We start from the raw sequence: 116,332 nt of genomic DNA on the forward strand, positions 1-116,332 counted from the left end.
ATGCAAAAAAATAAAAGGACTTGTGCATTGGTATAATGGACTATGTGTATTGTTTATATTTTACAAGATTCAATTATTTCATATGAGGAAAAAAAGAAGAAGGTGTGGTCTTTAGAAATGTTAAGACACCGGGAACTGTTGAAATGCATGTTACGCTTTCAGTGCGATTTTAATTTTAGATGGGGAAACTTGGTTTTTATCACAGCAGCACAGATTCACTGCATCGATTCCAGCCAGTGTTCAGAAATAACTTGTCCAAACCCTCCCAGCACCTTTTTGAGCCTGCAAAATGAATGTCACAGCACGAAACATACTCCTCATCAGCCACTCCTCTACAGGCCATGCACACAGAGAAATAAAGGTACACACAGGGTACAATATTACACATCCAGGTACAAAACTGTCTTTCAGTTGATTGTACCTCAAAATGTACAGGACAGGTCCTTTGTGACACCATGTTTAAAGGTACATGATTTGGGAAAGTACATAGTTGTACCCATGAGTCTGCACCACATGAAAATTAACCCAATTAACCCAATTTACCAATAAAAATGCTGTTAAATTGGTAGATTTTAGCTGCACAAGACTGACAGAATGGCTAGTGGATCTGGCCAATTTTTTTCAAAAGAGCTTGTTTATAAAAGTAAGTTTTTCACAGCAGCATAACACAAAAAAAGGACAAAAGGAATGTACATGAAAATACATCAATGACAAAAAAAAAAATAAACTCACAGACAGACAGACACAGCAGCGTATAGCTCAGTGGACTAAGACTCTGTGAGCCCAGCCTCCCCACGTCTGTGGCTCTGTATGAAAGGTCTTTAACCCCAAGCTCCCTGGGCAACACAACCAGTGTTCTGCCATTTGCAGACCACTACATCATACTTACATTTAAACATCATTTTAAATTACAGTCATGACAGGTACACAGTTGTGCCTTAAATGGAACAGATGACTAGGGTAGAAAAAATATATTTACATACATTTACAGCATTTATGAGACGCCCTTATCCAGAGCGACTTACAATCAGTAGTTACAGGGACAGTCAACTTAGGGTTAAGTGTCTTGCTCAGGGACACAATGGTAGTAAGTGGGATTTGAACCTGGGTCTTCTGGTTCATCGACGAGGTAGTAGTAGGCTACTACCACCCTTCGTGTTATTGTTCTTCAGAAGGGTACTGTCCCAGCGACAAGCATTTGTACCCATAAAGATACACAGTGGTACTTCCATTTCTCTATGTGTGCAATGAATTTTAAAAATAAGTGTGTTCACTTGTTTTAAAAGTTTTCTAATGTTTTCCTTTATTCAAATGTTATAAAAGATCACAAATAATTACGCTCACGCACACACGCACGCACAGGTAGTAATTATTACTCCTCTTCATGCACCAGAAGCGCGCGTAAAAGCTGCGTCGTTCGTGCGTGCGTAACGCGTAATTTGCGCACGACGCGCGAAGGGACGCGCCGGCCTCCGATTGGACCGCAGGCCGCCAGGTCGGACGCGCCCACCTCCACCCGCCGCCGTGCGCTCCGTCAGACGCCGGGCGCCGCCGCGACCTGGCGCTGCTGTCTCCACGTCTCCACGTCTCCACGTCTCCACGCCGAACTTTCTTCCTTCTCCGTCTCCTCCCTCTTCTTCCTTTTTTTCCCCCCTTTTATATCCGCACGGCGATATGGACGCTTCTGCGTTCCCGACTCTTTCGGCTCTGGCGTGCCTGCTGTCTGTTGTGAGTACAAAGCAACTTTCATTTTTCAAAAAGGAAATAAAAAAAAAAAAAAGTGAAATGCTGCCGAGTGTAAATATTTGATATGTTAAAGCAGACTTTAACAAACGGTGGGGGTGTTGGTTAAAGCTTTAGGCGTGTCTCCCCTGCTCAGCCCCTACACATGCGTCAGAAGCTCCTGGTCCCACTCGGATCCTCCACTTTTCTTTAACTTCGGTATTTGCGCAGGTGCCCGTTTTCATGATCTGTCATGCAGTCCGCCAACCTCAGCGACGCAGATCCGACGCCATCGGCCACTTCACGCTCACACACGCACATTTACCACATTTACCACGAGGCTACGCACGCAGCAGTAAGGGAAATCTAGGGTACATGGGGCACATCAACACCCACGGACTGGTAGTGCTTTGCATGTATCGATTCAGATTGTACAAATGAATGCTTCTGGATAACATTCCGACCCTATGTCCAGTCTTACTCTAAGCTAGGGAGGATGAAGAGATGAGAAGAATGGAAAAAATAGGATTCATGGGATATTGCATTTGATTGTAAAGAAATTGCACTCCCAATGTTACATCTAATTCGGCTTTGGATGGTTCCAGTGGTACAGATGGTTCTGCAGAGGTACAGTTTTAGAATAAATGAAATGAGTTACATGTGCTCCGCTTGGTTTTACCAAGGGGCTGTGCAGGCACCAAAAAGATAACGTGCAAACGCATGCATAAAAAGCCAGGAAATGGTAGATGTGGCGGGAGGAGAAATAGCAAACAAAAAGAGGGAGTTTTTTTTTTTTTCAAACAGGAAACATCAAAGATTTAGCCGGGCATTTAGGCACATCTGACATTAAGATGCGTCTTGGGTGGTCAGACGTCACCTGGCATCAGCATGCGTCTGCACGTGCCTCTCAAGTGACTTCTTGTAATTTCATGTAACTTCCAGGCTCTAAATGCAAATAAACACGTAGATCATTTCCACATAAGAATAGCAAATGTGCTGTTCTTTAACGTCCCCACACTTCCATATGTGACGATCATATGTGACGAGGTTGTGGAGGTGTTCTTACTTCCTGCTTACATAGACATCACAACGCATTTAACACACACTCTGCTTATAGAACGAATCAGAAAGAATCAGGTCCTGGGTTCATTCCCACTGGAGCGGCTGAACTCTTCACTAGAGTTAAATGTCAGATATGAGCATGAACTGGAGCCTATACACAAACGTGCTGGGGTGTTCTTTTTTCAGTATACCACAGACCATATCAGACACGGTTTACTTACAAATATTAATGCATCCATTTAGGAAAGTTATTTTTACCATCAGACATAACTGCATAAGTGCAGAGCGTTGTGCAGTTGGTCCGAGTCGAGAACGACTTCTGGAAAGGGAGCTGTTGAATGTCCACTTGTGATGGCAGAAATAAAAACACAATAGTTGTGCTCTTGGAAGGCACTGAATTTCAGTTTTTTTCTAACTACATCAGCCAAGTCCAAGTTCATTTTCTGAAATCAGCAGACCAATATACGTTCTGTGTTTTTTTTTTTTTTTTTTTATTGAGGTTGCCTGCTGTGGAACAGTGCAGAGATGCTGATAAAACGTTGCCGTGTCTTGAGGTGAAATATGTGTGCGTGTGGTTAAAGTATGTCTAATTAAACAAAGCCCTTATGCTAACTGTGCTGCCATGATTTGTTGGCGCATTTCATAGACCATCCATCCTCTGGGCACGAAGGCATTGTCTGAAGTGCATCCATCAACATGCCTAATGTCCTCTCTGGAAATGTCTCTTCATGCCTCTTCCATCACATTTTATCACTCTCTGGAAGGAGTGGGACTTATTACTTCCAGCGAGTAGTCTTTCTTTCGTTGTCCTGTGTGTGTGTGGCATCTGTCCAGCTGGAAGCAGCTTCTGGGCTGTGAACGTTGGAAAAAGGAGTTCCGGTAATGGGTGGTGGTGGGGGCGGCGGTGACATATTCATTTTGCAGCTGAAGGTGCAGTGGGTGGGTGAAGGAACCTTCACTCTGACATCTTAAGAGCATTATCAAGCGTGGCACATCCTGACACCAAGCTGTGTTGAAAACCGACACACTGGGTTTAGGAAATAAAGAAAAATCCTAATAAAAAAAAGAATAATAACAACCAAAAAAAAAGAGCATTATTTTTTCTTGAATCTGACATACGAATGACATTCCAAAACCCAGATCGCTGCTTTATATGCTCGAGCGTAATCTAAATGTTGCTTGACATCTGTGACATTAAAGCGAAAGGACAGTCAGTGAGTCAATGATGACTGCTCGGCCCGAGACAGTGGGAGAGCTCTGGGCAGATTTCTCATTTTAAAGAATGTCATTTCTTCAGATTTGCATAATTTGAAATAAACTTTTGCCATGCAAAGGAACATTATTTCCAATTAGAGGCACATGCCTGGATATTCTATATATTTTGGATTTTTTTCCTGATTATAAGGTGACCTCTCATAGCTATTATGTTCCTAACATAATAGTTCCTAATGTACCCCCCAAATTATATAAATTGTTTTGTAATGGTGACCAAACTAGGCAAGCTTTCGTGTCATTCGCCGGAGTCATTCGTCAAATGGGCATTATGTACATGTTACTTTCATGGCTCCCTCTCTGTTTTTTAAAATAATGTGGCATTCTATAGTTTATATACATTTCCTGAGAACACTTCATTACGTCATTCTGAGGTCTCCACACTCTTGTACTGTCTCTATAAAGAAAGCGACATGCCTCTTTCTATTGGGGCACCATGACAACGGCCTTCAACAGCAGGGTCCATTCATGGGGCTTTTTTTGATATTACACCGCACTGTAATTTCAGAAAGATGAAAGAAGAGTGGCATACACACACCACATGACAGTGTGGTACTGATGATTGCCGATTACCCAAATAAAAAACTTATTGATCTTGATAGAACTTGGTAATCAGAACTGTAATCATAGTAAGAATATACTTATCATCATCATTGGCAAAACACCAATGCTCAAATGATGAAATTTTCAAGTGATCATCTTTTTTTTGGTGACATTTTCTTATGCTAACAGAATGAATGCAATTGTGTCCAAATATTAAAATTAATTAAGAATATTTAATGTGGTAATTTTTTTTACAGTATCAGGTTAAGGGTCAACTGTGTGCCTTTGATTGACAGCTAATGGGTATATATATATAAATGTGGTCTGGAGATTTGCATGAAGTCTTTTTAAACATCTGCATCACGGACTCTGAAACGTCTGTGTCTCGCACACATGCCACGCGCACAACATTTACACAATAACAAATCCTGACATGTTGTGATGTATCGGGCCTGCCTCGCATAGCTCGGGCTGCAGAAACTCCCCAAAATGCCCGAAAGCTCAGGCAGCAGTTGGCCGACGGCATTATTTGTGTGAGACAGTGCAGACGGGGGAGAGGAAGTGGTGGTCTGCCGTTAATAACAGAGCACATGATAGGCCCTTGAAATATGAGGTAAAGTCTTGGCTGAGTTCTAAACACCCGCTTCCCCCACGCCGCTTTCCAGAACGGCGCTCATATTTCTGGTATCTCTTGCACCGGCTCACACTGCGAGAGAGCCGGCTGCGGAAAGGCATTTAACAGCCGCCGCCAGGCACCATGTACAGACCGTTAGTACCAGAGGAGGCCAGCATGTTCTGACCCGATCCTGGACTCAGCGCTGCCTGCTGTCTACTGCATCTGCGGTATAGACCCCTCTGTAACTGTGGAATACATGTCTGCATTCCGCTTCGTCAGATTTATTGCCTGGTCCTGATCAATTGAGATAAACAATGAATTCAGCCAAAATTCATATTTTCATAGTTCACAGGACCCACACTCTACTAAAACTATATAACGCATTTAAATAGACAATGATTCCTTTATTATTACTATATTATTATTATTATTACTCTCCTTTATTATTGTCTATTACTCTATTACAAATAAGGCGTGGGCGCTGTCTATGGTGCTGATTATTCAGGTACAATTTTTTAAAATTATATTTGTTAAGTGTAATTATTTATAATATGTAGATGAATAATCGGGATTAAGTATTCAAATCCCGCTTACTACCATTGTGTCCCTGAGCAACACATTTAACCCTGAGTGTCTCCAGGGTGGGACTGTCCCTGTAACTACTGATTGTAAGTCGCTCTGGATAAGGGCGTCTGATAAATGCCGTAAATGTAAATGTAAATGTAAGTAAAGCCACACATAAATCCAAGATCCACCATAAGACGCAGTGATACTTCAGGAGCTTGGCTTTTGGAATACATACTTGCATTTTGCACCTATAATGTATAATTTATTGCAGATAGATGACTTCCTGACCGCTGGTTCAAAGATCAGTGCATGTGCACCAATTATATACTTTTCACCAAGCGCGGCAGGCGTAGCTTCCATTCGGAATAATGATATGTTTGCTGAAGACCTGTGCTTCTCATTTAAACCCTCCTTGTTTTCAACTTTCTGCCCCCATTACACCATCCTGTAATTCCTTTTGTGTCTTTTTTCAATTACCTGGCACCTTCAAGAAGCGCCGTTAATCTAACAGATGGAGGTTGCAGTGGTGCTGCTGCTAGTCACGGACCTCGGAGGTCACATTGAAATGGAGACTGCCAGACAGTGAGTGGCCACTTGGCAAGTCCACCGTCACTCTCTGTAATGAGCGGTGGAACTCCGGCCAGCCACATTCCCAGACTGCGCCCGGTCACACAGCTATGAATGTGCGCCGGCCAGACCAAAGAGTGTTCTTCTACCCCTCATTACCAAGCGCCCTCAGTCCTGAACTCGTCCAAGGCTATTTTTAATCTTTGTCAGAAGTTCTTAGTAGTGTGCAGCGTAACATGCTACCAACACGTCACACAATTAGACTACTTTCAGGATCAATTAAGAACTTTGTGGCTATAATAAACCACGCTGTGTGTCACCTACTGCGCCAGTGGACAGCCTCTGGGTTCACTTACTAATTACACATGACCAAACACAAAGAGTGTGAGGTCTTTAGCAGCTTCGTCAGTATTAATACGCCCCATTTTAGCCATGTTTCAGGCCAGGATGCATGCATGTCTTTGTTAAATAATTGCCTGGTTAGGGTTAGAAATTGCTGGAAAAGCACATTTTAAGTTTTAGGTGTCTGACAAAAGGGACAAGAACATAATTAGTTTAGAAAGATAAAAACATTTCGTTCCATCTATAAGCAGTTGGTGGGATAAATATGTAAACAGCAGTGCTTTTGTGTGACTGGGGTGGTCCACTGCTGTGAGACCCAGCATGCAAGAATAAAGACTTGCATGCTGTATAAAGACTTTTTTTACGTGCTCCAGGATGAATAAGTCATTAAATAACCATTTTTTTGGTTTGTTAGCTAGCTGCTTGATCTCTCTCCTCCCCGTTTTTCATGGACCCAAGAGGCAAATATTTTGCCGACTGTTTCTTTAAAGAGTACCTAAAAATATTCTCCAATTACTTATCCTCAGTTGATCTATTAAGGCACTTTCCCTACTCTCCATGGGATGAATTTAGTTCAGAAAGCAATTCAGATGGCTGCTAATAATTTGGCAAATATGCCGTCTTCTCCTTTATTTCCCTTTTTAAAATTGAAAATGATGAGAATCAGTCTAAAATGTGTGCCTAATCTGCACAATCAGTTGCGGTGATTTTTTTCACAGCATTGTGCCTTTGGTGCCAACAGCAAAAACCCAAGAGGAGGGCTATTCCACACGAATCCGCAGCTCTTGCCCTGCTGGTTATGAAAGGGGATGTCAGGCTCCGCGTAGGCCTTTAATTCCAAGTGTGCTATTGATGTCCCGGGCTCCTGTGATTTTATTAGCAAAATAAACTGTCCACATTGGCGACGCTAAGCCCTTAGCCATTGAGCACGGCTTGCATAAGCTTTATCCATTTCTGAAAATGTCACTGCAAGATTAACATCTCAATTGGATATTTCAAAGCAGATTGTCTCGCATATTATAGGCAAAATATTTGGATTTCACAGCTGTTCCTTGTGACAGTTTGCCTCGTGCCAGAGATGGACGACCCAATTACCTTAAGCAGATTTTTACTTTTCATTTGGTTCCCAATCTCAGGTAAAAATAGGCGGATTTGTTTCTATACACAATTCAGTGAGGTACATGCTTAATATGCTGGTTTTAGTGTTTATTTTCAGCCTGTTACTGTACTGCAGATTATGTTTGTCTTATGTGTTATGTCTTTATTACTGAGAATTAAAAATAAATAAATACGTAGGCTGTGGTCTCTATTGGTCTTTATTCAGGTCCTGCAGTGTTGCTTTGTAAAAAAGTTGACTCACTTGCTCCAGTTTTTAGACTGAATGTAGTTGTGAATTTGATTGTATTTTTTCTTTGCATTTTTACAAGTGATGGCACAGGGCTATCAAAAGAGACTATCAACAGGCTTAAAATGAAAATGTGAATGTGAATGAACAGTGATCACATATTTTGCATAGGATTTATTGTGATTAATTAGTTTAAATAGATTGATGTTCATAGTAAATCCTTAAAAAAATTGTGTATATTTCTAACATTTATTAGATGCCATTATCCAGAGTAATATTACACAGTAATATTCTGGTAAAGATGCAATACTTGTATCATATTGTTCACTGACCAAAGATAAAGGTATTTTACTTGCATTGATACTGAAAATAAATAAATACCTATACAAGTTCCATTTACAAAAATTATGGTGCTATCTGTGCACAATACCACACATTGTGAGACTAATATGAAATCCCTGGTATATTGCTGTTCAGATCCATATTCTGTCAAATGTCATTAAAATGTAACAATATTTGGCTGCATATTACTTTAAATTCCCCAAAAAGCTCTACATGGCGGTGCGAAAATGGATGCTGGACTCTTGGTTTTGTCCATGTTAATTTGATCAGTTATATCACAATATCTGTATTCCATTATGTGCCGCCAGATACTTCCCCAGTACAACAAGGTCATGACGCATTAATGGATGTAGCGATGTCTCCAGCTGAGGGGCATCGTGAATGCATGCGTGGCTCGTGCCAGGGGAGGGGCTCGTCTCGCTCGTGCTGAGCTGGGCTGCTGCGCTGCAGCTTAATGCGCTGAAAGACAGCGCTGACCGCGCCGCCGCAACGCAACACAATGGGGCCAGAGATGGTCTCCTCCGTGCTGTTTATTCTAATAGCTAATATTCTAAAACACAACCACACCCAGCAGCCCATAATTAAAGATGCTGATGGCCGTATCAGTGGAGTTACAATGGCACGGTGAGGAATCGCTTCACATCCGGATTGCCTTTCGAAATCCATTCGTGAATGGCGCCAAACACCTCCTTCTCGGCCTGGCCAAATATCGGCCTGTCCTACCCTCCCGGGCCCTCCTCTCCTGCCTTGGCTCATCTCCCTTGACCTTCTGAGGTTTATGCTTTGCCCCTACACATTTTTTTCCCTCAACCCTGCGGGCTTTTTGCCGGTGACTGTCAGCATGCGTTTGTCATTGGCTGTTGACACTGATGAGCAGTTCCTGCGGTTGCTCACCAGCCCCCGACCACGAGTCTTCTTCTCCCACATGAGATGAGTCCTCCGATTTCCGCCGGACTCGTCTGTGTAATATTTAGCCAGCAGGAGAGTATGTACTCTTCTTCCCCTTTTTTGGTCAAAACATGCATCTGCTAAGGGTGACTTTGTGTCTAAAGTTTGATAAACACGGTTGAGGACCACGGCACGTAACATAAACGACAGATGGGTTTAACGTCTGTATAGTTGAGTTGCATCACTTACACCAGAACTTTGTGTGCATTTCTCACTCTGTCTGTCTTTCTCTCTCTTTTTCTCTTTTTCTGTAGGCATTCGGTGTGCAGATGTGCGACATTGTGAACGAGATTGAGTTGGAGAGAGAGAGATGTGAGAACAAAACTGCTGGAAATGTCACGTCAGGTAACGCTCAGCGCCGGCCTCCCACTGACTTCCATCAGCCAGAGCTTCTTCATAATGGCGAACCCCAGCAGTGTGGCTTGTTCATATACGTCCAAGAAAATCAATATTCATGCATGACCCTTCCTAATGCCACATTGAAACATAATGAATGAGTGGAAGAAACGGGTGCCAAAGCCATGGGCCCTTCTGAACCCCAGAATTGTCTGTTCATACAAATTATTGAAGCTCCATTGGGCCATGAAATAGGCTCTCCTGGGTTGACTCATTCCTTCGATTGGCAGTGCATTGACAAAAATGGAGTGACAGACACTTCTTTCGATCTGGAAAGGTGGCAAAAAAAAGGCCTATAGCAGATAGCAGAGTTGGAGCAAAGATGTGCTTAACTTCTTCAGCGGTATTGTTCCAGGATGGAATACCAACACAGATTGAAAGGTCTAAAGGTGTTATAACAATAACAGTTTAAAAAGCCAGCCGAGGTCCACATAAACATGCCTGATACACTGGAGAACAGTTGGAAAAGTGTAAACATTCTTATGATGTAGCAGAAGCAGTATAGTAAAGCTAATGCTGTTGAGGAACGATTGACCTCCCCTCTGCAGGACCACATATTTACACCAGTGTGCCGAACATTCATGCAAATTATTCAGAGAGTCACGTCAAATCATAAAAAAGGTATTGATTAACTCGAGTCGGTTTCCATTGCATGTGTCACTTACAGTTTACAAAGAGGAAACACAGCAGATAAGAGCCAAAGAACTGGGTAAAGACAATAAAACATGGTAATTTTATTCAATGTTCAGTGGACTTTTAATCGTTTTTGCACATTGTGAAAGCCCTGCTGAGGAAAAAGACATAATTTAACTTGTAAAGTTTTGTTTGTCATGGTTCAGTTACATTTTTCACATTTTCATGGATATATTTGGGACCAATTTAGCCCTTATTCTTAAATTGTCCCTATGAACAAAGTGAAATGTAACTGCTAAATGTAACTAGATCGACATGTAGAAATTAAACAGGATTTCTTTCTTTGGCAGGTTGCAAAGGCACATGGGATATCATTGCTTGCTGGCCATCAGCCAATCTTGGTGAAGTTGTTACCATTCCATGTCCAAATTACTTCAGCCATTTCAGTGATCAGCACAAAGGTAAAGTTTAACACTTATCTGCTAATTGTAGGACAGAAGCTCTGCTCGTATAGGAGGTGGGGGACTGTAAACAGTGGCCTTACAAATTTGCCAAATGTATTTTTTCTTATGATTATTTTTGTCATTTTCATTTGTTGATGTTACCAAGTGTGAGGCATGATGAATTTGATAAAGAAATAATATTAATGCCTGCTAATTCGATGTGAAAGTCCCCTGTCTCACATGTTTAAAAAAATGAACGTCTCAAGGCTGTAAAGTGTATAATTTACACTTTAAGATGCTTTTTTCATAGATGTTTGACAAACAACAGCTAATTTCCATAATCCATCAATGGATCACGTGCCTCACAGGAGGGAACACATCCTGTTTCTACAGATAAACATATCTGTGAAATTAATACATTTATTCAAGGTTGATATTTGCAAGGTTCATCTGAATAGTCTGACTGATTGTTGCAGTGGTATTATGAAGTACAAAAGTACTGATGTTTTGGTCGTTTTTTTGCTGAAGTTGTGCTTATGTGTCTTAATTTTGGTCTCTGCGCCACCAGTGAGCATATGTACATATGCTCTTACAGCCACTGTTGACAGAAAGGTTTGAAATTAACTTGACTTTACTGTCTGTTTGAAGTGGCGAGTAATGTTGTAAATGCTGCCAGTTATGTAAGATGGATGTCATTAAGATATACTGTCTCCAGAGTCACAAGACAAATGCAACTGTGGGAATTGCACGTTCAAAGCTTCGGAGTCCTGCCTGTCCTCTCAGGGCTTTAAACCAAAAATCTTGGTGTGTATATGTGGGCCAATTACTTTTCAGGGATTAAATAAACAAGTTTAACAAAATTGGAGACATATGAAATCGTGAGAATGTATGTAAGTATATTGCATGTTAATGGAATAAAATAATCAGATTTTTCTGATGAAGCTTTGAGGCATGGGGTGGGTTGACAAAGCCGGGACTCTACATAGTGATTGGTGGTTAACTGTTCTTTGATGATCTATCACCATCCTCTTTGTGTCGTTTCTGTGTCAAACAGGAACTCATTTATCTTCTATTCATTCCGTGACTCGCCACCCACCACCCGCACAGCAAATAGATTGTATGTGTGCGCCCAGCAAATATTACAGCGTTCAACGCTCTCAGAGAGTTAAAAGAATGACTAGTTTCCTCTAATTGGTCCATAAAATGGCCCTGATGTCCAGAGCAGCGTGATGTTTGTGTAGTTTTCAGATACTTTGAAATGACCCGGTGGTGGCCATTGAAGAAAATGTCTCCTGTGGGAATATTTCCCCCTTTTTTCTCTCTCGGCATTCGGCTATTTCTAAACTACACGTGATTTCCATTCTGAAAATAGGTGGTTTAGGGTTTTTCCAATGTGAGGCATAAGTTTGAAATATCATTTGTAATACTTATATTATAATTCTCATTCCAGGGCATTCCATATAATAATTCTCATTCTGAAAAAGCAAAGTGAGTGAAAGCAACTTCATCCTGTGCTTTTAAAGAATGTTTTTACAGCAGTAAGGTGTTTTTTGAAGCGAATATTTATTCTATTGCAATTGCCATTAGTTTTGTAATAATCTGCAATGAGGAAAATTGCAAGGCAATTAGCACATGCATGAGCCACAGGAAGTAATATTCTATTACAGTCATTGTCCTCGAGGGCTCCTTATAACCAGCAGATTGGCACAAACAACTGGCTAATTATGAAATCAATTAGGGGTTTGTTTGCACATAGATTATGTACATCAGTGATGGCAATGGCAATTCAATATTCAACATGTTCAGCCTGGATTTCGGACCCGGCGACAGGCTGTTATCAGTCGAATGCTGATGTTGACCTTACACTTTCGTCAGGATTGAACCACGGGCCAGGGGGATTGTGTTGTGAATGCGTTTGTAATGATGCTTGGGTGGGAGCTGTGGGTCTGTTTGCATATTTGCCCGCTGCATGTTGTGCCAGATAAGACCTTTGCTCAGTGCCGCTAGGGCTCCGGCAGCATTTTGTTTGCTGAATGCTCATTCGGCTGCTTCACGTCCAGCTGAATGCACTTTCTGGGTTCGGCAGACACACCAAAGTGTATTTTTACAGACGGGCAGCAGGTAGCAGCAAGATGTTCCCTCAAGTCTACACTGTGCATATTTTCTATGTTTCTCATTTAATTAATAGTCACTCTGCTAAGCTGATATTGGCAAAAGCCTGAATGGAATGTTGCATATCAAAAGACAATACATTCCATTTTACAGTCAGTACCAGTGATGGTGAACTGGACGGCTCAGCTGGTCCTGACAGTCATTTGAAATCCACTTGAATGGGACACAGGACTGGCCAAGACATACTGTGACAAACATCTTTTTATCGCCCCCAGTCGATTGTTTGATTTATCGACATTGTTAGTTAAAGGTCTACACTGGGTGCAGTGTGTGCACATGATGTGACCACTGAGCATATAGATTTGCTGAAAATATAGACATATCTTTATCAATATATTTTATTTGAATTAATTTCTGAATTATATTATTGTAAATAATATATTCAATAATATCAAGACAAATTGTGTGTCTGTCTGTATATACGTATGTGTGGGTATATATTTTATATAATGAATTATGAAGTAAGATTGTGCAACATGTATACATTTTTGTCCCTAGAGATGTATATTTGTTTAGTTAGTTCGATGTAAAACACAGGGTCAGTGGTGGCCTAATGGGTAAGGAAGCGGTTTCGGTTTAAATCCGAAAGCGCCAAGGTGCCACTGAGGTCCCCTTGATCAAGGTACCATCCCACACACTGCTCCACGGGTGCCTGTCATGGTAATAAATACTAATAAATTAATTTATCTTTAGGTATAGCTTCTATGGAATCATTTTACTTTCATTTTCCTAAGGCATGAGGTAGGAATCAGGTGGTAAAAGCAAAAATCAATGTTCTGCGTTTTAATGAAGACACACTTTGAGTTAAAGAGCAGTTTAATTTACTTGTGCGGCTTCTTTGATTTTTTTTTTTTATGGGAAACAGGCCATTCATTCACTTGAACACAAAAAGGCAAGTTGAAAGTGCTATGGGCAATAGACAATTACTTCTGATTTACAGAGGCAATGTTTTCACCCTAATTCAGTCCACAGGCCCAATATCTGGCCTTTATCTGCGTTAATTTCCATTCCACTTTTAGCTCACTTAAAGGGGTATATCTTGCCACAATGACTTTGTGAAAGGGAGGGATTAATCGCTTGAAGTGCTGCCCAGTGATCAGACCCAGCGGTGAAGTGTTGCCCAGTGAAATTGCAGATGAACCCCTCGTAAACGTCTGCTGTTGTGTCGCTCAGGGGTTCTGCATGATTAAAGCCTCTGTCTGTTGTCAAGACATACTAATCAGCCTTGACAACCCCGGGCATCTTATCTTAACTCTGCTCTGGTGTGATTATGCCATGCCGGTGGAAGAAGGTATATGCAACAGTTTCCTTTAAGATAATATAAATTTTTTGTGCAGCTTGAGCCGTTTGGCTCTCTGCAATCAAGCTGGATTCTCTGCAGTTTCTATTCCATTCCTAAATTGCACCTCCGAAGCAAAGGAACCAGGAAGAAATGCATCAAAAGCACAAAGGTGTCGTCAATTCTGGTACAGCAGCAATACAGTCCACTGAACAGAGCTACAGAACATAAAGAATGGTCCTGATTCAAAGCACATCTGAAATATCTTTTTTTGTGGGGCCTAGTCAATATATTAGTGCATCTTTTTCAGCTGAACCGGGAAAAATGGAATTGCTTCATTTTAAGAGTCTGAAGTGCACGAAGTCATGGTGACTGACTGTATGTGGTATTTAGTGGGATAATGTTGCTGGTTTTAGGCCCCAGGATGCGATTTAAGAGCCGTGTTCCACACCACTGCTGCTGCACTGCATCTCCATCGCCCAGTGCACACATTCCATTACCCAGCCTACCATCGTATACGCCCACGTGCTTCCCCATACTCACTCCGTCACATGAATTGTCACGACAGTTGAAGGATATGTTTTCTGAATCTTAATAATGAAGCCCAAATGAATGTGTTTATACTCAGCAGTATAAATAGCATCCATGTAATCTATACACTTTTATACACAGAATGAAATGAATTATCGATAATTCATCGATGAATTAACAAAGAATCGATGATGTTTATTGTAGAATTTAGCAAAATGTTATTTATAAATCCTAATCAATTAATTCATTGATTAACATCAATCATCCAATAAGTTTAAATCTAAAAATATTATATATGACAAACCTTAATGTGTGGTGTTGGCTTTGCATGCTTATAATTTATTTGGCTCTTGAAGTTATATATCGTACAGATTGTACCGATTGTCCTATGAAATCTGAATGAACTAAAATGAGAAGCTACTTAATTTGAATGGCATCAGTATGACAGGGTGAGAAGGAGAAAAACCCACAGATGGCAGAAATGTTAATTCAGCTCAAGCCCATGCTGTCTGGCATCATTGCATCAAACTGCTGTTGCAATTGTAAGACACATAAGTCACTGCTGAGCAGGCAGAACCGCTGTAGCACTGGTTGCAACGTGCAGCATTTGGGACAAATGGCATACAAGGCTCGGGCTGTGACATTTGAACGACTGCTGGTTTCCATTGGGGAAATGGAAAAATTCATCTGCTCAGTGCTACAAGGCCCCCAGTTTGAAACACTGTGGTGGGAAATTTTTGGGCTGTTTGGACTGCTGGAGTGTTGGCTGCATGGCTGTTGCCATAGTCAGTATATTTAACATACAGTAGGAACACAATGTCTACACTTTTTTTTTCCTATTGTTTCATTGGATTCTTAAGAGGTGTGACCACTGGGATCACAATTTTCTTTCAGATCTTCAGCAGTTTTAATACAGCACGAGACAGGAAATCTTCTCCGTACTGTAGGATCATTGACGTGGTTATGTAAGCCACGCTGTGCACGAGTTCAGGACATTAAATCAAAAGTTGGCGGAGTCAAAAATAATCACATACAATTTTAGGAAATTTATAAATCCCCAGGGAGATTTGAAGTTTTCAAAAAAAAAAAAAGATGACAGCTGGACACCCTATCGCTGTCCAGAACATTTTCATAAAATCCATAAATACCACAGGGGACAGTAATCTGCTGCTCTTCTCTCAGCTGTCACTGGTTATATGGGTTGCTGTGCTTTGTGATTGGAATTTTGGGATAATCCGGGGAGTTGCGCTATACAGAGGAAAACAATCAATATGAACTGCTCAACGTGAACCATCCAAGTGATGTGTTTTTTATGACTGCTGTCTTTACATTTCACCAGTTTAATGACAGTACTGTGAAGATAAATAAATGGTACAAATCGAAAATGGTTGCCATGGTTTCCACCTCGACTGTCAGGGTTTTTTATTGTTACTGTCAGCTTTACTACACAAATGCACCATAGGTGGACCAATAAAACCTAATTTCTTTCAGCTTTTTCTGAAAATTTGCTCACTTCCTCTTTCCATGTGTCAGTTTGAAAAATTATTTGAGAATGTAGCATCAAAGGAGGTTCTCACGCTAACATATGTGCAGGAAGCCCGGTAATTCACAGGAACCTTCAAATAATGCAGTTATATTGTCCTTTGTTTTCCATCTCATGGTTAATGTTTCCACTCTTAAAACCTCATTTCCCAGGATGTGGGTCAAGTCAATACCATCCAATATGTGGTAAATGAAAATGAATGAAAACGTACCCCTTTGAGATCTAATGTGATAGACAGCAGAATGCATGGTCACGTAAACAGTGGCATCAAGTGCGTTTTTGTGTGCAGTAGGAGGTACATACAGTAGTATGCACCCCTTAAATTTTTCACTCTTTGTTATATTGCAGCCATCACATGGTCCTAAGTATTCAGTATTTAGTAGAAGTATCCTTATGATCAAATTCAGCCATGAGTCTTTTTGGGAAAGATGCAACAAGTTTTTCACACCTGGATTTGGGAACAGACACAGAGCTGTTGTGAAGCCACTCTAGGGCTGAAACAATTATTCGAGCAACTCGAATGTTTCGATTACAAAAGTTCTTTGCCTCGAGGCTTTGTTTAATTCGTCACCAAAGTCCATCTATTACTGTATCACTCCCGCTTGGTGGACTACTGCGCGGCTCTGTTATCATGGTTTTACACGGACTGAAGCGCATTTCAAGGATTTAAGGAGCCGCAATTTATTTTGAGCTCTATGGCAATGGCAGAAAATGAAGATACCGGTGTGCGTAAAAGGACATAAAATGTCTAAAGTGTGGGACCATTTTACGCTGCGTAAGTTGGACAACGTAGTGCCTTAGCTGAACAAATCCTCACGTGAACTGCACTTCTCCAAGCGGACTCAGAGCTTCTACAAGGTATCTTATTTTTAATATTGCTAACTAACATTAGCACTTCTTAGAACGTACATTATTTGTAATTATTTGTGTTATGAGTCGATAGTGACGAGACATGATAAGTAGCAACAGAGCAAATACACCAATATCTCACTCAAGTAATTCATCCCTCCCACTCGCGCCACACACACACACACAAACACACTCAAAACACGCCTTCCCCATACATAAGGTAGTAATAATAAATGCAACAGATGGACAAATCTACATTCATTAGCATATAGATTTACTTTTGGTCGAGTTTATAGCATTTGTTGCACAAATCAATGTTTCTTTTCCTTCTCCACAGTACATCACAGTTGCTCATGGACAGCTTCGTCCAGACAGGTACCTCATGCACTGTGGAAGAAGCTGCAGTTTTTACCAACAGCATTTTGAATATGCTCATCAAAGACATGCGCCCACTGTCCATGGTGGAGAGCAAATGCAGCAAGATACCCAAACCTGGCAAAGCTTGCAAAGTCTTTTCTGAGTATTCCAGCCACCTTAACGTCCTCAGAGCATTTTTCTCTGCTGCTGGGAACATTGCCTCAAAGCGTAGGGCAAGCCTTACTTCTGACCATGTCAATATGCTGACCTTTTTGCATTGTAACCACCACTCTCTCTTTTAAAGGCTTGCACATGCATTGCGCACACATGCACTCTCTCTCTCTCTCTCTTTCTCTCTCTATTTTGCACGTAACATTGCACAAAGACAAACATTGTACCTTCCTACCTCATCTGGATACAACTGGAAACTGAACTGTATTGTTTAAATTGGATTATTAGTAATACTTGAATTGTTTATTTATATATTCTTTTTACTATTTTGTACCTTTATACTTTTTTTTCTTTATTCTCATATGGGCTATAGCAGGGGGTACACCCCTTTTTCCTTTTTTATTAAAATAAAACTACAAATAGGACAAATAGGCTAACCTATGTTTGTGAATTTCTTTTTTTTTTCATGTACATCATGAATGTTTCACAGAAAGACTGATTAAATGGGCTTAATTCTGGAGCCATTAACCCAAAGGTTTTAAGCTTTGATCTTATAAAAGTGCCACCACCATGCTTCACTGTTGGGACTGTATTGGACAGGTGATAGGCAGTGCCAGGTTTTCTCCATACATACCATTTAGAATTAAGGCCACAAAGTTCTATATAGGTCTTATCAGACCAGAGAATATTATTCCTCACCATCTTGGAGTCCTTCAGGTGTTTTTTAGCAAACTCCATGCGGGCTTTCATGTGTCTTGTAATGAGGAGATGCTTCCGTCGGGCCACTCTGCCATAAAGCCCCGACTGGTGGAGGGCTGCAGTGATGGTTGACTGTTTACAACTTTTTCCCATCTCCCAAAAGCATCTCTGGAGCTCAGCCACAGTGATCTTTGGGTTACTCTCTCACCAAGGCTCTTCTCCCCTTATAGCTCAGTTTGGCTGGATGGCCAGGTCTAGGATCCAGGTCCATTTGCCACATGGATCCTGGACTACCTCACTAACTGACCACAGTATGTGAGAACTCAGGGCTGTGTGTCAGACACAGTTGTCTGCAGTACGGGGGCTCCGCAGGGAACGGTTCTTGCGCCGTTCCTCTTCACAATCTATACTGCAGACTTCTCACACAACTCCACCAACTGCTTCCTGCAGAAGTTCTCTGACGACTCTGCAATAGTCGGCCTCATCACTGATGGGGATGACAGGGAGTACATGGAACTGACAAGGGACTTTATGGACTGGTGCCAGCAGAACTACCTCCAGATCAACACTGGAAAAACCGAAGAGCTGGTGGTAGACTTCCGCAGGCACAAACATCCTCCACTGCAACCACTGGACATCCAGGGTATGGCCATTGAGGCAGTGGAGAGCTACAAGTACCTTGGTGTTCACCTGAACAATAAACTGGACTGGACTCATAACACGAATGCACTTTATAAAAAAGGGCAGAGCAGGCTGTACCTGCTGCAGAGGCTCAGGTCTTTTGGAGTACAGGGGCCACTCCTAAAGACTTTCTATGACTCTGTAGTGGCATCAGCCATCTTTCACGTTGTGGTCTGCTGGGGTAGCAGCATCTCTGCTGGGGACAGGAAGAGGCTGAACAGGCTGATCCGGAGGGCCAGCTCTGTTCTAGGATGCCCTCTGGATCCAGTGGAGGTGGTGAGTGACAGGAGAATGGTGGCTAAGCTGTCATCCCTGTTGGACAACATCTCCCACCCCATGCAAGAAACTCTAACAGCACTGAGCAGCTCCTTCAGTGTATAGATTTTGAACAGATGAATTAGGGAATCGATTTTCTGGTTCTGTTTTTCAGTAGTGGTTCTGAAAAACAGAACTCATTCTCTCATTCTATTTAAACCAATACGCACATCATTGCCAGTCTAGAAACACCGAGCGCAAGGTCCTTTCTTTCCCTCATCTTCAATTTAAGTCAGGTTTTTTGGCTCATAATAAAAGTGCCATAACTGGACATTACAAACACAGTCAGCTCAAACCAAACTCAATCAGAATTCTGATTGGTGAATTATAGTGAATCTGACAAGTTTATATATAGAGTGTATCATCTGCTATGTTCAGGTAAATCATAACAAGTTGTATAAGATGTATGATCATGTTAAAACATTTATTGAAACGCTATTGTGAGAAGAATTATAAACATGAAATGACCTTGGCTTGGCTGGGTTTTTAGCGGTTGACAGTTTCGAAATTGCTTTTGGTTGGATCAGTCATCCATCGGTTGGCCTTATGTCAAATCCTCTTTGACATATACTAAACAAACACATAAATATTGCATTTCTCTATAGAAATACGTGACTAACTGGGATTGGCCAATGGAGCCAAGACTGTGAGCATTATATTAAAGTAATTACAGAGATTTATGGCCTTTATCTCTATCCACTTTGAAGATTCCTGGTGGTAAAATACATGTACTTTTTACTTGATGCTCATGGTAAGACAGGGCAGTGAAAGGTCTCCCTTTCAATCATTAAAAATCTAAAACTTTGCCCATGAATCAGTCTACCAAAAAGTCCCTCAACCAAAGTCCCTCTACCAAAAAATCTAAGAAAGGGCCTGATTTCATGTCCATGTGATGAGGTAATCAGCCTCAATGATTAATTAATGTCACATTTTACAGTCTTAACTCATGCATCAGGTTCACATCTGGAAAAGCAGGACAGCTTCAAATCATTGTCATTACTCTAATCAAATCAGACAAAATGAATAAAGCACAGGTCTATGATTTATTAAAGTGGTGTTAGGGGTCCTGATGACATTAAAGATCTCTGCTGCTTGGGCAGAGTGATGCATGGTGATGAAATAGCTGAGTACTGCCCTGTGGGGTTTAGTTTAGACCAGTGTTGGTGCAAAATAAAATGTTCAAATGTTTATTTCTTTAAACCCTCTTGACAATCTGCATAATCCTGATATAAATTAATGTATATGTTAAAGTGAAGTGATTGTCACATGTGATACACAGCAGCACAGCACACAGTGAAATTTTTCCTCTGCATTTAACCCATCACCCTGAGTGAGCAGTGGGCAGCCATGACCGGCGCCCGGGGAGCAGTGTGTGGGGACGGTGCTTTGCTCAGTGGCACCTCAGTGGTACCTTGGCGGATCGGGATTCGAACCGGCAACCTTCTGATTACGGGGCCGCTTCCTTAACCGCTAGGCCACCACTGCCCCATGTTGGGTTTTGCAGAATGACTGAGCAGTTATGCAAAAAATACTCTGCTACCCGACATTCAATCACTACTCTAAAACATTTTTGTAGGTCACTACAATGCACAATCTAATGTGTACAATTTTTATGCTACCAAGGCCCAAAAGTCATGGGGCCTTGCTTTTGTAATCTGACGCAAAGCAGTAAGCAGAACCCACAATTGACATTTTAGGGCCCAGGAAATGGGCCTGCTTGTATGCAAAAGAAAGAACTATGTATTAGTCATTTAGTCATTTAAATAAATGTACCATCCTGTTATTTTGAAATTTTTAAGTTAATTGTAATGTACAAACAGCAATAAATATGTCCTTGCACTATCAAATTGACCCATTGCATTGTGCTGCTTAATCCTAACCTTGACTGGCAAAATATTGCCCACAATTTTTTGTTTCGCATAACCTCTTTGAAACCACTTGCAAGGTTTTGACCTTGGCCAAGTATTCTGGGATGAAGCAAAATATTGACATGGCACTGTTAAAATAATTAAAGGTGCTAAGTACTTAAGGGGATCCACTGTCCTTAGAAATCATTCAGACAGAAATCTGTTTGGGTAGTTAGGACGTTTGGTCAGATTTTCTCAGAAATGAGAGCTAAAGCTCCCAGAGGCGATTCTACCAACTAACTTGAAGTGACCCAGGAATTATTAGCCTGCGTCACCTTGCCCGTGGAGTCGTGCTTCAGTCTGCTTCACAAGCCAATGGTCTTGCAAACCCAACAACAATTCAGCACTTCGCACTGAAAGTGTAGTTTGTGATACGCTGCTAAACTATAATGTAATCATATTACTTTTTAAATGACTTTCTGAGAATAAAAAATGCCTGTACTCCGTTGTAAAACCGCAGTGTCACTCTGCACACCAGTAATGGGGTTTCGCACATAGTTACTGGACATAGGGTTACTTCAAAATGAAAACCATGTACAGGCAGAACTTTCAGCAGCTTCTGCTGCCATGCTGTTTTTTCAATTCAGTTCAGACTTGTCATACTTATGTGCAAATGGTTTTTGGATATTTTGTTTCTGCCTTGGAAAGAGTGTTTTTTTTTTTTTTAAGATTTGTAATTTTCCTGTTTCCTGATCAATGTGTTTTGACCAGGTAGGGCCAAAAAGTTTTCTTATTACCCAAATTAATATTGAACAGCAGTAAGTAATACTTAAAGGGTTGCTTTAAGTATAACATTTTATTTTGTTAGATAATTTAACACTAATTCTAGTTCCTCTAGCATGTCTGTTTCTGTTCTAGAAATGGTGATATTTATAATGCAAGCTTAGGGCATTCTGCTTCGCCATTCAGAGAACGGCAACTCAGATGGTCGGATCTGGAATGTCTCCCTTTATGTCGACATACATAGGAAAGGCTACCTCCCTTCTTATGCTTTGTCCACCCGGAGAATTAAAAAAGTAACTCCACTGACCGTCATGGCTCGGAAACATGTGAAGCTTAGCAATTGCTTGGTGATTGGATGTAAAAATGAGCACAAATGTATTTTTTAGTTTCGTCACGAGAGAATCTGAAGAACCAGTGGGTGAATATTTTTTTTTTCTGGAAAAATGCTGACACGTCTGCCTGCTTGTGGTTGGTGAATGGTGTTGATTATGTAATTTCCGCGAATGGCCGCCTACTTCTATGGGCCGCTCTCCTCTTCTTCTCGCCTCTCTCCAACTCATTTGCATTTAAGGGGCAGTGGTGACCTAGCAGTTGAGGAAAAGACCCCGTAATAAGAAGGTTGTTCGAATCCCAAGCTGCTGAGATGCCACTGAGGTGCCCCTGAGTAAAGTACCCTCCCCACACACTGCTGTCATGGCTGCCCACTGCTCACTAAGGGTGATGGTTAAAAGCAGAAGACACATTTCATTGTGTCACCGTGTCCTGTGCTGCAGTGTCTCACAATGACAATCACTTCACTATCTCATTAAAGCTAAAGACACCGGCGCATCCTGGGGAAATCTCATTGTGGTACTGGTTTAAAGTGGCTGAAATTCTGCACCACAGCTGAATTTTGTCAAGAGAGAGGACCACTTAAACCTATGTAAAAGCAAAAATTCATAACAAGGATGCTTTAAGAAAGGATTTGCTCACAGGTTTTATCTTTTTAACAATGAGCCTGCGAGAGATTGTCAGATAGGCTTCAGTATATTTCTATTGCACAGGTAACCTGTCCAAGACGTGCACTGTGGAAGGCTGGTCAGACCTGCACCCCATGACCATCGCTGTGACCTGTGGGTACAACCTCAACAATACTGATGACGTAAGTCTGATTTTTCTTCCCTTTTTTAAATCACATATTCTGTCATTAGGTAAAGGTATGCCTTGAATATTAACAGGTTTTATAATAAGAAAATTGAAGCTTTAACACTTCAGGGTAAATGTTAAATAGGGGTCTGAATTAATCAGGTCTTATAAAAAAAAGAAAATTTCATTCCACTCTAACTTACCAGTGGTTACCATTCTTCTTTTTCTCCATGGCTCCATTCCTACCTTTCTGCATTTCATCTGCACCAATTTTGTTTGACAAGCATGATGACCTCCATGACTCAATGTTCAGAAAGCAGAATGTGAAGGTGGCAATGTATTAAAAGGAGAATGACCACAACCTAGAAGAATCCTTGAAAAAGAAGGAACCAGGGAGATCTCAGTTTGCAGTGTTTTACCAGCTATTGTCACCCTTTCCAGTTAAATGCTGAACATTTTTATATTCCCTGCGTCAATCAGCATCACTGCTTTGCTTAGCAAATAAATGCAGGGAAGTCTTCAGAGGCTTAGTTTGTTTTAAAGTGCAAAATAGCTAGAGAGGGTCTGAGAAGTAAATAGTCTTTACAAGGTGGTAAAAGCTTTCCCAGCATGGACTCACATCCAGGGGTCATCCGTGGGGGGCGGGGCAGAGGGAGGTGCTAATTAGCATGTCAGATACCTAAGTGAGACCTTGAGACAGGAATCCTTAAAAGGAATTTGATGTCGTGCTACACATCAACGTGACACCTCTTCAGCCTAAGGTGCCTCAAATGTGACATGGAGACATGGGATGTGTCATCACAACACAGTCAAAATCAGAAAAAATGCATTTGTGTAGAATAGCCAAGAAATCTGGAACAACCCCTGGTTAAAAGCACATTTTAAAGTTTCTTTTTGCAATAGCACACAACTAGTCGAAAAAAGGGAAAGTGTGGGCATATTATCCACTAATGAGTTGCTGCTGTTTTCTAATAGGGGAAATTCTTCCGGTCAGTGAAGATTGGCTACACCATCGGCCACAGTGTGTCCTTGGTCTCCCTGACGACAGCCATTATAATTCTTTGCATCTTCAGGTACCGTGACACCTCATGCCACCAAAAGCTATACCAATATTGACTGAGTAAACTGCCATGCTAATGATTTAAATCAAGCAATTTGACAGACAGACTTATCATTTATTACATACATATATATAAAAAAAATGGCCTCAATTGGCTTCAATTCAGTACTTCAGTGAAGCTGCGTACAGTAAAGCAGTTGGCTTTATATTCAAATGAAATGTCTAAATGAATTCTGGAAAAATCTGTGCTATGACCCTGTCATTTGTCAAATCTCTTAATCAACACATGATGTGTCGCCCCAAATTCCACTCCCTAACAGCCACTGCCTAATTAAATCTTTCCGCTCACGCGTCTGTGTAATTACGCCTGTTGCTCTGCTTGTAACTAGGTTGCTCATTGAGCGGCCGCTTTTAGAGACAGAGGTAAATAAGACTTTGATGGGAAATGTGGCAAGGCCAGTGCAAAGGCCTCCCTCAGGACACGTTTAATTAGATCATTTAAGGTCACGCGAGCTGAACTCTCATGTGCCTGGGGTTCCTAAAATAAAATCCTAAAAAAAAGTTGATGCACAATGGTTGATAAAGGGGGAAAATGCTTCTTAAAAAATCATTTCTGATTAAGTAGTGGCACTAGACAGAAATGTGGGTGAAGTGCCGTCGGAGAGTTCAGGAGAGAGGCGGGGCCAGCGGTTTTCTTGACGTCTCCGTGATTGATTACTGGTTTGACAAGTGAAATGTTTTTTCTGACATTGTCAGCGATTGCTTCCACACAGCCGTGTCCGGCACACATGGCACTCGTATTTGAAATGGGCGGCAATTTTCTGCACCAGCAGGAATACAGAAGCTACTGCCGCTGTTCTCCTCGGATGACGTACCGTTGCACGTATTCAAATGAGCTTTTGTTCTAGCTCCCTTTTTCTCACAATATAAACTTTCCTCTGACGCCCCTGTATCTTATCTTGAGACCCTTTAAGTGAGCAGTTACTAGGGCTTCTAAATATTTACACAGCACGTGCCAGTCTATGGTCAAACGTTCAGCTGGAAGCCTGGATAGCAGCACGTTAAAGTGCACCAGCCTGATGGATGCCTGTGCTTGGTGTGGCACAGGCAGCTGCAGGCAACCACTCGATGATGTCCGTTCCACTGGGTTTTCTTGCTTTAATGGGGCCTGCTTAGTGGGGGAGGGCCTGAATCCCTCGGCAAAGTAATCAACCCTGATCCAGACCATCACTGGCTGCTGTGCCCCGTTGGGCGACCTCTGGAGCCTTGTCTCAAGGATATGTTGGTCCGTGAAGAGGCTTTCTGACTTACAACGACCTACGGGCCAAGACAGGACCCCTATTGGTTTGTGTGCCTCCGTGTTAGTCATCAAGATGCATTTTCGAGTTGAAGGCGGTTTTATTTTTCCCCTGTTCTGTTGCACTGATAAAGAAGACACAAGCACTGCATACCTGCACATTCCTTTGGGTTCAGTCACGGTGAGGCGAAATAGCTGCTAATATGGATGGGCTGAATAGTTTGGCCGTGATTTGTAGGGCCGGTGCTCACTGTTTGTGCAGCTCGATGTACATTTCGTTTAAAACAATGGGTTGTTAGATTTTCTTTGAAGATCTATTTTATTCTTGGTCAGATCTGCACGTGTGGCTAATGCTGAAAAAGGGGTGCAGGCAGGGGGACCTTCTTTCTCCCATGCCATCCTTCATCCTTTCCCTACAGAGTTTTATGAAATGATCTTTTAAGTTTCTCTCTCGGGTGTTTCCGCGACTTCAAATAGACTGCTGTAGGCTTGTTAGAGAGCAAGTGAGCTTTAAACTCAAGGAAGGCAAAAGGGAATGGATGATGATAACACAGACTGCTGAGCTCAGATGCTGTTTGGGTTCATTTGTGGCGTATTTTCCTAAAGGAATAGTTTGTCTAAGCATATATCTGATCAAAATGTGGCTTTCAGATATATAAAGCAGCTCCTGGTATAACAACACAGACGACTACAGCTGAGACTGCTGAACTAATCTGAACTAATATGTCCAGATACTGCACAGACCACAACAGACACTGCACAGACATAAAGGTTTTGGTTGATGTTTACTTGAACGGATTGGGGAGCAGCAGGGAAAGTTGGTGGATTTGCCCATCAACAACATTTTGTTTTTTTTTACCATTATAAGTCAGACGAAGCAGAGAATTTTTGATTCGGCCACAGGTGCATTTATCCCAGGCCTCCTCAGTTACAAATACAGGGACAGCAAAGCCAGGTATATGCTGAACGGGTCACCACGTGATACGCAGCATCAACTGATGAGCTCTGTGACATCTCTGGCACACCAGATATTGTGCTATAAGCCTGAATGGGGGGAAATAATGACAAGTCATTTCAGCCAGACAGAACTGATGGAATGCATGGCATACATGCAGGCTCTCTAGATCAGTGTTTCCCAACTCTGGTCCTGAAGGAACATCTGGAACAGCTTTTGTTCCAACCACATATCTTCACAATCTGCCCCACTTATTATAAGGCCATTAAGTAACACCTGATCCTAATTTACATTTACATTTATGGAATTTACCAGATTGGAACAGGGGACAGTCTACCTGGAGCAACTAAGAGTGTCTTGCTCAGGGTCTTTGAACCCAGGTCTGGTTCATAGGCGAGTATGTTACCCTCTAGTCTATTACCATCCCCTAATTAAGGTAGGGCTAGAGTGCAGACGTTCCTCCAGGAACATTGGAAATCATGATTGGCATTAAAATATACAGCGCATCCAGAAAGTGCATTCACAGCACATCAATTTTTCCACATTTTGTTATTTTATAGCCTTATTGCAAAATTGATTGAATGCATTTTTCCTCAGAATACAGCACATAACACCACATAATGACAAAATGAAAAAAAAATTACTTAAGGTTTTGTTTTTGTGGATGAACACTTTATGAAGGGGTTTTTATGACTGTTCTGTGGGTCTTCACTTCCTACTGACTGCACACCCAGAAGCACAAAACAAATAGAATGTATTAAGGCCAGTCTTCGGCAGTCTGTCGGTGTGTAAATGGATTGCAGTTGTGCTTCTTGGAACATTTTATGCTCCATTTGCCTGACGAATACCCATTTTGTTTAATACAGACTCAGCGTTGCAGATTTTTGTTAGCCAAAGCATTATATGAGCTAGGTGTTTTGGGTGTGTTAAAATATTTTCACAGCACTGCAGCAGCTGTTGATTAAAAATTATTATTCTACTAATGATAATTTTATCATGGATGAATGTATTGGGAAAGAAATGTTAAAACATGGTAAGACATGGTCACTTTGGTGCTTTAATTGGCATTTGTTAAATTCCCTTTAATTTTGTTGAATAGAAGAAATTCAGTCAATTTACAGAATCTGATATACACCCAATTAAGGCTTAATATATTCTCTAATTAGTTATAATGTGATTAGCATCCATGAGATTTTTTTATTATATTATTATCTGTTAATTAATTCATATGTGCATATTTATTCCTCCAGGAAACTTCACTGCACAAGGAATTACATCCACATCCACCTGTTTGTCTCCTTCATCCTTAAGGCAATCTCTGTGTTCATTAAGGACGTGGTCCTCTACAACGTGGATGAGGAGTCAGACAGCTGCTCCACAGGCTCCGTAAGTCAATGCTGCTACTCATGGAGTAAATATTACTACTTGGTGTGCGGGGTCACAACCTTGCCAAGGACTCCCCCGAGATGCTAGTTAAGGAGCTTATCAGCCATTCATTTTCTGTCCAGTGGTATTACTGCTGATGGCTGTTTTTGCATATTGACCTGTGCATCTTTAGATAGCCAGGGCTCGCCTACAGTGTGTTTGTGACACACACAAGCTCGCAGGGACAAACACTGATAAGCTATCAAAAAGCCACCAGGAGCATATTTGCATGTTAAAGGAATATTGTCAAAGGACAAGACACCAGGATAAAGAAAAGTGGTATATTTGCATGTACTCCCTCAGATATTTGAATATGTACATACATTGCTGTCTTCATTGTGGACCTTACAATGGTGGTAGCTGGCAGTATTTGAATGCGAAAACTTGCAAAAAAAACAAATAAAATGATGGTTTACCCCTTGATTTCTATGCTACCAAGAGTGGAAAAGAAAATGAATGTGATACAGTGGTACACCAAACTGGCCACTGGGATGCTGTCAACAGCCAGTCACTATTTATGATCAGGCAGAATAAAACAATGAAGAGAGGATGCGTACAGATCCAGCTGCTGCAACATCTGGCCCATCCACATGTCCCTGTTTGCAAATTACTATGGCACTGTATCTAACTGAATATAAACTATTCTTTGGGTCTGCCTTTGAGTTGCATTCAGTACCATGAGTAATGATTTTCATATCTTTTGATAGACAAAAAGAAAAAGTTCAGATTAGACATGTTAGGGTAAAATTCTGGTTTTCGGCTGCTCTTTTCACTCGTTTTTGAGAGTGGTTACCTTGGACTCCTTATAGCATGATATAACTGAGAAATCCGTCAACTATAACAGATTAAACTATAGACTTCAGTTAAGCTATTTTTCCAGCAAAATAGCCCAAAGGTATTGAACCCTTAATCCATCGTAGACTATCATTAGTCCAGCATCTCTCAGAATGTTAAATTCCACTCATTCCTCATTCAGGCTTAAGCTTCTCAGCTCCACATGTGCACACGATTTTCGAATCTCGTAAGTCAGAAGGACGCCTCCGTTGCATTATTCATTAGATATTTAAACGCCGTGAAATACAGTTTGAATTATTGGAAGTGTTCAATGGCTTTCGAGTGAATATAAACATGATGATATTTGGCACATGCTAATAAACGACAGAGCACTCACTGAAATTAAACAGAGAAGCGACCCTCACCACACATGTCATGACCCTTTAAACCCCGCTGCCTGACAGAATAATTATGGACAGTGTCAGGAAATGATTTGGAATAGGCAAAGGTAGGAAATTATGCTGCGGACTCTGGGGACAACGTAGGCTGTTCTAAAGCACAAGCTTTATAGATTTTTGCCATTAATTCTAACTTGGGTCTGTGTCTGGACCATGGAAACAATTGAATTTTCATTTATTGTCATTGACTTTTAAATAAATCCATTGGGTTTGTCCATTGCCTGGGTTTTTGGGCTTTGCTTGCTGGAATGACCATGTTCGACCTGAAAAGGAGGGAGGAGTCCATGAGCTTTCCTCCCATCCTCCTGATGCCTTGGTTATGTCTCCATGTATATGTAACATGTTAGAAATTGTGTTTAATCACTTTATCCACATTTTGTTGTATTACAGCCTAATTCCAAAATGGATTAAATATTTTTTCCCTCAGTATTCTACACAGAACACCCCATACTGGCAACATGAAGGTTGAGGTTTTACTTGATATTTTGGCAAATGTATTAAAAATAAAAAAATTGAGAATGCACATGTACATAAGTATTCACAGCCTTTGCCAAGAATAGAATTGGGATACTAGTCAGGATAGAAGGAAAGATGACTGGGCAAAGGATGAAAGGGCAAAACTGGCCAAGGATCGGTGTGCCAAGCTTGTGGCATCATATTAAAAACAACTTGAGGCTGTAATTGCTGTCAAAGGTGCATCGACAAAGTATTGAGCAAATGCTATGAAGAGTTATGTTTTCAAATTTTTTATACATTTGGCAAAACCTCAAGTAAACTTTTTCATGTTGTCATTATGGGGTGTGTGTAGAATTTTGAGGAAAAAATGCATTTAATAAATTTTGGAATAAGGCTGTAACATAACAAAATGTGAATACTTTCCAGATGCACTGTATGTATATGTGTAGAGTTCGCTGGATGTTCTGGGAAACAGATTTTATCATCCATTTAAATGTGTGAAATTGAACTGCATGAAGCCATTATATATTTTGTCTGTGGTCTGAAATCATACCTGAGTTGAAGAGTGTGACTGTAAAACAATATATTAGGCTGTAGTTTGATACAGTGGTGTGTATTAAGAGGATGATAAAGTGCTGCTGAGAGCTCACTGATTGAATGTAGACGTGTGTATCAGACTTGCCTCCCCCAGAAGCTTTTAATCTATTTCACTGTTCCATCACCACCCAAAGGCTATTTTTTAGCCACTGCTCTCAACCCTATTTGGGATGATTTGCATGCATTAGAACTACATGCAGATCCATTTTGCCAATGGCAACGCATTCCAGACCACCAGCGAAAGAATAAAATCTCATTCTATTTCTCAGTATACTGTATATTGTAACTTATTTCTCTGGGTATAGTTTCCTTTTCTTTCAGTTCATCAATCATTGAGAACTCATTTCTACATAATTTAACAATTAAATATTGCAATATGGTAATATATGATAAAGAACTGTAGGCTGATTGAATGCTCGCACTCAGATATAAAAAAAACAACAAGAGTTCTCCATTCTGGATTTCAGACATAACTAATTAATTTGTGAATTTTTCAAATGAATAATTCATTCTTCTTCAAGTTTAACTTAACCATTATTCTTTGTTTTATGACTCCATTCTTTTCTGAGGGGGTGATGCTTGTCCCTCCGCTTTATCTCCAGTATCCCTAACAATTCAGAAAGTCTTTAAGTAAGTCAGGGCCAGAATTGTTTTGTCTGTGGATGTTTCTCAGTGATTGACTGGTCGTTACCTGAATACTCCTGTCATGTTATTCCTTCTTCTCTTTCGCTCTTTCCGTTGAAGACAAGCAGTGTCCACCAACCTATCATCTGCCCTCCCCTGCTGCAGAATTCATTTTGCCCATGGATGACTAACTAATGACGGAGCTGAACTGAGTTGTAAGACACAGTGGCGCCCTTGAGGCATTGCAGTAATGATCAAAAAAGGATGAAATGCAGAGGAATGAAAAGGATTAGTTTACAATTCATACATTTAGCTTCACATTTATTTTATGTCATTTGTATATATTAAAAAAGAAAGGTCAGTAGCAAAATGTCAGTTGGAAAGTTTGTATTTGTCTCTGAAATATAAAATTCGATTCGGGTAGGGTAGCATTCAGAATGCAGCCATTCAGAATGGATATGATCTTTTTATCTAGGATGCCTGTGTCTGGCTTCTTAAGTCTCCATTTACTTTATCTAGTGAGGGCACAGACAACGTCTCTCTTCCCCGCAGGGTCAGAACCACCTGACCATGTTAATGACCTGGTGAGAAGAACACAGGGCCAATTTATCATCTAATCGCACCCGTACAACTACATTTCTTTGCATGTAGTCTTTTAAGGTTCTGTAATTGATACGTAATGAATGTCCAGTTGTAAATCTTCATATAAACGACAGAGAGACCACCCCAAGATACATATTTCATCTGGTTTTAAAATCAAGTCACTAATGAATGCTTATACCAGTGTTATAAGACTTTAATAGGTTTACTTTTTAGTTACATGTCATGGTTATTTTGGCCTTGAAATTATACAGACATATCATCAGTCTGATGCAAATGCTACTAATGGCTGTCAAAATTATTTAAAAAGTAATTTTCAATAATTGAACCACTTTTGCCCATATCTGTAATTGATTTAGTGATTAACGTGACTGCTCTAAAATCGTCAGTTCTCTAGCCATTAATGGTAAGTCACAGGAAAGAAGATGATGGTATTTTGGTTGAAATGAATTTTCCACTCTTGCAGTAATACGGAATTATTGTGTCACTTTTTTTTCACGAGCTATAGTGACCTGCTGTCAGTTTCATTATAAATTAAATGGCAGAATTTTATTACAGCTATATGAATGGGCATAGACTGGTGTTGAGCGTGAACTTGCTCTCTGTATCAATTCCTAGGTTGGCTGCAAAGCGGTGATGGTCTTCTTCCAATACTGCATCATGACCAGCTTCTTCTGGCTCCTGGTCGAAGGTCTCTACCTCCATGCCCTATTGGCTGTGTCCTTCTTCTCAGAAAGGAAGTACTTCTGGTGTTACATCCCGATTGGCTGGGGTAGGTTTCCATCATCTTCGTTTCATTTGCACTCTGCTCGGTTGGAGGTCCACTTGCTGGGAACTTTGAGACGTTTTGTGAAATGTCAATATCCATGCGGTCACATGGTGTCCATTAAACTCAATTCAATTCACAATTATTTTGAAACCCCTTGGGCTTTCTCAGCCATTGTAGGTATCAGCTACGAATTTACAACCAACCTTTTTTTCGCATACATTACAGGAGGTCCACTGGTTTTTATCACAGCCTGGACTATTGCCAAAGCCTACTTTGATGACATAGGGTAAGATAAACAATCTTCCTGCTCTTGCCTGGGGGGAATAACACAATATAACATATGGAATTGATATAGATGTTTAAAAATTGCCTTTATTTTTGACAGGTGCTGGGAGATCATTGAGAACACTGACCCATACTGGTGGATTATTAAGACACCAATATTGGCATCCATATTGGTAAACACATGCAGCACTGCAGTCATTTTACCACAAAATATGGAATAGCTTACATAAAAATTTGCGGGAAAAGTTTCCTGTTGATCCCAATTGTAGTCCCTGTATTGCTATGGAAACTAAATTAATCTTTAGTCTCACTGGGACACCAATGTCATTAGCAGACCTTTATGGCAAGGCAGTAATAGTGTCCCCATTAAAAAGCACCTATTACGGCTTTAAAAATGTTATGTTGCCGAAGAAGCACTCTAACAGTGACCTACAGGATATTTTCGCAGTAGACCAACCCCCACCCCCCCAAACTTGGAAATGCAGTTGAATAGTGAGTGTTTGGATGCTAGCTGCTGAGGTGAGGGCTCAACACCGGCTCTCCCGGGAGCAGCTCACACATAGAATGTCAATAACGGCCAAAGTGTGAAAGAGCACTTTCGGAGTTGCTCACAGCTTTTATTTAACGTAAAGGGTGAGAGAGCACGGAGGAGGGAAAGAAAACAAGAAAGAGAGGTAATGGGGTGGAGTTATATAAAAGACAGAGCAATGTGGTGGGAGAGGGCACGGCACAGTAGGAAACCCAATGTTTATGCAGATTTAATGATGTTGGGGACGTGCCCCGAAACGGTGTGATTTGCAGGCAGCAAAGTGTGAACACGAGTGCTGGAACTCCTCTGGCACTTGCTGGAACGAAGCAGCCGTGTTTACCATACCGCCATCGTGCACGGCCACTACTGAGGCGTGCCGAAATCGCTGCGTTCGCCGCACATTAATCAGAGAGTGAATTGCTTGTCTTTTTTATCAGATTGCCTTGGATGTTTGTTCTACCTTGTGTCTGGGTAATTAAATTTGAGTTAATTAGAGTCTGGGCCACAAGATAGATTCTGCTTGACATGCGGGACATTGCTGTGCTTTTTACAGAGACACACAACTATTCCTTGTGCAATTCTTTACCACAAGGCCATGCTGGATATATTTGGGAATCGTGTTAATATCAACCCATGAAGTTAAACATTTTTTAAGAGGACTGACCCTAAGACACGCGTTTGAATGTGTTTGGAGAGTAACACACTTTTTTTGCTGACCCCAGATGAACTTCATCCTGTTTATTTACATCATCCGGATACTGCGACAAAAGATCAACTGCCCCGATATAGGAAGGAATGAATCCAACCAGTACTCGTAAGTAAAAAAAAAAAAAAATTGGTCATTTTTTAACATGAGGCCATTTTTTTTAAAGAGCTTTTGCATTAAGACCTACATAGCTATTTTTGGCAGTGTGAGGATTTTAATCTGTAACTGGGAATTGCCCTCACATAATTTATTTTAAAATGATGGCATGGAGACCCCTGTGTCACCAAGGTCATTTCTACATTGTTCTTGTTCATACTGAACTATACCCCATATATATATATACACACACACACACACACACACATATATATATATACACACACACACACACACACACACAGTGGAGGAAATAATTATTTGACACCTCGCTGATTTTGTAAGTTTGTCCAATGACAAAGAAATGAAAAGTCTCAGAACAGTATCATTTTAATGGTAGGTTTATTTTAACAGTGACAGATAGCACATCAAAAGGAAAAAATAACTTTAAATAAAAGATAGAAACTGATTTGCATTTCATTGAGTGAAATAAGTATTTGAACCCTCTAACAAAACAAGACTTAATACTTGTTTGCAAGCACAGAGGTCAAACGTTTCTTGTACTTGATGACTAAGTTTGTACACATTTTAGGAGGAATTTTAGTCCACTCCTCTTTGCAGATCATCTCTAAATCACTAAGGTTTTGAGGCTGTCTCTGTCCAACTTTGAGCTTCAGCTCCCTGCATAGGTTTTCTATTGGAATAAGGTCAGGAGACTGACTAGGCCACTCCATGACCTTAATGTGCTTCTTCTTGAGCCACTCCTTTGTTGCCTTTGCTGAATGTTTTGGGTCATTGTCGTGCTGGAACACCCATCCACGACCCATTTTCAATTTTCTGGCAGAGGGAAGGAGGTTGTCGCTCAGGATTTTATGATACACGGCTCCGTCCATTTTCCCGTTGATGCAGTGAAGTTGTCCTGTGCCCTTAGCAGAAAAACACCCCCAAAGCATAATGTTTCCACCTCCATGCTTGACAGTGGGGACGGTGTTTTGGGGGTCATAGGCAGCATTTTTCTTCCTCCCACCACGGCGAGTTGAGTTAATGACAAAGAGCTCAATTTTGATCTCATCTGACCACAGCACCTTCTCCCAGTCACTCTCTGAATCATTCAGGTGTTCATTGGCAAACTTCAGATGGGCCTGCACATGTGCCTTCTTGAGCAGGGGGACCTTGTGAGCACTGCAGGATTTTAATCCATTGCAGTGTAATGTGTTTCCAATGGTTTTCTTGGTGTCTGTGGTCCCAGCTACTTTGAGGTCATTAACTAACTCCTCCTGTAGTTCTAGGATGATTTCTCACCTTTCTCAGAATGATTGAGACCCCACAAGGTGAGATCTTGCGTGGAGCCCCAGACTGAGGTCGATTGATGGTCATTTTGTGCTCCTTCCATTTTCGAACAATTGCAGCAACAGTTGTCACCTTCTCTCCCAGCTTCTTGCTAATGGTTTTGTATCCCATTCCAGCCTTGTGCAGGTCTACAATTTTGTCTCTGACATCCTTGGACAGCTCTTTGGTCTTTCCCATGTTGGAGAGTTTGGAGTCTGCCTGATTGATTGATTCTGTGGTGTCTTTTATACAGGTGACTAGTTAAGACAGGTGTCATTAATGAGGGTGACTAGTTGAGTAGGCGTGTCTAACCACTCTGTGGGAGCCAGAACTCTTAATGGTTGGTAGGGGTTCAAATACTTATTTCACTCAATGAAATGCAAATCAGTTTCTTTCTTTTATTTAAAATTTTTTTTTTCAATTTTCCTTTTGATGTGCTATCTGTCACTGTTAAAATAAACCTACCATTAAAATTATACTGTTCTGAGACTTTTCATTTCTTTGTCATTGGACAAACTTACAAAATCAGCGAGGGGTCAAATAATTATTTCCTCCACTCTGTGTGTGTGTGTGTGTGTGTGTGTGTGTGTGTGTATACAGTTGGTATGGAAAGTATTCAGACCCCCTTTTCCTCATTTATGTACACACAGCACCCAACACTGACAGAAAAACACAGAATTGCTTAACAAACAAAAACTTAAATATTACATGGTCCTATGTATTTGTACATCTAGACCTATTGGCAGTGTGACAAGTTATGGATGAAGTTTTGGGAATATTCAGTGTAAAATGCAACACTAATAACAGCTTGATTTCTGTTTCTTCTTTCTCTTGTACAGGAGACTGGCAAAATCAACACTACTGCTGATTCCCCTCTTTGGGATAAACTTCATAATATTTGCATTCATCCCCGAGCACATAAACACAAAACTCCGACTGGTGTTTGATCTTATTCTGGGATCATTCCAGGTACGTAGGCCCAATAATCCAGAGCATCTGTGCTAAGAAAGTAGTGTATTCATAATGTGACCTCTGTTATTGTGATGGGTTATTATCCTAATCCCATGATTCGATTCAGGCCTCTAATCATTAATCATATAGGGCTGAAGAAATTATCCCTGTATGAAGCCCTGGTCGCGATCAAAGCCGAAAGTTTACTCTGTGCCACATTATGAAAACACACAGGCTGGTCCCATTCTAATTTTACCCCTCTCCCTCTGTTTAAAACTCTGCTGTCCTTTCGGTCCATCACATAATGATTCAGAGACAATGTACGCATGGCCAGACAGGGCTGTGAGCAGCCGAAGCTAGAAACAAAATGTCCCTTTAACATTTTTTTCAGTTTTCTTTTCAGTGAACAGTCTAAAAAGGCCAGAATGATTGCAGAAGTAGAAAATGAATTCAGGGACATCAAGCTGCTGTTGTAGTTCAATAAAGTAATGCCTTTATTCCCAAAATTACATCTTTGAATTCAATGGTTTGATAAAAGTCACTTAATGGCCTTGTTGGATTTGTTCTATAACTTATTGTAACTGGTTATATCAGCTCTTTGTTATTTACTATTTGTTTGTGCTGGTTTTGCTTTATTATAACCTAAATGGGAAATTGAAATAATAATAATTTTTATTGAAATAAAAATTAGAGCACAATGTTATTCTTTAAAATATTTATAATAACAATATCATAGTAACTGTGATATATGTTATATCATGAAATTCATTTTCAGTAAAACATGACAGACCTATAGTTATTAGTGTACATTTTATTCTTTTCCTGCAGAAATATTAATATTAACTGTGTAGCAATTGATTGGTACAATGATAAATTAATGACAGTAATTTGGTTAAAAAATACAAACATTTTCAAGAAATCATTATTATTAGTTTTAGTAGTAGTAGTATATAATTATTATACATTTTATTCTTAAAACTTTTTTGATGTTCAGATGGATGAATGACTGGATAATATGACATTTTATTTCTTCTATCCTTTCAGGGTTTTGTCGTTGCTGTTCTATACTGTTTCCTTAATGGAGAGGTAATGGCACTGCATAAACGACCCAAAATTAAAACACAAATGTACAACAATCACATCATTACGGAGCTGAAGGCTGCCCACATTCAGCATGAGAGACTTAGAGCAGAAGTTCGACTCTGACCTTGGAAAGGCAGTTTCCTGGGAGCCTTGGCACCAACTCCTCTTGAGCAGTCTGACTCACTACTCTCCTTCAGCTTTGATTAGCATATCGCTCTAGTGCAATGCATAGCCTGGCCATAAATAGCCCTTCCCCGTTGACAACAGCAGTCTTTTACATTGATATATCATCGGATGTTCCGAGCAGACACCTGTACTCTCCGGGCCTGTACACATTAAAATAAAACGGATGCCTCTTGGAGACCACGAGTACTCGAGTGCCAGTTCATTTTTAGTGATTTGTGGTTGTGGTGTCAAGCCTGTTTTCCTGGCCTCGACCCTCGCTGGAGTTAAAAGAAGAGGTTGAGGTGGTGATGCTTATGAGGGTCTTAAACATTCGTGCTGAGTGTCCAGTAAATTTGTATTTTTCCTCATTTGTAATGTGTCAGTTGGCTAGGAAACCAGCCTGATTTACAGACTGACTGACTGGCTGACTGATCTGCCTGATCTGTCCCAGGTGCAGTCAGAAATCAAGCGCAAGTGGAGGAGGTGGCACTTGGAGAGGTTCCTCGGCTCAGGCACCAAGTACCAGCAGCCATCCATGGGCAGCAATGGGAACAACTTCACCCAGATTTCGGTTTTGACACGTTCCAGTCCCAAGAACGGCCGGGGCTCTTCCTGCCAGGAGAGCTCTATAATCTAACTGCCCTATGAAGGTCATCATCTGTTCACTCCACACACCCTTGGGGGTAGAGGTCAAGATATGGATTGCACATGAAGGCTGCCATGGTTGATGCAAAAATAAGAAAAGGACCCGAGGGTGAAAACATCCATCTTCTCAGCACTGTATGTTGTTGTCTGTAACTCTACATTCAGATATCCGAGGCTGTCAGGCACCATTTCTCAGATCTCACGTGGTTTGGTTGCAAGTGACATCACTCTTCTGAGGTCATCAGGCAAAAGCCAACAGCCATTTTCTTCATGATGTAAGCTATTACGGTAAAAGATGGTTCTCTGTTTTTCATCCAAAGAGCCAAGTCACAACATACTTTTTTGCCTTCATTTTTTAAGACATAATGACTTTTAATTAGAAAGCAAATGTGCTTATGTAACGTGGATGAAACCAGTTCATGCTGGCCATAAAAACACAACTTTTTGTTCTTAAAGTTATCTAACCCTTATTAGACGTTCACATATAAGAGATCACTGTGGTGCTTTAGGGAAATATGAATGAAGATTCCTGATCTCAGGGCTTGATAGCAGACATCAAATATGAGGAGTAGAAAAAACTTAATAGAAAAGGTCAGAAAGGAAAAACAAAAGGAGAGGCACATGGTATCTAACATGATGGATGAGTGGCTGTTTCATTTTTACACATAAACATTGTCACTGTCCATATTCTAAACTTTTATGAACTTTTTTTTTACAAAAAAGAGAAAAATAAATGACCAAAAAATGAATGTTAACTATTCATGTCTACCTGGAGATATACTGTAGAATCATTATCTGAGCTTTTAGCCTGATGCTTTGTTCATAGTTCATAGTGTTTTTATAGCTCATGTCTTAAACCAGTTACTGAAACATCAACATTATTATATTATATTATATTATATTATATTATATTATATTATATTATATTATATTATATTATATTATATTATATTATATTATATATTTATACATATGCCCTTCTCTGCACTATCACTTCCATTGATGCAACTCATTCTGCACAACACATGTGTCTGTGTTAAATATTTTTGTGCCACTGTATACTTATTATATTTCTGTCATAATATACTGAACAAATTAATATTTGAATATGACAATAATGACAAGGTGATCAAAATGGGGGGAAAAAAACAATAGTAGATTGCTACAGTACCTTCTTCCACATGTGCAATGGGTGCAAAACATGACAACACAGTTCAATATACACTGCTCAAAATATTAAAGGGAACACTTAAACAACACGATTTAACTTCAAGTCAATCACCCTGTCAATCAAACTGTCCACTTAGGAAGCAACACTGATTGAAAATCAATTTCACATGCTGTTATGCAAATGGAATAGAAAACAGATGGAAATTATAGGCAATTAGCAAGACATCCCCAATAAAGGTGTGGTTCTGCAGGTGGTGACCAGACAACTTCTCAGTTCCTAAGCTTTCTGGCTGATGTTTTGGTCACTTTTTGAATGCTTGCACTCTAGATGTAGCATGAGACAGAGTCTAGAACCCACACAAGGGGCTCAGGTAGTGCAGCTAATCCAGGATCAATGAGGCCTGTGGCAAGAAGGTTTGCTGTGTCTGACAGTGTAGTGTCCAGAGCATGGATGCGCTTCCAGGAGAAGGGCCAGTACATCAGAAGACTAGGAGGAGGCCTCAGGAGGGCAACAACCCTATCTCCACTTTTGTGCAAGGAGGAACATGAGGAGCACTGCTAAAGTCCTGCAAAATGACCTCCAGGAGGCAACAAATGTGCCCGTGTCTGCTCAAACGATCAGAAACAGACTCCATGAGGGTGGTATGAGGGCCCAAAGTCTACAGGTGGGAGTTGTGCTTACAGCCCAGCATCATGCAGCATGTTTGGCAATTGCCAGACAGCAAATTTGCCACTGGTGCCCTGTGCTCTTCACATATGAAAGCAGGTTGACACTGAGCACATGTGACAGACGTGACCGAGTCAGGAGACACCCACACTGTGGGGGTCATTTCTTTGGGGGGGTGGGCACACAGCCCTCTATGTGCTCAACAGAGGTAGCCTGACTGCCAATGGGTACCGAGTTGAGATCCTCAAACCCCTTGTGAGACCATATGCTGGTGCAGTGTGCCCTGGGTTCCTCCTAATGCAAGATCTCATGTGGCTGTGTGTCAGCAATTCCATCTCACTCCTCACTCCATCCACTAATGCCACTTTGCACCACAGATTGTCCAGGAGTCAGCAGATGCTTTAGTCCAGGAGATCCCCCAGGAGACCATCCGCCATCTCATCAGGAGCATGCCCAGACATTGTAGGGGCATGTACAGGCACGTGGAGGCCACGCTCACTACTGAGTAAGACATTACATCAAAGTTGGATCAGCCTGTAGTGCGTTTATTTCCATTTATAATTTTGTGTGGTTTTATTGTCTGCACATTGAGCTATGTAAAGAACAAAACATTTTATAAGAATATTTCATTCATTCAGATCTAGAATGTTTAATTTTTGTGTTCCCTTTTTGAGCAGTGTATATATATATATATATATATATATATATATATTCTTAAGAAAATGTTATACGGTGTTTTGCATTTAATGCATCCTGGTTTTTAAGGTAGTGACTAAATTCAAGTCTTCTGGAAACTCTGCTCCGCACAAAACTGCCATTAGACTGGAAGGTTTATGCATGCATGTGCAGCAGAACATTTTATTAGCCAAATGATTATGTACACATACATAATAATCCTACACATTTGAATGTACACGTTAGAGGAAGCAGTGTTATCATCAAAAAAAACAGCTGAACATCAGGCTATATGTCGAATCCACAAAAGCCTTAATTCAGACAGAATTATGTTCAGTGGTGCAGATGGAATTTATCCACAGATCACATAATGTAAAGTGTAAATGGATTCCATGGGAGGAACTTTGAAGCAGCTACTATTTTTAAATTATTTATGATCATATGATTAAGTGCCACTTGGTCAACATTTGGAATAACTCTATCTTTCCTAAAAGTGTAACATCCTGTGGGAATGTGCACTTTTACAGTTGTTATAATGTTTTACTCTTGATGTGTCACAATTTCCTGTTTGTGAAGTTGTCTTTATGAAACAAGAATGTACATTTTTAAATAAAATGAAAACATGGTACTTTTTTTTCAACTGTGGGAAGACTCATTTGATTTCATTTATTATTCTTTTCCTTTAAACAGCTCACATCTTTTGAATTTTTGTTAATTTGTTTTGTTAGCGTCTCCCCGAGACAAAAAAATCACGACTGTCATTCATGCAGTAATATGTATATTTGGTGAGCTTGTCATTGTTCTTGTGTAGCTCCAGAACTGGATGTGCGGTTAAATTATCTACTCACTTGTCTTAGTAAGTAATATATTGTTCAGTGAGTATGCATGAAGAGCAATTAGATCAGTGTTAGACCAGTGATCAGTACTGTGCAGGTTTATTCAAAGTGTACCTTTGTTGTTATATAGTCACGGGCCAATTTAAGTGAACATGTTATTCATTTACACAAGACGAAATATTTTTGTAATCTGTGAGCATGTACATGTAAATATTTTGTACATTTTCGATAGATATTTTACAGTGTTCACCACTCGTGGAAAAATAAACTTAAAAAAAAAAGCTAGCATGCTGTCTGTTGTTTTGATATTATTTCAATGCTTCATAGTCATCTGACCACAAACTGACAGGACAAAAAAATTCTACAAATGTCATAAAGTCACTGTATTGAAAACTTGAGCAGGGTGCGGCCTATTCCTGTAAGACGACTGAGCCCCGCCCACTGTTGGGTTATTGGATGGCACCACACCTCAAAGCATAAAAACGCATTGTTTTCTTTTGTTGTAGTTCATTCTTTCAATCTTTTAAAATCCGTTTGAACTTGCAGAATCACTGTTTTACATGATTTTCAATTTTAATTCATTGTGCTAGAAGTACAATGATTTAGCTCAACTGTCTGTTGAAAATTATATAATATCAGATGTTTAACCCTTGACAATATGTTCAGCCCACACGTCCCAAATACCTGAGAATCTTTAGTATCAACTGTTTTCTGTCCAATTAAAGAGGAGTAATGCACTGGCCAATGGCCAAAGTGTGTACGTCATGAAAAACAAATGCCATCCATTCCTTGCTTCCTCTTGAGCTGCTGCTGCCACCTTATTTATTTGCCTCATTAATTTTATAATAAAAGGCTTTTTTACCAGCCATTCTTTTGTGGCATATTCATGGAGGCTAATGGTTACGCTGGTTACCATGGTTCTTACAACCTGTCTGTAATTGAGGGCCTGATAAATTCTCCTCGCACTGGAGTGCACCAACTTCATATATTCTGGGATGACTGGGCTAGTTAATGACGGGGTTACTGAGTTATGTAAAAAATGAATTTAATGTAAAGAGTAGATATGTACAGTATATACATATACTTAGAAAGTCACCTAGTCTAACAATGGCTGGATGATAACAGCTTATGACAGGAAATGTTGGTTGCTCAGCTATGGTTAAGATTTGGGTTTTTCTCTGATAAAATGTAGTTAAACCTCTGGCTATAGAGTAAAACCTGTTTTAGCCCTGGGCTTTCAGGCAGACCAGGGATTTACTTATAGGAGTATTATTACATGCTGCACTACTCTGAACTCTGAACCGAAACATTTCAAATTAGTGCACAAGCAACCTGATCAATGACGATAAATAAGAGCACATGATCCCTTAAGAGGCTTTACTTCTGCCCGTTCACTGCCCGTTCACAGAGGCATCTGTTCACCAAGGAGTCCCTGTCATTTCAAACGGCCTTGCATGCAAAGCGGTGAGTGTTACCATCAACAAAACATCCAACAACATTTGTGTGTAAAAGCCATGCTTTTAGATGCTGTAGGAATTTTATTGTTTCTTTTGCATGTGTGATGAAATCCTTTTAATAGGCACGATTCGAGGCTGAATTTACAATCTACAGCATGGGCTCCAATCAAAGATGATCCATGATGTCTTGACATCAAAATATTTGGGTTATGTACAGAACTGTTACTAAAAGGTCCTTGCAATAGGGCAGAATTCCTTGCAGAAATATAATGAAATTGATTTCATTTGCTATTTAGTCAAACTACATGACATGAAAGTGAGCATTGTAAATTCCCAGGTTCTGCATGATAGATGAATTCTTAAAACTTGAGCCTTTCCTACGAAAAGACCAAACAGAGTTGTTAAACTTTAAGTCTTTAAAAGTGCATAATGCTCCGTCTTAATTCTCGCGAACTGTGTCGCCGCCCAGTAGAAATAACAGATGCCATGGCTCAGGGTGTGCTTCAGTATTTATGTCTGCACTGAAACATTTATGTTGCAAAATGCTGCTTAAAAATGTTTTGGACTCAGTCGCACCAGAGCAGCCTTACTGTGGGAAAAGAATGAACTTTCGTATAAACATTGGCAGGCTTGTGCTAATTTTTCTTTTTTTCCAGTGCTGTAGATTATAAAGTGAAGAAACTTTCTGGCCGTTATAAGCGATTTGGCGGGTCTTCAGGTTAATCTCTAAAACTGACCTTTGCAGCGCTTGAACTTTTTAAGTTTACTGCTGTTGTACTGATGGTTTACACCGTGATTTACAGCAATTTCAACAGCCTGAACCCACACAAATAAGCAACGACTCGTTGACCGAGTTCTCCCAGGAGGACAGGAGTGTGTGATTGGTGTGTCTCCAAGGTAGCCACTCATAAAGGGTCCAAAAATAGACAGCAGTGTTCCACCAGCCCCCCTGCCATTTGGGTGGTTCTATTGATTAGAACCATCTGAGCCCCACTTTAGGGGGAAAGCAACGTCTTTTGTACCACTATCACCGCTTGTTTGGGCTTCCTGGGTCTGAAGGTAGACTTTTTTTACTGGCATCTCAAAGTCGATTCAACAAGGGGGGAATCTGTTTCATCTGAAGGGTGTGTACCATCTGATGGGACACACCATCTCTGCCAGAGCAGGTGCTCTTTATAGGGGTAATCAATACTACTATTATTATTATTATTTCCATGCCATATTTCCCATTGTTCTGATTCAGGAAAATCATGATTCATCATTGCTCGAGATGTATATGTTCTGCATAAAGGGCTTGTTTTTGTGACTGAATCAGTTCTGAATCAATTCAATTCAGTCTCCTCCAATTCCGATTCAGTGAATCTGCAAGACATTTATCTGCACATAGTGTAGTCATTATCATGGCTGAAGTAAAAAAGGTGCAGCTTCATAGAGCATAATTCATGCTACATTTCAAAAAACAAAAACCCAGATTGGAATGTGCTCCCTGCCAAGGTGAGATCTTTTGCAATGAAAGTGAAGTGATTGTCATTCTGAAACACTGCAGCACAGCACATGTTGCACACAACGAAATGTGTCCTCTGCTTTTGACCGATCACCATTGGTGAGCATTGTGTGGGGAAGGTGCATTGCTCAGAGGAACTTTGTGACAGCTTGGTGGCTCAGGATTCGAACCTGCAACCTTCTGGATATTGGTCAGTTTCCTTACCCGGTAAGCCATCACTGCCGCGTGGCCATGTTGTGACAGCCGGACTTCATTTATAGCGCCGTTTTTTTTCTCCATTGTAAATTCACTCTCAGAATGGAGGAAAGGCTCACATGCTCATGTGGCACGATTAATGCAGCAAGGAGCAGATAACGCGGCTTTCCACATCATCTGCACACCTGCAGCATTTTAATGCAGGGTGGTGCAACAATGAAAGAAATCCACTTTGTGCAGCAGAAATTACACAGAAAATGTGTAAATTTTGATCAAGTGGACAGTTTTTTTTTGCATAATTTTTGATTGAATGATTGAATAAATTTCTTGTATTAAATGTGCTTCAGACTTAAGATGTGGTTGGAAGGGTTACACTCAAATGTTTTCTGCAGTAGCAGTTCTTCTACAGGAATCTCTGGTTTGTGGGATTTTTTTTTCTGCGCTGCATCAAACTACTCTTGGGAGTTTGAGGGAAATCTACCCAGCAGTGATGTTTCTGGTTTTCAGCAGGCTTCTCCTCAACAGATTTAATTTGATTTGGAATTCAAATGAATAAGGCATCAAAAGATGGCACTGGGATCAAGGGAGAGAGTTGAAAATTGTATTAAGGGTGACAGGAATGAGACGCTTCCCTCCCCTCCCTGTCCCTGGGCCAAAGGGGAGTGAGAAGTCTGACTTTGTGCGGCCTTTACTCATGGAGGAATTGGTTTATGTGTCTGATTTCCCCCAAGGTGAATTTCACATACATGGAGTAACTGAATTCCAGGTTGCTTGGAGGAGAAAGAAAACGTACAAAAATCTTGGGGCCAAAACACCACATTATGTTAAAAAGTCTCAGAATCAGAATCGTGATTTTTATATAAAGTATGTGAGTGAACAGATGCAAGGAATTTGACTCAATGGAATAATGACACAATGAACAATATACTGAGCAATACAATATACAGAAATGTACACATAATGTGTATATACAGTACAGGCCAAACGTTTGGACACACCTTCTCATTCAATGTATTTTCATGACCATTTACATTGGTAGAGTCTCACTGAAGGCATCAAAACTATGAACGAACACATGTGGAGTTATGTACTTAACAATGGTTGGTTTGGGGTGAGCTGGACCACAGAGTGAAGGCAAAGGGACCAACAAGTGTTAAACACCTCTGGGAACTCCTTCAAGACTGTTGGAAAAGCATTTCAGGTGACGACCTCTTGAAGCTCATCGAGAGAATGCCAAGAGTGTGTAAAGCAGTAATCAGAGCAGAGGGCGGCTATTTTGAAGAAACTAGAATATATGTTTAATATGTTTAAAACATGCTTCCAGCCAGCACTTTTGTATTTTTGTGCACTGGTGTCACAAAAAGGCATGCACAAGGTGACATTCTATTCCATATGCCTTAATGCAAATGTGTTTTCCAACATTTATTTCCTCCCTAGTTTTGCTAGCAACAGTTTATGCTGGCTCATACAATTTTACATTCTCTTGAGCTGTTAAATAACAGCTCCGGCCACACCCCCTCTCTTCCCAAGAAAAGATTCCCCAGAAGGAGACACGGACCTGAAAAATCAGGTTAGATATAAATAAACCGAATCAGAATTATTCATGAGCGCGGGTGCTGGTCGCCGTTGAAAGACGCAGTGGTAAATAATACACAGAGGAAAAACATGCAGGGGCACACACATGCATGCACACCCATATACACACTCACACAGTCTCTCAGGGTCTGCACTTTGCATGCATTTAGGGACATACTACATGATTGTTGCAGCGTCTTGAGAGCGGGGCTTGTGGGACAGATATGGGGGTTTTTTTCTTGGAAAGGGAAAGCTAAGTGAAGTGCTGACCTGGTTCCCGGGGGAACGACTGGCATGTATTTTCAGGTCATATGGTGCACTGAAGCACAGGGATCAGGATATTAAATTAAGGGACAAAAACAACTTGAATTGCATTAATCTGGGCAAATGAAAAATAGAAATAAATCATAAATAGAAATGCAGAGTCTAATATCTACTTCACAATCCACTAGACCTCTGAAGGGGTCACAATGTCGTGGTGAAGAGACTGTGCTTTGGCCGTGTTCTTTCTGAAAACAACCCTCCTGCGTTCAATATTTATGATGAAGTGTTCATCGCTTTAAGATCTGAGGGACATATAGTACTAGAGAGAGGGCAGGCAAGTGAAACAATTAAAATGTGGTGCTTTTAAAGCAGAAAAAGGTCAAATGCCTATTTTTGGTAATAATGCATTTAACCATTGTGTGGCATTCAGGTCTGTCGGACCCATTTCAGGGTTTGTCAAGATAAAATGGATGCAAATTCTTATGATTTAAACACTAGACTCCTTTTCTTGCGTTCTGTAAAAAAAGTATAACATGTTCTTCACACGACCAGGTCTATACTTGAATGATGATCTGCCCCTTGATGAGCGTTGTGATTATTGTTAAATGCCATTTTTTTCTGCCTTACTTTCACTAAACTTTATCTAAACATTGTGTGGCATTCAGGTCTGTCGGATCCATTTCAGGGTTTGCCAAGAGAAAATGGATGCAAATTATTACGATTTAAAAACTGGACTCCTTTTCTCACTTTCTGTGAAGAAAGTATAACATGTTCTTCACACGACCAGGTATATACTTGAATGACGATCTGCCCATTGATGAGCGTTGTGATTATTGTTAAATGCCATTTTTTTCTGCCTAACTTTCACTAAACCTTATCTAAACGTTCCCCAGACATTTGATAACGGCGTCCGTTCTGAAGTAAAAAATTACTGTCATTTCACGTGGCATTTTAGTCTGAGTGACTGAGCCTAGAATGTCTTTTAGACCAATTTTCTCTCGTCTTAATGATAAGAAATAGTAATTGTCATGAGTTGACCCATGTCTTTATAAGATAACAAACCAATTTAACCCTCACTCGCTCACTTTCAGCAATGCTCTTGAAAAAAATAAAATATCTCTGTATATTTCATATTTTAGTAACTTATTTAAATACAAAAAAGAATTGTGAACGACTTATTCCACTGTCCTGCACGGTAGAGACTTACCCAAGGGCGGGGCACTAGCCCACTGCAGGCCAATATAACAATCATCCTCAAATTATATCAGCACTTTACAAACCATTTATTCAGAACAAGTAAAAAGAGTACTTCTGTCACCTTTACTTCATCATCCCTAATTAAAATGAATGGGAGCTGCAGATCTTTACCTCACAGATACTACAGCACAAGTTTGGTTGAAGCTTTATGTACTTTCCTTGGGAAAAAATGAACGCGGGGGAGTGGATGTTGACGATAAACGGTCTTTGACTCAGGACCTCTGGCTGCCATCCAACCCTGATGGACGCCACAGGGGAGAGTTGCTCAAACACCACCTAATACCTGTCTGATCCACCCTTTATACAAGATTTTTTAAAAATGATACAGGTTCACTGCAAGCAGCCTGCTGCTAATCTGCCAGTTGCAGTCCACGCACCGCCATCTAGAAGAGTTCAGTGGCCAGGCAAAGCCGCAGCGGGAGGCGGGGGACTAAAGAGGCTTTGTCGCAGCCCCGCAAACAGCATTAACGCCTGGCAGTCATCACCCTCCCGGTCAGGCCGCTTCCCGGCACTTTTAATAAGTGGGACACACAGGAGACCCTGGGCCATTACTGCAGAGCTCCAGCCGCAGCCTCACGGCGCCCAGTCCAACCATTAAATAATCCAACACACACTTGCCGTGGAGGTCACTGTCACAACGCAGCGGGCTACTGTCTCCAGAAAAGGCTTCACATTGTCAAGACCAATCATCTGCGCTCCGTCAGACATTTACATTCACAAGCGCTACAGAGCAAGCATCTCAGGCAAAATTCATAATGGAACGCTGCTATCCATGTACCCAATTCTGAAAATCCATTATCAAGCACTGCTAATGCATACAGATTGAAGCAGCGCTTTGACAACGTGGTTCTTATGAGACCCTTTGGCTAATTTGTCTACACTCCGGAATTCTTTCTATTGAAATGAGCTGCACTTGTTAAGCCTAACAACACAACAAAAATCATGTAGGATCCTGTACAATGTTACATATATGCATTTGCATTTTTTGTGGTGTAAAAAGGTGTTAAAAAGGAGTGCATGCATAAGTTGTGGTGGCTCTCAAACTTCTCAGAAACTTTAATTGCAGCCCCATTTTCCTTTATCAAATCAAAGGTTTCATTCTTTTCGGTTTTCGCTCTTAAACATTTCTCACGGATGGGATATTCTCATTTGTGTTCCATTATCTTTACATGCTTGCAGTACTTGCATTATTAGCTTAAAGCCTCCCCGCCGACAGTTTAAAAATCCTCATGTCTGGCAGCGTCACTCGTTTTACCCCGAACAGTGTGCATGACACACTTATCCTTTCATATAAATATGACCTGACCTGAACTGTTTAAAGGACTAGGACTAAATGACGCAAGACTGACCCCTAGTGTCCTCGTGTGAGCACTGTAGCCCCACCCACATCTCGCCCAGCCCATTATACCACATCCGCAAAGGCATTAATCATATCAAGAATATAACGGCAAGTATATATATATATATAAGAAAGACGCTGTATTTATTGTCATCAGGTTCACCAAAGCAGAAATCACAAAAAGATCCAAGACATCTGTCAGCATACAGATTACGGATACAATTGTGGATTCTTACTAATAGGTTTTCCAATAAAGATTTTGCATAAAAAGAGGTGATTGTGAGTGGTGGTGTGTTTTGTGGCCAGAACCAGCCCTGACATGTCCTTCCGTTTTGAAAGTTCAATGTCTCTGGCCCAAAGAAAACTTTCACCCCTTTGATTAGACAGTAAGGCTAAAGGCAATTAGTCTGGGAACAATGTTCTACGAAGGAGAACATTAAAGTAGAACAAAATACTGTATCCACCAAAAGACGCCTTCCTGTTTCAGATATTTCACAATATATCGAATAGAAAAACTGCAGGTGCATAAACACTGATACAGCTATTCAAAGCAGCTGCTGCTGGCATCTACTGTACACTAACCTTCATCTGAACAGTTCATGTACTTTGTCTTAAAACAACAGCAGAATATCATTTTGGGAACGTAAAGAAGTGGGCACGTTTCTCCAAAGGTCAAACGTCCAGTTGGTTGCATAAGACCAAGAATGATGTTGATAATTTTGAACATAAACCTCTGGCTACATGAAGAGATTTTTGGAAAATCCAGTGTAAGACACCAAATCTACGGTACGTGTATCATGCGCAGCACATGCCAGGCCTTTCCTGTACTACGTCCTGCGTGTGTACCTCTGCTGTGCTAACCCACATGTAAAAGACATAAAAAAAATTCCACCAATGGAAAACTGTACAGCTCAGTCTGACACTCCATGTCTGATGTTTAAAAAAACAAACAAGCATAAAAGGGCGATTCGGTGAAATTCGGGTTCCTAAACTCATTGCAGGCCTTTGGTACGTTTTATCAATAAAACTATTAATAGAATTACATATTAATAAACACATTCACAATTGACATGTTAATTAGTTGCCATCCACTGAAGACCCTTCTGAAATTCAAAATGATTTGTCTGCATTGGAATGCTGCTATTCCACATCTTACCACTGAAAGCTTATTCAAAACCTCTAAACTGTGAACTAATAGAATAAATGATCAACATTCTTTGCTACATAACAAGAGCAATCTAATAATCCCTTTTCAGTGTAAATGCAAGTTGTTCAGTAAAAAATCTAGTTGAACCCGGTCATTTACGATGTTATTTGTGCACTTGATTTTTGAAGAAAAAAAAGGAACAGAAATGTCATTTTAATCTGTATGCTGAATTTGCTTGCTCTGCTCTGTTCAGTTCTGTATGTGTTATTATGACATGTTTTTGCTGAATAAAGAATTAAAACAGAAAATGGCATGGTCTCTGCTCAACATGATGCTTAGTATGTGCTCTGTAAACAATGACTAAGTGCAAATAAGCTATAATAAAACTAACAATACTAATCTGTGGACACCGTGCACCATTATGGCATTCGGCATCATTAAAAAAAAAAAAAAAAAAACTGTCTTCGTATGTGTAGGAAATGATTATTTTTTTATGAAATGAGCAGAGGAGTTCAGAAGACATACATAATAATCTAACAATCAACCCTAAAACACTATTCCTGAAGACGTCATTACTATTAAATGTTTTAAATAAATACTCAAGTCCATTTATATTTGTTGAAATGCACATAAAAATTCCACAAAAAACCTTCATAACCCAGTATGGTGTGTGTGCTTTGAAAACCCCTCCCCACAACTTCATTAATAAAACATTCATTTTAAAAAGAGTTCCATTTCACACAGCCGCAGGAATACAGTTCAGGTCAGTGTGACTTGGTGGCAGGAACCTCCTGGCTGGATTAAACTCCGCAGTCGCTGGGCCTGTCCTGCAGCCTCCGGTTCAGGATGAGCGCCGTGGAGAGACAGGCCACGGACACATGGAACAGCAGCTGCCACTCATTCCTCAGCCCGTATAGGAAGCCGTTGCATAAGACGATCAGGGTCAAGAGGGTGAACGACTTCAGCTTCTTCGAAGAGGAGTGGAAGAGGTAAAGCTGACACTGGAAAACATGCGAGAAGGGACCATGTGAAATGCCGTCCTGTATAGAACTTCGGACCACGGACACAGAATGAGGCCTTTTATCAACTTACCTGACAAAGACAACAGACAAACGGCACAAGAAAGGCGACTACATTCCATATTCCTTCATAGTCATCCTGTTGGCAGAAAGATGTTGAGAAAGGAACTGGTAAAAGTAATAATCTCACTTTATGAGATTATTTAACACTAATACAAATCTATGGTCCTGCAGTGGCTAGATATGGCGATAGGTGTAAAAAGTGCTTTGGCCATTCTGTATCACAGTTAAGAGAGCCACAGCTCAGATGGCCCGATATGGAATTTGTCCCCTTATGTTGTCATAAGAAGAAAGGTTACCTCCCATTTCTCATGCTTTGTAATGGCCCAGAGAATTTCCCGCCCCGTCCCTAAAAAAAGTAATTCCACCAACCACCATGGCTTCCAGACTTGCAAAGCATTGCAGCACTAATGAGCACAAATGTATTTTTTTAGTCCCGTCATGTGAGACTTTGAAGAACCAGTGGGTTAATTAAGTATTTTTTTGGAAAACCGCAGACACAACGTTGGTTGTGCCAAACATTGTGGTTGGTGAATGGTGTTGCACAGTTATAATAGTTTTGGATTTTTCATTAGTTTTAGTTTTTATTTCGTTTAGATTTTTTTTTTCAAATTCAGTTAGTTTTAATTAGTTTTTAGAGGCAGATTTACTAGTTTTTATTAGTTTTGATATTTTGAAATTGCTTCGTTTTAGTTTAGTTTTTATTAGTTACAGTGTTAGTTTTAGTTTTTTTTTTTGTAAATTAGGATATTTGTCAGGTGCATGAATCAAAATCACCAGAATAGCCTTATCCATCTTAGCTCCGATAAGGTTATTGACTCTTGCAGCTCCGGTTGTTTTGAATTTTGGTTCGAGTGAAGTGGTGAACTTTTTGAAGGTAATCGAGTCACACAGTCGTGTAGACATTCCAGTCTTAATAAACATATTTACCAATGCTTCTTCTCATTTGTGGTGTTCCTGCGTATTTACTAGCCAGCAGCTACTTGGTTGGTGGTGGAAGCAGTCCATTATGGATGCTGTAGTATCAAGTTCCTTTCCCATGTTACCTGGCCTGGCTACCGCTTCTCTTTCGGGGGAGGGCGGGCGAGAGGCTAGCTTGTTCAGGTACTCTTGGTTCGCCTTTTTGTGTGAGCTTTTCAAATGGACTTTCAGATTCGTGGGGTTTTACCCCTTGAGAAGTATTCCACATATTGTATCACCTGCTTCAAGGCACAACAAGGCACTTACTTTTATTTTTGCCACTGTCATAATCAAAGAAATCCCAAATAGGACTTTCTTCCGCTTTCTTCCAACTTTCGCTGCAGCCATCACGCTAGCTGGTGGCGTCACGGACAGACTATGGACACGTGACGTCACAGACCACGTGTTACCATAATGGTCAAAAACCTGGCTTAAAACTGGCAGCGTGAAGTAAATAGATTTTAATTCAACCCAAAAGGCTTATTACAAAGACGAAAACGAAGGACGTTTTTGCTATAATATTAGTTCGTTTAAGTTCGTTTTGTATACACACAAAACAGTTTCAGTTAATTTTCGGGGTTTTTTTAACTCTTTATTTCAGTTAACGAAAATGCTTTTTCAATTCTAGTTTTAGTTTTATCGTTCATTTTCGTTAACTATAATAACCTTGTGGTGCTGTTGACGTCATTTCCACAAATTCCCGCAAAACTTCTATAAGCCACTTTCCTCCTAGTCCCTCCTCTCTCCTCCTCATTAGCATTTAAATCTACAGACACCGAAACAGCACTTCCGGGGGAAACCTCATTGTGGGACTGGCTAAAAGCGGCTGTAACTCTTCACCAAGGCTGAATTTCAGAAAAAGACTTCAGATACAGTATTAGGGCACAATTAGGACCGATATAAAAGCAAAAAAATGTCCATGTCAGGGGACCTTTAAAAAGAACCTTGATAGCTTCGTAGCAGAACCCGACTTGTAAACACCTGGTGAACCGTACCTGGAAAGTGTACTCAGTGAGGTGAACACCTCGTATGAGATTCAATGCGGCGCACATGATGTTCAGAACCAGGGAAAGGATCCCTGGTGCAGAAACTGGCTCCAGCCTCTGATTTGGCCCTGTTGAAACAAAACAATTTTTGAGATCCAATTATTGCCATGGAAAATTCACTGAGGCTGAGACGGTATGTGTCTGGACAGTATTTTGTCAGGAGACCTCCTGCAAGGTCCTGGTTGCTACTGTCCAGATCCCTGATCGCCCATGAATCCCTATCATTGTGCATTTCAACCTCAAAGATCATAATAGTCCAACCGTACCCTGCTAGTTACACCAACACCCAGCAGAAATTAAAGTCCTACAAAGGAGTCCAATTCAAACAGTCCAGTCCAGTTTAAGCAGAGTGGACTGGATTTACTTGCCTTTACTCAATTATGGCTACATAAGCAGCTCTGTACCCTTTTTTTGTCTGTCTGGAGAATTATTTGCAGTTCTTACACATTTTTACAAAATCATTTCCATGACCAAATTTCTGTGCAAATGTGAAAGATAATTTGTTAAACTAAACTTATGACAACCCTGAAAACAGTGTTTCTTCCTCCAAGTTTCCTCAGCCCAAGCCTGAGTAAAATGATCCCCAGTAAAATGTCAGATTTCAACAACTTTTATGTTTATTTCTAATTCCAAAACTTTTCAAGGTCTGGAAAATTATCTTTTCAAATTCCATGACTTTTCCAGGTTTTTAATGACTGTAGGAACCCTGTATTTTTTCTAGACAGCAAACACACAATAAAATAATTTTTTTAGACAAAGATAGAACTTTGGAGCACTCACCTGTTCCAGGTACTTGTTCTACATGCCCATTGGCTGCACCGTTGCACAGCTCCACATCCTCCATGGTGAGAACCTGAGGGGGGCTGGTCTTCAGCTCCTCCCGCACTTCAGCCAGGGTCACGTCCAACAAGGGCCCCCCCGTCTGGTTATAATGCTGCTTTAGCTTCTGAATGATGGTGTCTGATGTCGAAAAAAAGCAAGGTTGTTTACAGCAACAGCATTCGCATCAGCCAAATTCAGCCCTTCAGTTCTTCTGTCTGCCCTCACCAAACTCCAAAAATGGATAAGGCCTTGTTGCCAGGGAGACCGCGGCGCTGTCGAAGCTGGCTGTGAACTCCCAGCGGAGGTCTTCCAGGAAGCAGAAGGCCATGGCAGCAGGGAGACGGCAGGAGCACACAGTCATGTAGGACACGCCCTCGGCGGAGAAGAAGCTGAGTCGGGGAGAACGGGCAATTAATATACAAATTACCTCACGGGGAAGGCGAAACTAAGCATTATTCACTCTTACTGTGAAATAAAATGTTGTTTTACCCTTCTCACCAGTCAGGATTCAAAATAATAATAATATGCATAGTGCATTTGAGTTGAAAACTGACACAAGAAGCCCAAAAAAATGTAATGTAATAAATAGGTCATTAATAAGTTTAATCTGTCTCTGCCTGAGCTCTGTTTCATCCTGACCGTCACCCCAGCCACCCACACCATGGGTGACAAAGTTACAGGGATGTCAAAATGTCCTCACAGACGGAACCTACTCTGCACTGTTCAGGATCTTTAGACGCGGACAAGCGCTGTCTTCAATGCAGCATGCTGGACTATTTAATACCAACCCTGATGTGACACCTATTGCCTGCTCACCCTGCCCTGGACTCACTGCTCTCCAAGGCTTCTAACCTTTTTCTCAGTGCGTTCAACAATAAGCCCATTGAAACGGGCTAAATAAATTGTAGTAGCCAGTGAGCAATTTTACACAAGGGAGGAATGCGGCGTCATTGTGCAGACTGTGTTTTACTCTTCCACTCACTAAATGTTGAGCTCATGGCCCTTAACCGTCCCTTTCTCCGGCAAGAGGGCCAGCCCCTTGGAGATGGTTTTCAGCTGCTGCTTCCTCTCCTGCAATTCCTTGTTGTGCTCAAAGTCGGTGGAGGCCGAGAGAGGGAGTCCATCCCCGATCCGAGCCACGAAGGCAAACAGGATCAGTGACATGCTCCCGGCAGGCCCACGGGAACGCCCAGTCTGGAGAGTGGGGAAAACGCAGGACATTTAAAACAGAAGGGTGACGGTAACCCGTTTTTTTGGGCCATTTTCTCACAAAGCCGTATTGTAGGCACCAGCAGCGGCTTGAGCCCGGTCATCAGGCGAGGACCCTGGCATTACCATTCACGCTTTTGGTTGAGGAACACGGTTTTTGTTCTTCCATTGGTATTTAAGGCTTCTAAGATCATGCATGAACCTCCAGCTATAAATGGACCAATATTAACAGTGATTTTGGCCGACATTCCACTGCAGCTTCAGCAAAAAGTCAAGACTGGCCTTGTCGGCTTCAAATTAAAAATGGTAAATGTTTTGAAAGGACAAACCCACACAGCCACCTACTAAAACAAAGTACATTTACATTTACAGCATTTATCAGACGCCCTTATCCAGAGCGACTTACAATCAGAAGTTACAGGGACAGTCCCCCCTGGAGCAACTTAGGGTTAAGTGTCTTGCTCAGGGACACAATGGTAGTAAGTGGGATTTGAACCTGGGTCTTCTGGTTCACAGGCGAGTGTCTTACCCACTAGGCCACTACCACCCTCTACCTCAGTGGCACCTTGGCAGATCGGGATTCGAACCGGCAACCTTCTGATTACGGGGCCGCTTCCTTAACCGCTAGGCCACAACTGCCCCGGTAACAGGTTCAAACCCCAGCTAATACCATTGTGTCCTTGAGCAGGACTGGGTTGTGAGTGTCTATGGGTGAGACTGTCCCCATCACTACTGGTAAGTCGCTCTTAGTTAGGTTAAATTATTAACCTAACTAAAAGTAGTTAGGTTAATAATTGTTCTTAAGTTTGTGTGAGTACGCCACACTTGGTTTGACCGGAACCAATCAAGGGGTCAGATTTTTTGGAAAAAAAGCCTTGTGACAATATGAACTATGTTTCATATGAGTACACCACAGTTGGTTTGGTCCAAATATCTAACTTTTCTCTATGTTAGGTTGTTCTAACGTTGTTATAACATAAGGTATTCAGTTGGGTTTATTATATTACTTTATTAGTAATATATCACATTTTAAATATAGATTTTTTACAAAATTACATTCATGGGTACATCACAGTTGGTTTGATTTAAATAAATAGATATTTATCGAGTTATTTTATGCAATACAATTAAAATGAAAATTAAATCATACACCTGCTTTATTGAGAAAAGTGGCCTAGTCACATATGAATGATGTTTGTGTGAGTACATCGCGGCTGGTTAGATAAAATTCCATAAATCCTTACAAGTATTACACTGAATTATGAACATGTCCAACATGTCACATATCAAATATAAAACTAAATGAACCGCGGCGGCACTTCGCCCCCCGAGCCACGCACCAAGGTTTCCCAGCGCCAAACCCGGTCCAGGGGTGACCGACGCCGTCCTGCTACGGACGAACACCGCAAAAACACCGACACGGACGAATAACATTCAACGAACCGCGTGTTTTGGTGCGCGGCTTGGACACCGGACGGACGGCTCGGCGCGACCGGCGCGGCTGTTCGGCTACTGCGTGCAAAGCGGCGCCGTGCTCGCCCTCACCTCGTCCTTGCAATCATCTTAAAGCAGAGCCCCGCGGCGCCAGACGTGTGGGCGAGCGTTGGGGTTACGCCGCTACGCTGCCCGCCATGAAAGCGTACATGTTGGGGCGCAGGAAAAAAAAAAACGAGAGCCTATTGTTATCGCTCTACACTCTGACAGCTCACTGGTAGCGCAGACGTCAGTTGTAGTCGTGCGGTGAATCATGGGAACGTTTAAGGCCAAAGAGCAAAGATCGTTTATGTCCAAGAGCGACCACTCAGACTGTCTTCCGCCTCGGACCACGTGGTCTAAATGAAGCGCCCTATTGGTCAGAAATTGAGAAAGGCGCGGAAAGGTCGATAGAAGAAAAAAAACTCTGATATTTAGCCTTATAGTGTCTGTTTTATGCAACCAGTTTAAATGTGGTGCTCTATGTAGTTTCATTCATATTGTTTGTGTGTACAACACATACAGTACAGGCCAAAAGTTAGGACACACCTTCTCATTCAATGTGTTTTCTTTATTTTCATGACCATTTACGTTGGTAGATTCTCACTGAAGGCATCAAAACTATGAATGAACACATGTGGAGTTATGTACTTAACAAAAACAATGAAATAACTAAAAGCATGTTTTATATTCTAGTTTCTTCAAAATAGCCGCCCTTTGCTCTGATTACTGCTTTGCACACTCTTGGCATTCTCTCCATGAGCTTCAAGAGGTCGTCACCTGAAATGCTTTTCCAACAGTCTTGAAGGAGTTCCCAGAGGTGTTCAGCACTTGTTGGCCCCTTTGCCTTCACTCTGCGGTCCAGCTCACCCCAAACCATCTTGACTGGGTTCAGGTCCGGTGACTGTGGAGGCCAGGTCTCCACTTTTTGTTAAGTACATAACTCCACATGTTCATTCATAGTTTTGATGCCTTCAGTGAGAATCTACCAATGTAAATGTTCATGAAAATAAAGAAAACATATTTAAAGAGAAGATGAGTCCAAACTTTTGGCCTGTACTGTACATGGAGTGCAATAACAACCGTGCAAGTACAGTGTGTAGACCAAGTAGAATTTGGATATGGAATGAGGTTTTATAGATTAGCTGGTTATGAGTGGTTGTGGTTCTTGCATCTGTTGATTCTGGTGTACAGAAGTGATTGTCATTGTGATGCACAGCACACTGTGACACAACGAAACGTGTCCTCTGCATTTAACCATCATCCTTGGTGAGCAGTGGGCAGCCATGACAGGCGCCCGGGGAGCAGAGTGTGGGGACGGTGCTTTGCTCAGTGGCAACTTGGCATATCGGGATTCAAATCGACAACCTTCTGATTACGGGGCCGCTTCCTTAACCGCTAAGGCCACCACTGCCCACTATATTGCTCTATATTGTCTGAGGCGAGGGTTGCTCAAAAGGATTGTGTCCAGGGATCAGAGATGATGTTTCTTGCCAGTTTCCTGAATCCTGAAGTGTGTAAGTCCTTGATGGAGGCGACCAATGTTTTTTTCTGCAGTTCTTATACTAAATAAATAAAATAAAGTGAAGTGATTGTCACACGTGATACACAGCAGCACAGCACACGGTGCACACAGTGAAATTTGTCCTCTGCATTTAACCCATCACCCTGAGTGAGCAGTGGGCAGCCATGACAGGCGCCCACCATCCTTTCAAAGTCCTGGTGATAAAAACAGACTCGTCACCACCTTGAATGAGTCCAGGGACTGTGGTGTGATTTAAACGTTGTACCGTTGGAAATAAAACGGCTATAAATCGTGAGTGGGCAGACTGGAACATCTTTTGAACATCTTAAAACAAAAAGTGACAATAGTGAGGTGATGACAGTTACTACAACATGACAAATGTCACGTATTCACGTTTTCCGAATTTGCTCTTCGTTCCGTGCATCTGGACGGCTCTGGAAAGAATCCCTCACACAATCTCAGTTTACAACTGACTGCGTCACTTCATCTCGGCCCAAAATAGTGTCTCTCGCTGCCACTCGCCATTAATCATGCGAAATTAGACCACAGTAGAAGGCCATGCGGCTTCCACAACTTGCCCAGGGGACGCTTAACATGCTGACAAATTCTTGCAACGGGGGAGACACACGGGCTGTTCCATAAATGAAACCCCTGCACACGTTTTAAAACAAACGGAACCCAAACGTCCTACCGTGTCCTGGTAAAAAAAAAAAAAAAGTATTTAAGTATTTAAAAAATGAAATAACTAAAATAAGCGTTCACATCTGTCCAAACACCATTCGCTTATTGGTGTTCGGTGGATGAATTTTAATCGATCCTCCGCTTGGCGGTGCGTTCGATCGACAAGACGTCTCTAGTGCGCGTTTCCGCCGGTCCGTCCGAGTTCCCGACAGGCGCCGCGAAGGGAAACGCCGCCCGGGCGCGCCTGAGTACGGCCGAGCAGGACCAGGTGGGCGACGTCTCTGTTCCTCGAGTTGTCCTCCTAAATGTCGCCTCCTTGCTTCGCGTCTCTGCACGACCGTGCGGGTGGATTAAACTTGTTATGGTCGTTTTTTTTGTTTGTTTGTTTGTTTTCGCGTCTAGCATGGCTAGCATGCAGTTTAGCACGCAGTTTAGCTTTGGAACACGTTCGCGAACCCAGGCACGATTAATACGAGACACGTTCACATTTAGGGCTTTTTAATGGAAACGCGGCCGTTCGCCTTCCAGGCACAGTTGTGTCTACATTTACCCACTTAGCCTCTCGGCTACGTGGATTAGCGCGCTAGCGGGTTAGCATCGCTCGGCTGGGACGGCTCGAGTGGGCTCGAGTGGTATTTCTCCACGGCACAGGATCCCGAAGCGACGGAGTTCTTCCTCTCAGGTTGGGGCCAGAGCGACGAGCTAAATCTCCTGCGAGAGAATCCGGAGTAGCACACGTCTACTTAAACCCCCCCAATATTATACCCGCGTTGTGCGTGAAACCTGAAGGGCGTGTACAGCTCCTCTGTGGAAATTGCTCACACCTTTTTTTTAATCCTGTTTTGTGGGCTACGGCGCGTTTTTTCCGCTGTAAAATTCAACTTGCCCCTTCAGGGCAGGCTGACATTCGGCCTGGGAATGGCGTGTTGCCGCTTTTAAGTTATAGGTACTTGTGTTACGTTTACATTTTACAGCATTTATCAGACGTTCGTACCCAGAGCGACTTACAATCAGTAGTTACAGGGACAGTCCCCCTCTGGAGACACTCAGGGTTGAGTGTCTTGCTCAGGGACACGATGGTAGTAAGTGGGGTTTGAACCTGGGTCTTCTGGTTCATAGGTGAGTGTGTTAACCACTAGGCTATTACCACCCCATATACTTTTTTTTTTTTTTTTTTTTTTTTTAAACTGAGGGAGTCGAGCTGCTCTCACGTAGGCTCCGTACGTTGGCAAAACAAAATGTGGGTTATGATTAATCGCTACCACAGAAATATGACCCCCCGAGCCCCCACCCCCCGTGTGTGCAAACGGGCCCTCCTGGCCGAGCCATTAACACGGCACTACATGCAGCTGTACGCGCCTCCTCAGGTTCCCGGCGAGGCTTGCTTCAGCCCGGGCAAATTGTTGTTATTATTTGTTCCCCCTCTACACGCTGCTGTGATGACTTTCCAGGGATTGCCGTGGACTTTTTTTTTTTTTTTTTTTTTTTTTTTTTTTGGTCCGCGTCATCGAGATGTCCCGTGACCAAGTGACTGGCACCGTGGCGTGTAACAAGGGGAGGGCGAAAAGTGGCTCTCTTTCGCTTTCGCCGCGCTCCACCCTTCAAAGCTGCGCCGTGTGAACTTTCTCTCTGAGCAGCGGGCGCACTTTTCTTGTTGCTTCAGGTCTCTGTTGCCTGTGTTGCAGGCAGCCCGCCGCCGCATACTCAGCATGGGGGTTAAAGATCGGCCCCAGTGCTACTTTGATGTGGAAGTCAACAGAGAGCCGGGTAAGAGAAATCTTGCTGATCACTGAAACATACTTACAAAACACATTTACACTCTTTATTATTTTTTTTGTGTCTTTGTTCTGGAGACATTTAGTGACATTTTCCGTTTCTGTAGAATGCGAACCGCCTTTTATTACAATGCCTGGTACATAGTTATTATGATAAGTATCATAGCCACCTTCCACCCTGAAGGACAAGCTCGGGGTAGTGGTGTTAGACTCTGAACCATAAACTATAGTGGGCTACACAAACCCATTTTTTCCCCCCTTTTTTATATGAGGTGTATTTTTTACAAAAAAATACTGTACATGAGATGTATGCAGTATGGAGACATGGTGCCGCGTTCAGGGAATGCAGCAGCTGCTCATGCGGACGTGAAATACGAGGTGAAGGGGAATGATCGAGATCTGTCAGACGAGCGAGAAGGGCTCAAGTGTAAGTGTAGGGTAAAGGGGTGAACTTTGTGACACCGTGGTTTTCATGCCGTTCTAGTCGGACGCATCGTCTTCCAACTCTTCTCTGATGTTTGTCCCAAGACCAGCAAGAATTTCCTCAGTTTGTGCACTGGTAAGCGGCTCAATTTCACTGTGCTTACATAATGTAATTTAATAAGTTTTTAAGAAAAAGGTGCACTGGATTTCAGAAGATTTTAGTAAGAAGGTTCACAAGGTAAACAAGCTAAATAGCATATTCTAGAATAAGTTTACATAGATTACATATCAAATAATATGCATTTTGACCTCAGAACACATTTAATTTCCTATTTGCAACTAAAAAAAAATTTACTTACAGGATATTTTAATGTTATTGCAAAATATGCACCAGTACCATTATAGGTATCGGTACTGGGATGTATATCCAAAAATAGAAACGTTACAGAAACTCTGAGAAAAGCCAATAAAATTATTCTAAAGTAGTAAGTAGCCGCATGTTTATCACAATGGATGAACAGTGATAAACATTTAAATATAAAAAAAAAACCCACTCCTAACTCTTCCGTGTACTGACATTTTGAAGCGATGGTTTTCTGAAACGGGACCCTGGCCAGGAATAACCTGCTATTTTTCTTGTTAGCCGTTAATGGGTAACAAGAGGCTGAAAGATGTCGCCCCAGGCCTTGGCCCCTATCTCTGCATTTCTCAACGACCGGATACCCAAGACCGGCCAGACTGTCAGTCCAGCAGCGCGTCGGCCTGTCCTGCTGCACAGCCTTCTGTCGCCAGAAAGAGCTTTCACGTATACCTTACCAGTGCCTCGCCAGATCTCCACTGCCAGCGCTGTAGGAATACGAGGAGCTGTAGGCTGTGATGGTCACAATTTGCGTTTTGCTTTGTAATATGTCTTTTGCGTTTTGTGAATTAGCGGAACCGCCTATGGAGCTAGACTGCTAATTTCGGCACTCGCCGGCGAGTTCTCTGATATTACTGAATCAGGAGTAGCCTACTGAGGAGGGAAAAGTACGTTCCTACATTCTTTTTTTTTTTTTTCCAGGTTCACTAAGTGCAGCACGCGCATGGGCATGGTTCACAAACAAGAAAGCGAAAATATCGCAGTCGCACCCTGCAGTCGTGCTGCAGTAGAGAAGATTTCACTTTGTGAGATTATTTAGCATCAATACGAGTTCCCCCTAGACTGTCTATGGCCCTGCAGTGGCTAGAAATGGCGACCGGTGTAAAGAGTGCTCTAGACAGAAACTGCATGAGAATCGTGCGGTAACCTTTTCCCCGGATGATTTCATGGGGGGGGGCAAAACCTTTAATCCTGCAGATACCCTGATATTGTAACAAATGAAAGGCTACTCTGGCTTTCTGGGTCCGTCTGCTTCATAACCTTGTCATTTCAGAAGGTGCATTTATGTCTTAATTCAGGTGAAAAAGGAACTGGCAAAACCACGGGGAAAAAGTTATGCTACAAAGGATCTACATTCCACCGTGTGGTAAAGAATTTCATGATTCAAGGAGGAGACTTCTCCGAGGGTACGCTTCATACATAATTGTTGTTATTATAATTTTGTTTTTATTTATTTATTTGTTTATTCATTTGGCATCACAGATTAATTGCCCCAATTTTTCTGGCTTCTAGGTAATGGAAGGGGTGGAGAGTCTATATACGGTGGCTATTTTGAAGGTTAGTGAACTACCACGTACTCTCGTATATGTAGGGAACCTTTTTGTTTACGTGCACATTTGTCGTATTTTACATGCGTGTTGATTTGCATGGGAAGTTGCGCATGATGTTCTGGTAATGACAGTCGTACTCGTTTGTTGCCACAAGGAAAATTTTGCCGTTTATTTTTTATTGTTCTCTCTTCTCAGTATGTCTATATTTTTCTTTCGAAAAGTGGCTTACACCGATTCAGCATGGAGGTTAGGCATTTCTCTTTATTGAAAGGTCCAGTCTTCCTGCCTAAAATTTTCAACGTATTCTTTTATTTATAGAGATTGTGATCTTAAGCAATGAAAAGGTAAGAGCAGTTCACAGCGCAGAACACTTCCCCCCCCATCCCTCTTCCACACCCCTCACAGCGTCTGCGGTGCCCACTGTCCTGATCATGAAACTTATGTACTTATTTTGGACGTTTTGTGTATACACCTGATGAAATTGAAGCAACGGAATTAACAGATTTATTTGTTGATTTGTTAGGATAGTTTTGACTTGAAGCAGTGTACGTTATTGCAGCACTGTGCTGTATTGTTTTACTTGTAAAGCCCGGAGCCTGTTCACCTTGATGTCTCTCTCTGCCTCTCCTCAGCTCATCTGGTCAGCTAGAGACCTCAGTCTCACTCTCTGTCTCCTCTCTCTCTCTCTCTCTTTCTTTCTCTCTCTCTCTCTCACTCTCAAAACAGATGAGAACTTTATTCTCAAACATGACAGAGCATTCCTCTTGTCTATGGCCAACCGTGGCAAGGACACCAACGGTTCCCAGTTTTTCATGTGAGTACCCCCCACTGTGACGCCAGGGCTTGGGGGCACCAGTCACCTGAATGTCATTGTGTCATCCTACGACCATTTAATTTGGCAACGTCTGTCACTATTAAATGGACCATTCGATATGTGTGTGTCCCGAGAAAGAGAAGTGTCACCTTTCAGAACTTCTCTCTCATTTGACTGCATTAAACGGCAACTGGCAGGAGCAGTTGCACTTGTTTCTGGATTACTTTCATTTTGTAGCAAGCAGGAACAGTAGTATTGTCAGTCTTTTATTTATTCATTAACATGATTTTTTTCATGGAAAGGACTTGCACAGGGACATAACTTACAATGTAAAGTGCAGTATTTATTTATTTATGTATGTATGTACTTTTTCTTTCCCCTTTTGTCTTTTGCATGAGTTTAGTCCCTCTAGCTTTGTCGTGCCCTAGGTTCTCCCATGTCTCTGACCTGCCCAGATTTATGCTACCCATTTTTATTTTTTTTTATTTTCAGAAGCACTGCATAATCTAATTTATGTATGTGTGATTCAGACAAACTCAACATGCTCATCTCCTTTTATACTTCCTCCTAAATATGCATATAGAAATATTTTGACAAAAGACTTGGACTCCTTTTTGCCTACAAATGTATTACAATTTTTCTCTTGCCATTTTTGTGTAAAATTTGCAGAAACTCTAGCATCCTGCTCTTCCAAGGTAATGTGTCACTCCAAGGCTGTGCTTCTCTCTCCTGAATTGTGTATTTATCATTTGATTTTAGCTGTGTTCACCTTCCTGCAGATTTATTTGGGTTTATTTATTCCCCATGCAGTGGGAATAGCTCGTGTTGATTCAGTCCCATAGAGACTTTAATTGGTTCCTTAATCATCCCAAGTTAAAGAAAATTTAAAGAATTAAGAATCTTTCTTTGTAAGATGACGAACTGTGATCAATTGGCCCCAAGTTCTTAAAAACTTTTTAAAAACTACCAATCTATTGCACCGTTAACTTATCAACCACTGTGGTGGGCTTAATATATCAAGTCTTTTTTTTCCCCTTTTTTCCCCTTTAAGAGAATTTGTTTGCATAGGAAAATATTGCAATGGTTTGTCACACAGATTTAAATGTTAGTCTGATCTGTGGCAAAGATTGTATAAGACTGGGTGTAAAAGAATCACATGTTCCAATAAAGACTTTGCGGCACCATTTGTGTGTGTGTGTGTGTGTGTGTGTGTGTGTGTGGACTAAGCTGCAGTTTATACATAATTTTTGTCTGCATTTTGAGAATGTGGTCAGAAAAAGCAAAAATCCTAATTTTTTTTCTCGTTCTTTTCTATGTGCGGTGGCCTGCCCTGGTTTCAATTATTTCTCTGGACGTATAACAGCACTACAAAGACTGCTCCTCACCTGGATGGGTGTGTACACGTAGTTCTGTTTGGAGCTGTGTAGTTCAGAACGTTAAAAACCCTCACCAGGATTTTGTTATAACCAGGTGTTCCAAACCAAAAACTTTTTTTTTTTTTTTGTGTGTGTGTGTGTATGTGATGTTTTTGCACGTTTTTTTTTTTAATTATCCTCGAATTGTGGATAGCTGAGCTGTTGTGTGCAGCTGATGATCAGCCACTCCCTGGTCTTTTGCATAGCAAAGTTTTCCCACATTTGCATCAGCTGAAGCTGCTCCGTGTGTGTCGTCTGTGCAGAGTTCATGTGGTTTTTGGACTCGTCATCTCCGGCTTTGAGGTGATAAAGCAAATTGAGAGCCTGAAAACGGACTCCGCCAGCAGGCCATACGCTGACGTCAGAGTGATTGACTGCGGACAGTTGATAACCAAGTCTGCAAATGACGGTGAGGAATTCCCTTTTTGTGTTTTTGTTTTTCCATCTAGCCCACCCAGCATCTCACTGTGTCCGTATTTCACCACAGTGGTGTAGCAATTGTTGAGTTAAATCATTGTCATAGTGGTGAAGTATAAATAGCTACACTCTTTCCTCAGTTCATCCATGCCCCTTAGCAAAAAATAAAAGGCACTGCTTTGCCCATCAGTGTAAGTGGGTCATTCATAAGAGGATGGTATTTCCAAGTGGGGGAATTTGCCTAGCATTACAGAGCAGCTTGTCACCTGATCTCCTATTCAGCTAGGCTCAGTCATACACTGTGGCAGCTCCAGCCATATTCTCGGCCTCTGTTGCACTGACTTTGAGCCATGAACTTGATTCCAGGACATAATTGCTTGTCCTTTTTCTTTAGGCGTATGTTGATCACATCAATATGATATTGTGATTTAAATCTGTGTGTGTGTTAATATGACCCGAGAGAGAGAGAGAGAGAGAGAGAGAGAGAGAGATAAAAAAAACACATTTTAGATGATCAGTGTGTAAACTGTAAATTTGCAGTTCTCAAAGGAAAGAAAAGGGGAGCGTTCCATTCAGCCGACTCCTCTCTTAGTTCATCTGAGTCCTCTTTGGAATCTGGGAGTGAATCCAATGAGATGCAAAGACACCAGAAGAGACAACGAATTTCCAAAAGTAAACATGCAAAGCGGAGGAGGAAAGAATCAAAAAAGAAAAAATGGCATGATGAATCCACGCAGTCAGATCAAAGAAGGTGAGTTTAACTTGTTTATCTTTTAATGTTGCTAAATACATCCCAGGCTTATGTAAGAGCATAAGAACAGCAAACTAGCAATTAGTGTCACTTTTAACAGTTTTGTTATGTTTAACCTACCAAAGTTTATTTAACCTACAAGTAAAGATGATTTGCAGTGTTCTTAGTTATGTTTGTTAAGAGAAATATTAATACCCTTCTGTCCTGCCACCTCTGCAGTCCTCCAGATGGTGAAGATGGAGAGAGGAAGCAAAATATCAAGAGGGAGAAGCCTGTGGTGCGGCCGGAGGAGATTCCGCCCGTGCCGGAGAACCGCTTCCTGCTTCGCCGTGACATGCCATCCCAGGAGGAGGAAACAGAGATGTCAGTTTGTTTCAACTCGTTGTTAGCTACTGAACAGTCATGTTTTCAGTCAAATCATACCAAAAACCTATGTTCATTTAGGACCAAGCAGGACACACCTGCACCTACAAATGACCTCAAGCCAGCTGTTACAAAATCTGGAAGAAAAATAAAAGGACGTGGAACAATGGTACATCATTTTCATTTAACATATTACTAAATTTAGGAACACCTAGTGTCAAGAGTGTCTGATTGTATTCATGCATCATGCCGGATCTCTGGCATACAGACATGGCTGCGAAGGAGAGAAAAAAAAAACAGGGTCAGCCACTGATCTGATACGCATCTCAATACGCACTCTCCAATAAGCCAATCACAAATAGGGAAGGGGTGGGCTAAAGAAAAGAAAACGTTTTTGTCTATTCTACTAGGTACTATGTTGACTGAGCTAAATGGAATTGCATTACTAAAAAAAACTAAACACTATGCTAAAATAGTTGTGATAATTCTGACTAAGACTAAAATGCATAGATTTTTAGTCGACTGACTAGACTAAAATTAGTATGGATGTGGCAACTTGACAAAAAGACTGGAGTGAATCTAAAATTAAGACCGGCTACCAAAAACAACTATATAAGAAATGCAACACACCTCCTGTTTGGCGTTCAGGCTCAGGAATTTTTCTGCCCTGAATACAGAATGATTTGATTTTAGAAATTGTTTGTTTTATGTGTACATATACTTCTTTTGAAGCCATGTTTTGTTGGTTTTCTAATTATGCTAATAATATTGCAGCGGTATCACACACCCCCTCAACAGAAGTCCCGCTCAGAGACAGAGGAAGACAGAGGGAGCAGCGAGACTCCGCCTCACTGGAAAGAGGAAATGCAGAGAACAAAGACGTACCAGCCTCCCAGCGTGGAGAGATGGAGCAGAGGTGACAGGTACAGCATTATGAACCCCACATTCCCAGCAGCCTCTATTAACACCACGTTAGTTATGCTCTTTTTAGTCTATTCTGAATAATTCATATGGTGGAATATTAAAAGAGAATTTCCTTGCCAAACATTAATATTAAAATAAATAGTTTATGTAATCCTTTGTCTCCGTAGCACAGAATTTATTTACCTGCTTCAGGTACACATTATGATTATGATTTGTTCGCGCAGATGGGATGACCGAAGTGAATCACCATGGTCCAGCTCCAGGTCACGGGAACGGTCCTTGGACTATGGCTCTGACCGATCCGGCCAGCATCAGCAAAGAAAAGAGAAGAAAAAATCCAAACACAAGAAAAAGAGCAAGAAACGCAAACATGTAAAGAAGCAGAAAGATACTCCAAAGATCAAGCCCAAAGACTCTGAGGGAGAGATATCCCTGTCCTCTAGCAGGAGGTCCAGGGTTTCTAGCCACTCAGAGAGAAGGTCTCGCTCCTCAAGGCATTCTGTGGAGAGGGAGTGGTCCGTGTCTGACAGAAAACGTCATCGGTCCCATTCCTCAAGGGATTCCAGATCCTACTCTAGGTCTAGGAGTAGATCATACTCTCGCAGCTCAGGGTCACATCGACGATTTAGGTCCTACTCTAGGTCAAGAAGTCAATCACATTCCAGAAGCCGGTCCAGTTCTAGGTCAAGGCAACATTCCAGCTCTCCATCTAGATTGAGGTCCAGAACTAGAACCAGGTCAAGATCGAGATATAGGACCAGGTCACGGTCACAGTCCAGGAGAAAGAACGTGTCCAGCTCTCCTAGAAAAGGAAAAGTTACTGATGCCAACCAGCCCAAGGGTGTTGATGCGATGCAAATACCGGTTAAAAGCTCAGAGACCAAAGCTCAATCCACAACTCTTTCAGAGAATGTCCCTGTGCTTCCTCTAAGTGACAGCCCACCACCTTCTCGCTGGAAGCCTGGACAGAAGCCATGGAAGCCTTCTTATGTCCGCATCCAGGAGATTAAAGACAAGTCCGCAACAGCCCCCCTCGGTCAAAGTAGCCATGGTGGAAACGCTACTTCGGAGAAGAAGATTGGTGGAAACAATCAGAAAGAGTCTGAGAAACCCATCTGTCAAAGAAGCCACGAGGATGTGAGGCAGTACGGTACTAAGAGCAGGAGTCCCCAGAGACACTCCCCCAGTGCATCTACAAGCAGCAGGTCCTACAGTAGGTCCTACAGTAGATCAAGAAGCAGAAGCCAAAGCAGGTCGCAGTTAAGATCCCCTGGTCAGTCGCCTGACAGCCAGTCCTCTTCGTGCAGCCGGTCAGACTCCTACGATTCTCGCAGGAGAGGAAGCAACAGTGGACGATCAAGTGAAAATAAAAAAAATCATGAAAGCTCTTTGAGGGGGAGCCTCAAGCTCACAACGCGTTTGGTGGCAAACAGTGGCGAGCAGCATGACTCGCATGGCTATGCAGAATATGAATTTGCCAACAGCAGTGATCATAAAGCGTCCGTTCTCAGAGAGGGTGTCCGCAAAGGACAAAAGGTTGAACGTTTTCATTCCGGGGGTCAGACTTACGATCCAAAGGCAGTACTGTCAGCAGAATCAAACAGTAGGTCTGGATGGGAAAGCTCTGGAGAACATCAGAAGGCCACCAAAAATCCCTGTTTTGATGATCATTCATCTGATGCCTGGGACTCTGAAAGTGACTTAGAAAAGCCAGCGGCAGCAGTAAACTTAGAGGAGACTAAACCTGCTTCAGAGAAGGAGGAAGGTGAAGCAAGTTCTGAGTCTGATAGTGAAGAACATATTTTGCCTTCTGCCAGTCCCCCTAGAACACTCCTAGGCACTGTAGGCTCCCAAGCTGCAAAACGTGAAGAACGCGGCAACAACTTTTCAGCAGGGGAGAAGCACAAGTCCAAGAAGAGCAAGAGGAAGCATAAACACAAGAGGAGAAGCTCTGCGAAGTCGGGCACCCACAGGTCCAAGTCCAAAATTAAGAAGTCCAAGAAAAAGCACCAGAAACTGAAGGAAACCTTTCATTGGCAGCCCCCACTTGAGTTTGAGGAAGAGGGAGATGATGATGAAGTGCTAATCCAGGCCAAGCATAAAGACCTACAACAGCCCAGTGGTGTAAAAGGCTTAGAAAACTGTTCATCAGTTCTTTCTGCAGTAAAAGGCAATGGTGAAATGACCAAAAGGGAAAAATCGAAGGTTTTTCGGTCAAGCCCAGCCCAAAACAGGCAGTTGGGCATCGGCGCTAAAGTAGCACATACCAACAATGCTAACACTCAGTCCATCTCTCCACCGCACGAATCACAGAATGACAGTATGGACATGTGCACCCCAGAACATCATAACCTCCCTGAAGTAATCATGGAGCCACCAGATCATCAAGTTGCTACCTCAGCAAAAAACATGGTGAATAATGGCAACATGCAAGCTGGAACAAATCCTTCAGATTCAGGCACATCTGCTGTGGGACCTGAAAGTCAACCACCTGGGGGCGAGCAAGGAAAACCAGATGAAATGTTGGACACTAAATGGAAACCTTTGAAAGGCACGATCCCGGTGCAGGCTGGCAATCAGGTCTCTGTGTTTGTGAAGGGGAGCAAAACCCTGGCTAGCATGGAGACTAAAACATCGGGCCTCAAAATCGAAATAAAGAGCAAGAACCGGGTCCGGCCGGGATCTCTCTTTGACGAAGTCCGTAAGACGGTCAGACTAAACCAGAGGCCGAGAAATCAGGACAGCTCCAGCGAGGAGAGATCCCCATCTGCAACTAGAGATCACCCGGGAGCTCATGGCAGGTCCCCCTCCAAGTCACATTCTGGTTCCAGCCACAGGTCACGGTCTAGAAGCAGGTCCCTCTCCTATAGTCGCTCCAGAAGTAGGTCCAGGAGTTCCAGCTATTCCTCCAGGTATGAAGAAATCCCACAGCTAAGGTTCATTTCAGAGCGTGTGAGCAAGATTCATCTGCACATTGAAGCTAATGATGGTCTTGGTCTAATTTTGCATGGCGTAGGAGCTACAGCAGAAGTCGCAGTAGGAGATACAGCAGGGGGCGATCACGATCCAGGAGCAGCACATACCGAAGCTATTGCGGTCACAGGTTTTTACCCTTTTTTTTTCTTTTTTTTTCTTTCCCCCATTTACTACAGTATACATTCTGTGTTACAAAATCATGAATTGCTTTTATGTTTTAAAAGTCGAACTAGTCGAACATACAGCAGGAGTCGTTCCAGAAGTCAGTCCTACACTCCCCAACCCCGATACAGGTTTGTAAATATATTTGAAATGCACTTTCGTGTTCATTTTAAATACAAATGTCAAACAGTTTATTTGACGTATACAACATTTATGGCATTTTCAGATCAGATTCTTATGACAGCTACTCCAGCCGGAGCCAGAGTAGAAGGAGACACCGGCGCAGCAATAGCTACCGGAGTTCACATCGCCGGTCTAGGTGGGAGATTTAATATCAAGTGCTTTCGGGCACTTTCACACCTACAGGCTTTAGTGCGCTTCGATCGAACTCGACTTCGTTAATTTCGTACGCCGTGTAATCGCACTGAACTGTGCATCAAAACAACCGCACTGAGGCGCACAAAAAGAAGTGGTTTCAACTCAAATCGCGACCTCTTGTCAGTCATTTTCAGGTAATTTTTTCACAGTTCCATGCATTTAACACCCTTGGTGAGCAGTGGGCAGCCATGACAAGTGCCTGGGGAAGGTACTTTTGCTCAGTGGCAACTTGGCGGTTCAGGATTCAAACTGGCAACCTTCTGATCACGGGTCCGCTTCCTTACCCACTAGGCCAACCACTGGCCCAAAGTGCATCGGTATATTGTTTTCAAGATGTAACCGTGCTTGTTTAAAAAAAAATGTGGCAAATGCATGTAATATCTCCAGGGCAACTGCCAACCCACATAAATTTACTTCCATCGTGTCCCTCCAATTTCCTGCAAACATGTCACAGCAGCAGATCTGCTTCCTGTATTTACTTTTGTTGTTCCCGTAGCCATACATGTGACCAATCAGCAGAGAAAAAGTTGTTGTGTTTGATTCTCCCCTGTGCGAAAGGGAACCGAACCACAAGGAAAATGATACAATGGTCAAAACTCACTGACTGGTTTGGACCACAGCAAACAAACTATGGTGTGAAAGAGTCCTTAATGTGGAGAAAACCTTCTAGCCTTGATTTTAATAAAAATAATAATAATCTTAATTGCCATTGTAAGTATGCACACTTTGAGCTAATAAAGAATCAGTGCACTCTGTGTTTTGATTGTAAAGCGATCATAAGACGTGTTTTGTCCTTGATGCAGGTCATACCGTTCTTACAGCCACAGCTCCTCCAGATACAGAAGTCGGAGTCAAAGCAGCAGATACAGCTGAGCCACAGCACATGAGGAATTAAGGAAAAACTCATTTTTAACCCGTTGGCCCGAGGCTATAAAGCAGCAAATTCTCTATACACTGTTTTTGTAAGACCTTTTGAGAATGAAATGATTTCTATGGAGCACAAGTTTAAAGTAATAATAACATTTCTATTGTGGACATCATAATGTTTTTTTTTTATTATTATTATTCTTTTCATTCAATTCCGTATACTGAAGCAATTGAATGTAAAATAATACAGCTGTCCATTATTTTTGCTGTTTTGTCACCAGTGCTATATAATATGCCGGGGCTGTTCAGTCTTATCTCGAAAGGGTCGTGGTTTGTCCAGATTTGCTGAAGGTCCCCCAAATCTGTGTAGCCTGCACACACACACTGACCCTGTGCAGATAAGATTGGGCGTCCCTGTAATTATGGAATGTCTGGCTTATGACCGACATGGTTTATGCGTCATGATTTATCTCATTTGTGATAGGGCATTCTTTTTGAGTTTGAACGCTTCGTTAGATTTACTTCCATTGCTTTTATTGCCTCATGAATGTAAGCCGCCATCAACGCAGTGAGTGTATCTCTCTTGACTCAACTTCCATGTAATAAATGTTTTATGATGCAAGTATGAACTTGACCTCATTCTTAATTTTTTTTTTTTTTGCTAATAGTTATTTCAAAGCATGTTTGGTACTGTGCCTTTTCCAACCTATTTGATTTTGCCCACTAAGTGTGAATGTGAAGCTCCATAATTACCTGTTGTGTTGGGGGACGCCGATTGGCAGTGAATGATTTGGGGGCTCCTGCGTGGACGTGGAGGTCAACGCACAGGCGCGGGATGCTCGTCTTTCCACCGGACGACCGGGCTCCGGTCCATCCGCACAAGCGATCCGACGGCGCCGCGTAATTCCGTGCGGTGTCCCTTTAAAACTTCCGACAAAAAAAAAGGGCCCATATGATCCCCGAGCTCCAATCACCAATTCCTCCTGCAAAAGCAGCCTCTGCATTTTTTTGTCCCTCCGAATGCTAACACGGCGGAAAAAAGAAGAGAACCAGGTGGGGGTAGCGAGTGGACGCGGGGGTAGAGAAGCCGGAGAAATGTGAAAATCCGCCGAGCGGTTTCATGGCGAACGGAGGTCCGACGCGAGGGGAGTTTTATTCGGGGAGTCCTTGGCGCTGCAAAAGCCTGGATCAAAATGGTACGGTAGAGCGCAACATAATATTATATATATGTATAAATATATCTATATGTGTATACGTATGTGCATATCCCCCCCCTCCTCTTCCTCCTCCTGGCGTGTTTATTTCCCCCTCTCGCCTCCTCGATCTCCTCCAGATTTCGGCTACTTGGCTTAGGCCGACGAAACTTGCCGCACTTTTGTCCCGTCGCGGCGAGAGGAGAGAAAAATCGCTGCTTCGTGGCGAAGTTTGCAAGTTGCACGGGACGCGGCGGCCACGATTGCTGCGTTGTCGCAGAGGGGAGAGTTCGGTTCGGTTCGGTTCCGTCGCGACGCGGCGGTCTCGTGTTGGGTGCAAGTGTCGTTTTTTCCCCCCCCACCACTCGATTCGATTTCGGTTTGTTGGTTGTTGAAACGACGCCGACAGCAAAGTGTTAATCTATTTTCCAGTTCGTGTCAAAACTTGTGCCAGGCGTGCACATCTTTTCACGCGAATTTGCGTCGCCGTGGATGTACGCTGCGTCTGGGGAGATGGAAAAGTCAGATTATTCAACATCGATTGGCTCTTTATATAAGTGTAAGTGTTGCAAAACCTCGATTCTTGTGGCAGAAACGCATGCGGCCAGGAGTATCGGGACATGACGCCTGGAATGACCCCTGACCCCTGACCTGACCCTCTGCGACGTGAACTGGTGGCCTGTCTGGCACTAGAGACCACAGGACGTGTTCTGGGCTTCGTTGGTGGCAGGAGGGCACCTACAAAAGCAACGCATTGCAGACAGAACACTCGGCGTGGTCCAGATTAGAAAGAGAAAAGAGAAGTCGAGGGATTTGCACGTTGCCGAGAAGGACCAAATGAGTGGTGCCGGAAGTGCATCGGCTGCGGTGCACGGAACCCCCTGCGACCCAGGATTTTTATTTAGGATTTTTCGGTGCACCTGGTTAGTGGACATTATAAAAAGCATGTGGGCGCAGCGGTGGAGTAATCCCGCCGGGTGTTCACATCTGGAGGCCCCGGGTTAATATCTGGGTCAGGTCACAAGTGGAGAGAGGCCGGTGCTCTCGGCTTCGGCTTCAGCTCGGTAAAGATTTTATTTAATTTTTTTTATTCCTTGACCATTCAGGGTCGTAATTAAACACAGAACAGAGCCTGCGCTGCTGAGTAGATCACCTGCAGGGTCATTTCTGGGATATTTTATAGATCACCTGCAGGGTCATTTTTGGGTTATTTTATAGATCACCTGCAGGGTCATTTTTGGGTTATTTTATAGATCACGTTGAGAATTGGAGTCTCGGAACATATTTCATTGTATTGAATACAATGGATGGCAGTCAGTCAAGTTCGTTTTTTGGGGGGGTTTTTTTTGCTGGTGCCCAGACAGGACGAGATTTTTTCTTATTATTATTATAAATGGCTATTCAGGACGTTCCGGCCCAGTGTTACTGTCGTTCTGTGTTCTGCGAACGGGTCACTTTAGCCCCTGTGACACTTGCAGCCTAAACTGCATGAGATGTTTCCGGCCTGGAAATGCAGAGCATAGGCGCTGCTAATTTATGTGGCTGTGATCACGCCCGCGTGCCAGGCTTTTGCCGACCCCGAGGTCAGCTGCTCTTGCTTACATAATTATTCTCTCGGCTTGGGCCGCTTCCCTTTCGCAAATAGAGCGATTCACACGTGGAAGACGGGACGATTCCCATCACGGGATGGCTTGGGATGTCTGTTTTATAGTCTTCATTCATACAGCCACGTTGCTGCTATTCCTCATGATTCCTCACAGAACAGCAAAACTTTGGTCCCATCCTTTGTTGAGCATAGACAGATCGGAATAAATGAATCCTCTGACAGGTCAGATGGGGCATAGCAGTGCAATTACAAAGTCACGCAGGCAACGCATCCTGAATGTTTTTCTTTATTTTATTATTTTTATCCGTCTTTGCGCACAGTTAAAACTGAAGCAGCGTACATTACTTGTCTTTGTGCGTCCCTCTCAGATAGCAGCTGCTTTAAGATCCGATAGATATGAAATTGGATAGGTGCCGCTTTTATTAAAGTTCACCGGGGCTTGCTGGAGGATTCGCTCTTCAGAATGGCTTGAAGAAGAGCTCGAAGGCCCTGTGCGGTTCAGAACGCAATCGTTTGATTTGGAAATATTTCCTGCATTGTCAGAATGTTGCTTTTTCTGTACGCCGGTTGCAACAGAAATCCGGGGGAAAAAAAGTCTTCTTTTGTCTTCCTCAGACAGAAGTAGACAAAACTTCTGACCGTGCCTCTCGGCTACTGGACGGGTCAGTCGTACTTTGCCTGACTGGTTTTATTGTCGGGTTTTTTTTACGTTGGGCTACTGGCTGTAGATTTAGACGGGGAGAGAGAGCCGGGCCCCGTTGTATTTGTGCTTTTTACACGCCGAGAAGGTGCCAGCACCACAGGCTCCTCTTTTGGCCCGAGGTCTCCTGACTCATCTGTGAGTCACAAGGCTCACCAGGCCAGGCAGAACGTTCCTGCCAATGGGGCCGAGCGGACGCGCCGGACCCCGGCATCTCGTAGTTTACCGGTCTGGTGCAGGTCTGTCTAGCCCTGTAACGTTCTTCAAATGTTGATTCAGGGGTCAGAGCCCCAAGCCTGCGTCGCCAGCTTCCACTGAACGGTGAGCAGTGTGGTATGAAGAGGACATGAAGAGTGTTTTTTTTTTAATTGGCTCTGAGTTGTTTGCCTCAGGATAGAAACGTATGGCTTTTGAACTAGCGACAGAAGTGCAATAGGTAAAAAAATATATATATTTGTTTTTTTTTTAAATCTGCAGCAATTTCATGCAACAGTAGATGCATAAAATTTCAGTTCAGGCCATTTTTTTTCTGTCCATTTCCATTGGGGAAAATTATAAAAAAAATTCCTGATTGCATATTATACAGACAGATGCAAAATGCCATAAATTTATTTTACTTTTTCAGTGTACATTTGTAATGGGAAGATCTCCAACAGAACCCATCACTTAAAGTCTATTTTCAACACAAACATGAACCTACATGACTCTACTATTCTGGTGGCAGATTATCAAACTGTAAAAATCACTGTAATATCTAAAGTTGGTGGTGATTGGCTGTCTAACGTTATGTGACAAACAGGTGGCACGGGCATCAAGAAAAGCCAGAAAACTGTCCCTAGACTGCTACCACAATTGTTCACATTGTGTCACAGTAGCTCATGTTGTTTGAGGAAAAAAAAAAATGTCACGTGTTGGGACAGTCCAAATATGGCTGTTTAGGACATTACTATAAAACTAGCTGTCACCATTGCACAATTGAACTTGTGTGTATAGTGTCATTTTCATGCTGCTCAGTACACACATTTGGCCCCCACGGGTGGTAGAATACAGTGGCAGATCTATCTGATTGATTAATCCCTGTGAATTTTATCTTGCAGTCCATGCCCTTGAGGAGCTGGTGCTTTCTTTGCTGGGCAGAGAGACCCTTTTCCGTTAACCCAAGGTGTGTTCCCCCCGCTTTACTAAATCTGTTGGACAGCTGAGTGACACCGAATTCAGTATCTTCAATTTCAGTTCATTGAAGTCATTTGTCATTTCAGCTACATGCATGTTGGACTGTACGTAGTGAAACGAAAGGACGTTTCTCCTAACCCTGGTGCAACATTTAAACAACGTTACATACTGACAGCGTTACATACTTACGTCCAGTTAGCTATTGCTCACTAGCGGGTTAACATTGCATGCAACCAATATCCAAATAGCGTGCAATTCTCCCGTTATGTGAGCGAATGGGACTGTTAGCTGGACTAGCTGTGTGCGTGCGGGTAATCCGGGACACGAGACTGGGTGACAGCGGCCCGCCACTGTAGGCTGCAGCTACTGTCGTTACCATTGATTTTTATTAGCGTTTTTTAAATTTTTTGTTGCGGCACTCTCTCATTAGCATGCAGGCCCCTGCGACCGCCCGCTCTATCTCACTATCACGCACCTCAAAGGCGCCTCAGCCGTCGTATCACATCAACGCAAACAGAGGCACCTGTGGGTGCACGGCCCGCGCCCGGGTTTTGGGCTCCCTGTGTTTCAAGGTCGGCGCTGGGGGTGTATCCTGATTGGGGGATACAGATATCCTGCCTCCTCTCTCTCTCTCTCTCTCTCTCTCTCTCGTCCATGCTCAACCTTGGCTGGTCTCAGAGGGCAGGGCGAAAGCGTCCGAGAGTGACCGATCCCCCAAAGAAACACCTCGGCGTGTGCGGTTCTGCACAGGACTTTTTTTTTTTTTTAATACAATATGCTGTTACATTGTATTTTTAACCCAGACAGGATTGTGTCTCTTATTGTAGTATTTCCGCTCACAGCCCAATATATTTTGTTATTCGAGTCAGCAGTCCCTCAGTTGCCTCGGCGTGAACTTGTTGCGGTGGGAGCGTGGCTGAAATCTGCTTTGAAGCGGCGTGCTTTTCTGTGCCCTCGACGTGTCTCTTTATGCAGACAAAAAGCTTTCGCCCTGCCCGCCGCTGTGTTCTGGCTTTAATGCGACTGATCAGGCTGAGGTGCCAGACAGTGGCACTAATGCTGTCGTTTGAAGAGTGACTCTCACCACCCATGGCTCAGGGATGCTGCCGAGCCAGCCAATCAGCTGCGGCCTTGTCTTGGCACTGGGGGCTATAGAGGACAAATTAGAGCCTAGATGGCAATACTGTATTTGAGATTAGTCCAGGCTCGTTTTTAAAGGTTAGTCTGATTGGATTTCCACTGACATGGGGTTTTCATTTTGTGCAAGTAGCAACATGAATCACTGTGACTCAAATTTGTGGAAATTGCTTTAAGTTAATAAAAAATTTAAATGATTCATTTTTTTGTGACTTTACTGAGAAGACTTTAAGACCATATTGTATTGATGATATTTGCATAGCTGTAGAAAATAGTGTTTCATAATATATACTTTAGTAAATCTATACTGTAGTAAATCTGCCTTACTGTTGGCACCACATCTGTAGTCTGACAATGTCTCAATTCACAGAAATACTGGGGCATTAGTATTCTATACAGCAATAAGGATGCTGAAGTCATGTTTTCAAATTGAGTAGAACAAAGGATAGGATGTGATGATAAGGCCTTTCTTATTAAAAAGATTTGCTGCTTTGCATTACACTAATGTGGCGTTGCTGATAAGAATGGAATTTGCAATGTGGAAGGAGGGGTGTAAAGATTTGAATTGACAACATCAAAGTCCATAAAGGATGTTCCTGAACCTGTAACGCAGAAAAAAGGAAAACCGAGCGAATGCCATTGAATGACTGCAGGTCTGCGTGGAGGTTTGGCAGTGGTGGCCTAGTTCGAATCCCGATCCACTGAGGTGCAACTGAGCAAAAGCACCGTCCCCACACACTGCTCCCCGGGCGCCTGTCATGGCTGCCCACTGCTCACCAAGGGTGATGGGTTAAATGCAGAGGACACATTTTGTTTCACAATGACAATCACTTCACATTCACTTTCAGGTGGATCAATAATTCTGCAGGATCCATTTGCCTTGAAGTATTTGCCACTGTGGGTTATTTGAGAAAGTGAAGTGATTGTCACATGTGATACACAGCAGCACAGCACACGGTGCTCACAGTGAAATTTGTCCTCTGCATTTAACCCATCACCCTGAGTGAGCAGTGGGCAGCCATGACAGGTGCCCAAGTAGCAGTGTGTGGGGACGGTGCTTTGCTCAGTGGCACCTCAGTGGCACCCTGGCGGATCGGGACTCGAACTGGCAACCTTCTGATTACGGGGCCGCTTCCTTAACCGCTAGGCCACCACTGCCCCATTTGTGTATACAGTAGAGGCCAAAAGTTTGGACACACCTTCTCATTCAATGTGTTTTCTTTATTTTCAGGACCATTTACGTTGGTAGATTCTCACTGAAGGCATCAAAACCATGAATGAACACATGTGGAGTTATGTACTTAACAAAAAAGGTGAAATAACTGAAAACATGTTTTATATTCTAGTTTCTTCAAAATAGCCGCCCTTTGCTCTGATTACTGCTTGAACACTCTTGCCATTCTCTCGATGAGCTTCAAGAGGTCGTCGCCTGAAATGCTTTTCCAACAGTCTTGAAGGAGTTCCCAGAGGTGTTTAGCACTTGTTGGCCCCTTTGCCTTCACTCTGCGGTCCAGCTCACCACAAACCATCTCGACTGGGTTCAGGTCCGGTGACTGTGGAGGTCAGGTCTCCACTTTTAGTTAAGTACATAACTCCACATGTGTTCATTCATAGTTTTGATGCCTTCAGTGAGAATCTACCAATGTAAATGATCATGAAAATAAAGGAAACACATTGATTGTGTCCAAACTTTTGGCCTGTACTGTACGTGAAATGAAAATCATTTAATATCTTCCACAGTTTCACAGAAAATGTTCGTTTTTTTTAGAGGGTAACGTGCACTCATCTAAAAACCGCTCTGGCCCTGGCCGGGCATGTCCAGTGAGGCGTGCTGATGACTCAGGCCTACAGGGGTGCGCTGGGACCAGCGGTGGTCGGCCAGGTGGTGGCATCTCTCCGCTGCCCGCCTGCGTCCCGCTGAGGGAGATGTGACCTGACGCGTTGCCCGTTCTACTTCCTGTGGCTGCCACTCAAAGTCACCCAGCCGGGGCTCTCGCAAGGAGACTGTGCTGACTGTGCACTACACTCTCCTGGGGTGAAAGAGGCTTCAGCTGTTCCCCCATGGCCCCGACCAGCTACTTCTACTGGGTCAAAAGCAGTCCCAGGACTTTTAATCAGGTTCTTTTTTAGCTTTTACTCTTTTGCATGGTACCTAGTCAGGCTGTAAAGAGACAGGAATCGAGAACAGAATGGTGATTGTGGTGTCTCCTGTGTCTCATTTCCAGAAGACAGAATCGGGATACACGCCCCCCTTGCACCTTTGCAGGTGCAGCCTGCTCTCACAAACGTTTTCTGGTGCTTCAACACTCATTCTTTACTTCGCAATTAACACATGTAGTTTTACCACTCGATCACCTGCCATTAGAAAGCTTGAATTCGAGCCCCGATAAGCTGGAAGTGGGGTTTGTGAGGGTCACACAGTGGAGCGGCATTTCGCAACCTCCAAGGTTGTGAGTTCGAATCCCGACTCGGACCTAGTGTCTGGAGTTTGAGTGCTCTACCCGTGTTGGCATGGCCACGTACACTAGGTGAAGTGACAATTCGGAATTGTCTGTGGGTGTGAATATGAATGAGTGATGTACAGAATGAAAAAAAACGACAAAAGAGACATTAGCAGAGGCAGATTTGGAAGGGGGTAATATGCGATGTCGCCCAGTGCAGCATCTTGTCTGGTCTGTTAATCTGACTACGCAAGGATAATACAATTTTATTGAATAAAAGGGTTTACATTAATAATTCTGTAACATACAATGTTATTTGTCCCTTCACACACACACAGAAATGTATTGATAAAAAAAGAGAAGTTTGAGTAAAGTAAATGGTTTTAAGGTCTCAATAAAGCAATCTTGTTTCTGATCATAAAAATATAAATGAATACTGAGTAAAGTAATAGTAATGTAAAAAGTCAAAAAAAAATCTTGAATATGAGACTTTGTCATTCTGACATGCTGAAGGAATTTTTGTCAAGGTCTGGAAACTGAGTCCTTGTGAAAAAGGAGACATTCTCGGCTTCCACCTCTCCTTCCCTCTGCTGAAGATAAATCAGACGTTTTATATCTCCTATGAACCTCTGTCTGCCTCACCTAAGTCCCTGAACGACCAAATCATCCAATAAAAATGGAAGTGCTGTGGAGAGGCTACATCCTGGGACTCGTTGGACCAGCCATAAACGGGGGGAAAAGGCCGGCTTTATGGCGCAAGTTCTGGCCAGAACTGAGCGTGACTGTGAGAGAAGGTCAAAGTGACATTAAGAATTGGAATTTCATTCCTCAATTCGGCTTTAAATGTGTGACGCTGCCCGTCCTGGCTTTGGAGGAATACCACTTTTAGCACCCCGGATAGCTTCCCTCCCCGGATAACTGCTTTGTCCGACCATGCACATAGCAGACATGACTCAATGGTTTCAGGTGCCGAACCTGACACCCATTTCAGGTCTTTGTCCCATAAAATAATTCATAAAACGTAGTCACCAAATATTGGATTGAAACAAGTTCCAGCTGTGGCACGACGGCTGCTGATTCCAGGCGTGCGAGGAACGTTGAACCCTAATGGCTCCTGGTAAATGAGAACAGTCCCAACACAAGTCGCAAATTGATGCCCCGAACTCGGCACGGGGTTGATTGACGCGCTAATGAAATGCCAGGGGGAAAGCGAGGCACTTTTGATTGAGCCCCGTTTGAGGCGACACCGTTCGCTGGGTGTGGCAGTAGTTCCTGTGCGCTTGTTTACGGCCTCGCTTTAATAAATAATGCATGTTAGAGACTCCTGATTGAGCTTGCGGTCTGAGGGGCTCGGCGCTAGACAGGAAGGTCTCTTGACGTGGGAATATTGATTTTTTATTTTTTTTTTTTTCTCTCTGACTGATACAGTATTAAATTGTGCCCTGGATCATTGCTTTAACCATACAGCACACGTACGGAATACTATATTTTAGCTGGAAAACAAATAGCAGTTTGTGTTTATGTGTCCGGAATAATACTGAGGATGCAGTTTATTTCCGTGACACCATGATTTTACTGTTGCTGTATAAAATGGTGCTTGCGGAAGTGGAGCTTTTACAGCACCTAGTGCGGGTTCCAGTTCATATACTCCCATTTGCCCTTGAACAGCGCCAGCTCCAGACCATTTGAAAGATAATCCGCATGCAAGAAGCACAGAAGTCAGGAAGAAATCGGGGCTTGAGATTTACAACAAAAAAAAAAAACTGACAAAATTGAAATCTTCGCTCACGTCTCCCAAGGTTAACCGCAGATAAGAATCAATTTGCCGTCTTTTAAACGCAGGGTTTCGCCATTGATCGCAAATCAAAGAGTTGATGCACAATAGACCTAGCAGAGAGAGAGAGAGAGAGACGTCAATAAGATTGAGCAGAACTTTTTAATTAAGGGATTTAAATGTCTCAAATATTCTCCTCCCGCTGAAGACGCCGTTCTCCGGCCGAAACGAACGTGCCAGCAGCTAAAGATCACAAAACGTGTCAGTGCATGCATCATTCATATACAATCATAAAAAAAAAAAAAAAAAAAAAACGAGAACTGAAAATGGTTTCTCATCATTTGCCCCAGTATTGCTTACAGTCTGCATAACGAATCTGCCTAATTGTTTGGAGAGTTGTTATTCATTTGACCTGCTTCGCCTAATTGTTTATCTGCCCGTGTTTTGTCTCCTGCATAATGATAAAGCCCTCAGAGGCAGGACCGAGAGGTGTAAGCGGGAGCTAATGGCTGCGACGTGCGGCGGAATACCAATGACCGTCTCCGCCGCTGCTCTCCGAGAGAGAGAGAGAGAGGGAGAGGGAGGCGGCGGCACTGTGGAGCCATGACACCGAGATCCCGCTCCGATCGAAATCCTGCCCTTCCTGCGCTAAAATAAACTCTCTCCCGAGAGCGAGAGGAGAGGAGAGGAGAGGATGCGGGCGGGGAGGCAGCAGAGTTCAGAGTCGTAACCTGTACTTTGCCCAACTTTAGCATTCCCAACATGGCTTGTAGATTGTACACCTCGGTCCCCAGTGTGAATTTATATGAGCGATAATGCAGTCATGCCATAAGCCTGTTGTATGGTAATGAGCTGCTTTCAGGATGGGTGACACAGAACTGAGGAGCAAACAGCAGGTCTGAACCAAAATCTTACAAACTTGCCTACCAACTCTGTGCCCCTGAACAACACTCATAACCAGACAGTGCTCCTGATGGGGTGAAATATGAATAATTCATATGAAATTAATGTTTCGCTTATTTGACTTCAGTGGCCGTGTCCTATCAGTTATAGGGCAAGTTTAAAGATGATGCTTGCTTACCATGAACATGGTTCCATGGTACATTTATAGTACAGTCAGGCCAGTCATCATTATTACATAATAACCTGGTTTTTATGGTGTTAGTCAACTGATTATTTTTGCATCACTGTTCAAATTCTTCATCTCTATAAAAAAAGTTTAATAGTTTGCAAAACCATGCAATTTGTTTAATGACAGTTTTTCTTTATGCTGCTGCTTCTATTTAACTGTGTGTGTGTGTGTGTGTGTGTGTGTGTGTGTGTGTGTGTGTGTGTGTGTGTGTGGAGCATTACGGGTAATGTAGTTGCAAAGCAAAGCAGCGCAGGAGTGCTGTGGATACTTTTTTGGTTTAAAGCTAATTGAGAAATGAGAGACTATTAACTTGTAGGAAGCCATGTGAATGGTGTAAGGCGTAAATGATGGTAAAATGAAGGAAAAAAAGGCAATTGAATCATTACAAAATGTCATGATCATGACAGCCCTACTTATAAACTTGCAATGTCATGCAAAAAAAATATTGTTTTGTACTGTAGAAATAATATGTGAATAAAACCAGAAGATGTATTTTATTTGTGGTATATATACTGCAGTGAATTGAAGAGTGATTGTGTGTTGCTGGAAAAACAGCGGCCATATTGATTTTAATTATGCTGATTATTTTATGCCTTCACAGCGTGCAGACTGCTATGGTGTTAATGTGATGCGCGCTGTCTCCGCAGCTTATAGTGGAGAAGACGACTGACTACCCCTCGGCTGAGTTCTCTCTGGTGGAGGATGTGGCGTTGCACTTCACGTGTTTGATGGACAGGCTGAACGAGCAGCGACTATTCCAGCCGGACCTGTGTGACGTGGACCTCGTGCTGGTGCGCCAGCGGAGCACCTTCCCGGCCCACAAGGGCGTCCTGGCTGCCTACAGCCCCTTCTTCCACGCCCTCTTCGCCCAGAGCAAACAGTTGCGGCGGGTGGACCTTTCACTGGAGGCGCTCACCTGCCAGGGCCTGCAGCAGATCCTGAACTTCATCTACACCTCCAAGCTGCTGGTGAGCGGCGGCACAGTGCGCGACGTGCTCAATGCTGCCAGCGTGCTGCAAATGAGCGACATCGCCTCCTCCTGTCACAAGCTCATCAGCAGCCAATCGCTGGGCCTCAGCACCGGCGACATGGCCGGTCGGGACAGCCGGCCCGAGCAGGGCCTGTACTGGGAGATCAAACAGGAGGCGGAGCTAGGGAAGCACTATGCGCACGAGGGCAGCAGCCTGTATTCCGTGAGGGTGGAGGACGGTGGAGGGAGAGCACAGCTTCTGGCCGCCCCGTTGCTCCATCCCAACGCTCTAGCCGCCTCACACCTACCCGGCGCTCAGTCCCTTCACACCAACCCCCATGTGAAGCACTACTTTAAGAAGGACGAGAGCGCTGAGGGAGTTGACCTGGCTGGAGGCAGGGGCCTGTGCAAGATGGAGGAGTCGTTGCAGCGGGAAGAGGCGGGGTCTCAGGATGGCCACGCGTCCTTCAACCGAGAGCAGATCATTGTGGAGGTGAACCTGAACAACCAAACCCTCAATGTTTCAAAGGGCTCAGAAGGGAAGACCTCAGCCACGGATTCTACGGCAATATTAGCCCATCACCACAACAGCCATCCTGACACAGAGGAAGACGATGAAGAGGAAGGTGACAATGAAGAAGACCTGGTGGAGGAAGAGGAGAAAGAGGAATACAAAGAGGAGGACCTGTCCAACACCAGTGAAGGTGAATATGATGATGAGGACGATGAAGACGAGGAAGAGGAAAATGACTACAACATTCTAGAGGGAGAGAAGGGAATCATGGGAAGGCCTCGGTGTGGATCCAGGACATTGGCTGTTGCAGGACCAACCACCTCCATGCACCAGTCTCAAGGCGAGACCCTGCTGATTGGCCGAAGACCCGGCCGGAAGAGGAAGAAGGAGCAGGAAAGCGTGGGGCAGAAGGTGAAGCTGGAGGAGAAGCAGCACTTCCCCTGTAAGAAATGCCCGCGCGTCTTCAACAACCGCTGGTACCTGGAGAAGCACATGAACGTCACCCACAACCGCATGCAGATCTGCAACAAGTGCGGCAAGCGCTTTCTGCTGGAGAGCGAGCTGCTGCTTCACCACCAGACCAACTGTGAGAAGAGCATTCAGGTACATGGCCACAAAGCTACGGAAATAAAACATGCGCGTACACCACTTGCATTATTTACACATGCTCTGAAAATGTATGCAAAATCAAATGTATAAAAAAAATATTAAAAATGAGTAGCATGCTTACCTTGATCATTTAATGATCAGTGTACACTGCCCTTGAATCAGATACTAAACACTTATTTTGCATTAGTTAATTTATGGTTGGGTTGGCCTACAAACATGTCACAGAAAGTGGGATTTCCTGTCCTGTATATAGTTATATGGTGTAAATAATGAATATATTCACATAGCACATTCACCAAAACAGTGCACGTGAAGATTAAATGAGCAATAAACAAAAACCAAAGAGGCTGATGTCCCAACCGCAGTATTAGAATATATAAATACAAGTACACAACAGAAGAAGCAAGTCACAGGAGCAGGGAGGAAACGGCACACAAGTTACACAAACAGCGGGTAAGGAAGCAGGTCAAATCCTGAACCGCCAAGTTGCCGCTGAGCGAAGCACCGTCCCCGTGAGCCTGTCACAATGAAAATCACTTTCACTTATTTAAATCTCCAGAGCCCGCATGGATCTGATCATGCATTGGTCATGTTGCTCCAGCATTAGAGTGTGACAGTGGCCTGGCTCCACTAGCAATAAATGGAATGCTCTCACAAAAGACACCTATATTTCTGTTCCACATGTTTCAGAGCATCTCCTCCCCTACCCAGCAACAGCACTGCTTTGGGGGACACTGGTGGAGATATGACAGTTGCATCTTGCCTTAAAGAGTTAAGGGTCATTTAAATTCTGTCCAGTATCTTCATTTATACCAGTGCAGAGGGAATGACAAGGTTGTTCTGATGGAAGAAATCTGTATGCATTATGGGTCACAGGGTGCAGCTTCTTCTCCATAATAGGAAAAAAAAAATCTCTTCAATTCTTGTCTATTTAATCTAGGCTATTTTGGAGTAAATGGTGTCTATAGATGAATATGGCATATGTCTGCACTGAGGAACTGGCACTTAAGAAAATTGCCTTCATCCTCCGCTCTCTTAATTTGATTTAAAATGCTGCAAATGAATTTGCCTTATGCAGATAAGCTTCGAGCATTCCATCTTTAAAGTACAGTGTTGCATTAGTGGACAATTCTAAAATGATTATTTGCAAATTATTTGAAAAATGTTGTCGTATTTTTATAACAATTAAGATCACACAACAGAGTTTGTTAATATACTGAACATGGGCTGTGCTAATTAATGTACTACTGTTAATTAGGGCTCTTCATATTTGTCCATTCACCCCCAAATTTGACTGTTATTGTAGTGAATGGCTGAAGAGGCAAACCACTCTTAGGTCATTAAAAGGATAATATATGATTAAGTGTGCTTTTAACAGATTTTAACTAGTCATGCCAAGGCAAAGAACCACTTGACCTGAAGCAGAGGTTAAAATCCTTCAAGTGGATTATCCACTTTTAATATGGCCGCTTGCAAAAAATTTTTTGCTTCATTTTTTTTTTTCCATGTGGCCTTAATTTGTTAATATTATTGAAATGGGCCAGTCATAACTGGATCACCAGGAAGAAGGTTTTCATTAGGACCCTTGCTTAATGAGGCGGCCATTAAAATCCTAATTGCACATGTGGCACAGTGGAAGCACAGAAGGTTGTAATGAAAGCCTCCTGGCAGGTGGCACTCGTAGGACTGGTCTGACAACAGCTGAGGTTGGCATTTCTAGGTGTTACTGCACGTTTAGAAGGCTGGTATTTTCTGGTAGATCTTTTCTTGTACATTATGCCCAGAGCATTAATGATTTTGGCTGCACCTTCCTGTCTAATATTAATAATTATAATCAAAATAGATTGTTCACTCAGACCATAATGACTTAGTCTAAGTTTTAAATGTAAAATTTCCATTGATAAACTGTTGAATACCATATAATAATAACATTCATATGTGCAAAAGTAAATTTCATCTCAAATGCATATTCTCAGTGTGTAACCTGTGGAAAGGCCTTCAAGAAGCTTTGGTCCCTGCACGAGCACAACAAGATTGTGCATGGCTATGCCGAGAAGAAGTTCTCCTGCGAGATCTGTGAGAAGAAGTTCTACACCATGGCTCACGTCCGCAAGCACATGGTCGGTGAGTGCCACGACGGAGGGTCTTCAGCCACCGGGGTTCGGAGGCAGATGCATGAATGGAGCCTCTCTCCGCTGACCTTGCATGGGAAGGCCGCGGGGACATGGGGGGGTGGAATTGCGCACAAAGAGCACATTGTTTAATCGCCCTTGACAACCGTGAGGAAATGTCTTATCTGGAAGTACTTCCTTCCTTCATAAGCCTGATCTTTTGCACTCAGAAGGTGACAAGTTCAGTTGTCAGAAATGCATCATGATTTACTCTCATATGTATACTTTTTTTATTGAAACAATTTATATTGCACTTATTTATAAAACATATTCTTATCATTTGAATTGTGTGCATATTTTGGATGTTCTTCCCGAACCACACTGTGCTGTGTGTGCTTTGTGCAGCTCACACTAAGGACATGCCCTTCACCTGCGAGACGTGCGGGAAGTCGTTTAAGCGCAGCATGTCGCTGAAGGTGCACTCGCTCCAGCATTCCGGAGAGAAGCCTTTCAAATGCGAGGTGAGCCGGACGCAGACTGGCATCCCATTGAATCGGGCCCGCCGCCGCGGCTCCGTGTGTATTTGTCTGTGTTAGTGCCAGCCATCTGCGCCCCGCGGCCCATTAGAGCGGCATCTCCGTGTGATTGAATTTGGTGGGGCCTGGTGTTTTTCAGAACTGCAGCGAGCGCTTCCAGTACAAGTACCAGCTCCGCTCGCACATGAGCATCCACATCGGCCACAAGCAGTTCATGTGTCAGTGGTGCGGCAAAGACTTCAACATGAAGCAGTACTTCGACGAGCACATGAAGACGCACACTGGTAAGAAGCCACGCCTTTAATTACGTGTGGGTAAGCCTGCCATGATCTCTTCTTGGTGCTTTAAGTCCACCGGCACACTGCCGGTATAGAGCGACTGCAGGTAATGAATATAGCTTCCTCCAGTCGTTATAAAGCCTCATTATGAACCGTATAACCTGTTTACCTCTTAATGACACGTTAGACTCCCATTCCTTTGTGTTTCGTCTTGTTATATCTTCATAGATGAACCTACTGTATTAGGATAATGTTTAATAGCTGTGGTAGTTGTTCTGCACATTATATTTACTTAATTTCAATATTAATTCAATTTGTTACGATTTACTTTATAGAAAGCAAAATTCAATGTACAGTCCTGAGCAACATTAGATCATTGGCAGCTATTTTGGAAAAATGGACAAATTCATTGATATGTGTTTCGTACAGTAACTTTGTACCCAGTTTTGTGTTGTTCTTGTGCCAGATAATTGAGTGATGCTGGTATTTGTTCTGTACCTTTCATGTCGACAGGAGAGAAGCCGTACATTTGCGAGATCTGTGGGAAGAGTTTCACCAGCCGGCCCAACATGAAACGCCACCGCCGCACCCACACGGGCGAGAAGCCGTACCCCTGCGACGTGTGCGGCCAGCGCTTCCGCTTCTCCAACATGCTCAAGGCCCATAAGGAGAAGTGCTTTCGGGTCAGCAACCCCATGATGGTCTCTGATGGCAGTCCGCTGGGGCTAGACCCCATGCCAGGCATCATAGACTCAGTGGGAGGTGCTCACCTGCCAGCCCAAACGGTGACGCCGCCCGGAGTCACTTCCGGCCCGCTCCACAGCCTATCACTGCCACCTCTGCACTCCATGGGTGGCTTTCCACCACCACCAAACCTCCCACCGCCTCCCCCCCTGTTCCCTACTGGAAGAATTAACTCCAGCAACAACTAACTAGCGATCTACAGTAGCACGCGGGTTCGGTGAAGGGCGGTAAGCCTCTGCGGACCCAGGAAATGCAGTTCATTTTCAGACGAAACCTTTATACGTATACGATCAAGCTACTCACACTACTCATGCTCATGCTACTTTGAAATGTGTGTTTGTCTCCAGCTGTGGATTCCATTACCGTTTTCTTCGTATCACGTAATATTCATTGTGTGCCCAAAGGCTCGAATATAGATTTGTTTTATTTAAAAAAAAAACTAAAAAAAACAACTGGCCAGAGTCTGTATTTTATGGCCCATTATACCAGAGCTTGTTTAACCTTTCTCGGTCAGACAGAATTTGTGGTGGGTCTTTGCATCTCATCTGACTTGCATTGCTGTCTTTCATTTCCTTTTGTGTCTGTAAAAAAAAAAAAAAAACCTTGTGGCTTTTGGCCCCTCGTTTCTATTGCACAGGTCATCACACCGAAGAAACGAATGTCAAGATGAACTTTGATCAAGACTGGTCAGGGCTGGTTGTGTTTTTGGTCCAAACAGAGGGGTCTGAAACCTGTTTTCAGCATCTGGCAACATAGCAGTGTTTGTCCAAATAGTGTTTTTCTGGACTCTTTACTGCATTGCAATAACCAAAACCTGTGAGCTCACCTGCTATTACTACACAAAACCATACATTAATAATCCACCCTGCACCTTATTTTTAACCTTAGATTTATTTAAACTGTGCATTTCTGGTGTGTTCGTGTTCTACCTGTGTGATAGGCTTGTGTAACGTTTACGGCACGATGGGGGGCTCGTAGGTGCAAGCAAGTGTGTGCGAGTTCAGTCTATATGTGTGTCTGTGGATGTAAATGGAAGAGGTCATATGTAGCAGTGGGGCTCGGTGAAAGATGGTCAAGTGACCCCAAATAACCCTGTGACGCGAAAGGTCAGCAGTGAGAAGAAAGGTTTGGCCTAACCCCTGCCCTGACTGAATTTTGCTTATGTTAAGCAAGCTGTTGTTGTTTTAGTTAATGTGGCCCTTTGCTGTAGGCTTTGCCCTGTTGTTTATTGGGGAATCGGAACAGAGTCTAGGATGAATGGCGCAGATTTATGGCCATGAGTTTTGCAAACTGGTGGATCCCTATTGGTCAACACGAGTGAACTGCCCAGTTATTGTTGGAAATGGGAGAATGCCCAAGGTTTAGGCGCTTCTGTCGTATTATTCCTAAATCAAAGAGCAAAAAAAAAATGTATCTTGCCACTGTAACGGATCCTTTCTGGATCAGAACATGACGTGATGCACACAGCATTTGACTGATCATTCTTTTGCAGTTTCAGAACTAGTTTCAACAGAACAATTAGCATTTAATATTATTTTTAAAGTATTTCAGCCAACGTTTTCTTTTACAGACATTTACAGTTGCGCAATCTTGTACCTTTTGGCCTCATGCACTTTGACCACAGTCATATTGACTTTAAACCAGCTCATATTTGAAACGCAGCGGCACCCTGTCAAGTCTGCAGAGAGGCGAGGCGTACGTCTCTGATGCTGCGTATCACAGCAAGAGAATTTTTTTCCGGTGTGATATTGTATATTCCCATTTAGAGGTATATCTCACATATGCATATATAAAAGTCTGTAAATATGTGATGTATACCTTGTTGTTTTCGGTATGACCAGTTGCCCTTGTTTACAAATGAGCGAAAGTGAACAGAATGTGATTCTCTGTGTGCACGGGCGAAAGATTTGGAACGTTGTGAGGGGCTTGGGGGTTTTGTACTTATTATCAGTAAGCTGTGGAGTGTTTCCTTTTATTTCTTGTATGAAAAGCTTAAGCACCTTATTAACCATATATAAAGCATACACTTACATCTTACAGCACGCAGCAGTCTAGGTGACGACAGTAGAATAAGGTTTGGTGGGTTTTTTCAGGTTTTTTTTTTTTTTTTTTTTTTTTTTTTTTTAAATCATGGTACTGGGCACTGTTATTTTATTCCTTTATTGTTTTAGATAAACGGTTTGCTCTTTGCTGCTTCTGTACAATTTTTTATGAATTTTTGGTTGGATAAACCATTTCTGTCACTTAATTCTCATTATGTGCCGTAGGTTTTTAATCAGAGGTAATCATAGTTATGTGTTCAGCCCCTGCAAGAATGAAAGCGAAAGTGAATTGATTGTCATTGTAAAACGCTGCATTACAGCACACGGGTGACACACCCTTAGTGAGCAGTGAGCAGCCATGACAGGCGCCCGGGGAGCAGTGTGTGCTTTGTTCAGTGGCACCTCAGTGGCATCTCGGTGGATCGGGATTCGAACCGGCAGCTGCTTCCTTAACCGCTAGGCCACCACTGCCCCCCTGACAGCAATAGCATGATAATACTATCAGCAGGTCAAAATCTGTGTAAATGAAGACGAAAATGTCTCTCAAAGTGCACTTTCAGGAGAATTTAACAGTATATACATACTGGTATCAATAGTTTATTATTACATGAAGGATAACACATATTCCCAAATATCAGTTGAGGTATAGAAAGTAATAAAAAAAAATTAAAAATCACAGATTTCCAGTGATCATTTTTTACTTATTTGGGGTCACTGAGTTCAGCAGCAGCAGCAGCAGAACGCCTGAGCGGCTGGATGCATTACAGCGTGCACTACTGCTCTCTTGTGGCCCCTTATCCAACTTAGTCAAGCTTGTTTCGTGTCTTTTAGTGCACACTTTGGTGTCCCGTTCATCTAAAACAACGTTGCACAGTGTGGTCATTGCAGTGGTACAGAACAAATCAACGGTGCTGGTGGTGAAATCAGCAACGATCTTGCCGGCACGTGTAATCATTTTTTTTTTTTTTTTTTTTTGGCTTTCAGAGTCATCATCGGACAGCACTTAGATGAAGGGCTTTCAGTAGCACGTACAGGATTTGATGGGGGGGGGGAATTACCCAGACTTGATGTACCTCAGCATGAGTGAAACATGGGCTGAATCGGGACTTTAGTCCACCTGTCTTGCCTTAAGAGTCTGTACGGAGTGAATCTTCCATTCTAGTGAATGTTACATAGTGAGCATCGATCGGTGCTTGACACTCGACTCTGGTTATTGGGGGGGGGGGGCAATGATGCTACTGACCTCTGCACTTTGGACTATCACAGTAGTGATATTTGGGGAAATTTGTTAGATTTTTATTTAGAATGGGAGAGATTGTTGCAATAAACATTGTGTGCCAGATGTGTTTTTTTTTTTTTTTTTTTTTTTTTTTTAAAAGAGCCCTGAAAGTTTAATGGAAGTTTAGAGTGCTCGCCACATTGTATATAGTTTTTTTTATTTTTATGAAGTATACTTTTGTTACACAGCACCTTATTTTCACTGTAAACATTTTTAATGCATCCCTAAGCTATGAGCAGAGTTACTACACAGGTAGTCAAAAAAGAACTTCATGGTCTTCTAAAAAAAATGTACCATTAGTGAGCTTTGCATTTTTCTAAGCACTTTATTTTGTGGTCAACAACAAATGAGAGTGTTTGCTTGCGAACATTGAACAATATCAGTGGTTTGCCCGAACAACTGAGTGTGAACGCACTTTTTATGTTTAAGCTTAACTGTGTCTGTAGACTGCATTGAGCATATAGCCAAATGTTAATTCCAATGACACTATTAGGTTTTTATTCTAATCCAGAGGCTGCTTGACCAAATAATGGTGCTTGTGTGTTTCTGAGCTAACGTGTCTTGAGCGCTGTGGGAGGGTGAAGGCATTTGTAAAATGTATATCTCCTTTTCTCCTAAAGTCATTGTGGAAGTGTCATTCTTGGTCTGTGGTCTGAAGGATTATGATCATGTGGCCTTTTATGAAATATTACCATTTTTGAATATTGACCTTATACAACAACCTTAATCAGATATCTTCATGAAGTATGGAAGATGCTTTAATTTACATTGGCACCAGTAACGCTTCCGCTAAAGCTCAGACTGTGGATAAAGGGACATTGGGTAACAGGCATAGCCTCAAATTCAGTGTTACATTTGTGGAGGAGAGCCTTTGTTTCATTGTCTACGTGTTAAACCAGAATCACCAATGAAATCGCTCATGTTTAAGCACCTCATGGTCTCCAAGTGTCCGTTCTCCACCCATCCCTTCAATGTATCCAGCCAGTCGAGTGTGTAACATTTACATTTTTTTATTCCACACATTACCCTATTATCCGATGTCTTGGTTAACTCTAGTGTGTAAAACACATGTAAACAGTAGTTGTGTTGGGTATATAAAGCAGAATACTAAGACAACACAGAGACAATAGTGTCTAGAGGTGCTAATAACATAATAGACTGTATTTTATGTCATTTATCGTATTGGTTAGTGTTTACTGTCTGTAACACAAAGCTAAATAAACTATTACTTTCAGTAGCAAACCAAAGTGTATTGCAAGGTTTCTTCTTTGCCTTCTCAACTTTGAAACATTGAGCTTGTCAGTGTATCCTTTTTGTGTATAACTACAAAGCAGTACCCTTGTTGGCATCATTTCTTCTTTTTAATATATAATATATATATATAATATATATATAAGCACTGAAATACAGTACAGGCCAAACGTTTGGAAACACCTTCTTATTCAATGTGTTTCTTTATTTTCATGATGATTTACATTGGTAGATTCTCACTGAAGGCATCAAAACTAGAATGTTTTCAGTTATTTCAAGTACATAACTCCACATGTGTTCATTCATAGTTTTGATGCCTTCAGTGAGAACTGTGCCTGGGCTATGATCTCCATTTCAACACACCGAAGGTAAACCTGCAGAGTATCAGGTGCACTTCACTCTGGTTTTCTGTGCTGTTTTATGTAGGTTTGAAATATAAAACACATAATGGAAAAAAAACAAGCATTAAATGTCCGAAGCCTTTAACTGGGCAGTCCTGGTAGGGAATGAGATCTGAGTGCTTCAGCAGTAGCGTGGTTCTCCAGCAGATGGTGTGTCCTCACATCTTAGTGAGCCGCAGCGTGTTGAGCCGGACGCCCAGGATGGTGGCGCCTGAGGCATAGTGAATTTCTCTCAGCATGCCTATCCACTTCCTCTCTGCGTCACTGTATCTGTGGGATTTTGTACGGAACGCAAGAGGTCTTACAAGAGGTCAATGGAGCAATGTGATCATTTTTAAATGTCACGTCAAAAAAATTGCTGTGATGTAGACAGATTAAATTGAGTACAACGTTCACTCAACCAATTCCTGTACAAAACAATGTGTGCTGGCTCTTCTTGTGTTTTCATGTAATTCTAAAATCTTGACCGGTTTGATCTCCCTCCTTTCAGGCCCGATCACAGCTCTAGTTACTGTACTAGGAAAATTATTCAAAGTTCTAAAAAAAAAATAGCTAAGTTTTAATTTGTTATTCATTTGGTGCTGAATGTACCTCCAGATGTCGGTCATCTCTTTTGGCGTGAGCTCATCACTTTCCTCTGAGGGTATCATAGTAAAGCCTCCAACTGCGTAAAGGGCATCGCCTACGTTGATGAGACTGAGGGAGCTCCGCTCCTGAGGGAACTCCACAAAGTCTGACCACCTAATGAACGACATTCAGAAATGACAATATGCCACGTGTTCACTGGCTCATTTGTTAGAGACACCTGCGCTCTATTTGCGCTCCTTTGCTCAGAAACAGCATGTAAGTGTATATTTTTAATATATGTGTATTTAAAGCTTGTCAGAAAACAATTACCAAGAAATTGCTATCACAGGAGATCCTGTCTTTGAGTACAACATCATTAAACATATCAACATTATTAAATGAAGAAGATTATGGCATCTTCTTCATGGCAAAATTTGGCGACATTATGTCTTCTAGGCAACATAAAATGTCACTATGTATATAGTTCTGCATAAATGTACAAGTGTGAATGTATATATTTGTTTGGTAAAAATTAATAAAAGAAAAATATGTGTATTTAAGCTGGGGTGCAAAGCATCCATTCAGGTTAGTGTATTTACATTTACAGCATTTATCAGACGCCCTTATCCAGAGCGACTTACAATCAGTAGTTACAGGTACAGTCTCCCTGGAGCAACTTAAGGTTAAGTGTCTTGCTCAGGGACACAATGGTAGTAAGTGGGATTTGAACCTGGGTCTTCTGGTTCATAGGCAAGTGTGTTACCCACTAGGCTACTACACCCTGGATTTAATAAATAAACTGGCCAGTATGTGTATATTTTTATTAGATTTTTCATTCACTAACTTGTTTGTGGCGATGTCGTAGACCTCCATAGTGTTGGTAAGGCCAGTGTCCGTGACTCCCGCCGCAACGTAAATCTTGTTACTGTTGATGGTAACACCAAACAGGGAGCGTGCAGTCTTCATGGGGGCCAGGTCCTTCCACTCGAACTTCTTGGAATCGTAAGCGCACACCCTCTTCAGGCATTTTCTGCAGAAATATTCACAGACTGTTGCCACGTGTGCATGAAGATTCAAGCTGTAGGCCTGAAGAGAGACACAGGTAACGACTCACTTGCTGTCGCTTTTTCCTCCTATGACGTAGACGACTCCTTCGTGTGACACTGTTCCATGTCCATACACTGTGTATGGCAGTGGCTCTGACTCCCCCCATTTGAAAGACCTTAATCAATGTAAGATAAATTACTTCACTCATTGTACAGATCTTCTTGAATTGCTCATGAATGCTTATTTCATTAAAAAGTGCCAGAAAGTATCCCAGCCACTGGGTAATCATTTGACAGTGCATTTCATGGTACTGGTCCCAAGCCCGGGTAAATAAAGTGAAGTGATTGTCATTGTGATACACAGCAGCACAGCACACAGTGAAATGTGTCCTCTGCACTTAACCATCACCCTTGGTGAGCAGTGAGCCACCATGACAGCGCCCGGGGAGCAGTGTGTGGGGACCTCAGTGGCACCTTGGCGGATCAGGATTCAAACCTTCTGCAACCTTCTGATTACGAGGCCTCTTCCTTAACCGCTAGGCCACCACTGCCCCAAATGGGAGAGTTGCTTCAGGAGGAGCATCCCACAAAATCTTTTGCCATGTCTATAATGCAGACAGCCAGAACAGCTGATCTGCTGTGGCGACCCCTAATGAGGGCAGCCGAAGGAAGGAGGAGAGTGTGCCAGTAAACAGTTTTCAGGTAATGAGCTTGGCATGTCATCTGTGTACTTACTGTCTGTCATAGACCAGGACTGAGTCCAGGACATGGTCTCCTTCCTTCAACTCCTTTCCACCAATGACAAAAATGGAGCCCTCTGCCTCGCCCATGCTGAATAGGAACCGTGGGGAAGGCATAGGGGGCATCCCAAGCCAGTCTGAGGTCATGGGGTCATACTGTGGGGTGGGAGGGTACACAGACATAGCTGTACTACTTGCACATCGAAAATTACAAAAATGTTTTAAATGGTTAATACAAAATACTTGTAAACTACTGTAAATAGCAGAAAAGAAATATTCTAAAATATTTAAGGATGGCCTGTTGGAGCTTTTTTGTATGTTCTTGAGCAATAGCATCAATAGCTTTTTACCATGTTTTGGACCTGTGTTAAAATTTAGAAACATCTGGAAAGACTTGCATGTTACCATCCAATGTATGACTTTTTATTTGTGTTGTAGTTTTAATTTTGCTAAATGGTTTGGATGAGGGCATGTGTGACACTAGGTCTGTGTTTGGTATTTAGATTGTTTTTCGTGGCTAGAAAGTGTATTCTGTTATTATGGTTGACTAAGTATTTGTGGTTGAGTCAATGATCTGTCCTTCTACCATTGGAGAAGTCAACATGATCTTAACCACAGATAAAATACCTGCAAGAAGTAGGAACTCAGTGCCTCATCTTTGTTGTCTTCATTATAAAAAAGCCCTCCGGTGACAAAGATCTGGTTCTCTTTAGTGACCAGGCTGCAGTGGTTCTTGGGGATTTGGGTGGACAGTGCAGCGACGTAGCAGTCGTTTCCTGATGGGTCATAAGCCACAGAGCCTCCTTCACTGATCATGAACATGAGATCTCTGAGGAACATGCCAAATCGGAGGTTGTCGTTCAGGATCCCAGGGAGGATGCTCACTTCTTCCTCTTCTTCGTTCTCCTCTTTGCCCCCCCCACCCTCTGCATTTTCCCCATCTGCTCCCTCTTTTGTTTTCCCTTGGGTTTTCTTTGTCTTCATTTTCTCAGCCTCTGGAAGTTTTCCGGTATGGGCATCCTTCACCAGTTCCAGCTTCTTAACAATATCAGGGTTGGAGGAAATCCACTTATGCTTTTCAACATTCTTAGCCAAGTAGTCCCGAGGAATGAGACGGAAACGAATACAATCCATCAGCCCTGACAGTTCTGGGAGGCGTGACTTCTCATCACGGGCCACCCAATTGAGCACCGATTCGAACACCACCTGCTCTGTTTCCACATTGAGTGAGTCTGAAGAGATGATGGCCGCCAGCTCACTGGCGTCCAGCTGAAGGAAATCCTCATCGTGGGAAATCAAGTGGAAGCGTTCTGAAGCAAAGTTGCGGGCAGACACAGCCAACCGTGGGCAGTCCAGCATCAGGCCAAGGCGGAAGATGGCAAGGCAGTTGCTCAGGCTGAGGCGCTTCTGGAGGAAGGACACACACACTGTGAAGATGGACGGTATCTGGAGCATGTTGGCCACCGCAAAAATGTCCTGGACGTTCTGCTCCGTCACGTTGATGTTGGACGTATACAGGTACTTCAGGATCATGCCCATGACACCAGGCTCCACCTCTTCCATGACAACCTCGCGCTTCTTGCTCTCCTCGACGTCCGACTGGAAGAAGGCACGGAAATAGGAGCTGCAGGCTGCTAGTACCAGCCTGTGGCAAGGGAACTCCTTGCCTTTAATCTTTAGAACACAGTCCACAAATTTGTCATTCTCCAGGAGATCAAAAAGCCCATCCTGCAGCAGGGTCTGCTGGTACATTCTGGGCTCTTCCATTGGGTCTATTGGCAGAGCCATTATTCCTCTTTTAATTTCTCTCCAGTGAAGCACAAGTGAATATCCAAATTACTCCTCTGCACCACTCCACAGGCTCTTTGCCTGTCTCCCGCTCTGCTCAGTCCAGAAAGAAGACGCAAACCTGGGTCAGTCCAGTGTTGCTTCCAGGGGGGCATGCCCATCAGCTGCCTCAGTTCTTCAGACAAGCTCCAACTGGCGTGCTATTTATAAGGCAGCACAGCACAAAGCTGAGGAATCCCCCCGGGTACATGTGAAATGTGAAAGGTGATATCTCCACCCCACACGGTCCTCAGCTGTCACACTGCCCCCTGAGAAAAGGGTTGGATTTTTCCAGACATGCAGGTACGATCCACTAGGAGGCACTGTAGCCAATACATGGAATCATGATTCTAAAAATAACCTAAATTTAACCTTTGGGCCAGAGGTGCTTACTGCTCAGTAAAATTAATATATGTCATTTAACAAATAGGGTATACTTCGAGCTCTATAAGCTTAGAGCATTCGGTTGTTGCCTGAACAAGATACAAGATACCTTGTGAGAATAATATCTCATGAGATTATTCTCTCGTGAGAATAATATTCCATACCCATTATTTGTTGGATTTCACTACCAACACAATGCTGCTGATTAGAAGATCAATTCAAGCAAATCTCACCAAATAAGGTGAGTTTAAGTGAAATTATTCCATTGTTTAACAGTGGGTATCGTTTATTTAGTTAGTTGTCTAGCATTATTGTAACATTATTGTGTTTTTTCAATGTTTTGCCAATGTTGCCATTTTGATCATTAGTTTATAGAACAACAAGTGCATAAAATTAGCACCTAAGTTCATGTGACCAATGCACAGTCACTGCTTGTCCATTGGCAGAAGGGTGGAAAGGTCTCTTTTCCAGAGCAGCTGTGTTCTATGACCGCTTATGTAAGACCACTAAAATACCTCACTGTGTGGCGAGAAAAAAGTGATTCGAGCAGCTTCTCCCCTTTCATTGTCCGATCTGAGTCACTACCGAAGATTCAGAAACAACCCCCACGTCACAACTTTACTCGATTTACTTCTGGTGTACTTTTTAAAAAAAAAAACAGCGAAAAAGCGAGTTGCGTTGGCCGGGAATCGAACCCGGGTCAACTGCTTGGAAGGCAGCTATGCTAACCACTATACCACCAACGCACGGGGTCGGTGGCCGGATCTTCTACTTTCAACGCGCAGACGGGCAATGCTGCGCCGCGGAATCCACGCGTTCGGTGGAACTCGACTGAAGACTTGATATCTAAAACGGATGCTTAGGCGCGTTTGTTGCTTTAGTGTTTTTACCTCTTACCTCTTCTAAATCAGCCCGTTCCACGCTGTTTTTAAATCTCAGTCCAGTCACATCCGAACATTATGCTTCTTCAGCTCCTCGTTGCGTTTGGTTAAAATTTAAAGGATGCACGACCAGAATACGATTATAACAACCATTAAAATGCATGAAATATAAACTTTAATGAATACATCCCAATAGGCTGGGGCTTGTATGCTTCGAATTGAAGAAAATATACAGAAAAAAAACTCCCTGATTAATAATCTGATGATTGTTTACAGACAATGAAGTGTACTAACTAGTTCAGCGTTAAAAAGACAGCCTATAAAATGACAGCAGTGCTAATTACTGATACAACAGCACATCCCGAGCATCTATAATTATGCATATATGTATATATACAGGACAGGCCAAAAGTTTGGACACACCTCCTCATTCAATGTGTCCTCTTTATTTTCATGACCATTTACGTTGGTAGATTCTCACTGAAGGCATCAAAACTATGAATGAACACATGTGGAGTTCTGTACTTAACAAAAAAAAGGTGAAATAACTGAAAACATGTTTTATATTCTAGTTTCTTCAAAATAGCCGCCCTTTGCTCTGATTACTGCTTTACACACTCTTGGCATTCTCTCAATGAGCTTCAAGAGGTCGTCACCTGAAATGCTTTTCCAACAGTCTTGAAGGAGTTCCCAGAGGTGTTTAGCACATTTGGCCCCTTTGTCTTCACTCTGCGGTCCAGCTCACCCCAAACCATCTTGATTGGGTTCAGGTCCGGTGACTGTGGAGGTCAGGTCTCCACTTTTTGTTAAGTACATAACTCCACATGTGTTCATTCATAGTTTTGATGCCTTCAGGGAGAATGGTCATGTGTCATGTGTAAATGGTCATGAAAATTAAGAAAACACATTGAATGAGAAGGTGGGTCCAAACTTTTGGCATGTACTGTGTGTGTATATGGGGCAGTGGTGGCCTAGCGGTTAAAGAAGCGGCCCCGTAATCAGAAGGTTGCCAGTTCGAATCCCGATCCGCCAAGGTGCCACTGAGGTGCCACTGAGCAAAGCACCGTCCCCACACACTGCTCCCCGGGCGCCTGTCATGGCTGCCCACTGCTCACTCAGGGTGATGGGTTAAATGCAGAGGACAAATTTCACTGTGTGCACCATGTGCTGTGCTGCTGTGTATCACATGTGACAATCACTTCACTATTAAATATATGTTTTTATTATTATTGTGCTATAAACACTGAAGGCATTTTAGTTGATGTATGGAATTACAACTTGTGTTTAAAATCAGTTGGTTTAGCAACTGAATTTAATTCTGTCATGCTGACTTCAGTCGGACTTGGCCTTGCTTGGATCCACAGTCTGGGCAGATGCAGGTGATGGAGCAGCAGTGGTGGTCGGTGTTATTGTGTCTGGGTCGGGAGCAGGAGCAGGAGCTGGAGGAGGGATGGGGTCGGGGTCATCGATCAGGGCCTGCCTCCTCTCTGTCTCCTTAATCAGCTGCACCAAGCAGTAGGTGACAAACAACACGACCATGGTGGACAGAGGGAAGCCTGTGGGACACAAGTGCAGAAGACAGGGGTATTTGCACAAAGCTCACCACTCCCATTCCCAAAGTGAATAGGGAAACTTTTTACCTTTCAAGAGGAGTCTCTTGGCAACCAGCTTGGCAAACTCAAGACTGTTGATGGCCAGGAGGTTATAGAGGACAATTGTCCAGAAGTTTATGGTGTTGAACACAGCTCTGATCCTGCGTGACATGGCCTCAGACATTGCCATCTGAAGACAATTTAGTGCATAAAGACATTAGAAACATGATGAAACTCGAACTATAATTTTTTAAACACTATACCCACCTCAACGGAGAAAAAAGGCTCCATGGAGAACAGCTTGGTTGTCCACAGCTCAAGATTCAGGCCAAAACAGTTGAGGAAGGCCCAGATGAACACCCCCCAGCCAGGGCCCAGCCACAGAGACGTGATGCCAAACGTGCACAGAGTCGCCACCAGCTCGTCCAGCACGTTGTCATGCTTCCCTCCCAGGTAATTATACACATATCTTGAAAGGTTGATGAAAACACTATCAGTCTTATTATTGATTATGCATATTAAAATGATGCTGTTAATCCATTAAAAATCATACTTGCAGAGCCAGTCATTTATTCCTCTGTCAAAATGTCTGTGAATGAAAAGCAGAAAGATCCAAAAGTGTCTAAATGGACTCACGTGATCTACAGGAAGTTTGTTTATGGTCTTGGCACTTACGTTTCAGAAAACACATAAAGCATTGTGATGCACTTGGGAGGTTTGGGCGGGTCAAGATGGTCCAGTTTGGAAACAGTATTTATTACGCCAAACATCACAGCAGCTTTGACCCAATCATATACAAGATTCCAGTAGGCCAAGCCCACTTAAAAAAAAAAAAATCAAAGAAAAATATTACTATGACCAAAAATCCACCTGAATGAGTCACAGCCATCCAAAATGCAATAATGACCACAAACCCAGAGCCCAGTCAGAGAGGTGCTTCAACAGCTTCATATCTGTGGGAATGGTCAGGATGTACATGAAGTGGAAAAGGACATCCACCATCACAATAGCTCCTAGGTTTAGCAGAGCCTGGAGGGAGATGTTCCACATCTCTCGCTCCTTCCTGCTTAGATCAGACTTGTTGGCCTGTAGGGGGCAGAAGATGCACACAAACAAGCTTCATGTTCCTCCTTGGAAGCATGAAGTATAAACAATGAACTATTCTGTTAATGCAACTGAATGCTGCGTGAAGCTGTACCTGAACGTAGAACTTATCAAACGTCATGATGGGCCCAAAGTAGAAGAACGGAAGGTAGAAATTGTATTTGAGCAGCTCCAGGAAGCTGTAGTTGCCATCTTTCCTCTCACAGTTCTCCAGAGCAAAGCTCATGCAACGCATTATGGTGAATCCGCAGCCTCCATAGAAGAGGATGTGGCGGAGATCAAAGCCCCCTGTGACAAAGGCCTCCTGCAGAAGAACAGTTGAGGTCTTGGGGTTACTCTCTGCAAGGTATTAAAAAGCAACTCTTCTTGGAATCTCAGAGCCTTTCCTTTGACCCACCTGCCAAGATACAAATGGCTCCATCTTGAACGTGGCCAGGGTCATGAGGCCAGTGGAGAAGCACATCCACCGGAGTTTGACCAGAGAAATGCTGTAGAGCAGCACGCAGTGGGACAGGATGAGAGTGACATAGGTCCAGCCCATACTGGTGAACACAGCCAGAATCCCGTACACCATGTAAACCAACGACCTGTACTGTGGGATGAAAGAGTTGTATGAGGATGATTTGAGATGTGATTACACTGCTCTAACACCATGAAGCTTGCTTAGTCTAATTTGTGCCTAAAACGTCTATAAAAGAGACATTCTTTCAAATACACATCTGATACCATGGGTTTTCATAGATTATTTCCCATAGATTATGCCTACCTGGCTAGTATTAATATTAATTTCTGTTTCAGAAGCCACCGGTTTATGGATTGTAGTATGCACTCTCACGCATGAGAATTAACTTGTGGCAGTGAGGACAAGCGCCATGGGAACAATACTGACAAGCATAGTCCTCTGGTCTAAAAATAGGGTCCTGTTGGTCCAAATGTCACCTCTTATCACTGTACCAACCTGCAGCACGACTGGAAGCTGGTGCAGTCTGTTATGTACAAAGGAAATTTTCGATATAAAGTTCTAGTAAGAGAGCATCTATAAGTGAAGCACAGCACACAGTGACACAACGAAATGTGTCCCCTGCTTTTAACCCATCACCTTTGGTGATTAGTGGGCAGCCATGACAGGCGCCTGGGGAGCAGCATGTGGGGATGCTGCTTTGCTCAGTGGCACCTCAGTGGCTCGCCGTTCCTTAACCACTAGGCCACCACTGCCCCACCCTATTCAGGGGAGAGCGTGAACACAGTGCCCCACTACCAGAAATGATGCTGTCGAGATTCCCACATTGGGGAAATTCGCAGGGCTGAGCCTCGCCCTGGGTGAACCGCCTTCTTGATCACGGTATCTCCCCTGCCAGGTAAGTATATTTCTGGGACAACCATAAAAGACCACACCCTTTCTGCCAGATGGACATTGATTGCCATAAAGTGTAGCAGACCCACCTGTGGAGCCAACAAGGAGCATATTTTGGCAAAGATGACATGGCCAGACAGGGCAAACAGAATGTGTGCCCAAAATGTAGAGAACCACATGCTCCACTCAACATCAGCCATATCCTGTAAAGCAGCCACAAAAACCCCATACGTCAGATGACAGAGAATTCCTTTCTGCAGGTCACACGATGTAGCCACAGTAAATTCTCACCATTTTCCGACCAATGTAGTACCATCCTGGCTTTATGCTGGATTTGAAGGTTCTTCTATTGGCATTGCCTAAAAATCAGAACATACAATGAATTTGTGCTTGAAACACAAAAAAAAAACGTATCAATGTGTCTGATATTTTGGGATGGTTTTATTCTTCAGTGTTGCCCTTCAGCATAGACACTGGCCAGCCCCGTAGACACTGGCCAGCCTTACAAATGCGCTGCCACACAATCCCATTTATCTCACCTCTTGCTGGGGTATTAATACTGTCACCCGATCCCCACTGCATGATCTGCATAGCAGTGTGCCTTTGGCTCTCTGTCCCAGTGATACGCCCCCCCCCCCTGCCCTCTACCCCGAAACAATACAGTAGCTCTATGCCACACACGTTCAAACAGGACACAGCCGGCCCCAGAAAATAGCAACAGCATGTTTGTGGATGGATGTGCAATGTTATGTGTAAAATGATTCTCAGTCACGCTGTCTCTGTGTGTGTATGTACTCACTGCTGGACACTTCATAGATCCAGCTGGCAGCCCAAAGCATTGCCAGGCACAGAACTACATTGTAGAAGTAGAGCTCGTATCTGGGTAGGGCAGCCTTCACCCCCATACTGTCACACGCTTCTACAGCTCCACAGGCACCTATGGTGTCGCAAATCAGAAACAGAGGCTCATCGTTCTACTTCATCAGCTAGTGTAATTGTATTAATTCGGCTGACACTGATGCAGGGTGAGAATCTATTTACAGGGTCTTTCTGGAGTATTATTCCAGGGATGGACAATGGTCGTGTCATGCAATGTAATGCAAGAGTTTGAGTTTAAATGGGACATTAGGTCAGGTTGAAATAGATCTAATATGAGATTTGTGATTCCAGAGCATGCAGATTATGAATTCACTGTATTTATCACACTGATGCCAGTGCATTAATTGTTAGTTTTGCAAATGTTGAATGCATTGTGCTTTAGATCCTGTCATTGGCCACTCTTTTGCTCTGTTACAAAAGTAATGTGTTCATGTTAATGTAAAGTAATGTGTTCATGTTAATATGTTAATGTTAAGGGTCATTCTGCAGTTTCTGCCCCACTAACCTTGACTGCAACGCGGCAGTACAGTCTCCGCTTCGGGACGCACCGACTGCCAGGGCGGCAGCTGCGGACAGGAAAGGTGAACGATGGGGGGGGGCATATATATGCCTTTTTTTAACAGACATTTATAGACTTGGGCGGACCTGCTGTTGAATTCAGAGCCAAAAGTGTGCGACACAATGCGCTTTAGATAACACAGAGTCCCGCAGTCAGGAGATCTGATAAGGTTCAGAAGAAGAATCTTCATCCCCCTCCTGCAAGTCATCTGAGATGGACTTCCCATTTGTGTTCTGTTTGAAGAACGAGAGCTTTGTTTGGAGTAAAGACGATTAAATCACCTCCATTTTCTCTAAAAAGGGTATCAGTATCCCCCTGATTTATAATGAGGTCAAGAACAGGTGGGCCTGAACGGAACTGTATTAGCCCCCATCCACCTAGTTATAGGCCTACAGTCATCTACAGCCACTTGCATGGTGACAGGGTTGCCAGGTATGTTCATTTTAAGCAATATATTTTTCCACAACACCTTTGTTGCTTAACAGTTTTGTAATCAGTTTATTTTGGCTCCCAAATAGTCTACTTTAGTGTATAGTCTGACTAAACTCTACAGTATACAGTAATCCCTGCCATATAAAATACATGCAAACTATTGTAGATGCTCGTCATCGGCCACTGATGTATTTTATTTTGTAAATGTGTTCAAACATTGTCCCTGCTTCTCTCACTCCTGCACAGACTCATATTACTGTGGGGGTGAAAGGATCAGCATGCACATTTTCCTCTGCAGGATCTTTCTCTGGACAGCAACTGAGTAGAGGTCCACATTACTAAACTGGTGTACAACAGTACACATGTATTGTATACAGCATTGTTCAAAATAATAGCAGTGCAATGTGACTAACTAGAATAATCCAGGTATTTAGAATATGTTTTATTGCTACATGGCAAACAAGTTACCAGTAGGTGCAGTAGATAATCAGACAAGACCCAGCATTCATGATATGCACGCTCTTAATGCTGTGCAATTGGGCAATTAGTTGAATTTTTTTTTTTAACAGCACTGTATGTAGTCTGCAAATTATTGAATTCAACAAAAATAATTTTTTCATTCATGTTCTTTTTATGAGATTCAAAGGTTACCTACTTCTGTGCTTATGGGGCAACCTGTTTAATGTATCATAGATGCTGAACAGAACATACCTGGTTGCTATTTAAGGGCAAAATTCATGGGGATATACACTATATTATAGTATCATTCTTCTGATTTCCAACAACAGACAGTGAAAAGTAATTTAAAAATGTCCCCATTACCCTACTATTTTTAAAGCAAGTGTACAACCATGCCAGAATAATGACCAACCTCTATTATGTTCGATAATTTAACCACTGCATCTATCGGAGTGGTTAACTCCTTTACCCAGTTGTTGTAAAATATATTAGGCATTATATTAGGGAAAGCATTAACTATTACATTGCAGCAATCAATTGAGAGAGGAGGTTAAGTAAAAAAAAAAAATGGTCAGAAAGTGCTGCTCCATTTATTGAACCATATTCATTCCATGTTACAATTTTACCTGGCCATTATAATGGTGAAAACATCTTAGTCCCATTCAAAAGTCAGAGGCAAATTTATTATTAATATTGACTTCAAATAACACAATATGTTTACATCTTTGATGATAGAGGTTTTAATCGAGTGGGACAAATGGTGCATATTGATCGTTTCTTTTTCTTTTTTACATTACAGTAAAATTGGATGCAAGTGTAAAAACTGTTCATGGTTTTTTTTTTCCTTGCGAGGATGTCTGGCTGATTGATGAAGATTGACTTATTCCTCCACCGTGTCCTTCTTGCTGGTCTCCTGACCCTCAAAAATGGGGTACTTGTTCTCAATTTCAGCCCACGTACTGATGCCGTTGGCCAGGTCACGGACCAGCTCAGGCAGCTCGTTCACCTGCAGTCATGGAGGAATTTGTTAACCACCATTCCAAAACACGAAATCACATTAGAGCTGCAATGAAGATTCAGCGCTTCCCATTTAATACAACAATTTTGTAACATCAAGTACAATGTACATTTATAAAATCAAGGGTGTCCAATCTCATTAAAAAGATCCGTCTATCAATGTGGGTCCTATGAATCCTAATACCTAAAAACACTATGAACGGTTGACCTAAAGCTTATTATGTATACATTTTAGATAACGATGGTCATCTTTGGTATGAATGACTGCTGACACTTAACAAGCAAAGTACAAATAGTGAATATATTTACTGCTGAGAAGAGATTCCATCTTTTGCTACTTTGTTGACCCCAATTATGCTGTTGACTTGTGTGAATTAAATTATTCGTTCAATTCTTAGCTACGCATTATGGTGAGTTAGGGTGGCTCCAGACAAACACAGTATTTGTGTTTGTTTTTTTTATTCAGTTCAATCGCTGAGTTATTTTACCAGGTTAACAACTTTTGAAGAGATTTGTTCGCTTAAAGGATAAAAGGCTGCCACAGTTTCCATTCAGGGACCTAGACAGCAGGGGACACCAGCTCATTATTCCCGTGATTATTACCTCTGCTCTGATCTGTCGCATGGAGTCTCTGTCTCTCAGCGTAGCTGTGTGGGGGCTCTTGTTGACCGTGTCAAAGTCAATCGTGATGCCAAAGGCCACGCCAATCTCGTCCGTTCTGGCATAGCGCCTCCCAATTGAGCCTGACGAGTCATCCACTTTATGGGACACGCCATTTTTGGTCAAGGCCTCCGCTGTTGTATGAACAAGCAATTAGTGCCATGGTCTGAACTTCACCTGTTTGTGCAAAATGCTTTTCAGATTCCTGTTGGACTCACATAATTCCCGGACGAATGGCATGAATTCCTGGTTTTGGCTCAATGGAAGGACGGAACATTTGTATGGAGCAACAGTTGCTGGGAAACTGAAATACTAGAAAATAAACAAGATCTATTATATGTCTGAACAAGCCATACATTTAGGGAGGAGGGCTAATTGCTGGAAGACTTACTGTTCTTTGCTCATCGCCCTCTCGGACACGGAATGTGTGTTCAAAAATTGTGTACATGATTCTCCCAATGCCAAAGGAAGGCTCAATTACATTAGGAACCACCTCCTCCACTGCCAGACACAGAAACCAACAATGATTATTGTTCATATTGTTCTCGGGCACTGATGAAGTTCTGACCAAACGTCACATTTTCTCACCATGCAACGTCTTCTGGAACCTCTTGACATTAACCATATCTTTTGTGAGCTTAAACGTTTTCCCTTCAGTCTCAATGGTGAACTCACTGTAATAAAGTACAACAGATTGGGGCAGGGGCTAAATTCAGATCTGTGTGACTGTGTGTGTTAGGTATCCACTAACCCATTCTCATTAAGCAGCTTCTCCTGTTCTGTGATGTAGCACTCATCGCAGATAGCCAGGTACTCCATAGCAAGCTTAGCATCCTTCTTGTAGGCCTTTCCGATGGCACCCTTGTTTGGCTCAAACTGGACAACATTTACAACTTTGTGTGCCATGGTTAAAGTGAACAACTCGTAGATTTAAATAAATAAAAAAATGTTGATGCTATTACGGAGCACCAATCACAGTCCCATCACATAATGTGTTTTATAACTAGAGCTTATTATTTAATTTTTAAACCTTTGAAAAATAGGTTAATAAGCATCATGTGCTGTTTCTACACTGCCAACAACATGCAGGGTTCACGGTTAAAACACACCTGCCAGACCTACAGCATCCGACATTTCTCTCCTTCCTCGTGATGATACGGAAGAATTCAATCACACATGCCATAGAATACATGGCATGTGACATGACATGGCATAGAATACATGGCAGTGTTCAGACGTGCTTGGTCTGTGAAGGCCTTTAATGCACTCAGTTGATGGAAATCAGTCATAGTGATGAAAAACTTCAATCCGTGACTACTGGGGACTGGGGAATTTTACATGCCTGTCCAATTAATCTACTGTGGTGTCAGAGAGTAATATATATCGATTAAGGATATGGGCTCTTTTAGGGGTTTCTCAGCTGCCAGGGAAACCTTTGTGGCTCTCGCGTGGCACAACAGATCATAGCACGAGCGGTCGGCACATCCCACAATTTCAATCCAGCCCTGTGGACAAAAGGGACGTTCAGAGATTAAAATAACCACTGATGTCTTCTAATCACCAATCACAGAGAAGTAGACCTACATAAGAGGTTTTGGTCTCAGCGTCCCAGCAGTCACAGGCATAGTGGGCCATCTCGTTGTCCATGTGCTGCCGGAAACGCAGCTTGTCCTTGGCCACACCCACTTTGGTCAGGTAGAGGTAGATCCTCCCAATGAAGTATCCCAGGACTGAGTTATTGATCACCCCCTAGCAGATGAGATACAGGTTATTACAGAAAATATGATCAATCATAATCACCACAATAATCTCTACTCTACTTTTTCAGCTTCTCCTCCTCATACCTGCTCGACTGCATCCCCCAGCTTCATAGTGGCAGCAGATTGCCCGCTGGTCTGAGCTTTAGATGAGTACAGCATGAGCTCCAATTCGGCCACACTGGAGAACTTGGGGTGCACCTTCTCAGTGGGGTCAACAAAGTGCTCAATCTCTGCCATGGTAAACTCCCTGTGTTAAGGAGAAGTCAGCGACAGTTTAGATGCAACAGATAACTGAACTACATGAAGATGGGTTGGGTTAAGCTCACCTGACTCGGATGAGGCCAGACCGGGGTGAAATTTCATTCCTAAAGGAGTTTCCGATCTGGGCAGCAGCAAATGGAAGCTTTCCCTGGTTAAATTCCAACAGGCGTTTGAAGTTGAGGAAGATTCCCTGAGCAGTTTCTGGTCTCAAGTACCTACAACCAGAAGAAACAATCGGTCCTCAGCAGAGCTGCAACACTTGAAAGTGTAGCTTGCCACAGTCACTCTCACCCTTGCATGTTTCCTCCTGGGCCGATGGAGGTCTGGAACATCAGGTTGAATGAGATTGGGGGTGAGAGGTCATTTCCTGTGGTGGGAGACTTGACGTTGTATTTTATAAACATGTCGGCCAACTCTTGCTGAGTGAAGTTGTCCATCTAAGAAGAACATTTCCAAAAAAAATTAAGAATTCAAAGGTATACTGTGTTTCATAAGCTAGAATTTAAACGAGGTGTCACTTATGTGAATAAGTTAAGATAAATCACTGTTATTAACATATTTTGGCAAGTAAGACTATATTGTCAAAGGTCCTATCATAAAATTTTCACTCTGTGTTTATTTAACATTAATACTAGTTCCCCTAGCCTGTCTATGGTCCTGCAGTGGCTAGAAATGGTGATAGGTGTAAAGAGTGCTTTAGTCATTCTGTTGGTTGGTGAACTGTGTTGATGACGCTATTTCAGCAATACTTCTATAGGCCGGTCTCCTCTTCGCCCCGCCTCCCTCCTCCTCATTAGCATTTAAATCTACAGACACCATAGAAGTATCCTGGGGCATCCTGGGGAAATCTCATTGTGTGTCTGGCTAAAAGTGTAATTCTGCACCACGGCTGAATTTCATAAAGACACTTCAGGTACAGTACAAGGGGACAATAAGACCTATATAAAAGCAAAACAAATGTCCAAGTCAGGGGACCTTTAGCTCTCAACTTCTAATTTAAAGTTGATTCATCATGTGGCATAATATAAAGCAGAAATACAGACCTGAGTAATTACGCTGTCCATTTCAGTTCTCTTTTCTTCTGAGCATTTTTTATCAGTCATCAGTTTCTGGAGATGAGCTAAAAATGAGAGAAAGACAAATCTCGTCATTTCTCTTTCCTGTCTAATGTATTAGTGGCTTTCTATGAAATAATCACGTTCGGTTCTTGCACTTGTGATTGTTGGGTAGAAGTCAGCCAGGAGGACCACATCCTGCTGATTTTTTTTCCTGCAGATGGCTTACGGCCAGCAGACAGGAAGACCTCAGCTTGTGAGGGCCACGGCTCAGGCCCCCCCGAGAAAAGCCCCGTGTGATTCATGCAGATCGCTGTCGTTTACTCTGGCCGCAGGCACCAGAGCGATACCCACGCCCTGGCCGGGCCTCACACCATGAGCAGGGCTCTTCCTGCCTCCCTGCTACTCTTTATGGAGGTAGGCGAGCCACTAGAGTTATCTTAGACCTCAACTGTGAAGGACTTGCCTTTGAGGAGGTGGTCAGCACGGAAGCACTCGCCGTTCTTTACGTCCTTCACCATGTAGTCCGCAAACTTATCCACGTGCCCTGATGTCCTGTTGCACACCAAGATCAGAGATGTCACGTAACTGCTCAAACCAAAGCTAATTAAGTAACTGCACGTTTTCACGATGACCAAACAAGCACACTACAAGCATGGCAAATTATGCAAAAGATGGCACTCTTCATGTCGAGAATTTGCACCCACTTGAGGACAGGCTCCGGAGTCAACATAGTGCAGTCAATCTCCAAAATCTGCTCCTCCTGAATAAAGTGCTGCCTCCACACTTGGAGGATGTTGTTCTTTAGAGCACAGCCAACCGGTCCAAAGTCATACAGGCCACTAACACCTGCCCAGAGTTAAACACACACACACACACACACACACACACACAAACATATAGTGCAAGGCATCAAGAAAAGACTTACACATTAATTACTAATTTCAGGTGTATTACTAATATAAAGTAAAAGTTATTTCTTATTCGGGTCTGTGTTTTATTTCACACTAAGGCTTCATTTTATAGACAGCACAGGCCAAAGGTTTGGACACACCTTCAGTGAGAATCTACCATGTAAATGGTCATGAAAATAAAAAAACACACATTGAATGAGAAGGTGTGTCCAAGCATGTGGCCTGTACTGTACATAATAATCTAATTTGCATACATAAAGATCTGGAAGGACGACTCAAGATGCTTGTGTGTGTGTAGACTGGTTTACACAGCTAGTTTCAGTCTGTTCAATCAAATGCAATGACAAGTTCAATGGAAGGCATATATGCTGCTACTTTTAGGAATGGATTCAAAGCTCTTCAAAGTCTTGACATTATACTGCTAAACAGTTAAAAGCTGAAAATGGGCTGCAACCTTACCCCCATATATGGCAAAAGCTTGGTCGTAAAAGAATCGCCGTTTCAAAGTGTCCTCCATTTTTGTTCTGTCGACGATGTCATCTTTGGGTTGAAGAGCAAGCTCCTATCGGAACCCAGTAACTCCATCAGAATAAAAGCATGTGGGCCAACGCGGAGATCGCTCTGTGCGGAGCCAAATGCTCACCTTTGCCTCCAGGGTTCTCTTCCGAGCTTTCAGCTCTGCCACGGCTTTAGCGACATCCACGTCAGGAGCTCCGTCAGCCTTCATCTGGCGAACCACATCACCCTGGACACATACACAACTAGGTGTGTCAGAAAACATCGATACCCCAATGTAGCACGATGTATCGATACAGGGACTTCGATATCGATATATCTGAATACTAATGGGTGGGTGGTGCTACGGAGAATTTTGTTAACTGATGTCAGCACAGACGAGAAACAACCTCCACCTCCTGTAGATGGCGACTTCGAGCGAAATCATCTCGTGCCTTGGCTCTGTTTTTACATTTCCGGCGGACTGTAGGATATCGCAACACGTACGGTATCACAGCATATCGCGATGTGATCGTCCCGCGACCCCGTGTATCGTGACACGTGTCGTATCGCGAGATCGCACCCCTCACACGTGGCAATGAGAAGCAATACTCACAATTACTAATACTACTGTAGCAAGCAGATGTTTCTACAGTTCACGACATACGAAATGTATTCATATATACATTTTTACAGAGGGGCGACAGATTTCGCAGCTGGGATTCCATCCTCGATTCATTCAGGCTGCGCAGCACTGGGCAGATCTCACTCTTGGGAGAGTCCAAACATGTCTAAAGATAATTAAAAAAAAAAACCCCGCTATTAAATACCTGTTCCTTCACCGCCTGCCTCAGCGGAGCCAGCACCTCCTCGACGTTGCCGTCCATGCTTTGTCCTTCAGACGGCTGCGGCCAAACCCCCCCGCGCTTCTTCTTGCACGAACTGGCCGATACGAACAGCGGTCTGGCGACGGGAGACGCGCGGTGGGGCTCCTGGCCGGGGAGGAGGGTGCCGATTCGGGCGCTAGTCCTGAGCAGCGCTGATGCGGCTCTCCGGAGCATGGGCTGGGCGGCGCGACGCGGCTGGCGGGCGGGACCGAATGATGAAATCTCGCGGAACGGGTAAACGTATCCGCGTGTTCGCCGGCCCGAACTTTCGACACGAATTCACACTCCGTCCACAGATTCGCCTCGTTCGTATTTTCCTGCTAAATCGCTGTCACGTCGGCAACAAGCAAAGTGCTGGATGTCTAAAAAAATATCTTAATATTGCTATTATATTCTATATTATATAAAACATGTTATTATTCTAAAACATGTACTCGTTACTGTTACTCGCTTTTAATGCATTCATATTAGCATTACATTTCCCACAGGGCATTTAGGTTCATTTAAAGAAAATATCTTGAATTTGATTAAAACCTGAACTAAGAACATTACACTAATTTTACTTTACTTTTACTTTACTTTACTTTATTTAGCAGACGCTTTTATCCAAAGCGACTTACAAGAGGAAGACACCAGCAATTCTCGTTCGATTTCTATAGAATATTGAGTTTACAAACTAAGACCCCTGATAAGGCTCAGACTTGTCAGTGAAGAGCATGCTCAGAGATTGTTAGGTGCTAGACGAAGAAAAAATATAATGTATTTATACTTTCGTGGACTTTTAAATTAAAATATTAAAGATTTGTCGCGTGAGTACACTCCCAGACTTCAATACACGTTGTACTTGCATTGTGCTTAATTTCCCCCCGAAGCACTAAACATAAATCGCGAAGTTTCCTGCGACGTTTTCCCCACGAGCCATGGCCGCTAGATGGCCACGAAGACCACGTTGTCGTTTCCTTTGACCAGCTCAGGGTGGAACAAGGGTTTCCAAACGATCCAAATGAGCTGGCAATTTGAAATGTTGCGAATTATGGAGGATTATGTCACACTTTTTATTTAAAACCGCTTTCACGGAACGTTCAGATGCCAGTACACAGAAACCCAGTTCCTCTGAGGTGAAGTGATGTTTTTAAAACCTCTGTCTTCAGGTCTCTCCCTATTTGTCATGTGTTTGTATGTATGTGTGTTTTTATCCAAAATTTTTTTTTTAGCAAAGTGCTAACATGGTTTTTAAAGGATGGATCAGGCTTGAGGGACTTATTCAGGCTGATCAGCAGAAAACATGTACTTGGATTATTAAATGTGTTATAACTTTGCTGTAACCCAGTTGAATTTGGGCTGTCAGTCAGTAAGCTCCATCTTATCAGGGGACTGTATTTATATTTTCTTTTTCTAACAATATTCTTATTTAACATTTCCACTTTTGGTTACTACGCAAGTACTATCAAATCGTGTAAATAACCCTGAAATTAGGTCACGTCAAATTCACTCAAGACTGGGCTGCACCATAGAACATGGGTATTCAGCATACATAGGAACCTGAGGTCCCCTTGATCATGGCACCGTCCCCACACACTGCTCCACGGCACCTGACATGGCTGCCCACTGCTCACCAAGGGTGGTTGGTTAAAAAAAGAGAAGGCCACACAGAGTTTGCTGTGCTTGCATATTATTGGCCAAGTATGTGAAAGTGTAGTGATTGTGATACACTGCAGCACAGCCCATGGTGACACAATGAAATATGTCTTCTGCTTTTAACCATCACCCTTGGTGAGAAGTGGGCATCACCTTGACAAGCACCACCCCCACCACCACCATCATCACCAGCACCACAATTACCACTACCATCACCTTTACAAGCACCACCCCCACCACCATCTTCACCAGTGCCACAATTACCACTACCATCACCTTGACAAGCACCACCCCCACCACCATCACCACGATCACCACCAGCGCCACAATTACCACTACAATCACCTTGACAAGCACCCCCCACCCACCATCACCACCAGCACCCCAAACCACCACCATCACCACCATCACCACCAGCGCCACAATTACCACTACCATCACCTTGACAAGCACCACCCCCACCACCATCACCACCATCACCACCAGCGCCACAATTACCACTACCATCACCTTGACAAGCACCACCCCCACCACCATCACCACGATCACCACCAGCGCCACAATTACAACTACAATCACCTTGACAAGCACCCCCACCACCATCACTACCAGCACCCCCACCACCACCATCACCACCAGCACCACAATTACCACTACCATCACCTTGACAAGCACCACCCCCCACCACCATCACCACAATTACCACTACCATCACCTTGACAAGCACCACCCCCCCACCAAAACCACCACCACTATCACCACCAGCACCACAATTAACACTACAATCACCTTGACAAGCACCACCCCCCACCACCAGCACCCCCATCACCACCATTACCACGATCACCACCAGCGCCACAATTACCACTACCATCACCTTGACAAGCACCCCCCCACCACCATCACCACAATCACCACCAGCGCCACAATTACAACTACCATAACCTTGACAAGCACCACCCCCCCACCACCACCATCATCACCAGCACCACAATTACCACTACCATCACCTTGACAAGCACCACCCCCCCACCACCACCATCATCACCAGCACCACAATTACCACTACCATCACCTTTACAAGCACCACCCCCACCACCATCTTCACCAGTGCCACAATTACCACTACCATCACCTTGACAAGCACCACCCCCACCACCATCACCACGATCACCACCAGCGCCACAATTACCACTACAATCACCTTGACAAGCACCCCCCCACCACCATCACCACCAGCACCCCAAACCACCACCATCACCACCATCACCACCAGCGCCACAATTACCACTACCATCACCTTGACAAGCACCACCCCCCACCACCATCACCACCATCACCACCAGCGCCACAATTACCACTACCATCACCTTGACAAGCACCACCCCCACCACCATCACCACGATCACCACCAGCGCCACAATTACAACTACAATCACCTTGACAAGCACCCCCCACCACCATCACTACCAGCACCCCCACCACCACCATCACCACCAGCACCACAATTAGCACTACCATCACCTTGACAAGCACCACCCCCACCACCATCACCACAATTACCACTACCATCACCTTGACAAGCACCACCCCCCCACCAAAACCACCACCACTATCACCACCAGCACCACAATTAACACTACAATCACCTTGACAAGCACCACCCCCCACCACCAGCACCCCCATCACCACCATTACCACGATCACCACCAGCGCCACAATTACCACTACCATCACCTTGACAAGCACCCCCCCCACCACCATCACCACAATCACCACCAGCGCCACAATTACAACTACCATAACCTTGACAAGCACCACCCCCCCACCACCACCATCATCACCAGCACCACAATTACCACTACCATCACCTTTACAAGCACCACCCCCACCACCATCTTCACCAGTGCCACAATTACCACTACCATCACCTTGACAAGCACCTCCACCATCACCACCAGCGCCACAATTACCACTACAATCACCTTGACAAGCACCCCCCACCACCATCACCACCAGCACCCCAACCACCACCATCACCACCATCACCACCAGCGCCACAATTACCACTACCATCACCTTGACAAGCACCACCCCCCACCACCATCACCACCATCACCACCAGCGCCACAATTACCACT

The 116,332-nt window shown here is 42.8% G+C and overlaps 7 protein-coding genes, 1 non-coding gene and 1 pseudogene across 12 annotated transcripts; 3 read left to right on the forward strand and 6 right to left on the reverse strand.

Annotated features, from left to right (window-relative positions):
- The first annotated feature begins 1,557 nt into the window (after positions 1–1,557).
- Positions 1,558–40,211, forward strand: vipr1b (vasoactive intestinal peptide receptor 1b). Of its 2 annotated transcripts, XR_003743331.1 has the most exons (14): positions 1,558–1,728; positions 9,581–9,671; positions 10,706–10,816; positions 23,069–23,166; positions 24,126–24,223; positions 27,713–27,848; positions 32,015–32,168; positions 32,391–32,451; positions 32,551–32,623; positions 33,702–33,793; positions 35,950–36,079; positions 37,106–37,147; positions 37,761–38,242; positions 40,169–40,211. XR_003743331.1 is itself a non-coding variant. In XM_028964043.1 (13 exons), exons 1-13 carry the CDS (start codon positions 1,675–1,677, stop codon positions 37,944–37,946), a joined length of 1,326 nt encoding a protein of 441 aa, XP_028819876.1. In that variant the 5' UTR covers positions 1,558–1,674; the 3' UTR covers positions 37,947–38,703. The 2 variants fall into 2 exon arrangements, 1 of the variants encoding a protein (XP_028819876.1); XM_028964043.1 differs by lacking the exon at positions 40,169–40,211 and having other exon boundaries at positions 37,761–38,703.
- Positions 40,212–49,010: 8,799 nt separating this feature from the next.
- Positions 49,011–56,888, reverse strand: sec22c (SEC22 homolog C, vesicle trafficking protein). Its single transcript, XM_028969655.1, has 7 exons — positions 56,702–56,888; positions 54,930–55,141; positions 54,173–54,336; positions 53,906–54,085; positions 53,075–53,193; positions 51,133–51,198; positions 49,011–51,041 (listed from the first exon to the last, which is right to left on the reverse strand). The coding sequence occupies exons 2-7, from the start codon at positions 55,109–55,111 to the stop codon at positions 50,841–50,843; spliced, it is 912 nt and encodes a 303-aa protein (XP_028825488.1). The 5' UTR covers positions 55,112–55,141; positions 56,702–56,888; the 3' UTR covers positions 49,011–50,840.
- A 2,093-nt stretch (positions 56,889–58,981) lies between these two features.
- nktr (natural killer cell triggering receptor) lies at positions 58,982–72,414 on the forward strand. Of its 2 annotated transcripts, XM_028966591.1 has the most exons (17): positions 58,982–59,103; positions 60,521–60,602; positions 61,095–61,169; positions 62,471–62,578; positions 62,685–62,729; positions 63,449–63,536; positions 64,900–64,929; positions 65,215–65,360; positions 65,909–66,119; positions 66,339–66,482; positions 66,564–66,651; positions 67,257–67,405; positions 67,631–70,318; positions 70,423–70,509; positions 70,607–70,675; positions 70,771–70,863; positions 71,726–72,414. In XM_028966591.1, exons 2-17 carry the CDS (start codon positions 60,545–60,547, stop codon positions 71,793–71,795), a joined length of 4,149 nt encoding a protein of 1,382 aa, XP_028822424.1. In that variant the 5' UTR covers positions 58,982–59,103; positions 60,521–60,544; the 3' UTR covers positions 71,796–72,414. The 2 variants fall into 2 exon arrangements, with proteins under 2 accessions (XP_028822424.1, XP_028822425.1); XM_028966592.1 differs by lacking the exons at positions 58,982–59,103; positions 60,521–60,602; positions 61,095–61,169 and adding an exon at positions 63,041–63,066 and having other exon boundaries at positions 62,508–62,578.
- Positions 72,415–72,708: 294 nt separating this feature from the next.
- Positions 72,709–90,785, forward strand: zbtb47b (zinc finger and BTB domain containing 47b). 3 transcript variants are annotated; one of them, XM_028966886.1, is made up of 7 exons: positions 72,709–72,985; positions 76,386–76,450; positions 83,593–85,032; positions 87,015–87,162; positions 87,555–87,670; positions 87,825–87,969; positions 88,477–90,785. In XM_028966886.1, exons 3-7 carry the CDS (start codon positions 83,674–83,676, stop codon positions 88,893–88,895), a joined length of 2,187 nt encoding a protein of 728 aa, XP_028822719.1. In that variant the 5' UTR covers positions 72,709–72,985; positions 76,386–76,450; positions 83,593–83,673; the 3' UTR covers positions 88,896–90,785. The 3 variants fall into 3 exon arrangements, with proteins under 3 accessions (XP_028822719.1, XP_028822717.1, XP_028822720.1); XM_028966884.1 differs by lacking the exon at positions 76,386–76,450; XM_028966887.1 differs by lacking the exons at positions 76,386–76,450; positions 87,555–87,670 and having other exon boundaries at positions 88,477–88,773.
- A 2,704-nt stretch (positions 90,786–93,489) lies between these two features.
- Positions 93,490–97,998, reverse strand: klhl40b (kelch-like family member 40b). The gene is made up of 6 exons (XM_028966888.1): positions 96,661–97,998; positions 96,029–96,189; positions 95,362–95,469; positions 95,092–95,277; positions 94,272–94,421; positions 93,490–93,950 (listed from the first exon to the last, which is right to left on the reverse strand). Exons 1-6 carry the CDS (start codon positions 97,819–97,821, stop codon positions 93,839–93,841), a joined length of 1,878 nt encoding a protein of 625 aa, XP_028822721.1. The 5' UTR covers positions 97,822–97,998; the 3' UTR covers positions 93,490–93,838.
- Positions 97,999–98,918: 920 nt separating this feature from the next.
- Positions 98,919–98,990, reverse strand: trnag-ucc (transfer RNA glycine (anticodon UCC)). The gene has a single exon. It is a non-coding gene; the product is annotated as a tRNA-Gly (tRNA).
- Positions 98,991–100,324: 1,334 nt separating this feature from the next.
- Positions 100,325–104,623, reverse strand: hhatlb (hedgehog acyltransferase like, b). Its single transcript, XM_028966889.1, has 12 exons — positions 104,560–104,623; positions 103,975–104,112; positions 103,467–103,534; positions 103,265–103,378; positions 102,219–102,413; positions 101,916–102,125; positions 101,632–101,803; positions 101,393–101,537; positions 101,271–101,306; positions 100,985–101,186; positions 100,766–100,907; positions 100,325–100,681 (listed from the first exon to the last, which is right to left on the reverse strand). The coding sequence occupies exons 2-12, from the start codon at positions 104,078–104,080 to the stop codon at positions 100,458–100,460; spliced, it is 1,614 nt and encodes a 537-aa protein (XP_028822722.1). The 5' UTR covers positions 104,081–104,112; positions 104,560–104,623; the 3' UTR covers positions 100,325–100,457.
- On the reverse strand, positions 103,048–103,187 carry LOC114784974 (uncharacterized; annotated as a pseudogene).
- A 1,449-nt stretch (positions 104,624–106,072) lies between the features above and the next one.
- gars1 (glycyl-tRNA synthetase 1) lies at positions 106,073–112,780 on the reverse strand. The gene is made up of 17 exons (XM_028968385.1): positions 112,497–112,780; positions 111,815–111,916; positions 111,631–111,733; positions 110,965–111,106; positions 110,724–110,812; positions 110,246–110,322; positions 109,494–109,639; positions 109,268–109,417; positions 109,026–109,188; positions 108,766–108,930; positions 108,579–108,686; positions 107,933–108,078; positions 107,770–107,855; positions 107,573–107,682; positions 107,400–107,493; positions 107,125–107,315; positions 106,073–106,510 (listed from the first exon to the last, which is right to left on the reverse strand). Exons 1-17 carry the CDS (start codon positions 112,725–112,727, stop codon positions 106,385–106,387), a joined length of 2,229 nt encoding a protein of 742 aa, XP_028824218.1. The 5' UTR covers positions 112,728–112,780; the 3' UTR covers positions 106,073–106,384.
- Positions 112,781–116,332: the final 3,552 nt, after the last annotated feature.

This window comes from Denticeps clupeoides, chromosome 2 (assembly GCF_900700375.1).
Source record: "Denticeps clupeoides chromosome 2, fDenClu1.1, whole genome shotgun sequence".
Taxonomy (NCBI): domain Eukaryota; kingdom Metazoa; phylum Chordata; class Actinopteri; order Clupeiformes; family Denticipitidae; genus Denticeps; species Denticeps clupeoides.

Excerpts from the sequence above, each read along its gene's own strand:
- vipr1b (XM_028964043.1), top strand. The coding sequence starts at position 1,675 with ATGGACGCTTCTGCGTTCCCGACTCTTTCGGCTCTGGCGTGCCTGCTG. Across the intron at positions 9,672-10,705 it reads TGCTGGAAATGTCACGTCAG|GTTGCAAAGGCACATGGGAT; the intron begins GTAACGCTCAGC and ends TTTCTTTGGCAG. Across the intron at positions 33,794-35,949 it reads AATGAATCCAACCAGTACTC|GAGACTGGCAAAATCAACAC; the intron begins GTAAGTAAAAAA and ends TCTCTTGTACAG.
- sec22c (XM_028969655.1), bottom strand. The coding sequence starts at position 55,111 with ATGTCACTGATCCTGTTTGCCTTCGTGGCTCGGATCGGGGATGGACTC. Across the intron at positions 51,199-53,074 it reads TCACTGAGTACACTTTCCAG|GATGACTATGAAGGAATATG; the intron begins GTACGGTTCACC and ends TTCTGCCAACAG. Across the intron at positions 51,042-51,132 it reads TTGTCTGTTGTCTTTGTCAG|TGTCAGCTTTACCTCTTCCA; the intron begins GTAAGTTGATAA and ends CATGTTTTCCAG.
- nktr (XM_028966591.1), top strand. The coding sequence starts at position 60,545 with ATGGGGGTTAAAGATCGGCCCCAGTGCTACTTTGATGTGGAAGTCAAC. Across the intron at positions 61,170-62,470 it reads TTTCCTCAGTTTGTGCACTG|GTGAAAAAGGAACTGGCAAA; the intron begins GTAAGCGGCTCA and ends GTCTTAATTCAG. Across the intron at positions 70,676-70,770 it reads ACTCCCCAACCCCGATACAG|ATCAGATTCTTATGACAGCT; the intron begins GTTTGTAAATAT and ends TGGCATTTTCAG.
- zbtb47b (XM_028966884.1), top strand. Across the intron at positions 87,671-87,824 it reads AGAAGCCTTTCAAATGCGAG|AACTGCAGCGAGCGCTTCCA; the intron begins GTGAGCCGGACG and ends GGTGTTTTTCAG. Across the intron at positions 87,970-88,476 it reads GCACATGAAGACGCACACTG|GAGAGAAGCCGTACATTTGC; the intron begins GTAAGAAGCCAC and ends TCATGTCGACAG.
- klhl40b (XM_028966888.1), bottom strand. The coding sequence starts at position 97,821 with ATGGCTCTGCCAATAGACCCAATGGAAGAGCCCAGAATGTACCAGCAG. Across the intron at positions 95,470-96,028 it reads GTCCTGGTCTATGACAGACA|GTCTTTCAAATGGGGGGAGT; the intron begins GTAAGTACACAG and ends ACATTGATTAAG. Across the intron at positions 94,422-95,091 it reads TACGACATCGCCACAAACAA|GTGGTCAGACTTTGTGGAGT; the intron begins GTTAGTGAATGA and ends GTCGTTCATTAG.
- hhatlb (XM_028966889.1), bottom strand. The coding sequence starts at position 104,080 with ATGGGGGTGAAGGCTGCCCTACCCAGATACGAGCTCTACTTCTACAAT. Across the intron at positions 103,379-103,466 it reads ACTACATTGGTCGGAAAATG|GATATGGCTGATGTTGAGTG; the intron begins GTGAGAATTTAC and ends GCTGCTTTACAG. Across the intron at positions 100,908-100,984 it reads AGCCTTTTTTCTCCGTTGAG|ATGGCAATGTCTGAGGCCAT; the intron begins GTGGGTATAGTG and ends AATTGTCTTCAG.
- gars1 (XM_028968385.1), bottom strand. The coding sequence starts at position 112,727 with ATGCTCCGGAGAGCCGCATCAGCGCTGCTCAGGACTAGCGCCCGAATC. Across the intron at positions 111,734-111,814 it reads AGAGAACCCTGGAGGCAAAG|GAGCTTGCTCTTCAACCCAA; the intron begins GTGAGCATTTGG and ends GGGTTCCGATAG. Across the intron at positions 106,511-107,124 it reads TGCGACAGATCAGAGCAGAG|GTGAACGAGCTGCCTGAGCT; the intron begins GTAATAATCACG and ends CCATGACTGCAG.